The sequence below is a fragment of the Polistes fuscatus genome, unplaced genomic scaffold (assembly GCF_010416935.1).
Source record: "Polistes fuscatus isolate 324 unplaced genomic scaffold, CU_Pfus_HIC Scaffold19, whole genome shotgun sequence".
Lineage (NCBI taxonomy): Eukaryota > Metazoa > Arthropoda > Insecta > Hymenoptera > Vespidae > Polistes > Polistes fuscatus.
The window spans coordinates 1,736,984-1,854,374 of NW_025113095.1; the positions used below are offsets into that span (position 1 = coordinate 1,736,984).

General features: G+C 31.8%; 6 protein-coding genes and 1 long non-coding RNA gene across 10 annotated transcripts; 3 read left to right on the plus strand and 4 right to left on the minus strand.

Annotated features, from left to right (window-relative positions):
• Nucleotides 1-12,266: 12,266 nt before the first annotated feature.
• On the minus strand, nucleotides 12,267-14,197 carry LOC122515823 (protein YIPF1). The gene is made up of 4 exons (XM_043633320.1): nucleotides 13,805-14,197; nucleotides 13,269-13,657; nucleotides 13,011-13,191; nucleotides 12,267-12,943 (listed from the first exon to the last, which is right to left on the minus strand). Exons 1-4 carry the CDS (start codon nucleotides 14,004-14,006, stop codon nucleotides 12,681-12,683), a joined length of 1,035 nt encoding a protein of 344 aa, XP_043489255.1. The 5' UTR covers nucleotides 14,007-14,197; the 3' UTR covers nucleotides 12,267-12,680.
• A 199-nt stretch (nucleotides 14,198-14,396) lies between these two features.
• On the minus strand, nucleotides 14,397-46,549 carry LOC122515837 (thyroid receptor-interacting protein 11-like). The gene is made up of 14 exons (XM_043633342.1): nucleotides 46,239-46,549; nucleotides 45,767-45,846; nucleotides 41,825-41,899; nucleotides 22,312-22,476; nucleotides 21,943-22,056; nucleotides 21,485-21,860; nucleotides 21,148-21,373; nucleotides 18,570-21,115; nucleotides 18,389-18,492; nucleotides 18,198-18,297; nucleotides 15,963-16,044; nucleotides 15,704-15,890; nucleotides 15,520-15,615; nucleotides 14,397-15,418 (listed from the first exon to the last, which is right to left on the minus strand). The coding sequence occupies exons 1-14, from the start codon at nucleotides 46,339-46,341 to the stop codon at nucleotides 15,266-15,268; spliced, it is 4,407 nt and encodes a 1,468-aa protein (XP_043489277.1). The 5' UTR covers nucleotides 46,342-46,549; the 3' UTR covers nucleotides 14,397-15,265.
• Nucleotides 17,234-17,548, plus strand: LOC122515866. Its single transcript, XR_006303415.1, has 2 exons — nucleotides 17,234-17,368; nucleotides 17,497-17,548. It is a non-coding gene; the product is annotated as an uncharacterized LOC122515866 (long non-coding RNA).
• Nucleotides 46,550-50,426: 3,877 nt separating the features above from the next.
• LOC122515812 (band 4.1-like protein 4) lies at nucleotides 50,427-88,043 on the plus strand. 4 transcript variants are annotated; one of them, XM_043633297.1, is made up of 16 exons: nucleotides 50,427-50,943; nucleotides 56,234-56,465; nucleotides 72,629-72,733; nucleotides 73,530-73,669; nucleotides 80,023-80,120; nucleotides 82,546-82,666; nucleotides 82,794-82,881; nucleotides 83,205-83,321; nucleotides 83,558-84,088; nucleotides 84,165-84,379; nucleotides 84,752-84,827; nucleotides 84,919-85,004; nucleotides 85,346-85,516; nucleotides 86,474-86,744; nucleotides 87,258-87,364; nucleotides 87,805-88,043. In XM_043633297.1, exons 2-16 carry the CDS (start codon nucleotides 56,352-56,354, stop codon nucleotides 87,839-87,841), a joined length of 2,277 nt encoding a protein of 758 aa, XP_043489232.1. In that variant the 5' UTR covers nucleotides 50,427-50,943; nucleotides 56,234-56,351; the 3' UTR covers nucleotides 87,842-88,043. The 4 variants fall into 4 exon arrangements, with proteins under 4 accessions (XP_043489232.1, XP_043489233.1, XP_043489235.1 ...); XM_043633298.1 differs by having other exon boundaries at nucleotides 85,361-85,516; XM_043633300.1 differs by lacking the exon at nucleotides 85,346-85,516.
• LOC122515835 (signal recognition particle 9 kDa protein) lies at nucleotides 87,760-89,298 on the minus strand. The gene is made up of 3 exons (XM_043633339.1): nucleotides 89,135-89,298; nucleotides 88,400-88,468; nucleotides 87,760-88,269 (listed from the first exon to the last, which is right to left on the minus strand). The coding sequence occupies exons 1-3, from the start codon at nucleotides 89,204-89,206 to the stop codon at nucleotides 88,174-88,176; spliced, it is 237 nt and encodes a 78-aa protein (XP_043489274.1). The 5' UTR covers nucleotides 89,207-89,298; the 3' UTR covers nucleotides 87,760-88,173.
• A 170-nt stretch (nucleotides 89,299-89,468) lies between these two features.
• On the plus strand, nucleotides 89,469-95,802 carry LOC122515804 (myosin heavy chain, cardiac muscle isoform-like). Its single transcript, XM_043633277.1, has 12 exons — nucleotides 89,469-89,888; nucleotides 90,011-90,207; nucleotides 90,345-91,221; nucleotides 91,428-91,516; nucleotides 91,606-91,806; nucleotides 91,892-92,128; nucleotides 92,227-92,396; nucleotides 92,477-92,938; nucleotides 93,028-93,350; nucleotides 93,419-93,522; nucleotides 93,619-95,085; nucleotides 95,188-95,802. Exons 2-12 carry the CDS (start codon nucleotides 90,091-90,093, stop codon nucleotides 95,395-95,397), a joined length of 4,257 nt encoding a protein of 1,418 aa, XP_043489212.1. The 5' UTR covers nucleotides 89,469-89,888; nucleotides 90,011-90,090; the 3' UTR covers nucleotides 95,398-95,802.
• Nucleotides 95,803-98,901: 3,099 nt separating this feature from the next.
• LOC122515828 lies at nucleotides 98,902-112,175 on the minus strand. The gene is made up of 5 exons (XM_043633326.1): nucleotides 111,148-112,175; nucleotides 110,489-110,655; nucleotides 100,580-100,716; nucleotides 99,778-99,954; nucleotides 98,902-99,472 (listed from the first exon to the last, which is right to left on the minus strand). The coding sequence occupies exons 1-5, from the start codon at nucleotides 111,223-111,225 to the stop codon at nucleotides 99,312-99,314; spliced, it is 720 nt and encodes a 239-aa protein (XP_043489261.1). The 5' UTR covers nucleotides 111,226-112,175; the 3' UTR covers nucleotides 98,902-99,311.
• Between the last annotated feature and the right edge of the window lie 5,216 nt (nucleotides 112,176-117,391).

Genomic DNA, 117,391 nt, shown 5'->3' on the forward strand with positions numbered 1-117,391 from the left:
AAATTGAGAGAAAGAAAGGAAAACTAAAAAAAAAAAAGTAAAAACTAACGGAATAATAGTAATCAGGTAGTGTGTCGCAAATAATTCTATTCACTATTAGTAGATAATAACGCATAGGGCCGCGATAGCTGTTGGGTCCACGATAATTTAGCATCGTAAGTCTCTCGAGTGCCTTCATATCGAGAGCCACTACATTACAGGATTAATTGATGTAATATAATAGTGTCGTTTTTTCTTTCTACGTTGGTGGAAGCGAAGTTAGAAATGTTCTTCCTCATTCTTTTTCCTTTTTCTTTTCTTTCTCTTCTTGTCAGTTTCATGGTTCTTCATTTTTCTGTTTTTGTTTTTTATTAATGGTTATAAAAATGATAATGATGATGACGATTATTATTCATAATAATAATAATAACACAATATTAATAGTATTATTAATAATATATGTTATGTATATAATGATTATACACAAATTAAACACACTGCTGTAAATTTTATTATCGTATTTTGACAAAAAGATATTTAATCAATTCGATGCTACTATTCATTAATCAAAATCAATAATTGTATTTTACATGTTTTTCTTTTTCTTTATTTTTTGTTTTCATTGCTTAAAACATCGATAAGTATTGTATATATTGTACGTTTAATAAGATCATTATATATGAAGGGTTAGATATTTAAAGTGCATAAGTCAGTTTAAATTTCCCGCCATATTGAAACGTACACGTTGTATATGTCTAAACTTTTTGGCGCCAAATTTAATTTACATATATTATTACAATTATTATTGTATTAATTTTTGCATTGATAATTCGCTAACAAAAAGGTCATATCTTTAGAATTATGCGTTTATTCGTACATAAAGAAAAAATAAAAAAACATGTATTAATAATGTGTAGGCGCGTATAATCGTATGTAAAAAATAATTCATATATAAATGATAGATAAATGGGACAAGATAAATACGTGGATAAATGTTTAAAAGATTAGTAGTAGTATTGTGTAATCGTGTACAGACATTAATATATCTATTTTATTTTTAATTTAATACCATTTTGCATGGGGAATAAAATGATAAAATTTCAAGAATAAAGTTTTTTTCAAGTTAGGTTGCGAGCTGGTATTGACCGATTAATTCGATTTCTATTGTAAAATTTTGTATATATATATATATAATTTAAAATATTTAATTGTGTTCCATCTGATTAATTTTTATTTATTTTTGAATATTTTCCGATCGAGTGGAACGCGAAGGTAAGAAAAGAAAATAATATTTAAGAATATTTATTGAAAAAAAAAAAAGAAAAAAGAGGGAAAGAAAGAAAAAAATAATTTTACATAAGCGACATATCGATATTTTTTAAAACGATGATAATAATAAAATTAAAACTTAAAAATTAAAAAAAAAAAAAAGAAAAAAAAGAAAAAGAATAATGGGTACAAAATTAATGGACCAGATAAAAATCATTATTTCTTTTTGAATAATACGTATATGCTTGACTCTAGTAATACTCCTCATTACTTTCTCTTTTGAATGATCGATAATCGGTCAATACTTGTTCGATAATTAAAATGATAAATAAAATGTTATATATACATATATATATACCATAGGTTGTGCATAGATTACGACTAGAATGTCGTTAGTGATAATTAATAATTAATAAACAAGAGATACTATTTATTAGATAATTAATTTAATCAATTAATTTTTAGATGTTTCAAGGGAAGAAATATGAAAAAAACGAAATGAAAAAACAAGATATTAAGATAATAAAATATTAGTTAATTAAACAAATGGATTATAAAAATTTCAGGTTCGTCTTTTGAGTTTCCAATTGACTTCTATTATTATTATTTATTGGAAAAATATTTTAAATGAATACAATTGATGGTATGCGGTTTTAATATTCGTCGTATTGAATCGAAAAAATAACAATAATCGAGATCATAAAAAAATAACAAAGAAATTATTTTGTAAATGCATTAGAAAGAGATAAGTATAAAAATATTTTTTAAATCTATAGGAATAGATTTAGAATGATTGTATAATAATTTATAGCATTCTAGGCACCTCTTCTATTTGTAATAAATAAACGAATATAAGAAAATAAATTAGTTCAACGTGTTAGAATATGAAAAACAACGATGATGGAGATACGATCGAGGGAGACATTTTAAAAAGAATATCAATTTGTAGATTACATAGATTTAACAATTTTCTAATCCGATTAGTATAATATTTATCGTTAATCGATGTTTTTAATGTTAAGAATTTTCAATTAGATAAAACACACATACTTACGGCGCACTTAATGCTTAATATTAATCGTAAAGGGTGAATTGTAAAAGGGGTGAATTTAAGGGGATATTTAAAACGTCAGTAGTGTCATCATCTTTAAACGTTCCGAGTATATGTATTGTCCCTTCGATCGTTTCTCGTAACTCGTCGTTGTTTAAATAAACAAAAAAAAAACAAATATGAGGAAAGAAAATCGGAAGAACACAAATGGTCATTAGTCAGTGATGTCTTAGATTTAAAAATAAATAAAAAATTAAAATTAAAAAAGTAATCGATAAAAATTAGCCTTAGGGAATTATATTAATATATTTTCTTTTTGTCCGTTTTGTCAGTATATCCATATTAAATTTTATTTCTATAAGTTAATAATTTAGTATTCCTAATTAATATATATTATAATATTTATATGAAAAAAGTAGATCAATATTATTTTACCCGATACGTGTTTCTATCTTTACATTTAAATATTAATATTATTAATATTATTATTATTATTATTATTATTATTATTATTATTATCATAATCATCATCATTATTATATATAACAATATCACATGATTTAATTATGTTCGTCGATTTGGAATGAATTTCTTTTTTAGTCTTTATGATTAGGAAAATAAATTTCTCTTCTTTTTCTTCATGCAAATAACTTAATATTGCCTTGTTTATTAACAATATTATTATTATTATTATTATTACTTATGACGTATATAGATCTATTAGATTATGTAATATAATTTTCCTTTTCTTTTTTGTTTTGTATCTCCCTTTAAGTGAGCAGGTTTCATTGGGATGAATTATCATTGTTTAGCACATTTGAAATTAGCCGCGCTTCTATCTTCGTTCATCCTCGTATTATTTCGTTCTTCTTCGCTCTTCTTCGCTCTTCTTCGAAGTTAGTCTATTCGACAAGTGAATTTTCGTAACTGTTGCCTTATTAAATATGAATTATTAACGATGATACTATAATCACACGTACGTAAATTCATATATATATATATGGATAAATAAATAAATAAATGCATACATACTTACGTACATAAATGTGGAGAAAAAAAACATACTACATTCGTTTTGCCAAAACCATTAATTACCTGTTTAAAATATACAGGCGCGCGCATATACACATACATATTATATACGAAATAACTTTTTCTCCTCGGATAGAAAATAGTCGTCACAAAATGCGCGACTATTAAAGTCAAAATAGAGTTTACAAAGAAAGAAAGAAAGAAAGAGAATGAAAAGAAGAAAATTATTATTATTATTATTATCATCATCATTATTATTAATCAAAGAAAATTAATAATATAATAATAATAATGATGAGAGATGATAATAATAATAATAATATTAATAATAATAATAATAATAATGATAATGCGATATATTCATAATATATTATATTTAGAATGTAACACGAAAGCTTTTTATTAAGCCAGCAAAGTCTGTCACAAAGTATTACGCTATTTGGCGATAGAAAAAAAAAACAATACATTTCCGGTACGATTAAATACCATATTTCTCTTTCTCTTTTGCACGTACCGGAAATGGTTTAATACGTACCACGTATTTACATATAACGGGTGTCCCGTTTCTAATATTCTTATGTATTTTCCGTATTTTACATGTGTGTGTATCTATATGTATGTATGCGTGTATAAAGTATGTAAGTATGTATGTGTTATTTTTAAAATAAATCCAGTGACAACTGTAAAGATATCAACAAATTCGACACGATATTATTATTATTGTCATTATTAAATATTACATTGTTCTTGAGTATGCAATTAGGTTAATGAGAGATTTTTTATTTTTAATTTTGTTGTTAAAAAATAAAAATGAAAGCGAGAGGACGAAAGGAAGATTGAAATTAAATTAAGTAATTAATATTAGCGATGTTAATTGGTAATTGTTTTTGTTTTTTTTTTGTTTTTGTTTTTGTTTTCTTTTAGTTTTTGTTTTGAACAGTAGCGCGTGCCTTAAATTTAAAAAATGGCGGCAGAATTATCGTCGCCATTTCGTTTCTTTTGTTCGAGTAATTGTTCTCTTTTTACGATTACTGAATTAATTAATTAAAATATTGTTTCATTTTCTGTATTTAATCGAATTGGATAAACACACTCGTTCACAAGACACCTGTTATACGATATTATTATTATTATTATTATTATTATTATTATTATTATTATTATTATTATTATTATTATTATTATTATTTTATTATTATTATTTATTATTATACATAGAAGTATACATACGCATATACATAACTGTGTGCATAATTTGTGTGTGTGTGTATTTGTATTTGTATTAATATACATATATTCCCATTCAATCGTTTGTATACGTACATGTGTGCTCGTATGTGTGGTTTAAACGTACATTGTATGTATGTATATATGTACACGTACATGAATGTATATACATGCACATGTGCATATACGATTACATCTATATATATTGCTTGCACGTACAGAATTATTTCGATGGTCGACCAGAGTACAAAGCTTAGGTTTAGTTTGACCTCGGAGATAGTTCATTCGCGAAATTAAAAGGGAAAAAACGAAAAGTATAATAAATAAAATAAAATAATCTTTTCTGTGTCATCTCGCTGTAAATGATTTTTGTCAAATTTTAATAAAATAATTAGGAAGAAAAAGGAGAGAGAGAGAGAGAGAAAGAGAAAACCATTTAAGAAGAAAAAAATAGATAATGAAAAATTAAAAAGTTTAAATATACTATTTCTTTCTCTCTCTCTCTCTCTCTCTTTAATTAAAAAAATAAATTAGTAACATCACAATGAACTCGACGAGTTCTCCGAATTTTTACATTAATACGTGGAATACATGCACACGAGCGCGCACACAGATTACACATACATAAATTACGTGCGTGCAATCATAGAGCCACACTTACGCACTTGTACGTACACGCAACAAATACACTTATACACATATGTATATATAAAATAAAGGTGCATATATCCTTTTAGTGGGGAGAGGGACAAGGAAGAAGTCTATTTGATATTTATATTTTAATATACAACACACACAGACCGATTGTATTTAGCTAGACTATATTATATTATATTGTAATTAACGATGTGCTGTAGTAATTAATTAATTAATCGTCTATCGATCTATCACAATCCTCAACCATTTTTTTTCAGAGAATATTTCGAAAATTTAGAGAAATAACATTTAATTAAAATTTAAATTAAAAATAAATTATGCTCACATCATTTTTTCGAAGAATATCAAAGTAATACAAAGAAAAATATGGCGTCGTGGTTGAGGAGAGATTTCGATGCTTCGATAGGCGAGTACCACGTGACGTAATTGTTCAATATACAAAAAAAAACATGGATGATGTAAGGATAATGAAAGAAACAAACTACTAAAAATTGAAAACACATTTACCTATTGTATATTATTGTAGCATAATAATCAAACACTAAAGACTAATGCTTAAGATAATAATCGAGTGGTTTTGGCCGCTAATTATGCGATTAATAATATTATGTACGGTGTATTTGAGATAAATTATTATTATTATTATTATTATTATTATTATTATTATTATTATTATTATTATTATTATTATTAATGAATGAATCAATTATTATTATTATTATTAATTATTCTTTATTATCATTATTATCATTATTATCATCATTATTACATAGAATGATATGAAATAATTATGATGCTGAGATACCTTAGAATGGGTGAAATAAAAATGATATAGTTAAAAACAAATTATGGATAAAACAATTAATTAATTACACAATTATGTTAGACCGGGAAATGAAGTTAAACAAAATAATAATAATAAATAAATAAAAGAAAAAGAAAGAGAGAGAGAGAGAGAGAGGGAGAGGAGGAGAGATAAAAAATGTGAAAGGAAAAGAAACATGAACTAAAAACGTGAATTGTAATTAGATTATGTGTGTTCAGTCAAATATGTCTTCTTATGGCCTTATTTTATTCATACATTAAAATAATCTAATTTCAAGTACATATATATACATTTATATACATATATATATGTATATCAAGATTCAGTTTGAAAATATTTTAAAGAAGATTAAAACAAAAACTGCACATCATCCATCATCCCTTTTTCCCATCCCCCCAACAACCCCACCACCTTTACCATTTTAATTTCGGCGCCAGAGAAACGTTTTTGTTTTTCCTTTTTATATTAAAAAAAAGCTTGAACGAAAGATCTTAAGAAATTATTAATCGTATTCGCTGAGGAAAAATCTCGAACTATATAAATTAAATATATATAATTGCATAGGGGTAAATTAAAATATAAAAATGAAAAATGTGCCGTGTAAATAACATTGAAAATCACAAAGCGTTTTTATATTACCGATGAGAAAGTAAATGATTAAAAAAATAGATGGAAAAAAGGAAAAGAAAAACGGAATGTGCACGTGTCCGATTTAAACAGTCCTAAACTATTAATAGTATTATTATCACTATTTTTGAAAATACATACTTCTTCCTGCATTCTTTATTTCTTTTTATCTAGTTTTGAAATATGTGTCTCTATATAGGATATATTAAATATATTTATAATATAAAGAAAAATATACTACACGAGTTATACGTGCATGTGTATTGAGTATGATTACTTATAATATCGTGTACATAGTGATTACGTATATGTACAATTTTTACCGGCATTAAAATGATTATATTGAAAAAAAATGAAATGAAAAGTAATGAATAGAAAGGAAACAAATTGTTCGCACGATTCCTAGAATGAATAAAATAATAAAATAAAGATCCTAAGATGCGCTTGCATAATATGCATGTGCAGGGTGGTTGCGTCCGGGTTGCTTTAAATGATCTAAGTTTACGTAAGATTTGTTCTTCTTATTTTCGTGCATAGAATACGTTGACATCGTTTACAGGGAAAAGTCTCGGACACTCTGTATATAAAAAAAAAAAAAAAAAAAATAATACGTAAATAAGAATTTGAAAAAAGATTGGGGAAAATAAATTTGTTATTCTCGATCGATTATGACAGTGGTCGTTAGAATTAATTAACAATAAGATTATCGCCATTGTTATTATTATTATTATTATTATTATTATTATTACCATAGCTTCGTCGCGTTGGATACGTAATTTTTTATAGGGAAAAATAATATGTAGACAAAATAAATCGTAGTATAGTTGTAATTATCGATAATAATAAAATCTTGAAAGATAAGCGACTTTTAAATATCGATTTAAAAGAAAACACGCGTGAGACAACACATTTTGCGTGAGCTAGCTAATCTTTTATGTAAATTAAAATAATAATAATAATAATAATAATCAAAGATTAGTAGTTCGAATAATACTTCTGTGGGTGTGTTACATAGGAAATATTGTTAGAGAAAACATTTAACCGAATATTAAGTACCTGTTATTAAATAAGCTTGCAATCAAAGTCATTTTTTCCCCTCGCGTAATTTCTATTTCAAATGGTGGAACAAGGAAAGAAAATGATAGAAAGATAATAATTTTTATCTCTCTTTGTCACTCATACACATATACGAATAACTTATATAAACCATCGTCAAATCATTTTTCTCTGCCCGATAGAAACCAATGACGTAATAATAATAATGATAATAATAATAAAAGAAGAAAATAAAATCCGTTCAATCGATTTTATATGTCGATTAATAATAATAATAATAACCGCCTTTTAAATCGCATATTGGTGGTAGTAGTATGGTTTGATGATGTTCGTTTGAAAACTATACACACACATACAACACAAATATATTACACACATATTTGCACTTGGATATATATATATATAAATTAATGAAGTTTTATTATAATTAATATTCTAGAGAGACCGAACATTTTTATACCGTTTAAAGTAGTTAAGTGTGTCGGAAAAGTTCGATGTTCGTAAATAAAAATAACAAAATAACTTATATACTTACTATTACCATTATTACTACTATGGACTATTACTATTACATACGCGTACATATAATAAAATAATATTGATAATTTAAATAGATAAAATACACGCACACACACACACACATACATACATACATATTTCATTATTTAGATCAATTCTCTCTTTTCTCAAGGATTCTCAAACGCAGTTATTACATATCACAACACAATTTTAAAATAGGGGTGGATGATAGATCGAAGAACAATTTTTAATGATTAAATTAAAAATAATTAATCGTGTATGCGCGTCTCTATTTTGAGATTGGAAATTGATTAATTCGTGCTTAAAGGCTCAGAGGGGGTTTGCGATTAGATTACATTTTTATTTTTATTTTATTTTTTTGTTTTGTTGACTGAAAATAAGAAAAAATAAAAAAATAAAACGTAGAGAACGAAGATTTTCAAACGTATGATTGAACTGACTTATATACAATGAAATTTAATAATTATTTATAAAACAAAATACATACTTGTGAATATAGAAATGTTATAACAAATGATAGAGATATTTGTTTCGATTATTATAAATTTATATATATTGTAATTAATTTATTTTCTTTTTTAAATATTCAAGTCAGTTCAATCGACGTGTAATTTAACTAGAGTTCCTATTTAAAAATATTATAATAATCTGTAATAGCGCGATATCTGTCTCTCTTACATAGTAGTAATAGTAATAATAATAATAATAATAATCTTTTTTCGGAAAATTGGAAATTTTTGCGAGTTGTTTCGGAGTTACGGCGTTCGTCAAAAAAAAAATAAAAAACAATTATGAAGTAAGATTTTGAGAAGAATATGAGATAGATCTTCGTACTTAGAAAAAAATAGATGAGGGAGAGAGAGAGAGACAAGATAGATAATAATTTAAAAAAAGAAAAAGTTACTTGCGAATATTTGAGAAACACCTGACTTTGAAAGTTTCTCGTAATTCAGAAAAATAAAAATTGCAGGAAGCCTTTTGAACGCGTAATAGAATAGTAATTATAATAATAATAATAATAATAATAATAATAATAATAATAGTTAATGTAAAAAATAAATTTTTCATATCTTAAAAACGCATACAAAGGAGAGAAATAATTAAAAAAACAAATTGGCGTCTCCTAAGACTTGTAAAAATCTTTCTCCTTCTATCCTACTGCACTCTGATTGAGCATTTTCGTATTGCATTTAAAAAAAAAAACAGAACAAGTAATTACAAGCTGTGTATATGTAAAGAAAAGAAACGATTTCTGTTTTTGTCACATACTTACAACAATTAGAAAAACAGGAAAACAAATTAAAATCGATTAGAATTAGAAAAAAAGTTAATCTTACACACACACACTAACGAAAGTTATATCGAAGATTGCACGAGTCGATAATATTCTAATAAACTCATTAATTGTAACAAAATAATAAAAATAATCAAAAAATAAAAGAGGAAGAAAACTACATTATCGACTGGTGCGATCAAACGAACGATCGATCGATCGATCTTTCGAACTATCGATCATGCGACTGAATAATCAACCTGACGTTTTATTGTATAACATTTTTCGCATAAATTAATTACAACAAAAAATTAACAAGCGTTAGTAGTTAAATTAGAAAACGGTCCGATTGTACATATTATAAAATAATAGAAAAGAAAGAACAAAAGAAGAGAACAAAAAATAACACTAATACACACACACACACACGACAATACTTTTACGTGTATTATCGATATGCGTATTAATCAATTTAAACTAAATACCAGGGTAACATCAACCAATTTCATTATTATTATTATTACTATTATCATTATTATATTATTATTAAGATTATAATTATAATTATTGTATCTGTGTGTAATGCTCTAAAAACGGCCGCGTGCGAATTAGAAAAAAGAAGAAAGAGACGTGCTTATTTTCTCGGGTTTGTGCATTGGGTGCACTGATTATAATAATTGCAGTTAAACAAAATACAAATATTGTGCATTATAATGAATTATTATCATTAATATTAGTACATGCCCAGTTGCACAATGTAATGTAAATAATAACGTAATATAAAAAATTATGTATGCACACAATTTTATATAAAAAATTCATATATATAAAAATATGTGCATATATCATTGAAAGAAACACGTGTACGATTATTACGATCGTGTATTTAAATACTGGTGTACTTTGCGTGAAACATTTTTGAGTCACACACACACACACACAATTTTTAGACTGTCGTAGAATTTATTATTACTGATTACGCTCCTGCCTATTTGCAATCTTTGACTGTAATATCTCGTAATGAAATTATAAAGAAGTAAACGAGCTAAAGAAAATAGAAAAGAAAATTTAAAAAAAAGTAATAATAATTAATAATCACCAAGTCGGACCAAAATCGTTGTGAGCATTAGCCGTAAACTCGAACGTTTTATCGATAACTTGCTGTCGAACACCATGAAGTATAAGAAAAAGGAATCTTTTCTTTATTTGTTTGATTATTAATATTTAAAAAATACACTTTAATTATATTCGTTTTATTTTTTTTCTTGTGCATATTGCGCCTAACTGACCGCAACCTAGACGACAAAAATGGCGGTGTCACAAGGGTAATCATGTTTCAGGGGTAAAACTACCGACCTGCCACTTACCATATAGACAAATTATAGAAAGAAAATTCGCGTTATTTCGAAGGAACGAACGGAGACGATGCGATGGGATGCATGGTGTATTTGCATAGCAAGTGCGAGAGTATTTCGATGGTTGCTCGGCTCTTGCATTATTTAAACATTTTAGGCTTTTAAAACTCATAGAGAATTTTTCGTATTTTATATAAGAAACATTTGAAGACGCTCACATCGATGAGAGGCTCGTAAAACGAAAGACTTCTCGTAGACGTTGCAGTTTATATAATATAACGTTGAATGCTATGGGGGAGGGTCACCAAAAATCGGCACTAATTTTTTTTATAACGCCATAAAGGTTTCACGAGTTAATTTTAATGCTTTTAGATTCTTCTTATCGTTACTACATGAAGTTTATAAAGAAATTATGGCAAATTATTGGAACGTATGAAAAATAGTATATATATATATATTTTATATTTTTTGTTTCTCTTTCTCCAGAAGTCGTGGTATTTATTTCTTAGACGAATAGAATATTTGTACGAATGGGAAGAAATAAAAATAGAAAAGAGACCCTCTTCGAAAAAAGTTAATCGGTCGTCTTACGAGACTTAATCGAAATGTAGTCGAAGTAATTAAATGAAGGGGGAAAAGATGATTGATATATTAATAATTAATATATATAGAGTATATATACCAACGCGATATACTTGTTTTATTGCAAGGCTCAATGATAATATATTTGGGTTAAAAGGAATAAACTTTTTCGTTTTCTTGTATCGTCACATGATATACGACCCTTATATGGGTCAGTCGTTCATCCATCGGTGACCCATATATGGGTCACTAGTAACAAAAAGATTAATTATTAACACGGTATACATATATACACATAAATTTGTGTATATCGCGAGGATAATTAATTAAATATATATATATATTTATTAAGTATTAATACATACTTGATGATAATAATAACGTAACGATACTACTACTACAAAATAAATGTTGCCTTTGTCACACTGGTTAATGGGAATGAACAAAATATTAATTACTTACGATTAGTAATATATATAAGTAATCTATTATTACTATCACATTATATATTATTATTATTATTATTATTATTATGTATATATAATATATATATACCAATGACACACTACTATGTACAACATGAAGATTCGTATGGTCGTGATTGATATGTGTTACGTTGATGTAAATGCGTCCCTACTTTGTGAAACAGTAGGGTTGTCAAATAAATCAACCAAACACTTTAAAGTTCGTATTCACTTTTTTTTCCTAAACATTAAATATATATGTATGTGTGTGTCTATGTGTGGGTGTATGTATATGTATAGAAATACTTATTACGAAAAAGGATTAATATTTTGTCGTATCAAAACAATTATTAATATGGTATAAGGAATTCTGGAGTTTAGCTTCTTAATTTTTTTTTTTTATACTTCATTAATTGTATAACTGATTTTTAAAAGTATAATACAAACAAGATCTATCTTTTCTTTCTCTAAAAACATAAAATTTTATAATTTTTTTGTAAATTTTCTTTAATATGATGTGCGATTTGTACGATTCATTCGAATACGTTTATTATACTTATGTTTATAAACGGATCATCGTCTCGCAAAATTTTTTAAATTTTAACACATTGCATGCGGGTATATTTTGCCGTGGTTTTTCGCGTGCAGGGTTGCGTCTTAGTAACACAAACACCATACATACAATACCCATCGTATTTATACGATATCCGCTCTCTAGCACAAATCTACTAAATACGAATTTTTACGTGACCTGTGCTCCAATGGTAGACTGAGAAAGATGTAAAAGTTTATTTTTTACATGCAATGTATTTTCTGTCGCATTAGACACTATCTTTTCCATCAATATCTGCATATTTCCTGTAGATGGTAACGTGGAAGATAAGATTTCTATAGGGTGTTGCGGTGAGGTTTTGGATGGCACGTGAAAGAAACATATCATAAAGCCTGTCGCCAGAAGAAGATGCATACCAAGGATAATGGTGATGTATATGATTCTATGTTTTCCTGTAACATTGATTTTTAATAAATAATTAAATACTACAAATATCTATATATAAAAGTTGTTTATTACCTGATATAACTGGATACAATGAACGAAGTAAAACACCACCCGACATAAAAGTGGCAACTATTACTAAAATCCACTGTAACCAACCGATCTGTATCGTCCACAAGAATGCAACTGGAATGTAAATGGCCAAAGAATATCCATAAAGACATATGAGCTCCAAAAGCCCTGGAGATGCATAAGACTGAAAACAAAAAAGAATTTGTATTTATGTTTTACCCTTGCTTAGGAAAAAATGAGATAAAAAATGAATTGATTTACTTCTATCAATTCTTCTTCCGTATTCCTTGTACTCATTGTCCACTTCAATGCGCCCCATAATGCAAGCGGTAATAACCAAGCATATAAGAATATCGAAGTAGCAGCGTAGGAGATTACATGGAAGTCATATCTCCAATGATAATGACTAGAACTGGCCGTTTGTAAATAGTTAGCCATATTACCACTTATTGCAACAGAAAATACTAAAGTAACACATATCCAAAATGGACCATACAAGTCTGGATTGGGTCTAATGTGCGTAACCAAATAATTTTCTGTACTATGCGGAAACATTGATCTTTTGATACGTTCCATTACATCTTTTGTATTAACATTAAAAAACTTTTGATAGTATTCTATAGTCCAGAAACTGTATTGGGATTGATCCACTGAAAGAATAAGACAATAGTTAATGATAATACATCAAAAATGATTTTGGTTTTTTATCAGTTGGTTTAATACAACATTGTTGAAGTTATATTTATAAGAGATAGTATATTAAATTAATATTTAAACATGTTACATTAATTGTTAACCTTCATTTCTGTTGGGTATGCCTTCTAGATCTTCAAGAATACCGATTCCTGTAGAATCATTAGGTAAATTGTTAAAATTTTGATGAGTGGAAGCACCAATGTCAAGTTGTGCTTGACCAACGTTGCTTTGTTGATTCATCGTAGAAAAATCATGGAACGAAATAAACTGCGAATCAGTGTTTTTTGTACGATCACCCTCCATAATTAAACTCTATTTATTATTTGAATTTATTTTTTAAACGTATTTGACAATTGCCAGCTGGGCACATTGCAGGAAAGAAAATTGCAGTATCGATTTGTTACGCGATATATTTCGATATATCGTTTGATGTCAGAATTAAGTCTGCCAATCAGCGAATAGAATTATTCGATGGTGGATTTGCACCATCTGTTAAATTTCATTGGAACTAGATTAATATAAATAATATTATAAATAATATTACGCAAAATTTTCTTCATACATATTCTTATAATATTATTATTAATGTTAAATACCACAAAAATTGATACATCATTTATATTGTTTAATCTTTACGTTCTAAAAGCCTCAAAATTCGATATAAAATCACAGAATTTTCGCAACGCTAAAATATTTTTGAATATCCATGACGCGCGTTTTTTTAAGCGCGCTTTTTTATTCGACAAAATTTAGTACATACTTCACACTCGACTCGATATGTTACAGTCTTACATTTAGTTAGTTTATTAAATATATTAACATAATTTATAATATTAACAAATACATACAAAGTTTTATTGTTTATTGTTGGGGACAACGAAAAGGTATGTAAGACAACAAAATATATTTATTGTTCTTTCTTTTCTTTCTCCTTTTTTTTAATATATGTGCAATTTCAACAACCTACTCTTTATGTACAACAAGCAATCAAATTTAACATTAAATAAAGTAAATCAAGAATCATATTACATTAGGAGACACTTTAAATTATTATAATCATTTTAATTGATACGATTAAAATTTATACAAGCTTAGGATTATTTAATATAGAAATAATTTAGAAATTTAATTTAATGAATATTGTTCTTATACGAATAAATCAATTAAGAACAATTGTTTTTTCGGCGTCTCTGTAAAAATATTTTCAACATATATACGTTTTTTGCTGTTTATTGCTTATTTTTTTTCCACAGAAAGAATTTCGCATTACAAATGGAAAATCCTTTCGTTAAAGTATAATATTTTTCCTCCGCTTAGATTATAGAAATTGATTTGATCAAGCTATCGATAAATGCAGCACAAACATACTAAGGCAGTTTATCTTTCCTTATTTTTTTTTCTTTTTTTTTAGAGCACAATTATATTACAATATATCAATGTCCGAATAAAAAGTTAGGCTCAATAATAGATAGGATATTTTATAGCTTGTATTTTTTCTTTTAATTTTACAGCACAATGCTGTTTGCAGTGTATATATTACTACTGCATAGATAATTTTAATATCAGCTGTCTTTTAATACTTCTTTCAGAATGGATCCTGTATTTCTTGCTGGAACAAAGTCGGGGAATGTTGGTAATGTAACATTGGAAAGCAGTAATGTCGAATGGTTAGACGAAGTTGAATGTTGTCTGCTATGCGTTGGTCGAGGTGAGGACTAAAAATATATTATTTCGTTAAGAGAGAAAAAGATAAGTTTTCTTTTTATATATAAAATATCTGACAGAAAATATAAATACATATATAAGTTTATCTTACCGATGATGATATTGGCAAAGCAGGTAATTGAGGTTTTGGTTTAGATTCGCTTTCTAAAAATCTTACAAATGCAGCTGACAGTGAAGCTTCTTGATCCTATAATAAACAAATATAAATATATTTATTATAAATAGAAATTATATTGAAATAATTTGATAGAAAAATCTAAGAATTCTATACTTGCCTTAGTTGGAGTACCAGTTCCACCAAAACGCGAAAACCAACTGTTATTTGCAACTACATTATTAATACCAGCTTTGTCTCTATCATTTTCTGTAAAATCTAATACCGTGGCAATTACTCTCAGAACGGATGATTTGTCTGCTGCTGACGACGACAAATATCCAAGCAAAAGATTTTTAATAAGATTCCTAAAGAAAAATAATTTATTATAAATATTTATTTTTGACTATATATATATAATTTAGAAATAATGTACTCACTTGTCAACTTTTCCTACTCCACTTTGCGTTGCTTCTTCTATTCTCCGTTCGGCGGTATTTTCCAATTCCATTAATCTTTCAACTGGAAATTAATAATCGAAATCAATTATGTTTCTTTTTTTTTTTTTACTATTATACGTTTTATATTAATTATTATCATACTAGTACAAAACGAATGCTTTTCATATTGATTTTCTTTTATATTAACAATCCAAATTAAATAGAATTAATATTGTAATTAAATAGACAATAAGAAACGTTCCTTGTAAAAAAAAGAAAAAAGTTTTTGGTTTTTGTACACATGTGCATTCATTGAGACGTTGTAAAGTTGGCAGATTGGTACGCTGAACAGACATGAGCGCAAGTATAACACAAGTACTGGTAGTTTTGTTATTACACCAGTACCTGATGTAATACTCACACCCACATCTTAATTGCACATGCTGCATTCTCTTCGTTTATCATGCTGTTCTAGCAAACTAATGTTTTCATACATGCTACTAAAAGTATAAGGAAGCTGTTTTAACACGTTAAACGCCTAGCCTCTTTTATTGAGCTTTTTATTTAAATTAGGATGATCCGTCAGCCGTAAAAAAACATAAAAGTTTCGGCAAAGTTGGTGGTTTGTAGGAATACCAGGCATAGCATTTAACGTGTTAAATAAAATTAACTACTTTTAGATATATCGCGTATGAAATTAATTCTCTAATCTAATGATTTAGAATATAAATATTTAATTTATAATTTGAATAAAGAGTAATTATAAATTTAGAATTTAGTTCCTTTTTTCTGCAGAATATTGGTAACGGGTGGGAAACCCCACGAGGTAATATGAGCTTTTACATTTTACACACTCACGGTTACCGCATGAGATTACCCACTTCCACGCTACCAAGTTTATGTTTTTTTACATGTTTTTATAAATCTATTTATTTCAAAGCATTATGCAATTCTATGCTACGATATTTAACAATATATATTTTGATGTTATATATAATATACACCAGAATATTAATGTGTGTGTATTTATATTAATATGTCAGATATTTTTTAGATAATTTTGGGGAAATTATATTTATATTTAATTTAATTCTTTCATATACCTTAAATGATACATATTGAAATAATTCAATACAAGGTTTACAATGATTTTTATGGATCTATTATAGAATGCTTATACTTTTTAATATCTAATTAATTATTTTAATAAAATAATACGTTGATGTATCTAATAATTAAAAAATTTTCATTTCTCTACATTATATATTTTGTTTCTGCTCGTGTAGCATGCGTACTAAAAATAATTTCTCATAATTGTATGGTGTTATATCAAATATATATCAAGCCATTTGAGTATTGGTAAAATATCAAGGTCTTGGAAGACTAGCAAAGCTGCAAAATACAAGGTATCTTTATACATTTTATTAATTTTTTTTGAGAGAGCAAAATATCTTTATATATTTATAAAGAAATAATAAAATTATAATTGTTACAATGTCAGTATTTTTTTTTCTTTTTGTTTAAAAAAAAAAAGAAAAAAAAGAAAAAATTTCCAAAAATCAGCGAAGAAAGTGTTCACATTAAAATAAAATAAAATGAAAGAAGAGAGCACCAGCACCAGTGGGGCAATGCGCATGAGCCAACCAAGATGTGATTTAGTGTGCAAAGGCGGTGGGGTCTGGTTCGTAGCCGGATACCAGCAAGAATCCTGGGCTACAGTTTAATCCCAGAATTACCAGCTGATATTTGACTACATTACCAGATATTATATATATGTGTAAATTGTTTTCACAGATTAGTCACAGCATACACAGTCAAACCGATGATTGTAATGTAGTTTTGATTCTTGTTGCTAGTATTATCAAATTTGAGTATATTGAAGTTCTGTAAATAACGTTTTAGTGGGGAGAGACCCAAGTATATTACCGACGATCATATATTTTCCAAAATCCTACAAGCATATAATAATGTATGTGCCAGGTTCAATTATGTATTAAAAAAAAAAAAATAAGTAAGAAAAATAAACAAAAAACAAACATCGTAGAACGAATAATAATTATTGAATATAAATATGAAATAGGTCTTTTTTATACAATTGCTTAGCATACAATCTTGAAAATATAAATATTCGTGTAAAATTATCCAAAAATGTCAAAACACTAACTATGCGATAAATGTAAAGAACAAGATGCAAACAAAAATAGGAAAAATGTGTAAAGTGTTTTAAAAAGTTACCTTCTCGATTTAATTGATCTATTCTTTCCGTTTTCTTATCCAGTTGTTCGCTTAATCTAGACGCTGCTTGCAAACATTCCTGAGCTTCCACTAATTGTTCCTACATGTATGTGTGTATATATTTATTTATTCAATTAAATAATCGTTTTATTTTTTATAAACCAATTTGCGGAGAAAGGAGTAAGACAAACCTTGAGACAGGAGATTTCATTTAATAATTCGTCTTGTTTTTCATGGGACTCTCGAAGTTGCAATTGTAATTTTTCCGTAACTCTTTTGACATCCCTTTCTTTTTCTAAAATAATAAAATTAAGTAGCTATCATTATATTGCTGTTCGAAAATGATTGCATCAAGGAAAACATTTTTTATACCTCTTTGGAATTGTTCCAAAACTATTTGCAAATTAGTTAGAGCAGCGGTCTGCGATAAAACTTTATCCTCCGCCATAGACAATTTGTTTTGTATGTCATCCCTTTGTTGAACTATAAGCAACATTTGTTGTTGCAACGTTTCTATTTCTTGATTCGCCCTTACGCTCGCGGAGGTGTACACGGTTGACGAATTTTTAAGTTTCTCTTCGGTTTGCAGTAATTTTATTTCCAATTCTTTACGCATATCCTCGACCCTCAAAGTTTCTTCCGTGTAACTGTTTTCGATCGTTATTAAATGCGTCCTAAGTCTGTCTATTTCTTTGGCCGAATTAATTAATTTACTTTGAGTTTCGTCATATTGATTTTGTAACATTCTATTGTTGGATTGTTCTTGAATCAAGGCAGCTTCCAATGCATTACATTTATCATTAAGAATGTCCATTTCCTGTAATTGAGTCAAATGACTCGGGATTCTACAAATTTCTCCTTTATCATCGACATTTTGAATATTTTCCAATCGTTCTAGTTGAATTTTCAATTCATTTCTAGCTTCTGCAAGTTCTTTGTCTTTGTCATTTAACAAATTAGCCATTTTATTTTGCTCCATGGACAAATTTCGAGCTTGAGACACTTGCTCGTTCAAGAGTTGAGTTAATCTTTGAATTTCACCGTGATACTGAAGACTCTCGTTGTGTTTTATTTGAACCAATCTTACGAGCTCGTCCCTTTCATTTTTAAGAGTAAGAAAATCGTTCGAATCAACTGCGTTAGCTTGATTATTCATCTTCAAAGATTCTATTTCATTGTCTTTCTCCTTGATAAGATTCGACAAACTTTCTATGGTCTCTTTAGCCATAGAAACATTTTCTTGTATAGACTCGGTGACAGACTCTAATTGATTTTTCATTTTCGTTATTTCTGTCGTTAATTTATTATTTGTATCTTTTAGTTCTTCATTTTCTCGACTCTTTTCTTCCAAACTATCGACTAACTTTTGTTTTTCCTTTGCAAAGGAATTTTCTTTCGTTTCAGATTCCAAATGCTTACATTTCTCTTCGGACAAACGAATTTGATCATTCAAATCCGTTATAGTTGTTCTCAAGACTGCGATTTCGTCGTGATCCTCTTTTTTCTTCGAACGTAAATTATTTAATTCGGTTTCAGTTTCCATTAATTGGCTTCGTATTAAATTTAATTCCTTTTCGGCAATCTCCTTTTCTTTCAAACGCAAATTATTCAATTCCGCTTCATTTTCCATAAATTTGTTTTGCAATTCATTGGCAGCAGCTTTCTCTTCGTTGAATTTTTCTTCCAATTCTCTAATTTCCTCTAATTTGCTACGTAGAACAATATTCTCTGCACTAAGCTCGTTTATTTCCTTTTTGGCAATTTCCAATTGAGATTTTATCGAATCGTTTGTCATTTCATACTTGCTTACTTCCGTTTGAAGTTCCGATTGTTCCTCTTCGAGCAAAGATTTTTCCGTGTTCAACAGTTCTATCTTCTCTTGGGATTCTACTTGAGTGGCCGTCAATTGATCCAACAGGAACGCATTTTCTTTGACGAATTTGTCATTCTCTTGGGTCAATCGAGCTATCAAATCTTGCCTCAGATTTGCCTCGTGCAAAGCATTGTCGAGTTCTTTCCTCATATTAAGTAAATCATATTCCAAATCGTTTCTCTCTATGTTAACTTTTTCCAATGTTTCACGAAGTTGTTCCAACAAATCGTTCTCTTCTCTTTTCGAATCATCGGCTGTTGCTTTCAACCTAATCAAATCTGCCTGATACTGTTCGTTTTCTTTAATCAAATCACTATTTTCACGTTCTAGCTCGTTCTTAATATCCAAAGTAACTTTGAGTTCCCTTTCCAATTCCTCCATACTACAGACGGAAGCTTTCAATTCATGAGCTATGTTCTCTTTACCTAATCTAAGCTCCTCTATTGTCTCTTTATATTTTTCCAAAGACGTTCTCAATTCGCTAGTTTCGTTCGAGAACTCTAACAATCTACGTTTCAAATCTTCGACAGAGTCTTCCTCACTTTGAAAAATATTACAATAATCATTGTGAATTTTGATTTCGTCGAATAAATTCTCGTTGGAATTGATCATCAAACCGTTCTCGAATTTCGGTACAGATTCGGTATCATTTAATTTTCTCAATTTATCATTCTCTTGGCGTAATTGTTTAACCTCCTCCTGCAAGGATTCAGTTTCAGTTTCCAAGGATGCCACGCGTTCCTCGCTAGCTTCGGGAATGGATGGCAAATTTAATTTCAAATGTTGAATATCCAAAAGCAACGAATCTATGTGCGCTTGCATGTCGTCGCATTCCAGTTGCAAATTGTCCCTCATTTCGGTGCTCTCCTTTAGATTTCGCGTAATCTCAGTTACCTTCCTTTCTAAAACGTCCTTCTTCCAGTTTGCCTCGACGTATCGTTTTGCGACAGTCTCGAAAATCGACTCGTTGGAATCGTTCGTTTCTATGCACGAATTTTTCAAGATATCTTTTACTTTTTGTTCCAATTCGTACAACGAATTACCACCACCACCACCGTCATCCCCCCCGTTGTCATTTATTGTTTTTCATTTTTTCTCCTATCCTCCTCCTCCTCCTCCTCCGTTTGAACATTTTTCTCCACTTTTTCCAAATGACATTTATTTCTTTCAATCGTGCTAAGTTTATTCTGCAATTCCAAGACTTTACCTTCAGCCTGATTGTGTTCCACATATAATTGTTCGTATGCATTTTGTAGACACTGATGTTTCTTCTCGTTTTCTTTCTTCAACGTTAACAATTCTTCTACAGAAAGAAAAAGAAAAACACGAAATAAATCAATTATAACATATAATATTACAAATTAATTCGATTTTCATTTAAATAATATTTCGTTTATTTTTCTTTCATACAAACCAATAAATTCCGCGTGTTGTCGATCAAGTTCCACCATACTGTTATTAAGATTTTTATTTTCGTTTTGCAATTCGTGTATTTTTCTAGACAATTCAGCTTCCCTATTATTACTCATAGAACTTTCCTGCGAATCCAATTTCAAATTTTCCGATTGATTATTTTCGCTGCTTTTGTCGAGTTTCTCAATGAAATCGTACATTTTTTCCTTGTCAATTAAAGATGACTTTTGCTTATCATTTTCCAAATTTTTCAGAACTTTGCGAAACAGTTTGACCTTTTCCTGATAATTCAACTTCGATATGACTGTATTGAAATCGTTTACCAGTGCTATTTCGTCTTCCTGCATTCGCTTGACGTTTCTTTCGACCTCGCGATTCTAAATATTATAATCAAAAAATTCATCAAAATTTATACGAAAAGATACATTCATCAACATAATAAAATCAATCATTCATTACCTTTTCTTCCATTCGTACGATTCTGTTGACCATATCTTGTTTGGCACGCAAATATTCTGCTTTTTGATGATGACCATCAGGAAGTTCGTCCATTATACTCCCATTATTGTTAGCCTAAAAATAAAAAAGAAGATAAATCAATTTATCGTACTTTTCAATTAGTTCATTTCGATCGATTTCAATACAAATATATGTGCCCATATATAATTATGAAAATGGTCTAAACTAAAATTAAAAAAAAAGAAAAAACAAGTTTATCAGTTATTTCATACCATGTTATTTTAAACTATTCAATATTATATAGAATTCAATATTATATAGATCACTTTCATAATTATGGGACACATATATATAGGTATGTATGTAAACCTTTTGAGTTCGTTTAAGTTCAGCTTCCAATTCCCGTATTCTCATGGTGGCTTGAGCCAATTGTTCTTGCAATTGTCTACCATGATTTGGATATTTCGAGTTACGATTTTTAACCGACGGTGGGTCCCAGAAGAAAACGTCACCTTCTTCATCTTGATTCTCGTTCTAAAAAAAAAAAAAGAAAAAACCAATAAGAAAACACCCGACAAATACATTTTTAATTAAAAAAAGAACAAGAACAAGATTATTTTATATCGTATGGCAAATTGTCATTGGTTTGTTTTTTTTTTCTTTTTTTCTGTAATATTTTAGCTCGCGACAGGATATGTATGTGTTCCTCGAGCAGTTTGTAATGTAGGAGAGAGGCAATAGTGTGTCTTAAAAAAGAATTAGGATGATTATGTATTGCATTAGAAATAGTCGTGAGTATTGAAAGGACGCTATAATGCTTCAGCGATTCGAGTTAAGAAGGAAAATGCATCCGCCGCGGGCAGCCGTATTATTAGCGACTTAGTATTGTTATGCACGTTTATATAAGAACCTGTCAGTATGTGTTAGTGCGAGAAAGAGAGAGAGAGAGAGGGAGAGAGAGAGAGAAAGAAAGACTCGTGAGACAATAAAACATTGTGTTGGTGTACTACACACCATTATGTTGTGTTATCCCTCTCAGTACACGTTCACTGCAAAATGTGGAAAAGAAATAATAAAAGTAGAAGTTATTTTACTTATGCAAGAAATAAAAAAAAAGTAATAATAATATATGTAATAAGTTTATATTATTATATTGTATTATTATCGAAGAAGAAACGGATATGTCTCACGTGACCAAAACGAACTATTCGAATTGCCCGCGTAACCGAATGAGAAAGGATGTCAAGATTTTGCGCCGAGACCTTACAAAATCCTTGGTCATTCCGCAAAGATTGTCCCGAGTTATGCAACCTGACGTTCATCATCCTACCACGGTTTGTCGCACATTACTTTGATATACTTTGATTATTTTTTTCTTCTTCTTCTTTTTCTTATTTTATTTTTTTTTTTTAAATAATACGTCAGATTAATATTAGGAAAGATAAATTATTCTTATGGGATATATTTCGAGCTAATATTTTGTTTGTCTACGAATCAAATTATAAGAATCCTAGTAACTTTTGATTTACCCGGTATATAATACATATATGTATGTATGTGTATGTGTATCATCATTAGTCACGAAAGGGTGTTTAGAAAAGGCCGTAAAAAAAGGAGAATAGTAGGATAAGCAACCATAAGTTATTTTTCCACGTATACAATGCAACTCGCGTTCCTTTGACACACTGGACTTTTAAAAACCGAAAGGTTCTTCATCTAAAAGTCAATTCGTAGTAGGCTTTTCAGAGAACGCATAGCTTCTTTTAGAAGAATCGATCGTGATAAGCAAAAAGGAATATAAGAAAAAACAAAAAAAAGAGAGAGAGAAAGAGAGAGAGAGAGAGAGAGAAGATAAAAACTTCACTTCTTCTCGTCTTGCCATAGATTTGATCTTCCTTGGAAATGCAAATAACGGTTAAAGACCATTTTTTATATTCGTCTTTTAAAGATTTCCAACATCTATTGTGTTGCTAACTAAACCGGATATGAATATAATAATATTCTTACAGACATTTTTTGTATCTAACGTTTCTTCTTCTTTTTTTTCTTTTTCTTTTTGCTTAGAACGTTTAAATAATCTTCTTATAATTTATATATATATATATCTTACTTTTAATATAAAAATATTTGATAAAAGATATCTTAACTACTACCGTTCGCGTAGACAAAATAAGAGATCTCAGTTTATCGTAATCTTATCCTGGAACACCGAGTAATTCTCGTATATCTTTTTTTTCTCTCTTTCTCCTTTGCATATCTCATCGAATAAAATAAGAAAGAATAAAAAAAATAAATAGAAAGAGAGTGCACGATTTCGTGGAATCAACTTTTAAAATAAATAGTACATTATCAGTATAAATAAAAAAAAAAAAAAACAAAAAAAAAGAAAGAAAATAATTAGCTTATCGTGAGAAGATAAACAAAATTCTTTTTTTTTTTTTTTGGTTTTTATCTCTATTAGCGATACAATTTTAAATGATAATTAATTAATTAATGTTTCTTTTTATTGATTTTGTCTTTTTTCTTTTTTTTCAAACACGGAGAAGTTCGTGATCCCGAAAAAACATCGACAGATAAATCGAAAAGATCTCGTATGAAAGATAATTTGAACGACGAACCAGAGAGATGACTATCTTAAAATAGCATCATCATTCTTCTTCTTCTTCCTTCCTTCCTTCCATTTCGAGTTATGCATTCGCATAACTTTAATTCGAATTCGATAAGAAATTTTGATCGAATTCAAATTCAAATCGATAAAAAAGAAGAAGAAAAAAAAGAGAACTTACGAAGTCCTGTTGGATAATATCGCAGGGGAATACAAATAAATAAATAAATAAATATAAATAAATATATATATATATATAAAAAAGAAAGAGAAAAAGAAAAGATTTCCAAGAGATACTTAAACCCTAAATGCAGGCACGCATGCATGCATGCATGCGTGCGTGCGTGGCTCCTGGGTGCATACATGCATATTTTGTATGTCGAGATGAATGCAAATAATTTCAATGTCCGTTTGCATTGGACAATATCGTTTCGAATCTTTTATCGATTGAAAATTATGCTCCAAATAAAAGTAAAAATAAAATAAAATAAAACCCTTATCGTGTTATTCGATCTACAAGAATAACTATTATTATTTTAGTTGTATATCTACCCCCCCGAAGTATACATAATCCAAATCGGTATACCAAATATTCAACGTATTCGTGTTAAAAAAAAAAAAAAGAAAAATAAAGTAAAATGCATTCGAGCGTGAAATTTCATTCGATTTGATTCGGTCAAAAAGAAATAGAAAAGGAAAAAGAAGAAACGATTGTAATGAATATGAAAAGGGGTTTCGTTAGGTCAGGTCAAGCAATAATGCGTCGTTTGACTTGCAAACTAACGTGTTTGACTCATACACGTTACACAAAAGTACAAAAGTTATCTCTTTTTCTTGTCTTCTTTTATTTTATTTTATTTTATTTTATTTGATTTTATTTGATTTTTGAATTTTAAACGAGCATCACAAATTTCTTTTACATTTAATTAACATTATTCGAATCGTACGTTTATAATACAGTTTTAACTAAGTTGAAATAAAATTTCAAATAGCGATTCAAATCTTTCGAGTAAAATGATAAGACGTATTTTTTTCTTCTTCTTCTTCTTTTTTAATTTCTTTTTTACAATTTAACAATGACGTACGCGAAACGTATCTAACTTTCTTCGTCTATTATTACACGTAATTCTCCGTTATCGGTACTTAAGAAAAATAAAAAATAAAATGCGCGAAGAAATGTCTGCGAACAGGCGCACACGTACATACATACACACATACATACAAACACATATATAGAGTTACAAGTAAAACTGATAACGTAACGTGAGAAAGGAAGTGTCCTATCGTATTGGCGATGACCCTCTCTTTCTCTCTCTCTCTCTCCTCTCTCATTCTTTCTTTCTCACTTCGTGCTAATGTAAGTAATTTTTTTTTTCAAACTAAAAATAAGTTCTACTTCGTCATGGATAATAGACCTGTTTCAATATTTTAATATATATATATATATATATATATATATATATATATATATAATTTGTGTTGTTTGTTATCTTTGTCGGATATTACACACCAGGTAGTTAAACGCAACATTTATGGACATTTAATTATACCATAACTTATAATGTTATTACTTCGTTTAAATAATTTTTGCTGCTAAACATTTTATTTAAATGTTATTTGAAAAGTTTGTTCCAGTTTTTTCTAAATACTTAAACACAACTCTCTTATGTGGAACATTTCTTGTTAATATCTATAAGCAGATTATGATTTATATTATACACGTATAGATGAAGAAGAAGAAGAAGAAGAGTCGAAGAAGACAAAAAAATATGTTTGAAATTGAAAGTGAAGGAAGTTTAATAACGTTAGCAGATGGTACTGCTGAATATCCAGACACGAGCTGTGTCAACAGAGACTGTAATCAAATATCTTATGGTATCATGTACACGTAACGATCATCCACATATATAATGTAATAAGACAAATATACACATACATTATTTTTTCTCTTTCTTTTACTTTCTCTTTTTTCTTCTAAGTATAGAGAAATGATTAGTATCATTGCTTTTCGACGATTATCGAAAAGTGAAAGAAGAAGAAGAAGAAAAAGAGTAGCTAAAGAATAGAGTAAATTGAAAAATTATCAATGATTTTTTGTTTAAATAATTAATGACTCTATTTTCCTCTCCACGAGGGGACACAGGTTTAGAAATTTAATTTGTCTCTCAGGGAAGATTATTTTCGACTTATTTATATTTGTATTATATTTAATTTGTAAAAAATACAAACCCCCGATTAGAAGTTTAGAAAAGAAAAAATAAAGAAGGAGAAAGAATAATTCAATTTTCGAATATCACATTTGGAAAGACCTTTGAACCTTTTATTATTTTGTTGTAAAGGAAATTCTTAGAAATTTACAAAATGTTTGACGTCACTTTTTCTTCTTCTTCTTCTTATTCGACACAGTAGAAGACTTAAAGTTTTATAAACGACAGAAAACATAAACGTTTATGCTTAGAACGTATAGGAATCGCGATAGCATTCGAGCGAGGTAATAATAATCGGTGAGAGCGTCACAATGACTTGTAGAAAACGGCATTGTTATTTAAATATTATACCTCGTGTATGGTAATACTTCACCGATATATTTTCTATACCGTTTTGTATTTTTATTATTTCCTTTTTATGCTTTTTTTTTCTTTCTTTTTTTCTTTCCGTTCTTTTCTTTTCTTTTCTTTTTTTTTTCTTTTCACCTATGACGATAATCGAAGAAATAGCGGAAAAGAAAACGCTAATATTTATTAAACAATATAACAATCATAACTGAATATTTGTCTGTGTATGTGTGTGTGTGTTCTCTAGCGTTTCTCGATTTTCAAGTAGATCAACCGTAAAGTATATGTAAGTAGGTGTTAAGAAAGAAAGGATCTTGTCGTAAAACAAAAAGGTTGATTGTGAACGAACGTGTGTCCGTCATTAGTAGATTGGAATCTAATCTAAAGATGAATTTATTACTAGTATGTTAAATAAGAGGATTATAATTAGGAGGAGTTGTATATTTTTGGTGTCAACGAACGACGAAATCGTTTTCAGACCTTTTCAAATTCCAACAGTTGATTCAACTCTTAAAGAAGTTGAAAATATTCCATTTGAAAAGAAAAGAAATAATATTACGATTAGATTAATATATCTTAATTTATATTATATAAATAAATGTATTATACAAACACAAATTCCCTCCTCCCCCAAACACCCAAAAATATAAATTTCATATCTATTATTTTAGCTGAACACACTCAACTCTGTAACTGTTTCACGAATTATAAAAAAGAATAAGGGTGTGTTTTATCAGAAAGAAATTTGACTTTGAACAGATATATATTGTGCGTGGGTGGTAGGTTTTATATAAAACAAAATACTTTTAGATGCCGTTTATTAGTCAGCAATGCTAAAGCAAAGTAAAATGGTGGCTCGATGACGACGATTCCTCTGCTGCTGCTAGTGTTCTCTTGCTTGGTATTCGTATCACAAGTTTTATTTTCCTTTTATTTTTCTTTTCGGCGGGAGCAGTAAGTATATAACTAACAATAAGTAAGTAACTTGGTTCGTCTTCTTCTCTTCTTGATACCGCAGGATATTAGCACCGAGGTAAGATAGAAAAGGTACACGGTGTCTCTCGTGTCGGATACTCAGAAGCTAACGTTCAACTTCTTTTTTTTTTCTTCTTTTTCTTTCGAGATAAGCACGAGCCCTGTTCTTTCTCTTCTTTCTACCGAGTCATCTGCAGAACGTGGAACACCCAAGCAGCAGTTTCAGCTTCACGCTTTAAATATCGCGTACGTTGACTTTATTCCGATCCTCTCTGTTTTATATTTTTGATTTCTTTCTCCGAGCTTCTACTATTCGTTCTCCCCTTTCTTATAATTTTATTTATTCTTCGTATCAAATTATTATTATTATTATTATTATCCATAAATAATTAATCGAATTTATATACAATTTTCACAATTTATTCTTCGAATGGAACGAAACGTTCTTATGAGGGGGTTCTTTTTTTTCTTTTTTCTTTTTTTCAAACGATGACAACAAAGTTAAGCACGCGTGACAACGGTTTGATGACACCGTTGTGTTCAAGAGGAAACCTTTTATTCCATGAAAAAAAATTTGGATACCGGAAAAAGCGTGTGTCCTTTCGAATACGAGGAACACGAGCGTGAAAACGTCGTGTATGCACTTATTTCTTTCTTTAGTTCTCTTCCATTCCTTTCGTAATTCTTGAGCAAATAATGGTACCCAAAAATACACATACAAAATACAGTGCCACGCGTTGAAGATATTTTTCTCTCTTTTTTCTATTTCTTTTCTTTTCTTTTCTTTTCTCTCTCGAAGGGAAACAAGATGATGAAGAAGAAGAAGAAGAAGCCATTACTACTTTCGAGACTTCATGGAATTCTTAACTACTCTCTTAACGGAAGATTTTATATAAGGTGTTTCATAAGTTATTATATTATACTCATTAACTTTTCTATTATTTTCTTTTCCCTTTAAACCTCCCCCCACCTCGCCCCCCGCCCCCCCGACAATGAATGGACACTTCAGTTTATTCAACATTATTTCTTATTATCGTTAAATAATATTTGTCTGTAATATAATAGCTAAGGTAAACGTGTTTTTAACGTTATGAATAAAATGTTAATTGATTATCCCACCTTTTTAAACAGAGCATGCAAGGATGATGATAGCTAAGCTGATTACAAGGACATGAATTCTTCTATTACATAGACGCGTTCTAATCGTTAACGATTGATTTTGATCTTTGATCGAAGGAATTTTCATTTAAATTAACACCTTTGACGCAAATGAATGAATTTTTTGTTTGTGTCTATTTGTTTGTTCGTGTATTTTATTAAACTTACAAAAATGTTTAATCGTCTATGAATGTTTGGTTTATCCTCAAATAAAAATCTATTCGAACGCGAATTCCTACCCGTGACATTTTCTTTCGAAATATATTTCTTTTTATTGAGTCGTTTTGGAAACAGAAAAATAAATTCGTCGTTAGAACGATTAACTACGATTATCAATAATTACGATCGTACGACGTTGTTTATTTTTTTTGTTTATCGTCGTTTTGTTGCGTTGCCGAATCGAAACACAAACACACACACACACACACATACACATACGTAAAATAAAAAAGAAAGGTTTTTCTTATCTAAATCGTTCTAATATCTTCCGGAAGAGGAAAAATTAAAAAAGAAATATGGCGACAGAATTCGGTCATGAGCGTTAAGATAATACAAAAAAAAAAAAAAAAAAAAAAAAAACCGCGCGCGTTATCTTTTACTTACGACTGTATAATTATTGTCTAACTAACATAAGTAAGCCTAATGTATACACGAATGATAGATATACGGAAATGTACGAAGATTATCCGACTATGAAACAGTAACACGTTGCACAATTTATATTTTCAAGACGAGTAATAATTAACGGATCGAAAATTAATTAAATTAATATATCGTTCGAGTATTTTAGGGTGGGGGTAACATTGCAGGAATGCATCATACAATTAATTCATTCTATCCGTTCCAATCGCGAAAGTTTACCTAAACTATCGTAGATTATTCGAAAAATGAATGACTCTCCCCTTTCTCAAAGTTTTCCAGACCTAGATTGTTGTTTTTAAAAACAGTATAACTGTACATTGAATTCGTCGTATTGTAATATTAATAGCTAATCCCGAGAAGTTTTATTCCTTAAATTTATTTTTAAAACTACTTGAGAACTTTTTGATCAATCACGTATTTAATTGCACATTAGTTCGTTCTTTTTTTCTTATTGTATCTTCGAGTAACGTTACATTCGTGCTTACATAAACGAAAAGATATTATAGAACACCTTCGTATGTTTTTATAATCTCTTGAATTAAAGATCGTGGAAATATCATGTATATATATATATATATATATGTTTTTTTTTATAGATAGACATAGTCATCGTGTATACGAGTTAGTTTCTCTCTCTCTCTCTCTCTTACAGTATTTTCGCTCCAAATCTGGAAACACTGAATCATGCATATCCTTCTTTTCCTTCTTAATCATTATAGTCATCAAAATCATCAGCATCATCATCATTATCATCATCATCATCATCATTACCGTCATTATTATCATACATTTTTTCCAACTTCCAGGATTAACCCGTATATTATAATAATCGGCTTTTAAATAACTATTACACATTGTTCTTCTATTCTACGACAAGAAATGAGAGGAAATCTTTTGAATTTGTTAACGTAATAATAATAATAATAATAATAAAAGATATGAGATTATTAAAAAATCAATATAATAAATATAATTTATCGGGTAAACGATAGGCAGGTGTGTCACTGCCAATCGTTAGCATAAAAACAGATTGAAAGTTACTCAAAGGTTAAAGTACAAGGATCGCTTTTTTTAATTAACCTCCGTATATTTGTATAAATATACACGTAATAAAATATACACGTGCTATCTATTTAAGCTAACGATAATTATTCTGACGTTATATTTGATTTATCGAAAAGAAAAAAGAAAAGACAAGTATCGATTTTCTATCGTTCCAAAATTTTCATGAACAAAATTTTTCCAAAGGAAGAAACGGACGTTGCAATGGAAAATAAAAAAAAAAACAAAGTATTCGTTGGAAAAACAATTTATCGTTGTTGTTTCTCGAAACTTCAATTGCAAAAGAAGAGAAACTAATAGGAAAGGAAAAAAATAGGAGAGGAGAGGAGAGAAGAGAAGAGAAGGGGAAAAGAAAAATGATAAAATATTGAACGGCACATAACGTTAGACGTAGAAAACGGTTATTGTTTCGAGATAAGGAACGACGGTTCGTTCTACGACGGTTTTTATCGTCTAACACAACACACACATACACACACACACACACACACACAACTACGCGACAAGTCGATTTTTACAACGAAAATGATATTATTAAACCAATCGTAACTTTACTTACGTTTAGTGCGCTTGCATGCGTGTACGTGTGCGTGTACGTGTGCGTGTGCGTGAGCGTCGTCGTATTATTCGTATGTGTTCACGCGGCTAATCGTGCATCGCGTTGTTAGTTAAATAATCATAGGTATAAGTTCCTCGTGTCCTTCGAATATTATCTACCGATAGATAGACGACTCTCTCACTCACTTAAAGCCACGTTCTTCTTTTTTTCTTCCTTTTTTTTTTATTTTTCTATTTCTTTTTCTTTTCTTAACTTAATAAATTCTTCTCATTTTTATTCTACGCGATTCGAAAAGAAAAAAATTATATTACGAGCACATTTTTACGCGCTCGCTGTAAATTACTTTTTTCTCTTCTTTGGATTCTGGAGAAGAAGTAAACAAACTTTTTTAATTACATCGACAACGATCTCTAATCGATAAAATCCACTTCCTCGCGGAAATATCAAATTAAATCGTATAAAGGAGGATATAAAATATAATAACGTAAGGAGAAAAAGGAAATCACAGTTTTGGCGCGTGGCCTTCTTAAACGGCCGAAGGAAATACACGCAAAAAAAAATGGCGACGACAGGAAAGAAAAGAAAATCAAAATGGCGGAGGATGCGTCTTTCCAAAGCAACGCGCGACTTTTTCTTTTATTTTTGTTCCTTAACTTTGTTTGACATTAAAGTGAAGTACAAAAAAAAGAGAAAAAATGAACGAATAGCAAATAAATATTTATAAACAAGTGCGGTATACATAATTGCAGATGAAGAGGAGGGGGAATCTAAAGAAATAAAAAAAAAAGGATACTATAAATAATTTCTAGGTTAAAGTGAGACGAGTTACGAGTATTATAGATTATTTGTGCATAACAGCACGAACGCGTTAATCCCAGTCGTAACGTTTGTTCTCTTGCTTTTGCTCGTTTGCAACACGAGTGCATAACTTCTCTCTCTCTCTTTCTCTCTCTTTCTGCATACATATTGTTATGCACACGTCGTAGAGAGCACGAGTTCGAGGCTTTTAACAATCGTCCTCGTAAAATAAAAAGAAAAACGAAAACGAAAAAACAATAAAAGAGAGGAAAGATACTTTGCGTAATACTTTTTTACGAAAATTAAGTAAAAAAGAAAAATCATACGCGTTCAGTCCCCCCCTCCCTCCCTCCCTCCGGTTCATACTTATATTTTTCTTACGCGAATTTTTGTTAAATATATTAGACACGTCGAATAATTATTATTCATATACATATATATTTTTTTTTTTTCAATAAGAAAAAATGTTCCAAGTGTGGATTCGTTATGAATGATCGGCAAATCACGTTAAATCGAATTACATGAAATGTTTCTTTATGTTTCAAGATAATCCGGGATATAAAACAGGATATATCGTTGATACAATTATCGATATAAAATTCGTTTGGAAAAAATATGTTAATAACTTAGGCGAGGTTTAAAAAAAGAGAAAATATATGTTGGGTTCCTATAGATGCGATACTTGTTGCGCCTAGCATCACACACAACATATATATATATATATATTTTCTCGAGAAGAGAGGGAAAGAGAAGGAGGGAGAGGGAGGGGGAGAGGAGGATGAGAATAATTTAGTTAGCTCTTTGGAAAATCATTCGTACGAATGAATCTCGTCGTTCCACTTCGATAAACGGACGCGATCATTCTCTCTCTCTCTCTCTCTCTCATTAATTCATTCATTCATTCATTCATTATGCCGTAACGCGATCTCGTAACTATAAAGAAATAATAATAATAATAATAAAAAACTAAAAATTAAAAATAAATATATAAGAAAAAAGGCAACACGTGCAACTGTAATTATAAATGAAGATACAAAAATTCTGGCGACGAACGATAAAGTGCCAATAAATAATAATAATAATAATAATATTTAATTATTCAATAATTTGTAACAGAGGAGTGTGACAATATTTATTTTTATTCCTACAATTGACTCACGATCCCACATTCGCGTTTTATAATTCTACTTTAATTTTTTCCCTTTTTTTTTTTTTATTTTATTTTAATTGGACGCACTTCTTTTAATACGAAGTTAATATTTCTGCTCTGTCTAGTTTTATAAAATTATTTTTCTCGATCGTTAAGCGTTCGTAAGGGGAAAAAAAACGTCGAGGAAGAAAATGACGCCTCTAATCGAATTCTCTCTCTCTCTCTCTCTGTCTCTCTGTCTCCCTCGTGATTGTAGAATGCACTTACATAAAATAAGTGCGTATAATAATCATCCAAATCCGACTGCTTTGTCCGGCCGTAATAAATGTTTCACGAAACAGATATGTCACGCGATTCCTAAGATTCGTCATGGTTCTTACTATCTTTATCATTCAAATTAAAAAAAAAAAAAAAAAAAACAAAACTCTCATACGTAATGTAATAAAATAATTCAATTAAAAACTAAAATTAAAAAATAAATATTTCAATACATTGAATATAATTTTATACAAGAAAAAGAAAAAAAAAGGAAAGAAAGAAAGAAAGAAAGAAAAGAAACATTTTGGTATCTCTCGATTACTCACAAAACAGAAAATACAATATCGTGTTCCTCCTCCTCTTCAATTTACGTCCACCACCACCTCCTCGTCGAAGCAGAAAAGTTTCTCGATCATTGATTTTTCCTCTCTCCCTCTCTCTCTCTCTCTCTCTCCCTATCTATTTATCTCTCCCGAAACTTTATTCTCGAACTCGAGAAGAGTCGAGAATTAAACGAAAAAAAAATTAAATAAATAAAAAGAAAAAGAAAATTGAGATACGCGGTGGTGTTATTCACAGAGGAAAAAAATAATTGTCCGATATTTCTTTTTTCTTTTTTTTTTTTTCTTCTTGTTTCTACTCGTAAATAAACGGTAACACTCGGTAAGGTAAGATATATATAAGAGGTATTATTGATGGGATATAGGTTAGTAGGAGAAAAAAAAATTGTAAGAAATAAAGAAAGAAAAAAAAAATAAGAATAAATGGGGGGGTTGTTGATCACGTGCGATGGTCAAGAGGATACACGTTCACGGTACGAGCGTTGAGAAACGACTGTGCGTTCGCTAGGACTCTTCCTCCTACCACCTAGAGTATTGCTTGCCACCACCAACACGAGGTGTTTCCATGTACGTGTACGTACATGTGTGTATGTGTGTATGTATTCTAACGTATGAGGAAGAAGAGATATATGTATAAATGCGCTTGTAAACACGTATACTCATCATACCAGGTATATACATACATACATACACACATACATACATACATATATATAGATATATGTACTTCGAACATTTTCATATGTGTGGGTGTACGTGCATCTATATGTTTACGCATTTTACTTCTTCTACAGAGAGAGAGAGAGAGGGTGGGGGTGGGGGGTTACGTAGCGTGATCGACACAGAGCAAACACAATTATGGTTGTATATGTGAATATGTGTTAGGACACGTCGCAGGACTAGGTATCGATATCTCAGGTCCTACACTCTCTCTTGTTCATCCTCTTCTATCAATACTCTCTGTCTCTCTCTCTCTCTCTCTCTTATTCCCAATAAGAAACCACATACACGTGCACACACGTACACAGAGAAAGGACGATACGCTTGCCAACAGAGCTAATGCATCGAGCCGCAACAAGCATGGACTATAATATGCCCTTCGATAGCCTATTCTCTTCCTACGAGAATTATGTTCTATATAGATTCGAGGAAAAATAAATGTATGTGTTTTTGTGTACGCGAGCGTATGCGTTTTATGTACGTATAAGATATCTTTTTGCATGGGAGAAAATACAACGAAGGAGTATGTGTTTTCATTAAGTTTTATCAAGGATAAAAAAAAGAAAAAACGAACTTTCTAAGATAGTCATCATTTTCTTCTAACGAATTAAATTTACTGAACATTTCATTTCATTATTATCACAATCATTTATTAACAATCTCGATCGATATTACACAATACAATTGCATACAATATAGAATAAAAATTAATATTACTATTCCCCCCTCCTTCTCCCTTCCTACCCAATAATTAATTTAAAAAAGAACAATGAAACTTCTCCTATTCCCCTAATTAAATTCGATACAATCGATCGGAAGATTCCTTGTCTTTTTTTTATGTAAATAATAATAAATATATACCTATTTAATTATTCGTAGCTTTGCTATTAATTCACTTTGTTAAATTAAATACATTTATACGAGAGACGAGAGAGAAACGAGAGAAAGAGAGAGAGAGAGAGATAGATAGATCGATATCCGTCGATGGTTTGTAACACACATCACCCTTCTCCCTTCCTCCCCCCTTCTTGCCCCCTCACTCAACCCTCAGAGTAGAATCTATTAAGTGCGACGACGATGGGACGATGACAAAACTCGAGTGTATGTGTGTGTGTATGTGTGCTAACGTAGTTGGTGTTGTGTAGCATGTATATAATATACGCGTTTGGTTCTGGCATGCATAAACGCATCACTAATACATCAATTTGTATATATATATATATATATATATATATATATATGTATGTATGTATGTATGTATATATATATACGGGTAGAAACCCCATGTCGCAAAGGAAAACGTAGAAGCAATTTCGTTTATATACACGCACGTGTACAACGAAAAGGGGGTTGGTAGGGGGAGAAATAGAGAGAGAGAGAGAGTTACTGTTGCTGATGGACGACGAGGGATCGTCTAATGCATAAGAAAGATCTATCGGTGTTATGGTGTACAGGTATTTTTTACGTATATTATGGATAACTAATACTATTCGAGAACCATTGGGGAGAAGAAAAATAAAGAATAGAAAAAATAGTATGTATGTATGTATGTATGTTTGTATGTATGTAAAGAATTGTAGAAGATTTGAAATTATTCTTAATCTTGTTTGTAAATCGATGTAATGATTTCTATCACGCGTGATGATCACAGATTTTGGAAACGCGATTTTTCTCGAGCTTCAAAGGTAAAGAAAACAAAAAAAAAGAAAGTGCATTTCAAAATGGTCGCCTAGTAGGTAACATTTTTCGCGATAAGAAAACACCTCAGGCTATCTTTGCTACGAGCCTTCGATAATACGAGTCGAATTAGTAACGCGTAAACTGATTGGACGTGGTGGCTTGATTCGACCTCGATACATTTCGAGATATCGTTTATTTCTATTATTATTTCTTCTTGTTTATTCGAAATATTATCTATCGTATATTAAAATTAAAAATCATACATATATATATATATATATATTTAAGTAAATCCCCTATTATTATATACGTAGGAATTAAGTACTATATCTGTTACGAAAAACGTATACAAAGTTCGGCACATTGCGATTGGATTGAAATATTAAAAAAAAAAAAATAAAAGAAAGAATCCTCGCATTTGTTAATTGTCATAATCACTAAATTAGTTTAAGAATGTTTTCTTTACAAACGATGAGGATAAAAATGATATTTAGGAGGGGAAATTAATATTATAAATATGGCATGGCCTAAAGAGGAGCAAAGCGAGTAAACAACAAGCAATCGGATAGAGAGAGAGAGAGAGAATCATGAATAATGTAATTAGGCTAGCAACCTTTTCCGTTCGGATGTGCGTTAGAATATATATATATATATATACGAATGTACAACGCGTCGTCGAGTTTAACTACAAGAACATTTACAGAACATTTTTATCGGCCCCCATGCGAGTGGGTGCTGCGGGCGCAGCTGAAGGAAACAAGTCGAATAAAAAAGACAATGAAAGAAAGAAAAAAAAATAGGGAAAAAAGAATAGGAGGAGCGTGAAAAAGGTTATTATGCTAATCGTTAGATTCCCCTTTCCTTTTTTTTGTCTTCTTCTTCCTCTTCTTTTTAGGAATTAATTTCTATTCGTTTTTTTTTTTTTTTTTTTTTGAAGAATACTACGTGAAAGGTTTTAATTGTATTAGCTTTTATTTTTAAACGGAGATTATAAATTATATTTTAAAAGCGAAAATCCTATTGTAGGCTAATCATTTTGCTTAGATTGATTTCCGTTTTCGTAAAACTTTACGAAGTCTTAAACAATTTTTAACGATGGAAAAGTAATTATTTTTTCAAAATTATTCTCAATATTTCTAGCCCGTAATTTTCTGTATGTATGAATGTAATTATATATATGTACGTCATTCTTGAATAAGTATGCAAAAGCAAATGCTATTCAAAAGATAACAAAAATATAAGAAAGATATCGCTTTTAACGAAAACGATTTCGCATATTTACGGCTACGTTGCGTTTTTAGAATTCTCGGCATACATACAATACATGTATATCTAAATCTGACATAAGCTCCCTTACGTTTTATCAAATGTAAGAAAAGTTAGACTCGAGACTGCTGAGTATAGTATTTTTTTTCTCTTTTTCTTTTTTTTTATTAAAATAAATATTCGAAAATCGTTTCATACTTATTCTTTTAGAGTAGATACTTTTTCTCTTTCTCTATCATAGTCGTAGAAACGCATAAATATTATTATATACGTTATTCTTCATACAATTCAAATCGAATTCTTTGAAGTAATCGTTGAATATCATTCGAAAATGATAAATAATTGACGAGTAAACACAATATTTTCTCTCTGTCTCACTCTCACACTGCATTCGCTTATCTATCTGCCCATCCATCCATCCATCTTTCTATCATTTTATGTTTTTCACTTGTTAGATGTAGTAACAACGAGTCTTGACACAATTTTAAACGAAGGATAACACTCAGAATTTATCGAACGTTTCTATATTAGACCGTTGTATAATTTCTCTTGGTATAATATTCGTCTCAATGCCATTTCAAACGGATTTCAATGATCTATCTCTCTCTCTCTCTCTCTCTTTCTCTCTTGTTTATTATTATGGTCGTAGTCGATAAAACTTTGAGTGGCTATCGAGCGTGAAGTTAAACACCACGTCGAGGATAAACAAAAGACTAAAAAGAGTGAGTGAGAGAGAGAGAGAGAGAGAGTAAATTAAAAAGAAAATGAAGGAACAAGAAGGAGAAGACAAAATTACGTATACACGTATCGCGTCAACACCATTTACACTTCGTCGTCGTACCATATACATAAATTCAAATTGAAAAATAACAAAATATAAATATGTATAAGAACGTTTTAAAAAATACAATTCTTTTTTCACTGACCTTCTTTTCCTCTTCATTTATTTATTTTTCTTTTTCAAGAGTAGCCCCTTCAATGAGTTTGGTTTAAATTTCAATATTTTATTTGTTCCAACTCTTTCTCTTTCCTTTTCTTTTTCTTTTTTTTTTTTCTGTTTGTCACTCTCCACTCAATCGAGTCAAAGTACAGTAACGTCATAAGCAGAAAACGTTTAACGCACATGCATTTATAGAGACGATAGTTATAACCTAAGGGTAGTCATAGTCACTATCAACCCCCCTTTTAACCCTAACCATTATTCTATCTCACTTTTCTTCCTCTCTTTGACTTTTGGCCTATCGTTAGTTATCGTATGTTTTATCAGAAAAAATTCTACTAAAGCCTACTCCTCTTTCTCCTCTTCTTCATCATCCACCACCTCCTCCTCTTTTTCTTCGGGCAGCTGTTGTTAAGCTTCATGATCGATTACATTTCGCGAGAATAGGAGAAAGAGAGAGAGAGGGTGGGGTCCTCTTCAAATTGGAGTTACTCGTTTTACTCGTATAATTTTTAACGTGGGTGTAATTATACACATATGTATACGCGAGGGGTGGGGTGGGGGAGGCTGCAAATGTATTTTATATATTATTTATAGTTGATTTTATTTAGAGTACGTTTATATATATATATATTTACAAAGTTCTTTATATAAAGTATCCTATCATTTTGTTGTTTTTAAATAATTATTTCCGATAAGAATAATTATTGTCGGCAAATTTTTGAACGAATGGGAATTCAATAGAACAGGTAATACCGTTTTCTGCAAAGTAATAGAACGAAATATAATAATTTTTTCGCCACGGTGCAAATGAGTTTCTAAAAGAAAGAAAGAAACAAAGAAACAAACAAACCAAAAAAGTAACGAAGGTAGGTAAAGGAAAAAAGTTTACAGCGGTTAAAAGCGATAAGCGATATCGTGCTCGAAACGATTTTTTTTTTTCTGGTGCATTAAAAAGTTCGATCGACTTCAAGGACTGCGGTTAACTAAACCTGTGGAGTTTGAAACGACGACGACGACGACGACGACGACGACATGTGAGTCACCTCGCGTGGAATTTTCTCTCTCTCTCTCCTTCTTTTCTTTCCTTATATTCTCGTTTCGTTTCGTTTCGTTTCCTTATTCCTTCTCGCGTCGTCTCTCTCTTTCTATCTCTAACACAAGAATTTGTTTATTTCTCTCTCTCTCTCTCTCTCTTCGCGTTCCTCCTTTGACGAAGATTGAAAACACCGAGTAGGGTCGGTGCAACAACCATTTTTAGCGTCTCGTTACTCGAACGGCTTCAGAAGAAAAAGAAAAAGAAAAGAACAAAAATCGACATAGTACTTGCGGAGGAAAGATCGTAAAGGTTGGTTCAAGTTAGTACGATTTCCAAGGCGCTAAACGAACTCGTTCGTACATTCATCGACGAACGGAGGAATAGTAACTCTACGTAAAAATACGAAACGTTTTTAATAAAAGATAACAAATAAGTAACAAATATTCATTATTTTTTGTATATTTCATTATTTCGTATAATTAAAATAATTTCCTGTTTGCGAATATTACGTCTCTACGACCATTTTGTCGCAACCTATGCGCGGATTAAAAGAATTCAATATGGCGGACGTGGTGGCCGCCATCTTGGTAACGCGTAAGACGTCTACGTTCGCATCGTTTTTGACGAAATTATTGGAATCAAAAAAATGGTTTCAATAATTCAAGAGGATGGTATTATATATGTCAAATTAAATTAAATAAAGATTAATCCATAATTTATAGGCATAAATATGGATAGAAAAGCGTAGAAAATTGGTGTAAACGTTGGATTAACGTTCGAAGGAAGCTAGAAAAAAGAGAATTGTGAAAGGGGAAGAGAAAAAGAGGAATCTTGACTTTTTTCTTTTTTGGTAGAGGATTCGTTACGCGAGGGAACATATGTATTTAGTGGACACGAAGAACAGGGCCAATCCTTTGTTGGTCCAAGATATGAAATAGGGTATAAGGCGACGCTTATCTTCTTATCTCGCATTTCTAGCGAGATTTGCTTTCTTTTTTTCTCTCTTTCAAAACGTATACGTGACTAAAAAGAACAAAAATAAAAAAAAATGAAAATAGGTTTGGTAGAAAACACATCGCGTAGGCACGGGTTCAAGAATTTAACTTCTTTGGTACACACACAAACGCGCACACGAAAAATATTCTTCGTCCCTTTTCGGGGAAAAAAATAACGAGTTGAGAAATAATATTTAAAAAGACAAAAAATAAAAAAAAAAAATAGATAAAAGAACTATGTTGAAATATAATTATCAAGAGCTTATCAACAACAAAAACTTATTTTCTTTAATTACATCAGCGTGATGACCACTTGACAACAATTTGAAGGAAAACCTCGAGTAGTTAGTGGTATCTATCAGAGACTTAACAATAAGAATTATCGTTTTCTAAGCATTAAAAATGTTCCTTGAACGACGATGGAAATATATTTATATAATGTGTGTGTCTATGTGCGCGTGTGTATGTGTATAAACGCGCGAGTTGAGGCTAAGCGGTTTCTAGGTCGAACTGAACCGCAAAAGTAAACTCTTACGAATATATATTTACATTCCGAGAGGTGATAATTCGTTGGTCAGAATCTTACTGCAGCAAAGAGAACATCCTCTAATCGATTATCGAACGTTCAATTTCTCTTTCTCATTATTCTACTTTCATTTCAGCCGAAAAACAAATTTCGAAAAGTAAGAGATTAATAAGATTAAAAGAAAAATTGATTGGAACTGTTGTTTTACGGATTGATTTTATTACGAAATCACCGAGGAATGCGGTTTGCAACGTACGAAACTCGAAAAAATAAGTCCGTGAAAAACGGTTTTAAACTATCGATAAGAACGATAAAGAGAGTTATGACTGTTGCAGTCGTTGGCGTAATACGAAGTGAGAAAGGGGAGAATGAGAGTGTGTCGCGTTCGGCAGTTTTATATTATCAGCCTCATCAGCTGCCACGCTTGATTTCGAGACTTCTCTTCTTATGTGCTGAGTAAGAAAATACACGTCTACTCTCTGGACTCTCTTGTAGTATACATAACATATATATATATATCATTTAATTACAATTAATTATATATTAAATAAACCATGATCAGAACGATTCTACTATCATCTGAAAAAGAATAAAATAATCCAAGGGGACTCACCGATTCTTTCGTTTTGGTGTCCAACTCGACGACAATTTTTTGCAGCTCGCAATTTTGTCGGCGCAACATAGAAATCTGTAAAAGAAGAAAAAAAGAAAGAAATAGAAAAAAAACAAAAGGAAAATTATAAAGTAGGACGAGTCTCATTGTAAAAAGAAAAAAGAAATACGACAAGCCCATGAGAATCAAACGAATGCCATGGATGAATCGTTTCCCCCATTTAATTTCTCTTAAAATTACGGTGTAAAAAAGCGTGTTAGTAATCAGGGTGTCGACTTAAATATTGGTAACTATAATCAGAGAAGGAAGTCCGGTGTGATGGCGGGTGACGGTGGCGGTGGTGGTGGTGGGGGACGAGTACGATGAGCGAGTTTCTGTTTGCCTTTCTTATCTCAGGTTTGCCTTGCGATAATCCCCAACCCTTTTCCCCGTTACCTCCTCCTCCTCCTCCTCTGAACCCATCTACCTCTTAGACTCCCCCTCTGCCCCCCTTTCGCCCCATGACTTCCCTTCGCGACCCGCTTCTATTCCACGCACTCGTCGAGCAGCCGTGTGAGATCTTGTTCCCTGTTTTTAGTTGGGTTTCACCTTCCTCCTATTCCCCTCCCCCAACCACCACCACCACCACCACCCCTTTACCACCATCACGCATAAACGAAAACTTTTGGAAAGAAAAAAAACTAGTTACGACCGAAAGTCAAGCTGCATATCGTTGCATTTTTTGGATAAACCTTTTGGCTTGTTTTTTCTTTGTAATAAACACGAGTAGAAACCATTTTGACTTCCGAATTAACCTGACGACGCGATACTTCGAATTAATAAATTAAAAAATAATAAATATCTATGCGAGAGATCTATACGAATGGGATGACGACGATGATTAATAAAAATAAATATTTTGTTTTTAGTCGTTGAACGATGATAAATTCAAACGGAATATCTTTTCTAAGAAGAAATAATTATTGTGTCGGATAAGACAGAGTTTTTAATCGTAACTATAAAGTTCCATATAAATTTCTAGATAAGAGATTATTAGAAATATAGATTCGTGTTAGATAAAGAACGAGACGAGGTGCGAGAGAAAGTCTCGTTTAATGTGGTAAGCAAATAATCAATGAAATAATAATAGGAAAAGAAATATAAAATTTCTTGACTTTCGAGCGACACAGAGAGTGGTACGAAAGGTAACTAGGTGATTTGTACGATTAATTACTCTTCTATGAGAAATTATTTATATTTTCTAATAAATATTTTAATAGAAACGAGAGGAATGATTCTTCCCCATTGATATAATATTTTAAAAAGAATTGATGATCTATAGGAAATTATTGAAAAGGGTAATCAATTCTCGAACGAACTGAACTTTTGACCTACCCTGTATGCAGTGTATATGTTGTGTGCATAAAAGGTTGTTGTTGGTTGGTTGTACTGTTTGTTTTTTTTCTTTTCTTTTTCTTTTTTCTCTTCTTTCTGAGTATTTGCGCGTACGGACCAACCGGAAATGGCGATATACTTGTTGGAATCGTACCATTTGCGTTCGTTTAACTCGAGAGAGAGAGTGAGAGAGAGAGAGAGAGAGAAAGAGAAAGAAGGAGTAGGGCATATAAACGTGGGTGGGCCCACGTTTACGTATCAAAATCGAAATAATATCGACCGACGTAATCGATTTATATCGACCAATTCGATTAATATACACGCATACGCGTTTAATATACGTTTCAACGAAAGTATATTACGCGTGTATATATACAGGGTGTGAGCTAAAAATATTTCTAAATAATTCTACGAAACGTTGATCTGGGATACGAGTAAATAACGTTGGAAAATACATTCGTCGCTTCATTTTTTAGATCGTAAAAAGTTATTAAAAAAAAAGAAAAAATAGAATGAAAAAAGAAGAAGAAGAAGAAGAAGAAAGAAAAAGAAAAAAAGGTAATAAAATTTTGATTGGATCGATAAAACGATAAGAACGTATCGATAATCTTTCATAGTTGCAGGAAGAACTCACAACCGTGACTCTCTCGAATGATACAAAGAAAAAAAAAAAACGTATCTACGCGAGATATATAAATGATCAAATATTATAAATGATAACATTTTATTTATATTACTTCTTTGCACACACGCACAAGATCTCGCGAATTATTTATTGAATCTATTGGATATTATTCCGTGTTATAAAATTACATAAGTGATTTTCGTGTCGCGAATTTAACTAATCTTCATTTTCTTTTGTTCTATCTTCTTCTTCTAATAATAGAATGAAAATCTGTAAATAAACTAAAAACAATGTAATAATATAAATGAAATAACTCGAGGCAGTTTACCATAGTTATAATGTTGGACGTCGTTACGTGCTGTTCCATTCAAAGTGAGCAGTCGTTAACCCTTAACTAGGCGCGGCCATTTTGTCGATAACTTTGCGTGTACCGTATGTACATTGTATATAACTATATATATATATATATAAAAAAATAAAACACCTCAAATAAATGTCTCTACTATAAAACTGCAGCTTGTTGTACGATATCAACTAATTAATCTTACGCAATTATATTTTCTCTGTCTGATGTCCAAATATTAATCAAAATCAGAACCAATACGAATGGAAATGTGAAAACGAAACTGGACGTCGTTTCTACGATATAACTATATCGAAAATGAATTCTAAACGATTCTAAAAAAGAAATAAAATAAAATAAAAATTAAAAATTAAAAATTAGAAATTATAAATATAAATATATATATAAAAGATGCGAGGGTTTAACATAAAATGTGGCCTATAAAATGTTCGCGTCGAATCGTTGATGATTGTTACTAAACTGAAAAATCGATGGGGTACATTAAACCCCGTTAATATTATCGTTGGTGCAAAGTTTCTCTCCCTCTCAATTGTTTCGAAACAGTAGACATTGTTAAAACGTAAAGAGACTAAAAGCTCGCGATATTGGTCGGGCATGCTATTCTCTATCGATAGACGAAACACACAACAGAACGGAATAGTGAAAGTATATACCCTTCGAGGGCTAACCACAAAAGCCTAGAAAAGGAAACAGAGAGAGAAAGAGAATGAGTATGTAGTACGTTTGCAGGCTTTTGGTTTCAGCGTTTCCGCAAATTGGCTGCGATAGCGAACCGGAACGAAGCTACAAGAAGAAGAAGAAGAAGAAAAAGAATAAGGGGACTTCAATGACCTCAAGCACACAAAACTATTTCTGTGTTCTCTTTCGGAACGGATGACGATGTCGAATGTTATTATGCAATATCAAACTGTTGCATTATGCACAAACTGTAAACGAGACAAGGGGGGAGTCATTTATTTCCGACAAGGATTTTTCTTTTTTTTTTTTTTTTTTTTCAAGTATTTCTTTCTTAAAGAATATATTTGAAAAGAAAATCTGATAAAATTCTATACGCTCTGATCTTTTCAAAGTTCCTTACTTCCTCGATACAACCGAGTTCTACAAAATAGGAATAATTTATTCGATTCTAAAAGGGAAAACAAAAAAGGAAGGAATGAGGGGAATGAGGAATATAATAAAAAAAAAGAAGGAGGGTCCAAATAGGATTTTGTAGAGCGCGGGGGTGGTGGAATAATATGGTCAGATAAGTTAAATGTATTTGCTTAACACTCGTTCGTGATTATATTGGGGAGAGTAACATCTGTTGAAATCATTTCTAATCGGCCCTCTCTCTCTCTCTCTCTCATTCTTTCTTCTTTTTTTATTTTTTATCACGAAAAAACCAACAAAGAGGAAGAAGGTGGGTTTTTTTTAGATCCTCTCCGATAACATTGAAAAACTTAAATATTATTTTTGATAAATTTCAACTTTCGAGTCCATCGATAGGAGGATATTACTCGCCTGTGTATACGTGTATCTATATGTGTAAACGCAATTATGAAAGACTATTATGTAAAAAGAAGAAGAATAGTATACTCACTTCGGCATCCTTCGTGTCCAATAACTCTTGCAGTTTTATGCAACGTTCGTTCGCTTCTTTCAATTGCAACGTTTGATCATCTAAATTAAAATATAAAGAAACAACAATTTATTTACCTAAATAGTAACATACAATGCTGTAATTTGTTTTCTTTTTTTAAACCGCCATAGAACATTAAATAGCATATTAGAATGAAACGATGTTCATTCAACATATAGTGTTCAGTTACTTATTTATTTAATAATTTTATTGCATTGGTAGTTTCTACCTAATTGGTAAGCCTAGGGATATTTTGAAATTTACCGCCAAGTCAAAGCTCAATCGGTAAACTAGATTTTAGAGGAAAAAGGATCGGTAAAACAGACTCTTATTTTGACAGTCGTGAATAACCTTAAATTTTCTTCTTGCGAAATAATACAGGACATCGTTCTTGCTTTTTTAAAGCAGATCTCATGAAAAATTCATTACGTACCAATTTCTTTAACGATCCCTTCGGAAAGTACCTCCTTCGTAAAGTTCGTAATTTGGCCTTTTAATTGAGATAATCCAGAAAGACTGTCACCGAACCACGCCATTTTACACGTTGATGTTTACCGTTAAACTCAATGCTTAAAATACGCACACACCTACTATCCACTCGACGTCACGTGTACAACATATTTTAACAAAAATTCACTTATTAATTGCATAAACACTAAATTAATATGATGACGTGAAACATTCATTAACCTTCACAACATACATACTTAATAATACACTTATAACCATGGCAGACAACATTGACCATAAAATTCCTATGCGTTCAAACTTCCATTTATTTCCATTGAAGTCGCTTCTATCGATTTTTATTTTTTATTCTACTCAAATATTTATTTCTTTTAATATCTATCTAATCAAATATAAATTTTGTAATGTCTATCTCGAAAACAATCCTAGATTATTTATTTAATATTTTATATTAACTTGTATGTGAATATAAAAAAAAAAAGAAAAGAGTCTTGGAATATTTACACTGTGAAGTTGTTTAGTTATTATCGACAATGCGCATGCGCTCGAAGCGCTATTTTTTCCTAAATTTACATTGGATACCATTAAATTACAGTATTTTTTATTATCATTGCAAGATAGATACATAACTTCCTATTATTCTATTACGTTTAACCCTCTGAAAACAAGACAAGTCATCACTGCTGAAATGCTCGAAAGATTAAAAATTTAGAAATTTTAAAAATGAAACATTTTGATTGAATCTTATGTTGTTTTGTGATACTTACGATAAAATGACAATAAATGTATTCAATATTCTTTTAGTTGTTGAGACGAGAACTGAAAAACAAAAAGTAATCTATTTTTTGCATGCAATAATATAGTATAGTCTTTTTTTACAATCACAAAACACCCAAGCACAAAAAGTTGATGGTTGTGCTATTTAAAATAAGCTATTAGCCCTAACTGATTAACATCTTTTTATTCGCTTTATTTTTTATGCATATCTTCTTCAGAAGGATTATGCAACTGTCGCGATAAAATAATAATAAAATATAATAGAAGTTAATGTGTGTGTGTGTGCGAAGTCTGTTGTTAAACAGTTACCGTATATAAAAACAGAACTTTATTATCTAATTGTTTTTAAATTATCAACCGTATATAAAAAAAAGTTCGTTTGTTTTACGTAAAATTCCTTAAGGATTAAATTATAATTTCTCTTAAAAATATATTGTACACACACACAATTAAACTTTAACATTTCACTTAAATATGAATGATTATGAAGACGATTATTTAATTCAAACGGTGAACAAGTAAGCTATTCGAGTGAGCCACTATAGTGGCCATCGACCTGGAAAAAATAATCGCAAAAGCCACTTTAGTGGCAGGCCCGCTAAGGGCGATATCGGTAATTGCAGTGCTCTACCTTTATCTTTTCGAGCGTCGGTAACTGCCACCGTCGGTAACTTCCACCGTCGGTAACTACCACCGTCGGTAACTGTCGGTAATGTTCTATTTTTAAAACATCGACCATTTTTAATGAGAGTTTGTACGTTAATAATATTGACCGTCAGGAACCTAAATACAAAATTTTACAGACGTAGAGTAAAAAAATTTTTAAGTCAACTATTACCGACAGTAGTAGTTACCGACACTGTCGGTAAATTTTAAAACATCGACCGTTTTTAATGAGAGTTTGTAGTTTTATAATACTGACCGTCAGGAACCTAAATACAAAATATTACCGGCGTAGAGTAAAAAAATTTTTAAGTCGGCAATTACCGACAGTGGTCGGTAACTACCACTGTCGGTAAATTTTAAAACATCGACCGTTTTTAATGAGAGTTTGTAGTTTTATAATATTGACCGTCAGGAACCTAAATACAAAATTTTACAGACGTAGAGTAAAAAAATTTTAATTACCGACGGTGGCAGTTACCGACAGTAGCAGTTACCGACAGTGGCAGTTACCGACGGTGGCAGTTACCGACGCTCGAAAAGATAAAGGTAGAGCACTGCAATTACCGATATCGCCCTTAGCGGGCCTGCCACTAAAGTGGCTTTTGCGATTATTTTTTCCAGGTCGTTGGGCCACTATAGTGGCTCACTCGAGTAGCTCTTACTTGCTTATAGTTTTTGACTAATATATGAACGTATGAATCTCGGACGACTAGTAAAATAAAAAGCGTATATTATATATATGCAACCTGTTAAATATCCAACGACGCAAGCAATTAAAAAGTTACGATGTTTTTATTAAAAAGTACGCACGGGCATATTACTATCTCTTGACTCGAATAAGGAATATAATAATAATTATAGTAATTTTAATGACAATAATAATAATAAAACAAACAAGCATTGTTCGCAGGCGAACCGACTACTCTATTGAAAATTTAATTTTCGTCGGTTATTTAAAAACTCGTTTATTTTCGTTGAATGAGAAAAAAGGAAAACCATAGGAGGACAATAATTATTTACAATTTGTTCTTTTTGTATTGTATAATCAAAAATGTATATCAAGTTGATTCTCGTTGTTCTTTTTTCTCTCTCTTTCTTTTTATTATTTTTTCAAAATAACAAGAGCATTACCGTTTCCATTTAGTTCGGAGCGAAAGATGAGTTCGCGAATACGAGGATAGCAATATCATGCTTTGGAAGAATATCTTAATGGTGAAGTCTACGAGAAGCTTAGCTAGCTAGCTCTGTTCTTCTTCTCTTTTCTTTTTCTTTTTTATTTTTCTTTCTTTCTATACTTTTTTTTTTCTTTTTTCCATTCGCATGGAGGCATTAGGAAGCACGTCTGGCACGAGACCGGAGAAAGGTTAGTAGTAGTGGTAGTTATAGCAATGGTAGTAGTAGATACTGAACGTTTAACTATGCTATATTCAAATACGATAACACAGTACCGAGATTAATTCAAGTTGATCCCTAAAAGTAAAAAATCAACCGTACAACGAAATTTAATTATTTATTATTGCTATTAAAAAACATTGAAATAAATAAAAATCATTTGTAAATCATAAATCGATTATTATATGAGTCATCATTGTGATCGTACATATTTCAATATATTAAGAGATAATGATATGAATTTATATACGAATAGAATTAGTAAAGGTTATTCGATAGTAATCGATCGGCCATTTGTAAATCCCGAAGTGGACAACTTCGGGTTTGATCGGTGGTACTCGGGGTATAGTGCGTCGTCACTGAAAGAGCTTCTATATCACGATTAACGGAGTGAAAATAGTGCGAGCTGTTTGAAGATGAAAGGAGATGAGAATAGTAGTAGGAAATCTAGGAAGTCGAAGAAGAAGTTAGCCGGAGTCATATATATGTCCGAATCCTTTAAGGCACATCCCTACCATATTGCCAGTTCTCCAATAAGTGGAAGGTTTTACCTTGTAGTGCGCACGGATTCTGCGCAAGCGGTCTAATATGAAATAGATTAGAACATCAATGATAGGATAGTTAAATCAAATTATAAACTGTTCGTTGTAATAAAACGTATTTTCATAAAAGTATAAGAGAAAAATAATATATTAATTAGACGAATAAGGGGGATTAAATAAATCTCAATATGTTTAAGTATTTATTTTGCGCACGAAGAAAATTGTCGCTCATGCGCAGAGAGTACGATCATCCTGTCAGAAGGGGAGAGAATGATATCGGTCCGCACCGCGATGTTTTCGATCTTTTTCACGACCCAACTGGCAATATACTACTACTCTACTACTACCTACTACTACTACTACTACAGATAAATCCATATATACGTATGACTCCGGTTCAGTTTCATTCGAACGAAGCCAGTGCCCCGATCCAACGTTCTCTTCGTCCTTTTCTTCGATGGGCGCATCAAGAGGGAGAGAAAGAGAGAAAGAGCGGGAGTGGGTGGTGGGGATAGTTGGCGTCGGCCAATCAGCGTGATCATAGCGGTGGCCGGCGAGGCACGAGTTCCTTCGAGTTCGTTCGCTCGTTCGCGCTAGTTCGCGCTAGTTCGTTCGTCGTCGACTGCGTGATACCCGACGTTCCTCCTTCTTCTTCTTCTTCTCTTCTTCTTCTCCTCCTCTCCCTCCTCATCCTTCTTCTTATTCTACTTCTCTTCCTCCTCTTCCTTCTTATTCGCGAGTTCTACCAAAGGGATTTATCTTTGCAGAAGGACGAGAACGATAGCGCTCCGCAGACGCGCTCCGCCACCTGACTGACATGTCACGCTGTCTTATTTTTCCTCTTATTCTTTCTTCTTCTTATTCTTATTCTTATTCTTATTCTTTTTATTCTTTTCGTTCTTATTCTTATTCTACTTCACTTCCTCTTCTTTTTCATTCTCGTATTATTCGTCGTTCTCCATCGTGAGTGAGAATAGTTCGTATTAAAAGACACTTACATTCTGTTGGTTATTTTATGTCTGACCGTTTCTCATTTTTTTCTATTTTATTTATTTAACTTTAATGATATTTTCGTTGAATATCGGATGATAATACGCATGTGTCCGTGATATTTATTTCGCTATAAATTGGTTAATAAGTTCGTGTAAGAAGAAGAAGAAGATAGAATAATTTTTTTGAGAAGAAAATACTCAACGATGATTAGTTGTTACCGCTGCTGCTACCGCTCCTTTTACTTCGTTCAAGGATCACAATTTTCTTCCCTGGATCTTTCCTCTGATTTTGGTGATCGAGGTGAGAATATATATATCATCAAATACTTGTCCACGTCTTCTACAATTTTATTTCATTTTAATTAAACGAATGTCAAAGAAAAATCTCCTTGAACACGTTTTTGTCCAGGAACATTGCATAGACTTTGTTTGTTAAGCGTGCGCATCGAAAATGATCGATGGAAGAAATTTATTTGATTTAAGATCGCGAATTTCAAAGCGTTTATTTATTACTAGAAATTCTTTTTATTCCTCCATTCGTCGACGAACGCGCATACATCATTGTCTCTTTCTTGACAGACAGATAAATAAGAATAAAGAATAACGTACATAATAAAAATCTTCAAAGATTTATGTATTTATGTATTTAGTATCTTCAACGTTTTATCATGCAAATTTCACGATAAAATTATTATTTTACGAAACATTATTAATTACATTAGCAATTTTGTACAAATCATAATTTAATTAAACCTTTCTCGTGTGGAAGTTACGTAAGTTCAAAAAAATGGAGGGAATCGAAAGCGCGGGAAAATTTGAAAAAAGCGTCCCTACCGCTTTACGAATTTTTCTAATCGTTTAAATAATTAACGAATGCATTTATTCATTAGCGCGATTGTTCGACATCGAACCGTAAAAAGAGAAAAGAGAAATAAGATGACCTTTGACCTAGACGCGTCCGGTGTAGTCGAGCGTTCTTAGAAAAAGATTTCATGCGAGAGACGAATTTCTTGCTGTTATTGTTGGTTTCTTTATGGGAGACAATGGAGGAAAGGCTAATGGGGGTATTCACTATTACCAGAGTTTATATCGTCGCTATTTCAAGAGAATTCTTCGATGGGGAAAAGAATTGCTCTTGTCTTGTGCCTCGGACATAGCCACGCGTTTCTTTCTCTTTCTTTCTTTTTCTGTCGCGTGCATGCACGTGTGAGGGAAATAAAAATCGTCGAGTTACGGGAACGGCGTTGCTTCCACATTCTTTCGGAGGACTCGAATACGATGTCTCTTTGAGGAGAGAAAATTTCAGTCATTGTGCTTCTCTTTTTCTTCTTTTTATACAAGTACATTGCGTGTATCTTTTTTATTCTATTCAGTTGTATCTATACATTTCGGCCATTTTTATTTCGATTATTTCGATGTTTTAGTTTCGCATGAAAATCTCGAATAAAATCCAAAAAAAATCCATCTTAATTATTTATTACATATTTTCATTTGAAATTTTCCATTGGAAGGAAGGGATCGATTACACTCAAATTGATTCGATTACACTCGAAAGTATCTCGAAGGTAGTATCGAAACGATTCTTTAGATTATAACGAGCATCCAATATTCGCGTCCCTCGTTATATTAAAACTTCCTTTTTTTTATTTTTTTTATTTTTTCATTGGTCTATAAATTCGAATCGTTTGAAAGGGAAAAATCCCTTTTTAAAGCGACTCGAAGGATATCCTCCACTCCCCTCCCCCCTTCCCAATTGATTATGCGGAAATCATCGTCGATTGAATTGATCGATTCTTAAAAGATCAAAAAGGAAGAAAGAAAAAGAGAAAGATTAGAGAGTTGACGATGAGAGAAGAGTTGATATAGCGGAGAATTTGTTGGTGGTTTATTGTTGTGGGGTTGGGAGGACTGTTGGAGAGGAACGGGGATTAATTAGAAGACGTCGCGTACTTCTTGGAATACTTTATCGGTCGTCGTCGTCGTCGTCGTCGTCGTTGTCGTCGTTGAAGCACTTGGAATTTGATTTTAAAGTTACAACGTTTCTTTCCACCACGTAACGATTATTTACTACAAAAATTATTACCCCCACTATTCTCGAATCTTTATTCATACCGTAATACTATTTTAATCGAAAAAAAAAAAACACATTTCTAATGAATTTTAATTAACAAACAAATACTTTCGTATCAATTTTATTGATTTACTCCCACTCTATTTTCCTTTTTTCTATTATAAAAATAAAATAAAATAATAGAGTAATGTTTGAAGAAGAAGTTTTCCGGGGTAGGGGGGAGGGTTGGGGAAAAAAGTGTCGAGAGTTGTTCTTATTATCTTTTCTTAATCGGTTAATTCGATTGGACAGAGCGAATAAACGGTTTCCGAATGGAATGAAAAAGAAAGAAAGAATGAAAGAAAAGGAGAAAAAGAATAAGAACAAAAAAAAAATGATATCTCTGGTCGCAGTGTTATGGTTGGTCGAACGTATACTATACTTTAGCATGCTGATTAATAAAGGCAGACTTCCCTGCAATTAGTTCTGCGATATGGGTTAACCGTCGCAATTTGTTAAGCCCCGTCGCTTTCTGTTACACGAACAGAGAGATACAGATTCAGGAATTCTGGATACGAAACCTGTTTCCCAGAGTTTCGTATATACACCCAGAGCTTTATGTACGATATATATATACATATACGCAATTGTATATAGGTAGGCAAGTACATAAGCATGTATTGGAATTACATACACGTTCCTTCGAGAGTTCAATGGCACTCTGAATCCAAGAGTTCGGCACATCGAAGAGACATTTTTCATGACTTACGATTTCAACTATACTTTTATTTGATTTTATTATTTTATTATTTTATCTTTATATTTTGTGTTCTTGATATAATATATATATAGAAAATAGGTTTAACCAAATGGGTTACGTGGTTTAAATAACTCTTCGATTATTTTATTTTCCGTATTTTTGTCAAAGTTCACGCGCGAATTGATACATTAATCATTTTATTATTTATTCGCAAAATCAGTGACAATTTTTTCAACCGTCCAAGCAATGATCGATTTCAAAGTAAAAAAAGAATGCATCAAAAATATTATACCTTCTTCCTATCTTTTTTTTTACTTTTTTTTTACTTTTTTTCCGTCGAGTTGAAAAACTTTGACTTTGATCTCTCGCAATCTGTTTTCGACCTATAAGAAAATCCGCCTGTCCGTCTTTTTTGTTCTCTTCTCTCTCTCTCTCTCTCTCTCTGATTATTTTTTTTTCCATTCGTTTTTTTCTTTTTCACGCCGATGTCCCGTTGGCCCAATTTCAACGGAGATACCCTTTGAAGAAAGTCGCGCGAATAATAATGGCGCCCGGACGAAAAAGTAATTCATCAGAGGAACGTTGTCGTAGTCGGCTTTGAATATGTGTGTGTGTGTGTGTTATGGTCGACGATCGAGATAATGGAACTCGATCGTTCATGAAAATGACGACTTTGGTTTAACGATGACGTGATTGACTCGTAAAAAGAAGTAGAAAAAAAAACAAAGATCGAAAGTTATCGCGATTTAAACAAAAAGATCGATCAATCGATTATTCAAAAATTTTTAGGCTCGCGACTTGAACAAATTTTTCAAGTTAAAAACAAGTTATTCGTGTGAAATAAAAAAATAAACTTTCAGGTGTGAGATAAAATATTTAACGATGACGTGATTGACTCGTAAAAAGAAGAAGAAAAAAAACAAAGATCGAAAGTTATCACGATTTAAACAAAAAAAAAAGATCGATCAATCGATTACTCAAAAAATTTTTAGGCTCGCGACTTGAACAAATTTTTCAAGTTAAAAACAACAAGTTATTCGTGTGAAATAAAAAAAATAAACTTTCAGGTGTGAGATAAAATATTAAACTGCATATAATAAATAATAATAATAATAATAAAAAAAAGGAAGAAAAATATTTAACGATGACGTGATTGACTCGTAAAAAGAAGAAGAAAAAAAACAAAGATCGAAAGTTATCGCGATTTAAACAAAAAGAAAAGATCGATCGATTATTCAACAATTTTTAGGCTCGCGACTTGAACAAATTTTTCAAGTTAAAAACAACAAGTTATTCGTGTGAAATAAAAAAAATAAACTTTCAGGTGTGAGATAAAATATTAAACTGCATATAATACATAATAATAATAATAATAATAAAAAAGGGAAGAAAAAAATATATGAAGTTCGTTTTTAGGAGATATAATAATAATAATGTTCGATTACTTTCCTTGAATTTTCTTTAAAAACAAAAAAACTTACGTGCTTTAAAACCGCGACCTACACTGAATTTATATTCGCTGATTAATCTTTCCTCCTTGCCGAGGTAATACGCCAGATGACTTCTCGCGAGAGGAATAGTTGGTGGAGGAAGAAGAAGAGGAAGAAAAATAAAAAGAAAGAGAGAGAGAGAGAGAAAATAGTAACGCTTTCACGCGATATGGTTCCCCATACATTTCTCTGATCTTTGTATCCTTTCGAACGATTTACGTTCCTGCTTCCTTAACCGCGTATCTTTTTTTTTCCTTTTCATTTTTTTGATATTTTTTTTATTACAATTATACACGTCGAATCATTTATCGTTATCAATTTAAAATCAATCAATCATTCGAACATTTGTATTTTTATACGATCTTATCGTTCAATTTTTATTCGTCAAATGCAACACCTCTGATAGATAAAAAAAAATCAAACGAAAGAACAAATAAAATAATTTCATTTGCATTTGCAGTTGATATCCTAACGGAACAAGGATACACTTGTATAAATAAAAAATTCGTTCGTTTAGATAGAATATTATAGTATAATAATTATCGATTAATGCGACAGATTAGCGACTAGATATTTTTCTTGCAATCGTATCGGAAATGGGAAAATTCGAGATGATCATTTTTTTTTACGTAAAACGTGCCGTTTACGGAAAAGCAATGAGATCTAAAATAAAATAGATAATCGTGGATACTGTCTTGTTAAATAGAAAAAACGAAATAAGTTTGTAGACAACTTAACTATTATATATATATATATAGTAGATTAGGGACGCGTACATAAGTGTTCGTATTTTCAAGCGACGGAACGGAATGCATAGTAACCAGTTTGGAAAGTATCTTAAGGTACGAACGTTTTATGCATATGCGTACAACGTTACCGTGCTGGACATGTCCAAGAAGTAATCTTCCACGAGATGTAACGTAGGGGAACTATGTTGTAACGGTAAAGACGAGTAGCCTCGACTCTTATACTGTCCTTCGATAGATGCTATTTATAAGTTTTCGAATGGAAACGGGGGGGGGGAAAGATTCAATCGATATAACCAATACCATTAAAATTCATTCCTGATTTTCTATACATTTGCTCGATCATTTGAGAAATCAAACCAACATTCGGAGAAAAATCGATTCGAAATGTACGAAGTCGATCTACTTTTAATAATAATAATAATCATAATAATAATTTAAGATCACATAGAATCAAATATAAAGATCTGTTTATCGGATTCCAATAAAAAGCCAATAAAAAGGAAGTTGGATGATTATTGACGACAGGTAATATCATTTTTCAGGATGCACGAAGCCGGAAAGCGGATGAAGGAGTAATCCGAGAGGCGAGGCGAGGAGAGGAGGGAAGTATTCGCGTTAAAGGGGAAGAAAAATATAGTGAGAAGTGCTGCGATAGACGCTATGGTGGTGGAGTGGTTGTGTCCTGGACTTAGGCCCACCGGAAGCCGTAGGCCTCGGCTCCTCCACTGCAAAGTGATTCTTCTCGACGAGCATGAATTATTACAGGACGTATTGGTGAATATATTAATCATTTATTATTACGATATTATCGATAACATATTAGTATTTTATATTTTCATTCTTAGAAATTCCTTACTTCTTTCCAATAATCGAGGAATATATACGAAACGAGTATTGGTGTGAGAATATGCAAATTATTTCTTATTAAAATATATCGATAACACATTAGTATTTTATATTTTAGTTTTTAAAAATTTCTGACTTGTTTCCAATAATCGAGGAATATATACATTTGCGTTTATCAGAACTATAGTAGTCTAATATACGAAAGAACCGTGGAGTATAGTTCGAGAAAACAAATCGAGTTATCGACAATCGATCGAACGATTTATAGGAAATTGATCGTTAAGCTCGGTATCGTTTTACGATCATTTTACGAGGCTCTTGGCACGATCATCGACAACGATGATGATGATGATGATGATGATGATGATGATCATTCTCTCGTAATACCTACGAACAAGCATATATACATATATACACATACTCTACGAGATATCGTCGCGGAAACGTACTTTTAATCGTTCGGATATGCCAAGTTGAGTAAAACGATATCGTGCAATGCAATGAAGTGTTGATTATGTACAACGTACATAATATAATAAGCCACTATAAGTGTAGAGATATGTGTAGGTGTAACTGATGAGTATCGAGTTTCCATATTTTGCAACGTTTATAACACGTTATCGGAACTATTTATCGGATTTTCTTTACTTTAACGTCTACAAGTGTATTCGCAATTTCAAATGGATCATACGATTATTTATTTATTTATTTATTTATTTATTTATTTGATGAACAATATCTCGACAAATAAATATATTTTGTTTTTCTTTTTCTTTTTAATAAAAAAGTAGTAAAAAGAATGTATTTTGAAATCAACTGTGATCTTAGGAATACTTTTGATCATTTTCACTTGAATTTTTATAAATTCTGAGATATATATATATATATAAAAATATTATAATAATAATATTTCAAAGTTGGAACGTTTAGGTTTCTATGAACTACCGTAAGATCTCTCATGGTCTATTCGATATATAATAACTGTCGGTGCTCGGCGCAATTTCGCGCAAAAGGCCGTCAGGTTATGGGCACCCTGTTAATTGCCATTGGGCCCTAAGGGCCCCGACGTATATGAGAATGCACTACTCGTCATCCCACATTGCGTGCATTCTATTTTCTTCTCTTCTTCTTCTTCTTCTTCTTCCATTCTATCGTTCTTCTTCCTTTAGGTGAAATTTCTTCGATTAAAAAATATTTCGATTATACAACGACGAAATATAATAATAAATAATTCGCGGCCATATTTTTTTTTTTTAAGAACCCAACGATACGAAATAAACTAACGGACGTAGAAAATAAAAGAAGAAGAAGAAAAAAAAAAGAAAAAATAGAAAGAAAATAATATTTAAACATATCTCTCGCCGACCACCAAGAACCTAAAGAAAATCGTAAATTACCGATCATGATTACCCCTACCCAGGCCCTTAATGGATGCCCTACTGCCGGTTAAAATCGCTTTTGCTTCGTAATGGAGAAAGATACGGGGTAGATTTCTTCTCGAGAGATCATCCATCGCTATCTTTCTTCATCATTATTTCCTTTTCCTTCTCACTCATGTAAGAATTCGAAAAGATTCTTCTCGTATAGAGTATCGGATCGGTGGGGGCCCGATCGGGAGGAGGAGGGGGAAGGCCCCGTTCGGTGGCAAATTAACAGGCATTTGACGCGTGGGAGAAGGAGATCCTTCTGGCCGATTAGTTCTCCGCGTATGGTTTATGACTTAACGACGTAATGAGAGGTGGGCTTTAATTGCCGCAAAGTACACGCTTTACCCGAGCTCTGAACCTTGATATGACCATGGGGAAATGGGTGGGGAGGAGGAGGAGGAGGAGGAGGAGTACCCGAGCAACAACAAGAAGACAAGAGGAATAATACGCGCACGTCGGAACTCCTTCTTCTATCGTAACGTTAAACCACTCATCGTACCCCTGTTTGGTACCGCTGTGTTTCCGTTCTTTAACTTTCCTTCCCTTCCTAATACTTTTCAAAATTATAGTTTTCTTTTTTTTTTTTTACAAACTCGCGTGGCTTATATATCAGATACATATTATATTTATCTTATCTATTTTAAAATAAAAACGAAAAGAAATAGCTTGGCACCGTTGTCTTTCCGTTTTTGACCCTTCCTTCCCCCGTCCCCCTCTAAAAAATTCGAATACTTTAAGAATTAGAATTTTGTGTTTAGGGACTCGCGTGGTCTATATATCTATACGTATTATACTTATTTATTTATTTTAAAACGAAACGGAAACGTAGATCGATTCGCATAGATAGAGGGGATCGTTAATTTAAAATGTCGACCAATCACATGCTCGTTCACTTCGTTTCACTCTAACGATTTCAACTATTTCTCTCTTTCTCTTTCTATCATTGTGTCCACTCATCCGTCATTAGAAGCACGCGACATTCCGCAACACCCTGTTTCCTCCTCTCTACACACACACGCACACATACACGAACACTATACTATGAACACGAAGACCAAGGGGGGAACTCTGTCCCTACGGGATTGGGCCCATCATTTCCGTTGAATGCGCCATTCACCTAAACTTCTCTCTCTCTCACCCCCCTCCCCCTCCCACCATCCACTCCCGTGGACGCAAAAAAATCTCTACTCTCTTTTACCAATCCAATTATCGCATTATCTCGTCACTGTTCGTTCGACAATATAAAACACAAAATAATCGAATCAAAACGGCCCTAAAATCCACCTCCATTTCTTCTACCCTTTTCCTTTTGATTTTATTCTTCCTACCTTTTATCAGAGTGTTCTTTTTTTTCGCTTATCATCGCATCGGAAAATGTAATAGCATCTAAACGCTCGTTTACAAATCAAATTAGCCGTTATTACATTACAGATAAAATAGATAACGTATCACTGTGCGCGCGCATCGTAATTGTCAACTAACTTCATGGTGTTAATCTCGTGTCGCTGTGCGCGCGCATCGTAAGAGTTCACTCTCGTCATTTTTTCCTACCTAACCTCAAAAAAAAAAAGAAATACAGGAAAAAGAAAGTGTTGTAATAATCATCAAAGTAATCGTTCGTCGCGTATTGTTAAAATTCAAAATTAAGTTTAAAAATGAATTGAGGGGGGCAATGAAAGTATTGAAAAAAAAAAAAGAAAAAAAATACGAATCCTAGAATTTTTGCGAGAAAGTTTTTTTAAATGACGCGGTGTCGTGACCCTGTGGAAGGATTTAGCAGTATAAAATCCGTAAGGGGCTCGATAGGGAAAGATCGTCGATTCGTCTTCCTTAAAGGGCAAAAGGAGAATAAAAGGGATTACCTATGTGTAGTCGTGTATATAGGGAGGATTCTCCGTGGGCAGCGGTTCGCAAAACGCCTCTAATTAATTCCAATTACGGGTGCTCCCAGGGCTCCGAAGTCCGTGCTTACTATCTATTACGTTCCCTTCCCTTCCCTCCACTTCCCTTCCCTTATTTTGCCCCTTTATATTCTGCGGTAGCAACCAATGGAACATTAACAATGAGAAAGAAAGAAACAAACAAGAGAGAAAGAGAAAAAGAGGAAGATACGAGTTTTCAACTTCTTTGCACGCGATCTCGCACCCTTTTCCCGCACCCTTTTCGCACCCTTATGCTTAACTTTACTCTTCTAAATCGTCCCATCGAAAATAAAGGAACATTCGTATAACAAGATTTAAAACAATAAAAAATAAATTAATTAAATATCATTAAGAAATAATTTCTATTAGAAAAATAAAACAAAAAAATAAGAAAATATTATATAAACTTATGATTCTTAACTGAATTAGTTGAAATTCGCGAAAACTCGAGTATACGCGACAACAGGGACGATTAAAAAAGATGGATTCTGTTTAAAAAAAAAAAATAAAAAAATAAAAAAGGAGGTAAGAGAAATATATAGGAGCGGGGGAGAAAATAAAAGGATGAAGATGAGGAGGAGGAGAAGGAGGAGGAGGATTTAAACTGTAAAGGACGATCGTGTGCCTTCTTACGGAGGACGACGTAATTGCAACGAAACGTTTCCATTTATCATCGTAGGAATTCGTTTGATTAACCCTCGACTCGTAAGACGATGATTTATCTTTACTCCTCGACTACTATATTTCGCTTCGTTGGTAGTTGTTGCAATAGTAGTTGTAATGGTGAGATGGTGTACGCCTTAGGAACGACCCATTATCGGTTTTCTTCAGGGCCGTATTTACATTTTTTCATGATCCTCCTATACTTGCATCATTTATTCATTTTATTTCATTTCCTTTTTAATTCTAATTTATTAAAAAAAGAACGAAAACAAAAACATACGATACTCCGTACGTGCTTATGCGTGTGATTTACACATTAACGCGTATACAAAAATGAATAAAAAAAAATAAATCGGTGGAAAATTTAAATGAAAAAATAAATAAATGAATTTTTTCTCGATTAAATTGTTAAATAATTTTGACAAGTTTTCAAAATGTGGTTCAGGCTTGTTGCAAGTACGTACGTCCCTGGGGTTTCTTATTTATGGTGTTCTATGAAAAAGAGATGCATGTGCGTATATCGAGAATTCTCTTTCTCTCGTGCACGCGTTCTTTCCATCTCCTTCTTCTCCCTTTTATTATTATTATTTGTATTATTATTATTATTCTGTTAAATCTTTTTCTTAGACCTACCACAGATACATTTGCCGACTAACATGGTTAATCGAATAACGATGCATATCGCGTTAATAACCCTTTTAAACAATTTTCCCTTATTAAATTAACACGCGCGTAACTTATAAATGTCAAATTGTTAAAACAAATTCTCATCAATATTTTAATCATATACATTTTAATTTATATTCTTTTCTTATTTTGCAATTATAATTCATAGTCAATAAATTTGTCATATTTTTTATGAAAATAAATAAATGTTCTATTAGAAAATCTATTGATAAAGTTAATCATGGCAAAAAGAAGACTATACTGCATCTATCCGATTTACATGGATTATTTATTATAATATATTCACGTGTTCGTTTGTGTACGTTTAATATGCAAGTATATTAAAAACAAAAGAAAAAAAAAGTAACTAAAAGATGACACCGTGAACGTCGTAGTTATATTTTTGCGGATTAATATTTCCTATCTCAGCGGGTTGTTCTATACCTGGTATGGTCAAACACAACGTTCGTGCCAGACCACTGCTGTTTCTTACGAGCCGATTATGCGACAAGGACCAAGGAGTAGTACTTAAGCCTCTCTCTCTCTCTCTTTTTATCTAGCTTTTATCTATCGTCTTTATCTTATTCGTAGTTTACAATATCCTAGAAATTAATATTTCCTGGCCAGGTGTTTCAATAAAGTTAAGAAAATATTGCACGACGGTAGAAACATTTAGCCAAAGGGTTTCGCGTGTTCGACGTGTAAACAGAATAAAAATGAAATTTTTTATGCGAAACAAAATGAACTCCGAAAAGGAATTCGTGATTTATTCCAGGAATATTAGCTCTCTTACATAATTCAACATCCAATTTGAAAGAGAAAGATAGAAAAGAAAGCTTGTAATTATCGTTTTACGTTGAATATTTAAGGGAAGGGTATAATAAACAAGTTGGGTGTAGGATTTAGGGTTGACGGGGTAAAGAATTTCGTAAGAGGGGAAAAAAGAGTTAGGAAAGTAGTATTGCATAGCACCAATAACGTGATTCCCTTTAATACGTGAACCCACACCTACCCTATATCTCTAGGCACAAATTCCAATTGAAGTTTGCAACGTTTCTTCTCGGGCAAGGATATTCCCTCCGACTACTATTCGCACCCTTAGGGCATTCGTGGATCTTATGGTTGCTGTGAAAAGAAGAGGTAGACAAAAAAAATGAACAGAGGAAGAAGAAGAAGAAGAAGAAAAAAAAAAAACGCATACGTAGTATCCCAAGGTATTCGCACTGCCCTGTTATTAGGCTATATACCAAAATTGCTCTGAGGGGGTATCCTCCTCCCCTTTTAGGATAACCTCGTTCGACCCAAACCGTCGTACACACTAATTCACGCTACTTTCCAACCATATTCTCTTCCTCTTTCTCTTTCATTCTTTCTTCCGTGACTACTCTAAATAAATAAGATTAAAACAAAAAGTATTCATTCCATTGAATACCTCAAAACTAAATGCAATTCCTACTCTAATTATGTTATTTTTCTTGAACGTTAGGTAGGTCTTCTTGATTTGTCTACTTTTATTTTCGGATAGTTTCAGTCACGTACGACTAGACTACTGCTATTATTATAGTAATTTGATTAAAGTTGCGTATCTACGATCTACGGGGTGTACATTTTTCTTGCCATATTGCGATTGCTGTTTTTTTATATTTTTAATTTATTTTAACTTTGGCTATACATATATCCGAGATTAAAGAAAAAAGTCTAGCCAAAAAAGAGACGGAGGAGGGGAGGGGCAGGGATTGGAAGGGAAAGGGACAAAGTTTAGACCTTTTCGGAGACAATGGGAATCGTAGTTTATCGTAGTCGACGAACTTTTCCTACAGATTTTTCTTTCTCCCTTTCCGTTTCCGTAATGGTACGGAATTGGTAGTGACTACGATGATGGCGGGATGGAAAATGGGAACAACTCGGTCCAATGGGAGGAGAGGGGGAAGGGATGTTCCAACTATGTCTTCTTCGTATTCGTAGTCGTAGTGAAAAGTTCGACGCCGTAGAAATTGAGAAATGGTCTCTTCTAATTATACTGCAAATCACTTGGTCCCTCCTCCCCCCTCTCGTGTTCCTCGTACTTTTCCTTCCCAAACTTCATTGTCAAAGTCGGCCTCGACCAATTTATACAAACTTTCTTTCTTTCTTTTTCTTTTTTTTCCCCCCTCTCTATTTTTATTCAAGGTCGCGTTCGTTCAATTATCCCGCGATATGAAGAAAGATCGAAAGCTTCCTTTTCTATTATCTCGAACGTAAAACTCGAACGATCGAACCCGGTAAAAAAAACATGGCCGACAGAAAAAGATGGCCGAGAGAAAAAAATGGCCGACAAAACGTAAAGTTCCTCGTTAAATAAAATGCAGAAATAATTAGGTTCGCATAATAATATCGAGTTACATTTGAAATTACACGATAGCCAATATAGCAGTGTGCACCCTGATAATAACGATATTAATAAAAATAAGAGTCAAACGGAAGTAGGATCGTTGATATACCGCGATCATCGATTACTCGAGATTACGTTGCGGTATAGGAAGGAAGAAAGGGATAGGATTCTTGGGGTTCGTGTTAAACGTTGTACTTAAAGCCACTATTCTCGCCATCGATATATATCCCATATACCCCATATACACCACATATATATATACATACACCACCTAACCTCTCATACACATGGAAACTCATACACGTATATCGAATATACACAAATACCGGATGTATCCGGTACGATATCATAGAAACCAGTCTTGGGATGACTCAAACCTGCTGCTACTACTACACCAAAGGACCAAATAAAATGAGACGTGCAAAAAGAATGATCATGCGTCATCGAGATAATGCAAATGTGGATAAACGCATAACTCTTTCCGGCATTAAAGTAGATAACAGGATACGGTTGTATCTCTTACCGAGGAAAACTTGCGATCGAATTATCATATTATTTATGGGGAGGGTGGGGGGAAGAGGGAAGCTCGAAGGGGCTTGGTTTAATGTAACACATTCGAGGGGGAGGAGGGTGTAAGAAGAAGAAGAAAAAGATAGGGAATAGGATAAAGGAATCAGGATGTTAGTTCCGTTAGGTTCGAACTAGTCCAAAGATTACACCCCAAGTATCGTGGGAATGTATGAGTTTGATTCAACATTCGTGCCGTGTTATTGGTACCACTCGACGATTATTATGCATAAATCGTTAAACTCAAACTGATTTGCATCGTTACGAGGATAGCGAAGAAAATATACACGCGATGACAAGTTATAAGAAAATGTTGATTATCATTTCCTTTGGTCTAACATTAAGATAGGTCGAGAAGCATTAATTCGCTGCTGGTTGGTAATCAGATGATTTGATTTTCTCAAGAAATCTTTAATGTTTCTTGCAATATCTTGAACATCTTACGTGCGTACGTAAGTACACACACGCAGGTTTTTTTTCTATCAACTGAGTATACACTTTATATAATTAGGATCTTTTCTAAGTGATCGTGTTTTGTTAGGGAGAGAAATGAACTAGAAACGGGAACTAGATGATGATGATGATGATGATGATGATGGGTGGGTGGGTAGAAAAAGTAAAGTAGTTATCGAAGTACCTTTCCTTTTTTTCTTCTCTTCTTTTGACCTAAATGTTGTTCGACGTTTCTTTTCCTTCTTGGAAAAAATTAATCAATCGTTGTTCACAAAAATTGCAATCTAAATTGATTTGTACAAATATCAGCTAAGAAACTTTGATGCGATCCAGTAATAATATCGAATAGAATCGATTTGTCCGAATTTTGGGGGAAACATTATTACGCGAATAGGAAAAAGGAAGAGAAAAATAATCGAATCGGGGTGGGATGGGGATTAGGTAAAGGTAAAAGAAAATATTCAACGTGAATTGGAATAAAAGTAAGCAAAAGCTTCGTGGCTTTTCTCGTGTTTAAAAAAAAAAAGAAAAAAAGAAGAATAAAAAGCGACACATAAAGTAAAAATCTCTTTCCTTTTTCTCGACAATATATCGAGAAGGAGAATCTTATTACCAGTTTTTACGTAAAGAACGATTGCTTTGTATGCTTTTGTCGAGAAAACTCATGGTCGAGGGGTTTGTCGAGAATTTTGCGAGGGTGAACGGGGTGAGGCTGAGGCTGAGGGTGAGGGCTGGGGTTTGGTATGAAAAAGTTGAATCTCAAAGTCGATTCTGCATTACTCTGGTGTGTGTTCAAATTCCCACGAAGTAGAAGAAGAAGAAGAAGAAGAAGAAGAAGAGGAGGAATCTTAGCTGGGGGCTAAAGCCCGTTGGTTCGAAGAAGAAGAAAAAAGAATAAAACCAGAGAAGGAAGCAAAGAAAGAAGAAGAAGAAGAAGGAGAAGAAGAAGAAGAAGATACAAAAAAAAGGAGATAAATTGAGAAAGAGATGGAAAAAGGAGAGCAATGTCTAAATAAACGGTTTGCTTTCTTGCTCGGAGTATGAAAAAAGGGTGGAAGAAGGTGGGGGGAAAAGATCGGAAGAGATTGGCGCCGCCGTTTCGCTTCGAGATGAAAACGCTGAGCACGAGTTTTAAAAAGAAAATATGAGCAAGATGAAGAAGAATAAAAGAGAAGGAAGGAAGGAAGGAAGGAAGGAAAGAAAGAATGAAAGAGAAAGAGAAAGAGAACGAAAGGAAGGAGGATCGTTTCGAACACGCAAGCCAAAGATGATTACCAACCTTCCTAGACCTACAGCCATCTTTGAGACCCCTCAGGGCCTGGTAGGACCCTTTTCCCTCCCCCACCCCTCCTCTCTCTTTTCTTACTTTCTTTTTTTATTATCTTCTGTTACGTTTGTAATTCTCGTGTCATTTTGATTGAAAAAGATAGTTTCATTTTTCTATAATACAGTCGTCGAGCTTGAACTTGCAAAGATTCCAGGATTGGCAAATTGTGCGTGTATATCCAATTTCAATAAATTACAAAAAAGGGAAACTATTTCAGTTCCACGGTTCTATGATCTACGAAAAGATTCTTTTGAATCTCGACGAACTGTGCAGAAATGTATTGCAAGAGAGAGAGAGAGAAAGGGAGAGAGAGTAAGTTCTTTGGAATAAGGAAAGGAAAGGAAAGGAAAGGAAAGAGAGAGGTGTATATATATATATACATATATATAAAGATGGACCTTGAACGAGAGTCGAACGTGCAGTATCGAGAAGGACGTTGGTTGTTCGTCGTTTTCTTCTTTTTATCTTTCTTGGCTACCATACAAGAAAGAACCTCTACGATATACATTTTCCTGCGCTTTCAAGCCCTAGGCAAATCGGGTTGCATTGCGCACAGGTGAAAACCAACGACGAACACGTTTACGTTTCATTCTATACACAAATTGCATATACGAAGTTAACCCTTTTCTGAAATACCGTGTAGATACTTTTTCATCGAGAAATCCCTATTCTTGCTCTTTTTATTTTTTTTTTCTCTACAACAGTATCCATCATTTTTATAATAATTTATTTAGAATCGACAGTGTAATTCTATTTAAAAGAGAAAAAAAAAGATCTATTTAGAAGTACGATCATACGTAACACCATTTTAAATTCCACACATTGAACTAAACCAACAAAGATAGTTCTCGTCCTCGACACGATTCCAAAATATTTCAAATAGATTCGATCTCGAGAATACCACCTACCTACCACCTATCCATTACTCACGTATCAAAGAAAAGAAAATTCCTAAAGGCATACATACATACATACATACGTTCGTTCGTTCGTTCACTCATACATACATCCCGTCGTGTACGAATGTTTAAAAGTCTGATTAAAAAAAAGAGATAGTGGAAGGGTGGTCCCTGAACATACACATGCACGAGTTGTTCAGTGACAAGTGCTACGTGTCCGAAAAGTAGTAGTCAAGGAAACGAAAAAACCCATACATAGTTACGATCAACACGTAACTTTTCCATGTGGAAGAAGAAGAGAGGAGGAGGAGGAGGAGGAGGAGGGGGACAACGACGACGAAGACGAAGACGAAGACGAAGACGACGACGACGACGACGAAGGTAGAAATCTTTGGCTACACGCCTTCGACGCTTCTCGGGATAGCACGGGCATCGAAAATTGGTATTCCCGGTAGGTATGAGTTAGCGGCATCGGTATGTGAGTATTATACCTTTTGTATTCCGATGTGACACGCCTCCGTCACGTTTGCGGCCGTACAACAACGATGACAACTACAACGACAACGACAACGACAACGACAACGACAACGACGTCGCAAGATTCAACCGAGAAAGAAACACAGAAAGACACACAGAGAAAGAGAAAGAGAAAGAGTACCAAGCAACCAACCAACAAACTCAACCAACCAACCAACCAACCAACCAACCAACCAACCAAGTAACCAAGCAGTAAGCAAGCAAGCAAGCAAGCAAGCAAAGAACGATGACAACGAACGGACGATAAGAAAGAAAGAAAGAGAGAGAGAGAGAAAGAGTTGATGGTAAAAGGGAGGTGGTAGGTAGGAGGACAAACGATAAGTGTCCTCGGTGTACCTTAGAGACGTGCGTGTGTGACGAAAGACAGAGAAACACACAGAGAAAGAGAGAGAAATGATCATGAGTATATGTATGTGTGTGTGTGTTAAGGCATCCTGGTAGCAGAGCAACCACTCACTCTCCTCTCCTCCTTCTCCTCCCTCTACTTCGAGTATATACGTTTGAGAATACATTATGTAAGCAAAAGGTGAAAAAAGTCTTCTGGAATACCCCCCACTCAAAATGAATCTTCTCTCCTCTTCTCTTCTCTTCTTTTCTCTTTTCTCTCTCTCTCTCTTCCCGTCCTTGTCTTTCTTTAAGCGTCTCTTTGGTTTCTATCGAAAGGTGTACCCTTCTTCCTCTTGTCCTTGTCTTTTTATTTCTTTATTTATTTCTTTCTTTCTTTCTTTCTTTCTTGGGTACCTCTACATGCCGTAAGAGTACAAAAGTATCAGGGCATAGACCCCCTGTTTTACGTTATACGTGTACTCCGATGTACCGTAGGTATGTCCAAAAGGTACCAAACATCATTCTGTATCTTTTACACTTGCCTAGTTTTTCTTTTATACACGGTGAGTTTAAACTTCAATCGAAATATATATTGAAGAATATTGAAGAAAAATATATTATGTGAAAATATAATAATGTGAATAGACAGTTTATTTATTAATTAACAATTTAAATTTAACTTCAATTCAAAGAGATATATTCGAATATCGAAGAAAAATATATATCCGATACCGAATCGTAACCATTTGGATTCCAGCTGAATGAATATTCCCTCCTCCTCCTCCTCCTCCTCCTCCCGACCCCCACCAATGTAAGAATAAAATACAAATCGGAGACAATAGAAATGATCGTTTAGGCTAGTTGGAAATACTCGAACTGCTTCATACGTTTCGTCATGGATTTACACGTTAGACCCCTCGTCTAAACCTATCCTATGACGAAAGAAAACAACTTTATCGACTAATAAATATTAATGTTACATTGATTATTCAACGATCTGCTTTTCATGGCACACCCTATATATACGAAATCGAGCTGTTGTTCGAGCCTCGTTCGAAAAAGGAAGAGAAAGAGGGTGGTGGGGGGGAGGACGGGGGGAGCGAGAGGGAGGAGAGAGAAAAAAAAAGGTGAAAACAATGCATCCTGGAAGCCGGACGAACTCCTCCGCGAGAAGAGCGATGGTGGATGTGAAAGGGAAGAGGAAGAGGAAGAGGAGAGGATGGTAGGGGGTAAAAGGGCTGGGAGGGAAGAAGAGAGATAGGACTTCGATGCTCGTTGTCCGTCTTCTTTTCTCTTCTTCCTTTTGAACGTCGACTGCATCTATCGCACGATAGTCCTGTTTATTACAGTTTCATTTCGAATTATTAAAGGAAACCAACAATTTTTAAGTTTTTTTTTCAAATTTCCCGCCAATTTCGTTAAGTCGCAATTTGAACTATTACGATTGGCGTTTAAGCAAACAAACGATTTTAATCGTAGGAAAATCGTTGGAAAAACTCGACGATTGGTTGTGTAATGATAACGGGAGGATTTGAAAAAACATAAAAAGGAGAGGAGGGCAATGGGAGAGGTGCCGAGGGGGAGAACGAACGGCATTTTTCATTTACTTCGCGTCCCGCTTATCGGGCCAGATCTCTTACGATACACGAACGCAACTAAGAACACACTTACACTTGAAAGTTTTTCTCTTTCGAAGGACTGTCGGAGGAGGACGAGGACGAGGACGAGGAGAGTTAGACGTGTTTTGACTAACGTAGTAGGCGCTCGAGTCACGTGACCGTGATATACCCGACTTCCGTAACGCGCGCATGTTCGCCTAGTATTCGAAAATCATGGCGGGAATGTAATACCTAATCGGCCTTTTAGAGAACAAAATTCTGTTCGCAGTTAAACGAGAATTTTTAGATTCTCAGATTTTTGCTACGCTTTGTTATTTTTTTGTTTTTTTTTTTGTGTTAAAGTGTATCGCAAGCTCTTCTCGAAACTTTTGAAAAGCTTCGGATCCTCGTGCATACACGCGCAAACATATATACACATACAGATTACGAAGATTTAAAAGGTTTCGCAGGAATAACCGGTCGAGTTAGGCAGTAAACCTTGGACATCGTTGTTGGACGTTTCTCCTCCACCTTCTTCTTCTTCATCTTCATCTTCTTCTACTTCTTCGAGTAACATTCGAGAAGGTAGAAAACTCATTCTCGTTTGCAATTGTTGCGATTGCCATTATTAGAATCATAAATGATAAATCTAATGGCAAATCTTTTGACGAAGTTAAAAATGTTTCGTAAAAAAGTATTATAATTAAAGAAAATTAAGATGATACGATTGCACGGATAAATGTGACTCTATAAAAAGAAAAAGAAGAAAAGAAAGAAAAGAAAGAAAGAAAGAAAGAGAGAGAGAAAGAATTAAATTGCAATATAATAATTTGTTTGTCAGCGAAATTGATTGTGTCGGAAGGGACAATGACACGCACGGTGAACGCGATCAAAGAGGAAAGGTAAGACTCACGAGAAATAATGGTGTCACGTGGAAAAACTTTGGTCAATCTTCTTTCTTTTTCTCTCTCTATTCTTATCAGTCTTTTCAACGAAGAACAAATGGTCCTCGAGAATACGGAAAGAAATGTTGAATCCATGATGCGAAGGGAGACAAAAAATTAGATAAAAGAACGAGAAAAAGAAGAAGAAGAAAAATAATAAGAAAAATAAGAAGAAGAAGAATAAGAATAAGAAGAAGAAGGTGGTTGGCACCTCTGGTCTCGTAGTAAAAGTGCAGGTGCAACCCAAGCGAGGATAGATGTCGGTGGTAGATAGTTCAAGGCACCCACAATAAATTTCACGATGCTACGATCCAGATAGGGAATCGACGCCATGAAATAAAGAAAGAGAAAGAAAATGAGAAGAGGAGAGAAGAGGAGAGAAGAGGAGAGAAGAGGAGAGGAGAGGAGAGGTGGTGGCGTTATGGTTCTTCTTCTTCTTCTCTCTTGCTATACCTTTTCCTTCTTCTTGCCATTGACCTCTCGACAAAGTATTGCCCCTGGTAGACGCGAAACGTATCAGGAAAGTGTTCCATCGTATCTTACATATGTGCCCATAATTATGAAAGTTGTATAATAAGTCAAAATCTACCCCCAAAAAAAAAAAAATAAGTTTATCGATTATTTCACACCACATTATTTTAAATTAAATGAAAATTCGATGTAATTTTCACGATCAAAGTGAATCGTTAGTTACTTCAATATTATATAGAATGCATTTAATGTTCGAATGAAATTAATTCAATGTAATTTTCGCGATATGTATTGTCAAAAATGAACCGTTGGATAGAGTGTTTGTTATTTCAATATTATATAAAATTAATTTAGCGTTCAAATGTAATGTACGATAGTAATTGTACGAAGCACCGTACAAAAGGTAGACCGAGATAGAACAGGAAACATTGCATATTACTGTATTCTATCTCATTCTCTCGCAGGATAAATTTGATAATAGATGTATATGTTTGTCTCTTTTTAATGTCGTTTTCTAATTTCCGTTTTCATCGATTGCATTTCATCGAGTCTCAAATCACAATAATTCTAAAGTGGTTTTCACTTCAAAAATACAGAGAGAGAAAGAGAAAGAGAGAGAGAGAGACGAGGGATACGCGCACGTTGTTAAGAAGAGTGGGGTATGAAACGCTAATTACGAGCAAACAGGAGAATATTTCCACCATAAGGGGTTTACACACGTAGTATACGTAGAGTATATACTCTCACGTATACTTATGCATAGACGTAGAATAAACGATAGAGAGGTGCACGAAATACGTAGATGAGAGAGAGAGAGAGAGAAATTCGCCGTTAGCTTCCTCCCTCGAGGGAAAAGAACGTTCGTTTCCTCTCATAGTACTACACCCAGAGAACAACGTCACGGCTCGCTTGAGAAACGGAAACCACCTATTCCGATCTCCGTTTATTCGGACCTTCTGTGTATATATGTGTGTGTGTGTGTGTGTGTGTGTTGGTTGCATAAAAAACGAAAAGAGAGAGAGAGAGACAAAAAAAAGGCCATTTAACAACGAAAGTCCCCATTGCATACGTGGGTGCATTCGAGGATAAAAAGAAATAAAAAACAACAACGAAAGTTAATTTGTGTATACGGTAAATGTGTGTAATCAGAGAGAGAGAGAGAGAGACAATTGATTTAAGTGTGTAAGAAGAGAGAGAGAGAGAGAGGGAGGGAACCGATTTACAATGAAAATCGAACCAATATGCAATGGGGGAGTTTTTTTTTTGTATTCTTTGTCAAACGTTTGCACGATCTAAAAAAAGAAGATTAATTAATCGTTTATATAATGTGTTATAATTGAATAATAAAATGAATACATTTCTTTTTCCTTAGATCCTATTGTTTATATTCAAATGAATTAGCAATGGAAATTAGATATTAAATTAGAAAATTAAATAGAAAGATCGATGACAATGAGAGTAAATCAATCACGAAAGTGAAAAGAAAAAAAAACGAAAAAAAAAAAAGGAAAAGAAGAAATTCTTAACTAGAGACTGTTGGAAAAGGAAAGACCACTCTTCTTGAATAATCTTGAAAGAAACTACGACGACTCCGACGACGAAGACTCCGACGACGTTTTCCGAGAGACTCCGACCAGTTTTAGTTAGACGTGTTCAATGACGCGTGCAATTCGCGATTTAAATCGTTATGCTCGATCGAACGAACGATCCATCGATCGATCCATCGATTTATCGATCTATCTTATAGGTATACCGATCGAACACGGGTGATCTATGACTTTGCTTACCTTCGAAAACTAATTTTCTCTCTCTCTCTCTCTTTATTATTTCTATTTATCAATCAATCTATCTATCTATCTATCTAACGACGACGATATTCCTCGGTAATAACTCGTATAACCATTTCGATCTCGTTACAGAGCTCCAATCTTGGCCAGGAATTACTGGACAGAGTATTCAGGCATTTGAATCTCTTAGAAACCGCTTACTTTGGTCTACGTTATTTGGATCATGAAAATCAAACGGTAAGTTTATTATTATTATTATTATTATTATTATTTTTTATTTGTCACCGATTCGGGATTTTTTCCCTTCCTCAATTTTCAATATATATTATAATATTTTATTATAATTTCTCTAATAAGATTGAATTACTTCCGGATACTCATCTTCGAAACATCTTATTCGATCTTCCTGAAAGATAAAAGAAATCTGTTTGAACGTGTATTATGATCGATTGGCCGAGATTATTATTATTATTATTATTCGTGTATTCTTTCGTAAAAGGAGGAGAGAGAAAGAAAAATAAAAAAAAAATAAGAAAAAGATAGAAATAAATCTCGGAGGGATGTCCGATTGGCTGGCCCTCGAGGCACAGACGGACGGATAGGACTATTATCTACGGGAAATGTCGAGCTGCTGCAATTTCCGTTCTACAGTCTCGAATCGAGAGTCTCGATTGACTCTGGTAGTCTCGATGTAATACTCTCTATACACACACATAACTATGTATATATATATTTATCTTTCTTTTTAATCGTTACGCGATATATAATCGTATAAAAAAAAAAGGGGTGGAAACACACCGTAAAAATTGTCATTGCTAGGCCAAAAGTCTTCTCAAAATTCAAATTATCAAATATTGCAAGCCCTTGTACGACATAATTGTAATCCTCAATTATTACAATTATAAAAATGCATTGTAGAAAAAGAACAAAAATATTTATCCAACTAACCAACCAACCAACCAATCAAAGAAGCTTATATTATTTTACGTTCATTCATTCTATCTTGTTTTATTTTAGTTTATTTATTTTCTAGCAATGGCTGGACCCCAGCAAGAAGATCGGCAAACAATTGAAAGTCCAAAAAGGTGATCCAACCTCGGACGTTCATACATTGTATTTCGGCGTTAAATTTTATGCCGCTGATCCGTGCAAACTTATCGAGGAAATAACAAGGTAAAAATATATATATTTCTAAATGAATCATTCCTTTTCAATATAATTATAATTTTATATATATATCATATTTCAATCGTATATCGCGTGTTAATTTCAAACACAATCGACGATTTCTTTTTTGTTTTAGAAAAATAATTCCCGTTCATATGCGAATACGATTTGATATCATTTCTTCTTTTCGTATTTGACAAAGAACAAAAATCGGCAAAACTTTTGACATTCGACTATACGACTACCTCTTTTTATTCCCCCCCCCCACTATCCCACCCATCTCTCTTTTTATTTCTTTTCATTTCTTTTTATCATTCGAACGAAGTAACGTTTCCGCAGAGTACGTAGAGAGTAACATTCGTCGCAACGAGTGCTATTACCAGTACAAAAATGCAGTTTCTCTGCTATTGCAATCTACAGAACCGTCCCCCCATCCTTCTCCCATATCCCCATACAAGCATTTGTTCGAGTATAGATGCGTGTATATGTGTGTCCTGTAATCTTTCAATCAGTCTCGACAACACTAATGGAGTCTCTAGTTTTATAGTACGCGTGCACGCATATATGTGTGTGTGTGTGTGTGTGTGTCGTTTGATTCTCTTTCTCCCTCTTACCACCCTGTTCTCGGTCTCTCTCATACATACACACACGTGTATACACATATATACGAGTGATATCAGACTCAGTTGGATGACTATGCCCTTCTCTCGTTATCCTAATGAGTCAGATTCCAAATTCTACACGTAGTGAACTCGTTTGAAAATTTCTTTTCGTCGTCGTTGTTAGTAAAAGTACCAGAAGAAGAAGAAGAAGAAGTAGAAGAAGATGAAAAAGAAGAAGAAGAGGGATGGAGTGGATTGAAATTTAATATCTACCCCCCACCTCTTCCCCTTATCCCCTTTTCTCTCCTCTTCTTCCTCATCTTTCTCTTTCGTTGCATTCTTTTCCAGCAAATGACGTTTCCTTAACTCCTATGTACGTGTGCGTGTATATATATGTATTTAAATTCACTTATATATATATATAATACATGTTTCGAGGATCTTTTTAGAAATTCTTCTACGGTTCTTGACTTCGATACTTGTCTCTCGTACAAAAGTAAAACTCGAGATGCGAAAGTGATATTTTTTATATATATATATATAAAGTATCTTATTATCTATTGTGTCGTTAGGTATATTAATAAAATCTTTGGTGTCTATATATATATATATATATACTTTTTTAATGATATCACTCTCTATTATCCCCTTTTCAATTTTAATTAATTTTTTCTTAGTGTTAGATGGTATAGTTACTTTGTTGAATATTTATATATTAATTTAACAAGGAAGTACAATAATTTGTGCAATTATTATTATTATTATTATTACAATAAATAAATGATTCGTTAATTACTGCGAGAAAAAATAAAATAAAATAAAACGATTAAATAAATGAACATAATATTATACATGAATAGAAATGTTCGTAAAACGACAAATTAAACGTCGGTTAGTAATATTTTGTTTTAAGAATAAAGAAATAAAAGGAAAAAATAATTATTAATTTCAATGGGAATCAAAAAAAGAAATTCATTCCTCTCTCTCTCTCTCTCTCTTTCATTTTTTTTTTTCATAAATACACAGGTATTACGAAGGTTTGAAAATCACGACTCATTATTGCACGACAAGGTTCTCTTCTACTACGTGCCATGTGAGATTTAACTTTAATTATGCGTCGACATTCCAACCCCCATACGAGTTGTACGCGTGAGATATAACTTTAATTATGACGCGGAGCTTCCTACCTATAAATGGAAAGGACTTGGTAAACACCAACAACACCAACACCATAACCACTAGCACTACCACTACCACTACCACCGCAACAACTACAATTAACAGCCATTAATGGTACAACTTTCTCACCCTCTTTCTCAAGGGAGAATAGGTGTAAGGTATGTGTGTGTGTGTATGTGTATGAATGTGTGAGCAGAAGGGGGAGATACAAAAAGGGTGCGTGGAAGCATGCAATAGTCTGTCATCGATGAACCACAGCTCGATTGATTTTTTGTGTCCTTTGGGGGAAGAACAAAATGAAAGATCTGCTATATGTACGAGCAAGATGACAAAAAATAAAAAGTGACAGTTAGAAGGAGAGAATTATAATGAAAACACGAAGATATCAAATCGATTTGAGTAGGAAAGGGAAGAAGAAGGGGGAGGGAGGGAGGGATAACGTGAAAATGAATGAGAAACGGGCACCAAAAGAAAAAATGTTCTGAAGATAAGAGAAGAAGAAGAAGAAAAAAAATAAAATATTAAACTTATTTAACTGACGTGATACTAACAAAGATGGAATATATGAAAACGAGAGGGTGGGAAAAAGAGAGAAGATTCTTTTAAGGTAACAGCACTTTAATCTCAGAACCGAACGTCTGATCCATGGAATTCATAAAAGTCGACGTAGGTGTATCAACCAATCCCTTCCAATTCCCTCTTATTACCACCACCATCACATTCGTCACCCACCCACCCACCCACCCTCGTCGTGCTCTCCTTTTTTTACTCTCTCTCTCTCCTCTCTCTTCAGGGTTCTGGCTAAGATAAAGAGGAATCCTTTTTCCCTTAGGCGATGCCAGGTGTACGTAACTTTTCTTTAGGAACGATATCGATTGCTTGTAACTCTTTTCTCGATAGTTTCCTGTCACATGTGACTGAGTGACTAATGTGTGTGAGAGAGAGAGAGAGAGAGAATGATAGAAATGTTTCTTCTAAACCCGGTTTTTCTTCTTTTTATATAAATGTTACTGGTAATGTGTGTAATATGAAAAAGTGGCATTATATATAATACCTAAGTTATTCTATATAATGCCGAATTTCAAACTTTGCCGGTAACATAAATATACGAAGAAGATGCTTGCGTCTGTGGTTTATTTTTTTATTTTTTTTTTTCGTTCAATCCTTCTCGAGTTATACTCGGTCCTTATGCGCTAGCTTACTATGATCTCGTCTTTCTAGATATTATTTCTTTGCTGAATCTAAAGGATATCTTTTTCTTCTTCTTCTTCTTCTCCTTCTTTTTCTTCTTATTTCGTTAACGTTTTCTCTAGAGATTTATAAAAAGAAAAAGAAAAAATATCTATCTCTTGGTTGGTTACATGAAAGAGATATATCTCACGCGTGTTTCTTATTTTCTTTCTAAAGTAAAAGATCAGATAATGAAAAGAAAAATGTGTATATCTTGAATTATCGAGAAAGGTTTAGAAAAATAAAATTACAATTTTGCTTATTGAAACGAAAAAAAAAAAAAAAGAAAAGAAAAGAAAAGCTTTGAGATTTGAAATCTTTCATTTGGAATGAACAAATATTTGTATTTAATTGGTTAACAAAAATACAAAAGAGAAATGGAAGAACGCGAATATGAATATACTTGGGAATCGATAGAAATAACGATTATGCTTGTTTTTTTTATATTTTTTTTTGGATTTCTAATACATTCTGCATGAAACGTACGCGTAGAACGGTCGCAGGAATTGCAAGAAGGATTGCAACGAATATAGTGCAACGATAATGGAATAAAAGTTGCAGTCGTGAGAAAAAATAAAAAAATAAATAAAAGCCAAAAGTGCAAAGGAGTAAACAAAAGGGAAAATTTAAAAAAAAAAGAAAAAAGAAAGAAAGAAAAAAGACCTCTGACAAACTCAATCTATATGCAAATACACAAACTGATCTTTTATTCTCGAGTATGAGCAATCGATCGAATATAACCGGCAGAATAACGGGATATACGATATATGAGAGAATAATTCGTTTATCGTTTATCCTACTAACTTTATTAATATCACCTAGTTTGTATTTCGTTATTTAAATGAAAACAATTCGCCATGAAAATAATAATAATAATCAAATAATACTGTTATTTAAGAGAGCAAAGTATTCGCGGTTTTAACATCATTTACATTTAACGAAAAACGTTTCCATGAAACGACGATCGTGCAACGCTATGGATGGGGTTCGTTCTATGGGTAGTTGGGAGGAGGAGGAGGGGGGGTTAGTCCAGTTAGAAAAGAATCTTAAGTATAAAAATGAAAATGAAATTCAAGTGGATACGAGAAAGAAGAAGAAGAAGAAGAAGAAGTCGAGGGCCTTGGTTCGAAAATAATTTCAAGTGGCTCGTTGTTGTGGCGTGTGTAAGTTAGGCCATGGCCTAACTTCGAGCTTTTAACGTATCGGTGGGTGGTGTTGATGGTAGTGGTAGTGGTGGTGGTTGGTAGAAACAAAGAGAAAGGGAAAAGACTCCCGAGTTCTCTCCCCCCCCCTCCCCAATACTCTTTTAAAGGGTCCCCCTGTAATCGAAAGAGAAACTCTCCTTTGACTCGTTTCTAACAACTAAGTCTGGACGTTCTTCTTGGGGCCCCCATAGATTATATCCTCGCATTTTGCTCTAGGCAACGAACCGAATACCATAATCCCTCGTCTCTCTCTCCCCCTCTCCCTCTCTCTCTCTTTCTCTTTCTACTCTTCTCCCACCAATTAACTCAGCGTGCACCAATTATCCTACCGAAAATGAAAATTATAGGGAACATATTCTCTCCTTTCCTTCCTATATCTAACGTTAGCCGACGCCACGAACGAAACTCAACTCAACTCAACTCAACTCAACTCAACTCAACTCAACTACATCCCCCTCCTTTACTTCTTCCCAAAAGAATTTCTTTTTCGTAAAAAATATATGTGTCTCCTTTTTTATTTCTTTTTATTTTATATACTCGTTAGGGTTTTACCGAATTGTTTTTTGATGTTTTTTTTTTTTATTTCCACGAAACATTTCAATCTCGTAAGAATTTAATCCTCGTATTATTTTTCGTCTAACACATTTTGCGTAATAATAAATATAATTAAAACGATCGAGTATATATATATATATCGAGAGGTAAAAATTGTAGTACGGTGGCACGAGTCTTGCTTTGTGAGTCACTCGCCTATTACCAGACTTTTTCTCTTTCTCTCTTTGTTCGTGCGCTCTTTGCGCGGGCGCGAACGAACCAAGGAAAAAGGAGAAGGAGAAGGAGCAGAAGAAGAAAGAAAGAAAGAAAGAAGGAAAAAAAAAGGTCGAGCTATATATCGAGGTCGTGCCTATCTTACTAATGTCCGCCCACGAACGCACGAAAGGATTTTTAAGTTCCCTTTTGCGTCAGAACGTAACTTCGCGAAACGGTCCTCCAACAACGTTTCACTCCTAAGGTTACGAGCCTACGTATCGCGATACTTTTCATATTAATCTTTCTAAATAAAGAAATCAAACGATCCTAATTGTCTGCAACAACAAACTCAAAAGTCAAATTACAAACCCACAAATCACATTTATAATTACTTTAATTAAATGAATCTTTTTTCAATAAAGAAATCAAACAATTCAAATTTGCTATAATAAGAAACTACAAATCCTACAAAATCTACAATTTGATATGATAAGAAAATAAAAGTCAAATTACAAACCTGTAGATTTGTAATCGCATTCTCAACTATTTAAAATATTTAAGAAATATTTGTAATCCATGTTAAGGATAGTAAAAAAATAGGATAGGAGATAAGTCAAAGGGTGACGACTACGACGCGAGCCCTTCGGATGGATTGAGATAAAAATAAGATAGAAAGGGAAAGATATAACGAGCAAGGTAAAAAGAAAAAAAAAGGGAAGAGCTGGGCGAGAATGAAAAAACTGTCGAGTGGAATCAGGGGGATTAAAAGAAAGAGCAAGCGAGATAGAGACAAGCAGAAAAAGAAAAAGAAAAAGAAAAGGAAAAAGAAACAGAAACAGAAAAAGGAAAAGAAAGAAAGAAAGAAAGAAAGGGAATGAGAGCGAGAGTAAGAGAAAAGGTGGGGAGATTGAAAAAGGGGATAAAAAAGGATGGAAAGCCTTTAACGATAATTCTACGAGACCAAGGTGCGGAGGAAACCGCAAGGCGAAAGACCGTGGTAAAACTGAAATTTTGCGGCGAGACGAGGAGAAGAGCCCTTGGCTAAAATTCAACGTCACTTTTCAATATATTTTTATTTTATTTTTTTCACCTTTTCTTACTTCCCATATTTTTTTTTCCTTTTTTCCTCTTGTTCCTCTTCTTATTCTTCTTCTTCTTCTTCTTCTTCTTCCTTGGAATGTTTTTTTTATTTGACATGCGTTGGATTTTCTCGTGTCCCACCACATGGTCGTCGTCGTCGTCCCATTACTATTATTATAACACACAAAATAATACGAATACTATGAATTATAATAATTATTTTGTCTATCTAACACACACATACAAAATTGTAATCAATAATCGATCTATTATTTTTCTCTAATTATCGCAATTTTCAAATATATTTTCGCAGGTACCAATTCTTTCTGCAAGTTAAACAAGATATTTTGCAAGGAAGATTACCAGTATCCTTCGATTTGGCAGCAGAATTAGGAGCATACGTCGTACAGTGTAAGTTATTGCATCCGAAAAATCATTATCACAATTATTCCATATATAACTATTATTTATAAACTAAAGTAAAAGTTTCATTTCATTATTAAGTTAGTAGTAGTAGAGCATATCTTTTTATTTCTAAGAAGAAAATAGTGTCTTTTTTCTAAAGTAATAGCAGTAGTAGAGCATATCTTTTATTTCTAAGAAGAAAATAGTGCATTTTTCCTTGAGTAGATAAAAAAAAATGCAAAGAGGTTCCCTAAGGAAGATTGCATGGTACCCCACAAGGTGTATTATACTCCCACGCGAACAGGATTTACCATAGGGGACCGAAGTAAAGCTCAGCTTTGCTGCTCTCCCTCGCGACGTTCATCTTCTTCTTCTTCTTTCTCTGTTTCTTTTTCTTAACCTTTCTCGATGTCTCCAAAAATGGACAGAAATGAAATATTTCATTCGAAGAAACGCATATATATGCTCGTTTATACTCTCAAGAGTGTACATTCGAAAGTACCAAACGTTCAAATATTTATGGGGGAAGAAAAAGAACGGGGGAGGGAGGGAGGGAGGTTATTACGGCCATTTGGCGGTGCCATATTTGTCGGCTAAATTTAAATCATACCTTTAAAATACAAATTAATATTGTAATATATTATTTTACTTGTTGTACGTAATAAAATATGAAAATTATCATTTTCCGATAATCGTATCCTTCGTTCGTTATTAAAAAAAAATCCTAATGATCTGGGATGAAAAGCGTGTAATCAAAATAATTAAGTAAATAATGAAATAAATGAATGAATAAAGTGTTAAGAAAATATTAACGCGTCACAAGTCTACAAGTGTGCATAATCGGAAATTTTGAAATGTCGTTGCATCGAGCGTAAGTTTAACACATCTTTCCTTCTCTCTTTCTTTTCCACGTTCCTTATAAGAATCTTCTTCTTCTTCTTCTTGGTTATCCAGCCTCCCGAGGAGATCATACCTCAACTCCGTTAATTGAATCACTGACTTTGATGAATATCGGCTCCGACTAACGCGAGAGAGAAAGAAAGATAGAAAACCTTTCAGTTTATTTTCTTTCTTTTGTGGTCGAAACCTTCTTCTTCTTCTTCTTCTTCTTCTTCCTTCTCTACTTTATCCAAGAAGAAGAAGAAGAAGAAGAAGAAGAAGAAGGAAGAAAAAAAGACATCGTTGCACCTTTTTTACTTGTCGTCACCGTCGTCTACTCTTGTAAGCTCGTTCGTTTGTATAATTACCGGACATCCTACCTTCGTACCTTCATCGTCAAGAAACCCTAACCGATTATCCTCGCTACTATATACCCCCCTCCCCCCCATCTAACGGTTACTTTTCTTTTACCTAATAACCTTCGACCATTTTTCTTCTTCTTCCTCCTGTTCCTCCTCCTCCTCTTCTTCTTCTTCTTATTTCTAATTCACATCCGAGCATTACTACGTTATTTATTACTTTATGTAATAACAAGAAACTTGCTTAGTTGCTTACTCGCTTGCTTGCTTGCTTTTGCTTGCTTGCTTGCTTACTTTTCTACTGGTCTAGTTTGAAATGTTTCTTTGTTTAAATTTCGTAAGAAACGAAAAGACAACTTCATTAGTATATCAAATAGAAGTTGGTATATATGAGGAGAGTCTTTCATCGTTCATAAAAGAAATAAAGACAGACTTATCTCTCTTTCTATTAAAAAAATAAATGCTTGTCCAGCTTTTTCTACTTTTTCTTTTTTTTTCTGCTTCTTCTTCTTCTTCTTCTTGGTAAATCTTTCCTACCATCAGTTGCAAGACGCACTTGGTGTCTTCCGTTGTCAAACGTATTCGAAGAGAGTAGCCGAAGAAAAGCTCTTTCATTTAGTTTCTTTTCAAGTTCCATGAGACGCAAACATAGTGCGAAAGAAAGAGAGAGAGAGAGAGAGATAGAATACATCTACGTATCTTCCCTTCACACAGACTCCCTTTTTTCTCTATTTGCATGACTTTGAATCTCGCGGGAGATAACTAATGCGCGTGTATTTTGCCAACCTAAACCTCGGGAATCCTCCTCCTCCTCCTCCTCCTCTTCCTCTTCCTCATATTCAAACCAGCTCGGTGAACTTACAAATATTACGTACAATTATTGGATTGGCAAATAATAAGTGCAGATTTTTTGGTTGGCAACTAAGCGAGTATGGTTACTTTAATAAAAATTATTTATCTATTTATCTATCTATCTATATATCTCTCTATCTCTTTTTTTTGTTTCTTTATATTATAAAGAAATTATAAAGAAGAAGAAATTATTCAAATAAATTAAAAATATATAATTTATAATTTATTATATATAAAATATTGAAAATATTATTGGCCACCTTTGCTAATATATTTAAATTGTTATATTAAATTGAAAAATTAATTGAATCATTACGCGCATGGTTTTTTTCTTTTTTTAGCTGAATTGGGCGATTACGATCCAAGAAGACACTCCTTAGGCTACGTTACGGAATTTCGATTTCTCGCTAATCAAACAGCCGAATTGGAAAATCGAATAGTCGAACTTCACAAGACACTCGTGTAAGTTATTTATTTAAAAAAAAAAAAAGAAAGAAAAAGAAATGATGATTTATATTTGAATCAAAGATTCGTAGAACCTATAAGAGAATCATCTCATTTTGATTTCTCAATTTTTCTCTTATTTCAGAGGACAATTGCCAGCAGCTGCAGAACTGAATTATCTCGATAAAGTAAAGTGGCTCGAGATGTACGGAGTCGACTTGCATCCAGTATTGGTTTGTGTATATTGCATCTCATTTCATACGTGTATTGTACAATCACTGGCAAAAGTCGAACAAGTATACAAAACAAAACAAAAAAAAAAGAAATAAACGATTAAAATTGATCGATCATTGAATTTTTAATTCACCAATCGAAACGAAATAATTTCAAGGATCGTTGAAAACAATCTTTCAAACTTCTTACGAAGTAAAAATTCATTTTCTATTCTGTAAAACTCTTGCCAGTAAGTGTATATGCTACATACAGAGAAAGGAGGGAAGGACGATGTTAAACTCTTGATAATACTCCAGTGAAAGACCATAATTTTCATCCTTAGGGTGAGGATAGCGTTGAGTATTTTCTGGGCCTGACGCCGAGCGGTATAATACTCTTGCGCAACAAGACCAAAGTGGGCAATTACTACTGGCCCAGAATCAATAAAATCTATTACAAAGTAAGTATATCATTTCGTTCTTACGCATTTCCTATATTTTGCTAAAGTAGAAAGAAAGAACGAGCTTATAAATCGGAATAAATAAATATTATATTAAAGTATCCGGATGTGAGAGAATAAAATGTTTGTTTTCTAATATTTAAATGAAGTAAAAGAAAGCTAAGATAAAAGGGGAAACCCGGAGATAAATGTTGTTTTATTCGATTATGCATGTTTCTTCCTTTTTATTATTTCAGGGCAGATATTTTATGTTGAGGGTCAGCGAAAAGAATTCCGAAGAGAGGACGCACGGTTTTAAGACGCCATCGAAGGGAGCTTGTCGACATCTTTGGAAATGTTGTTTGGAACATCAAGCATTTTTCCGATTAATGGCAACCGGTCCGCCACCGCTTAGTCCGTATTCGCGTTTCCGTTCGTACAGTCCACCGAGTGGTACCGAAAAGCACGCCACTTCGATAAGAAGAAATCCAGCACCCGCGTTTCAAAGGACACCTAGTCGTAGAGCTCAAAGACGAGTCGTGGAAGGTCAGGAAATGGTTGGACCATTCGTCGAAGGCCCAGCTACAACCATCGGTGGTCCCAATTCTTGTAATAATCCACCTGGTAACGGTGGTAACGTTCTGTGCAATGCTCAAAGTAACAGACAAGTTAGTAGTAGCTCTAGTCCGAGAAGTATCAGAAGTGCTCCATGGACTCAGAGTCAACCTCGTGGACTTTACACTTCGTCTAGTCCTCGATCCGTTCGTTCAGCAGGAACGGCACCGGCGGTAATTTCTTATAAAAAAAAAAAACAAATAATTACAACTAAATGATCGACTTTAATATTTGTTATTTGTTTTTTAGCTCTTGAGCAGACTCCAACGAAGGAGCAGCTCCGTCGAGAGTCAAAGTTCCGGGGACAGTCACAGTCGTGGTGGTCATCGTAGAAGAAGTCATAGTCATAGTCATCGAAGACACAGTAGACATTCCGATTGCGAGTCTGAATTATCCAGAGGATCGGATACGCGATCAGGACATCGGAAACATCGTAGAAAGCACAGGAGTTCCCGTTCTTCTAGGTACTTTTTACATTTTCATAAGAATACGAAGGGAAATAATCATAGAAAAATCTTGAAAAAAATTCAGTTCGTCGACCCTGAAAAATAAAAAGGGAAGAATACTCTTCTTCTTCTTGTAATATCCCTCGTACGTTCGTTATATTCTCACGGTAGGATAAATTAAAATGCGTGAGGTAATCGCTATATTAATGACCGAGCGCGTGGGAACGAACTACTGTGTGCTAATATTTTTCTCAAGATTAGAAAAAAGAAGAAAAGAAGAAAAAATTAACGTATATCTAATAAAAAGAAAAAAAAAAAAGAAAAAGAATTATTGCCCCGATTAGAGAAAATAATATAATAAATATTTTCGCGATGTTTTTTTTATTACAGACACGAATTGGTAGATTCGGAGCCTCAATGGAGAGAAGCGCAAAGGCGTAAAGGTGAAGGCGTACAAAGAGCCATTGTGAGTAGAAATATTAAAAATTCCAACAGATTTTAATGAATAATAATGAACGAACAAAAAACAACGATTTTATCTTCATTCGTTTACGTAGGTAAGTCATACGGAGCCTAGAAGAAGGCACAGAAGTAGACACAGGAGTCCTTCCCAAAAACAACCACTGCCGGATGAGCTTAGAAAGTATGTTACTTTTATGTAATTGATTATAAGAACGAAACCGGATACAACTCTTTTGCACAGAGAGCACCATATTCTATGCAAAAACATTAATTATATATATAGATATATATTATTATCATACGATTACTCAACGTGCTTTGGTATAATATATAAACGGATAGTTCTGTTACCGAACAAAATGTAATTTATGCGAATCCTTGATTATATACAATATTTCGATCTTACTTTATTATATATAGTACATCCTACTTATCATCAAGTTTTACTTATCCAATTGTACAACGTGTTATTACATTTTCTTCTTTTTCTTTCTTTTTTTTTTTTTTTTTTTTTTAACGAAGATGCACATTTTCCAGACATTTGGAGTTTGGCCTAGTCGATACCACTGGAATGAGTGAACAGCAACGTCGAGAGATTCCTTATACGGTGGTACAATCGCAATCTGTACAGCAATGTCCCCTACAATCTAGCAATTCACGTTTGGACGATGCAGAAACATCGTCCCTGCCTAGGTACGATGATCTCAAGACGGCCTGCAACCTCCACGTCCATCCTCCTCAAACGGAGGATGAAACTGGATCCGTAGTCATTGTTTAGATACTTAGATTTACCATTTTTTACCCATGCATGGTCTTGTACTTTTTATTTTTTATTTTCTACATTTTAATTATTAATTTATTTAGAGAGCATGCGTACGACAATTATTGTTTTTTATTTTTTTTTTTTATAATTATCTCTAATTTAAGCATGCCTCTTTTATTATTTATTCGAAAGCATGACAAAATCCTTTAATAAATCTGTGAAAATTAACAGCTTGCGTCGCACCTGTGTGTATTATTTTTTTTACCTTAGCGTGCTGGCACCCCTCGTGACGCTTTATATTATACTCCGCATTTATATCAAAATTATTGTATTGGGATTAAACGCGCGACGTCGTTGTGTGTTTGTATTTTTTATTCCGTAAATTTATGCAGTGCATTATTCCATTCTTGTGCTGTGTGTTTATTAATTTTTTTCTTCATCAGAGTCCTTTATTCTGTTTTTGTTATGTTTTATTGTTGCCTGTTATTATTTGTGGTGTGTATATTCATTAATCTTTTTTTTTCTTGATGTTGTCTGCGTGCGTGCGTGCGTGGTGTGTGTATATATGTTTAAAAAAAAAAAAAATAATAGCTAGGCTGAATATATGATTTGGGATTTATGATAATTTTTATGATATACGTACACAGTTAATACTTTTCTTATTTTTTACTTATTACGTTTGCCATTGATAATAAGAATTTAGATTGAACCGAAAAAACCATCGAAATATTTACTTACACGTTATATCGTTAACAAATGCGTATAGATTTATCAGCGTTTATTAAAAGGGACATTTGTTGAACTATTACGAAAAAAAAAAAAAGTTTTTAAGAAGAACGTCCTGAAAAGACTGAGTAAGCCGAAATTTGTCAAGGATTAAATTTCAGAACGGTCGGATCGCTCGGGAAAAGAGACAGAAGAGTGATTCAACATATTCGCGATGGAAGTTATAATTTCCCAACTACGAGATCCAGTCAAATAGAGACAAAGTATCCGGATGCTAGGAACGAGTATAATGCGAGGAGGGACTTTTATTATACCCGTAACAACAGAATATTAATAGGGAGTAACGTGGACAGCGGACTCGGTGAAAGCACGCCTCAAGAATTTTCCAGCTGCTGCTCAAGCTCCGCCGACAGCACCAAGCCCACTCGTGTAGTACGTATATCCTCTTATGCTTGCTTTTTATTTTTATTTTTTTTTTTTAAACATGTATACGAATTTTTGTTTCTCATTGCTTATCCGATACCTCCAGTGTGCGACCCATTGTGTTTTGCATAAGAACAATGTATTAAAAGTAGAATTTTGAATATCTATTTTCTTTAAATTAAATCAAATTCACAGGCAAAATAATGAAGAATGTATAATTAAAGTTTGTTCTCTTTCTTGCGTGATGCACAATAAATGGGTAAACACTCCCTTATGCTTAACTGTAGTTCATCTTGCGCGCAAACAAATCAGGGATATTTTATTATTTACTCACCGGTTTGGGTACGAAGAGAGAAACACATAGTTTTACTAGCTTGGCTAATTAATTTTCTCTTAATCATTCCCATGTAATAATAATATTAATACTAATTACGTAGATCACACGTTACACATTTCACGTTCACAATATCGTTCTTATTCCTTTTTATAGTAGATTAGTAAAAATAGTTTTCTTTGGTATAGACGCAATTGCAATTAGGGGGAGAGGTGCACTACGAACTATCTTCGAATCAAGACATCTACCCTCCTGTTGACACTACTCTGGATGCTGTTCTTCAGCCAATTATATCGTAAGTGCTTGCTTTGTGCTTACTCTCTATCTAAATTTAGCTTTATTAACCCTTTGACTGCTATGGACACATATATGCGCCCAGGGAAGGCTATCGGTGTGGACTATGAACGCGTATGTGCGTCCAGCAATTTTGATTCTTTTACACTTTACTTTTTAATGAAAATTATTTCGATTTTGCGTGGACAAATTAATAGTAACTTGATTGCGTGCTATATAATTTATTATTACATTAATAAAATCCACACTATGTGGAAACTGAAAATTTCACAGTCAAAGGATTAATATTCTATTGCATCTCGTGTATCGTACTGCGAATGTGATTTATAAATAATTTTAGTTTTAACAACCAATATCTATTTTGAAAAGATAATAATAAAAAATTCTTGCATAATATATTTTTCTTTCTTTCTTTTCTTCTTTTTTTATTTCTTTTTACAGAACCTTAACAAGGAGGCAAAGGAGCTACCAGAAATGAGCATGAAGCTTTAAATAATAAAATAATAATAAAAAAAAATAATAATAATTCAAACCGAAGTTAATGCACATATTGTATATTTAAGAAAATTTTTATACCTCATGAAAGTAAAAAAGAAAAAAAAAAACAATCTATAATCGTAGACGCAACACGTTGCACTCTTCAATCTTATGATATATACACACGACGCATGAAACAAAAAGAATTTAACTAAACGAAACCGAATGCACTGTGTCTTTTACATCTTATTTATATTATTTAAAAAGTTTATATATATATATCTATTCGTTCTCTTACAAATAACAAGACACACACCATCCCTGTCGATCAGTTCAACTGTCTTTCGATGCCATATGCCTCATTAGATTTCCTATAAATTTTTCCATTTTCTTCAAATCTTGAGCTATCTCCGTCTTATATTGTAGACACTGCGGAACAAAAAAAAAAATTGATAGCTCGCGAACAGTTAACTATTATATGTTTTAATCGAAATAAAATGTAACTTGATAAATGATTTGAAAATAAATTCATTTAAAATCACAGGGAGATATTACTCACCGTGCAATTGTCTGTTAGTTTGAGCCATAGTACGCCTTTGTTATGGCAATATTTCATAGAATATCGAGCCTATGAAATAGAATGATAATAATATATAATAACAATAAGAATAATTATTATAATAACGATATACATTATAATCAAATATTTCAACGAATTATTCTGAAAATATACATAATTAAACCTATTATAATATAACGATCAATCATCTACGTCCTTGTGCATGAACTATGTATTATCATTAATCTAAACTCAAAACCGTGCAATGATTATTGTTAATAATAATTATTAAAAAAAAGAAAAAAAAATCAAACGAAATGTATTCTTTTGTGTCTATGTAAATGATGTATTATTCTCGTTATTAAATCATACAATACAATCATAAATGTTTGTTCTAAACAATTTAACGACAACTTTGAAATACCTTGGAAGCATAAATAAGTGACACAGTAATTCGATATTCACAATTATGCTAATAAGATATGCTCTTAACCCTTTCGTTATTGCATACTTTGACGGAAATATCGTTCTATGGTGGAACCCTTAAATGGGTTCGTTATATAGTCGTTCATATGGGATCTCTAAATGTATGACAGCTTGCATATGGGCCGCTAGTAACGAAAGGGTTAAATCATCAAAATTAATATTATTTTTATAAAAAGAAATTGCAAAGAAGGAAAAAAAATAGAGAAATAGAATGAATTTTCTAATTCTCCAGATGTGTGATAAACTTACTTTCATCGGATTCTGAAGATATAACCTCTCCGCACCCTTTTCAAATTCTTCCCACGAGTTCAAGTACGTCATAGTAATTGTCACTGATATTTATTTTATTAATCGCACAATATTATTTATAATTCAATATCAATACGTTTTTAATAATCGATATTTAATAAAAATAACGAATTAACTTTATTGAAGAATTAATAAATGCCGACTTGATCTTAGGAACGTTTATTATAGACGAGGTTAAGGTTGACAAGCAATGCATAGCGATATACAGCGCCACTTGGCGTCTCTAAACTCAATCAACGTTTTCAATGAATTATTTCACTTTTGATAAATATTAATAAGAGAAATGATATTATAATTAATAGGATTATATGCGAACGATAAATCTATTATCTTTTGTTTTACTTAATTAATTAAGAATATTATTGACATTTGTTATTGGAGATATGAAAAAGTTAATAAAATGGCGGGAAAAGATGTGGAGAAGTGATATGATTGAAAGTGTATTATTGGCTTAGCCTGATCTAAATGATTTTATTGTTAGCTATATTTACAATAATGGCGTCTTTTCAATGCATTTATGAATACAACATAAAAGTATTAGCCAATGATAAGCCATAAGAGATTATAAAGAATTAACTTCCGTATGCACGCTTCCTACATAATGGTGTTTGACTTTTGAAAGATTGTTTACAAGCAAACTTATAGTTGTGTGCATAAAAATAGTTGATTGTTGAGTGGCGTTTTTATCTACAAGGTTTTATCAAAACCGATTCAAAATGATTATATTTAAATATTTTGTTTAATTATTATTTGTGCTTATATATATATATAAATTAGTTAAAAACATTATCTCTTTGACCTACTTGTTGCGTTTAGGTTATGGTCCTATAAACAAAAATATGTTTTACATAAATGTCTGGGTTGTGTAATAAATCAGTGAGAATTAGAAGGAGAGAATGGAGGGACCAGGTGTAAGCCTATTTCTAGGTTCTGACAGTTTACAATTAAATTCCAGCAAAGAAAGATTAGAGGAAGATGAAGAAAAGGAGGATCTTAAACGACGTACTAAAGAGGTATTAACATTTACATTTGTTTACGCTGTTGTTTTTTATTATTACCATAATTTGGCCTGCCTTATAATTGTTAATAACGTTTGTGATATAGCTTAACTGATACTTTGGTATTTGATTCCGTATTGTTTTATTTTTAGCTTGATCAATTGTTGACCGATGCATTCGACGATTTAGAAAATGACGACGAAGATGGTGATGATGATGATGATGATGATGATGATGATGATGATAATGATATCAGTTCCGTTAATAATAGTCATTATCGGTGCAGTGCCAAAGAAAATGAACATACCAATATGACTAAACCGAGATTACCTTTCAAAATGCAAACGACTACACAATTATCTAACGATTCTGGAGCGTACGACCATGTAGACAATTCGATGAATTATAATCACGACGGGACGAAAAATTATAGGATGGAATCTGATATTGGATTGAGTACTTCTGACATTCAAAGAGATAAAAATAACAAATCTATAGAAGAGGATAATTTAATGATGGAAAGTTCGTACGAATTGGCAAGACTTCCAAATTCTAGTTATTGTCCTAGAGATCTGGCAAGTCGTGCGGAAGATGGTTATACGTTTTACGACAAATATCTTCACACTGAAACCCCGTCTAATCATTATAACAATCATGACAAACATTATGTTAATAATGGTTATATCGAAAATTATGGGAACAATGTACAATCCAAACAGATTCACGAGTTTGGCGGGGGTGATAACGTTACTTCGGAAGAGATCAATCACCGCTTTAAAATTAGTCCAAATGGAAAAGTGTTAATCGACGATAACACGATATATAAAACAGCCGAGTATAGTAGCAAGGAACAACTCGAAGTCTTATATACGATTAGGATGAAAGAGATAAAGCAATTGACCGAAAAGTTGCAACAGCTTCAACAGCAAAAAGAAACAGAGATAGATCAATTTAATCGAAAGGTAGTGTTGTTGCAGGCAGAAGTTGAAAGATCAAACATATCTAGAAATCAAGCGCAACATGCTCTCAGTAAGAATCATTATTTGGATTAAAATCGTTAACTTGATTATGTCTTTTATATCATTATATCATTGTTTTTTTTTCTTTTTTTCATTCATTTAAAAGTAATGATAAACACATTTTGTGCATGTATTTGTAAGCATTAAGAAACAACGTTGTGTTGTTGCACGATCATTAAGTTTATTATAAATTATTTTTCTAAACTTACTTTACAGTCGACGCCAAGGCGGAAATTATAGATCTTCAAGGACAAATGGCATCGTTGAAAGAAAAAAATGCCGTTTTAGAGACCACGAATCAAAACGTAAGGAAAAAATATCATTCACTTAACGCATATTATTAATATATTGTATAAACGATTTAAAGAATATCTCAAAAGAGTATTTATTTTAGATGGCTGAGGAATTAGCCATCACGAAAGATTCCGTAGTGGATCTTCAACAAAAAGTTAACGTCTTGGAACGGGTACACGCGTTGCAAACGAGTGACAAAGTTCACGAGAAATTTTTGAAGCAAGCTCAAGAAAAACACGCAGTGGAAATAAGAAATATGCAAACTCAGATAGATGTACTTACGGATAAGTTTAATGCGAAGGTAATTATGTCAATATTATATAATGTTAAAAATATATTTTATCTCAAATAATTTATGAAAAATCTCTTACGTTTATTTACAATAGGAAGAGTCGTACACAGCTTTGGAACACAAATTAGCAGATATTAGAAGATCGCACGAAGCTCTGATAGTAGAGAAAGGTGATATCGTCAATCGTCTTGGTCAAGCATTGGAAAAAAGTCAATCTCAATGTCGTAATCTAATGGGGAACACTGATCAACAAATGTTGCAACTTCAATCTCAAATTAAAATTTTGTCTCAAGAAAAAGAAGATATGTTGAAGACCATTCAAGATTTACAAGTAATTAAAGTGGAAATTATGATATACGATTGTTCGACACACATTTATATAGCGTATGTTAATTACATTGTTTGTTTTTTTTTTGATAATATCTACAGAATAAATTAGAAGTGGCCAAGAATGAATCAACGCAATACGATTCATTGGCGACAACGTTCGAAGAAGAATCCGATTCTATAAGACAAATGAAATTAGGAGATTTTCATAACAAATCCAGGTCGAAGCCAATAGATGATATCACAAATAAATTAAGGGGTGAATTGCAAAGGTAAAAGGGTTGCGTCAGGGTGGTTCCGTACGCGTTACGCGTATCAAATATTTATATACATTCTATTCACATGTTTTCAGATGTTTAGCGGGACAAGCTGTAAAAAGAAAAGAAATAACGCGTTTAGAAAATACATTGTCGCAAAAGGAAGAAGAACTCGCAAAGGCATCCGCAGTAGCTGAGTCGTGTAGACAAGAAACGACTAAATATGCTAAACGCGTTAGCGAATTAGAGCAAGAACTTAAGTTAGTTCTTACCGATGAAGCCTTGAAAGCGAATGCTCAAATTCAAAAATTATCTGGACATTTGAATGAGGTGGAAAAACAATATGAGCTGTTAAAGAAAGAAAAATTAAATTTAGAACAGAAGTTGGAAGAGGCGGAGGCTATTTCTCAAGAGACTTTAAATAAATTGCATCAAGAGACTACGAAGGTGCAAGAGAAAGAGTTCGTCGAAGAGTACAACAAAGAATATTTAGAAATACACGCTAAAGCTGTCGAAAGAGTCAGAGAGGAAGCCAAACTGGAAATAGTACAATTAAAGTAAGTAAAAATGTAATACAATATTACTTTATTTATTAAAGATTCAAGATTTGATCGCAAATGATTTTCTTTTATAATTTAATTGACAGTATACAATTAGAACAAACACAAAAAGAATTAGATCACGTTAAGAAGTTGTATATAGACGTTTGCGGTACGAAGGAGCAATTGATCAACGAGCATAAAGAAGAAATAAAAATGTTGAAAGAAAAATACGCTAGTTTAGACGAGTATCAAAAAGATGTGGAAAGATTAGAGTATGAATTGGAAATGCAAAAAAAATTTATCGACAAGTCGAATAAGGACTGTGAAAGTTATAAAAATAAAATAATGGAATTAGAAAAAGATTTGGCTATGGAAAAGAGAAAGAAAGAGGAATATACTAAAAAGATTCATCACGAGATAGAAAGAGGTAAAAATAATAATGATATAAATATATAATAAAACAATTTATTAATTATTATATTTTTGAAATTATAGCGAAAGAAGAGGCATTAAAGGAATTAAGAAATGCGCATCCTAATCAAGAAATAAGTGTGTTATTACCTGACCATTGTTCCGAACATTTACAAAGAATCAATCAAGTAAGTGTGTTTACTTGACTTTATTAATACGAGTATGGTTTAATAAATTCTTACTTCTCTGTATGTAATTGTAATTGTATTTATCTTTTCTAATAGCTCGAAGAAGAGAATGTTAGATTAGAAGAGAGATGTCGAATGGCGGAAGAGGATCATAAAAAATTATCAGAGTATCAAACGGAATTAGACGACACGAAATTGAGGATCGCGCAAATGGAAATTTGTCAGGAATCTTGGAAGAAGAAATATGAAAACGCGATTACAGAAAGAAATGAATTTTTTGCGCGCATATCTTCCTTGGATTCTCAGCTTTCGATATTGAATCAAAAATTAAAGAGAGACGATTCCGATGAGATTAAATTAAAGATAACGAGGGTACAAATAGAAAATGAGGGTCTAAAGAGTCGTTGCGAAACGTTGTTGAGCGAAAAAAACACGTTTAGGGATAAAATAACTCGATTGGAATTAGAATTGTTGGAATCTAAAAAAATGTATCAAAGTTTAGAAAATAAGACGAAAAACGAGGTAACATCCTCGAGTACGAGACATAAATTGGAAAAGGAATTGTATCAATACAAAGACTTAGGGGCAAAATTGAGCGATCAGTTGGACGATTTGAAAGAGAAGGTACAGGAATGCGATAACTTGAAGAAAAGGATAAAGAGACTCGAAGAAGATTTAGAAGAGAAAGATAAAAAGCTTAATAAAATAAAGGATTTGGATAGGGTTACGAAGGAAAGGGATCTCCTGTTAGTGAAATTAAATAATCAAGCGAAACGCTTCGAGGAATGTGTGAAAAATCAAAAACAAGTGTCAGCGGAATTGAATTTATCCCCTCGTACTTTAGGAGACGAAACGGATTTACAAAAGATCAGAGAAATGGTGATAAAAGAAGTTAGAGAAGAGATGGAACAAAAGGTTACTCAAGAGCTAAAAGCTATAGAAACGCAAAATCGCGATAAGAGGAAAGAATTCGAAGAAAGGTTCAAGGTATTATTATTGCAGAAGGAAAAGGAAATGGAAACGTTGAAGCAGAGCTTAAAGAAAGAAACCGAAGCGGCTTCTTATGCGGCCTTCATAACGAAAGAGGAAGCTGTTAGCAAACTCATAGAAAACAAATTAAACGTTTATTGCGAAGCATTGTTGGCGAGAAAGGTTCACATCGAAAAATTGGAGGAAAAATTGAAACAACAGGAAAATGTTATAGGAGAGGAGAGAAATGTGATGGCTCAGTTGATGACTGGCTGGGTCGCCGAAGTCCGAGATATCAAGACGAAGGAAGAAAGTATGAAGGATGAGATAAAAAAGTTGAACGAAACGGAAAAGAATCTTAGATTGGAAAGTAACGCATTAAGGGATGAGATAGAAAAGTTGAAGGAAATGGAAAAGAATCTTAGATTGGAAAGTAACGCATTGAAGGATGAGATAGAAAAGTTGAAGGAAACGGAAAAGAATTTAAGATTGGAAAGTGAGGCATTGAAGGAAAGGGACAGGGAGGCTCAACAAAATATAAATATGCTAAAACATAAATATAGGGCAGCCAAGAAAATAGGCATTAATTATAAGGTAAGAATGAACGATTATATTAAAATATAACAAATATATAAAAGGAATATATTCTTTTCTATTCTATTCCATCAGTTTTAGACGTTTTTGTATTTGTTGCAGGAGTTTGCAAAGAAAAAAGACGAGTTCATTCAAAGCGAGCACAAGCGTTTAGAAGAGGGATACAAAAAAGCCATTATACAAGTACAAAAAAGATATGACGAAGTCATTAGCGCTCATAAAAAACAAATGCAAACAAAGTTTAGAGAACTAGATTCTCAATATAGAGAGAGAATAGAACAAATGGAAAACCCAAAACAAGTACAAAAATAATTGTTGAAGTATGTATTAAATATAATAATACCGATATGCAATATATAGCTTTTAAATCTAAGTTTAGATAAAAGCAAAAAAGCGTAGTTAGAAGAGGCTAGACGTTTATAAATTAAATAGCGCACTTTATTATTATAACACTATTAGAAAATGAATTTTTATATTTTACCGACTTATAAGTTGACAACATTTATAAGTTAAAAAGTTAGCGTTAGCGTTTAGTAGTGTTCCTTTTTGACGTTTACACGATTGATAGATACAATGGTAAACTTTAAATAGAATTTTATATGAAAACTTTAAAGTACAATTTTCCGGATGCTCATCAGAGTAGTAATTATATAATATTATTAAAATTTAAGCAAATTAATAAAATTAAAAGCAAGAAAATGAAACACATATCTATAACGAAAGAGAAAAAAAAAATACATTAGTTTTATTATTGTTTCTTATGCCATGATTTTATAATTGTCTAATTATATACATATATGTATGTATATAATTAGATAATACAAATATAGAGAGAGATTGAGGTAAAAAGAGAAAGAGAAAGAGATATAGATCCAATAATAAAATAGAAAAATAAGTAATATGTCTCCGCAAAGTGTGTTTGAATGTAATATTTTATCCCTCAAGACTGGATCTTTATTGGATCTTTCTTTCTTTTTTAAAAACAAAAAAGAAGTAGGTACAAAGAGTCTTATTAGACTTTAAGAGAACAAAATGAAACAAAATAAACAAAAAAATAGAAAAAGAAGGCAAATAAATGAAAATTATATACTAAAATGCAATTTTAGTCTAAATGTTAATACTTGGCCGTCTAAAGACGACTATCGAGTATTTTTCTGTATAAATGGTCAAAAAAAAAACAAGATAACAAAAGTTGTCTCGATATCACAATGATAAATGAATTTTTAAATTAAATGTGCAAGGCAGAACGTTATTAATATATTGAAAATTAAAAAAAAAATAATTAATTGTATAATCCTTTGTTGTTTGTTAGTTGCAATTAAATGAAAGTATTGTATATTTTAGGCGTTGCACGATATAAAAAAGATTTCTATAATTGTATATGATATATTTATAAGATGTATGAGAAAATGATGGAATGAACTTTTTTAACATGCATGCGTACACATACTTTGAAATTCTTTTTAATGCAACTATCGTCATAATTTATTCACATAATGACAATGGATGCTTAAATATTTTCTTCAGAGTTATACGCATACAATTGTTTCTCATTGAAAGTATTTTTTATTCACACCGCATAGTAAATATGTTTTGTATTAAATGAATTTTTAAAAAATGATATGCGGTGACTTAGATGCGTGCACAACCACACAAAAAGAAACACAAACAAACATAAACACACACTTGCATATGTAATATTTGTAATATGGTAGTACCGAATATACTATCATATTAATTTTTCATCTATTATTAATTAAAAATCTATTTATAAGATTATATCGCAAAAGAGAGAAAGAGAGAGAGAGAAAGAAAGAGAGTATTATTAATATTAACTAGTTATGTATTTTTGTATATGTAGAGTGAATTAATTTATTTTTTGTAATAAAGATTTTATATCAGCATGAAGTTTATTTAAATATTACCTCTTATTTAATTAAACAAATCTAATCTGTCGATTATAAGCTAAGATATATTTTATTTTTTATTAATTTAAAGTCATAACAATAACTGTACAATTTCAATTATTTTAATATATCATTAGATTATATTTTAAATGGTCTCGGTAACACATACTACTCTTAAATATCATGGTGCGGCAATAACTCTGTCTACCTTGAATATCTCTTTGTTTACAATCTTAGTAAAAAATTTTTAAAGAAAGAAATTACCCTATATATATAATATTATTTTTAAAATAAATGAATTATAAATTAATTACACATCGTAGATGAAGAAATAAAGAAAATTAAATTTCTTTTTACTTTTCGAACAGTATTATTTATTCATTGTTAATTGATATGTGTAGTTAATCCTATATCACGTATTCCTCTTTAATTCCTTTTTCTTGTTTCTTTTCAATAAGTTCTTTCTTTATTATTATTATTATTATTAATTAATTAACAATACATACGCATTCGTGAACAACGTCTAAAGAAAAAACTTGTAATTCATTAAATGTTTGCTTTTTATTCCTTTTTTCATTTTCTTTTTTATCGAAGCACTGTACACGACTAAATCTATTATATAATTCAACATTAATTACAGGCATTTTTTTTTGTATGCATTGATGAATGCATTTATGGGTGCATATATGCGTACATGTATATATCCATGCATTTATTTATTCAAGTATTTATATGCACATAACGAAACCGAAATATACACATATATAGATACAATAATCATGTATATATGCATATATATGCATGTATATATGCATACAAATCGAGGAAATTGTCATTTGAGTGATTATCGAGGTGCTGTATCATCAGGTACACTTTGTACGAAGATTAGAATTATTTTTATTTCTGTTCAAGAGTTAATCCGATTAAAATACGATCGATTCATAGTCGTAATATGCAATTATTATTGAGTATTTCGAATTAATATTAATTAAATAACAGGAAAACTTACGACGAATAAAAGATAACGCGTTTAAAGAGATTAAGAATAAAATTAATTAATACAAATAGTTTAAAAAATAATAAAAATTCGAAGATGCGACTCGAATTGTTTTTTCTTTTTCCTTCTTCTTCTTCTTCTTCTTTTTTTCTTATTGCTAATAATTTAATCTAAAAATTCTTCTACGTTTTCTTTCTTGATTACGAGATAAATATATATATATATATATATTATTAAATATTTGATTTTTTTTAATAACAAATATATCGCTATGTTTATCTCAGAATATAGTCACGATTAAACGAGATCAAGAAGAATCACTTATTTAGTACGGCCATTTCGTGTACTAATATTACGTCTTTTTTTCATTTTTTTTCTTTCTTTTTATTTGTATTATTAAATAAGCTTTACGTATTATAATCATAAATATATATTATATAGTTATTAATAATACATAGTAATTATCGGAATAAATAGATCGACGATTGGTCCACTTACTTGTTCATTTTATATTTGGATTTTATAATTTGTCTTCTTTCTTTGCAATTATTTTGTTTCCTTCGTCGTTATTATCCCGATCTTCTTCTTTATTACTTTTTTTCTTTAATTTCATTTCACGAAATATTTGTAATAATTATAAATTATGGAACGCGTTTGTTAGAATATAATATCTCGATCGATCGTAATATTATCGATTGTTATTATCATTATCATTATCATTACTGTTATTATAATTATTATTATCGAATAAATTAAGAGATTCTATTATTTCACTTGCAATTCCACGATATTGTTAAATATTTCTTCGTCCTATTATTTTTTTCCGTATATTCTCTTTTCTATTACAACTATAATTACATATATTCAATTCAGAGATTAACGAGATCTCTTTCTTTCTTTTTGTTTTATTTCTTTGATCAAAGGCCATCCTTATTTGTTTAAAAATAATCGATCAAATAAGGGAACTTTGGCGCGGCGCGTCGTATTTTGAAATTCGGAGTTTACTTCGAGATATCGTTCTCATTGGTCATTCTCGTTCGATTAAAAACCAAAATGGCGGTCGCGCCAATTTTCAAATATTCAAATGCAGTACGCGTAAGGTACATCGATTAATAATTAAACAAACAAATTGTTTTTAGAATAGAAAAAATAAAAGACAACGAAATTATATTCATTGAAACGTTAGAATTATCATGGAGATGATGTTAATTCTGAAATAAATAAAAAACAAATTATGGAAAATGAAATGAAATTGAAAAGTGGAGAGTTCCTCCTCTCGCTGGATGGAATCCCTTTCACTGTAACAATTCATTCTGTAAATCTCAGATGTAATTTGTTCTGGCGGTGCAACAGAGGAACTTGAAACCACCCCGACAGTAGGAGGATTGTCTTGATCTGTTGCTGGCATTCCATCGATTTACTTTTCGCCCGCCATTGTTACGGCTTACCCGATTACCGGCTTCCTGTAGGGCCACGCATTTCTCTGAAGAGAAAGAAAACGATCAAAGGAAGAAGAATGAAAATAGACAATAAATTTATGTTTAATGAAATGATGCTGATTTCGAGCGAAAAGTTTTTAATCGATTTTATAAACATTATTTATTCCGTTTAGATTTGTAATTAGACTTGTACTATTATTTTTTTTATAAAAGGATCTACTTAGCGTGAACATGATTATATCGATTACGTACTCATTTCAATAGAGAAATATTTATTAAAGTATTCGTATTTATATTAGGTAATGGAGTCTCTCTAATCCGATTAGTCGAAATAGAACGGATAATATACCTGTATCAGCTTCAGATTGGGGCATGAATTCCTGTAAATCAGCGATCAAAGCACCGATTTCTGCGGAATCCTTTTTGATGCTGCACAATTCCTCCTCGTTGAAGTCGGGCGTGATCTGTTTGCACAATAAAATCTGAGAGATCACGTTGCCAATGTTCGAAGGCCCTGCTCTGCTTTCTAAACAACAAAAATGGCCCAACAAAAGAAAACATTATCTCTGTTTTTTTTTTCCTTTTATGTCTTTATTCCCCTTCGATTCGTGTGTCAAATTAAAAAAAAAATAAAAAAAAGAAAGGGAGAGATTAGAAAAAGATAGAATATATTTATAATTAAAACAAAGATGTTTGTACTTGGATTAAATCGATAAACACGTGTCGAATTAGAATTAGAATTAGAGTTCCGATTGGAATACTCCGAGTTTTCTTTTGTATCGTTGGATTTACCAGAGACAATCGAATTTTCTATGCCACTTCTATCGAAGAAACTCTCTCTCTCTCTTTCACTTACGATTGTTAGAATCGTTAGATAAGGCACTATCGGCTGTAAATAATTAGGAAACGATTGAATTACGTGAAACTCGTGCTTGGAATTTCGAAATAATGTATTTGAGGAAAGAAAAGAAAAATTTCTCTATTTCGTCGAATTTCTTAACGATTGTTTACGAAACAAAACAAAAATGATAATAACGAATGTAAAAACGATGTGAATAAAACATTGAAAATAAATAATATTTTCTGCAATTGGTGCATTTATTTGTTGCATGAAAAATAGAAAAACGATTTTATAATTGCGTAATACTTGCCATAATATCCTGACATATCCATCGGTACGATTCGCACGAGATTTTTACATTTGGACAATTCACGTAGGAACAATTGCGTGACGAAGAACAGTAGAACCAAATTTGGACTATCCGCTGGTATTCCGACATCCATCGCGCTATAACAATTGTGTTAGTTAAAGCTTTCAAGCGTTATAATTATTAACAATGTTATCATTTGGGGATGTTATCATTTGGGAATATAATGCCCATGTGAATTTTGTCAGATCGTAATCGCGGTTATTCGTTTATGCAATTATTATCTAACGAGTTTATAACATTATTATTTATTTATTTATTTATTTATTATTCAAATTACACGTACGTGTATACCCATTTATCAAAATTATCGAATTTTACTTTATTTGAAATTTTGTCTTATTAATGCTAGCCCACATTGTTACGATCGAAAATATTTAGGGATTTTTTTCATTGAAAAAACGTTTCTTGGGATTTCGTAGGGAGCTTACAAGTCGGTTAATTACTTGAAAAACGTAATTACCAACGTACGAGTAATAATTAAGGACTTGGCGCTGAGCTAATTACAGCAGATCTCTCCCTTTTCCTCTCACCCACTTTGTCCCACCCTTTCCTCCCTTCTTTTGAGCGCAGACATAACAACAGAATAACCCGGAGTGTACGATCGAACTTGTTAAGCATTATTCGATTTCAAAACTTTTCCTTTCTTTATAATGATTTATTACCCTATTATTAATATATATATATAAAACATTTACCATTAATTATAATAGTAATATATATTAAATATTTATTAGTAATAATAATCTGTGTCGTTTATGATTTCGCATAAAAAAAAATGGAAGAAACTTATGGGACAACCTAATATAAAAAGAGTGCATTAGTGCATTAAAATAATTGTTAATTAACTGAAAAAAATGTGTATTGTTGTTTAAAGACACGGGGTATATGTTCGGAGCACCGTCCTCCTCGAAATTCACCGTTGGACAGAGTCATTGTCCTCTATGCAATTACTTTTATTCAATGTTGTTTATACGACTTTATGAAAGTTGCGCATGTGTGTAAAGGGAATAATGTATCTAATCAATAAAATTTCAAATTATAACGCTTAGATTTTAGTATTTTAATCATTTTTATGCATTTTTTTAACCGCTCCTGCGCAGTTAATGACTTCGAGGGTAAAATTTTCCTGTAATATTAGGTTGTCCCATAAGTTTTTTCCATAAGAATTAATTTTTACCCTATCCCCTGATTTAAAATTCTTTTAAATATTTTTTTTTCCATAAAAAAAATTACCGTATAACAATAACAATGATTAAAAGTGGCCTCTCTATTTTCCCCCCAGCCAGACTTTTTTTTTTTACATCGACGTAGGATTTATTTAATTTATAACAAGAGAGAAAGAGAGATAGAAAAAGTCATGGAATTCAATTAATTTTAATTTGAAAATGAGACTCTTTGCTCTTCGTCGTATCCGGAACATTCAAAGCCATTTGCTTTTTCATTGCTCGTCCATTTGATTTCCTATTCCTTCCTTGATTATTATTATTATAACGTTTTTTTATTTTTTTTATTATTCATTTTCATTTTCTACATTTTATTCGCGAACATTGTTCAATTTTTCAATGAGTACTAAACTAAAAAAGATCGACGTATATATCGTTTTATTATCGTTTAAAAAAAATTCACTGCGAGAGAATTTGAATAATTTCCATTTGAAATAGAAACATTTTTACATTTTAACGAATTTCTATAATTTTCTATCGTGCGATAAAAAGAAATGATAGAACTAGATACTCAGCGTGAACCATGTAACATCCTTTTGACTTCAACCCACTTTGATATAGCAAAAAATCGGTTAGAGAAAAGACGAAAAAGAAAAAGAAAAAGAAAAAGAAGAAGATGAAGAAGTTTCGACCAAGCTCCTGAGCATCTTTCCTTCAATGAGAGAATTATATATTTTTTTCATTTTTATTCTCTTGATATTTCTTCTTTCTCTCTATATGTGTATGTGTATGTGTGTGTCTAGAGTAACGTATTATGTGTAATAGTATAAGAAATGGTTTCGTGCTGGTACCTCGTTAATTCCTTCTTTGGAAACTTCTTTTTTTTTCTTTTTTCTTTTTTCGTCGTTTCTGCTACATAAGAAGAAGTGGGCAAAAAAAAAGAGGCCGCCATTTTTTGGTTTCTATTCTTTTCGTTTTTTGTTATTTAAGATCTCTCTCTCCACCCGCTTTTTTGTTTCTTTCATTCATTCATTCATTCAAGGTAAAATAGCGTTACGTGGTAATATTTTTCTTTTGCTTTTTATTTTGTAACTTTGAAAGATCTTTTTACGACAGATGTAATTATTTATTTTTTAAGGCGAATGCGTGGGTTCGTACACGCTTTATTTATCTATTACTATATATTATATTTATCTATTGTATTTTATAAATTAGATATATCAAGATAATTATATACTATATTAAATATTTTGTAGAATCAAATATTTGTTAATCTAAATATTTGTAAATATAATTATTATAAAATTAAATAATATTATTAATTAATAATAATAATAAATTTTTTAAATTGTAAAATTAAATATTTGTTAATATAATTTGTTAATCTCTAAAAGGATTACTCTATGGGATATTATTTATTAAAATATAAATTATGAAAAATATCGAATTTATATAACACACACACACATACACATATCAAAGTTTCTTCTTCTCGTGTTTCTATATTTTTCTTTTACAATTGTTTTATCGTAAAGATTTCGAAGTTCGTTTAACCGGTCAAGGCTGAATAATACTCGAACAACACTTTGACTTCCTGCACCTTTTCCATTATTCACGTCTTTTTAACATTTACGCATTTTTTCTTATTTCTTTTTTTCTTTTTTTTTTACCTCTGTCTCCGTCTACGCGCAATTATCCCTCTTATGCATGTATGTAGTATAATAGTTCGAGGAATAATCGATTATCGTCGTCGAAATAGGACGCACATAGATCGATTCTTTCTCTCGAGTGTCGCGCGCTCGTGGAAAAAAGAGAGTCTACTCGACACCGTTAAAAAAATGAAGGACTTTTACTTCTCTTCGATGTGCTTCGATCACGGTAAAAAAAAAAAGAAAAAGAAAAAGGGAAAGAAAAAAAAAAGTAGACAAAAGATGCAACGTCTGCACCCCAACGCGTATCCAATTTGTATGCGTACTTATGCATTATGATGTTTCCCTCTAGTTTATACATTTTTTTTTTGGAGGGGGGTGAATTTTATCTCTCCTCTTGTTTTCGCACCTAATCGATCAAGTAAAATGAAGTTTTGATCGATAACATAAATTTAATTATTTCTCGTTACGTCGTGTGTGTGTGTGTGTGTATAAGTAGAAATGTTACAGATATAATGGTATTAAATAAATATAGGATAAAATTTCTAAACGAATTTCAAACAGAAACGATTATTGACATAATCATCATTTATACGTTAAATATATTCACAAAATTATACACATATATCGCGTAGTTGAAATTTCCATCCCGGTTTTCTCTCTCTCTCTCTCTCTCTCGTATTTATACGAACATTTGAGAAGTACCATATGCGTTTAAACGAGTTACCCAACGTCGAACCCTATATGTACGCCCAAAGTTACGAACCGTGAAGTTAACTCCGTGCAAACTCGAATTTTCTTCCCTTTTGGTCCAAACGACCCACACGATTTTCTCTGTTTTATGATTATACACATACGTATCTCTATATATTTATATTATGCTTATAAAAAAAAAAAAAAGAATAATTTTCTTTGGAAAATTCCGTAAATAATTAGCAAATAATAATCGCAACGTATGTTTCCACGATCTGATAATCAAATGATTTATGTTATTTCGTACATAAATGTAAGAAATTCAACAATTATGGGTTCAAATGGTTAATATTTCAGGTATGTACGTTTATATGTATATATGCGAATGCGTATGCATGTTAAATGTTCAATTCTTTCAACAAACATATTGCAACAGTATAATATGTATGCGTTTTCGATATTTAAATACTCTAATATATCTCAATATCATATTACATTTCAATATCGTACTCATCGATGCATGCACAAGATATTGCAAAAGTTTTTTAATGATTTTTTAAGTTTGTTCATAATTATATATATATATATATAAAAAAAACAAGTATGAACAAACTTTTGAATCGCGATCTAGAAAATTTGTGGATTTAAGTTGGAAAGTTTTGATACCTCCTTGTATATTAACTTATATCCCAAGCATATTACTTTATATCCTTAAGGACTTTGAAAATAGTGTTCGGACCGTTCACATAACTTTTTCTCCGTTTTCCGTATTTTCCTATTCCGAATTCCCTGAAATTTACTTTTCCCAGACGTGTGTGCGTTACGGATGAGTTATTTTTAAATCGTAGTACCTCGACTTGGTTCTATATATGTTCGAGATAGGTATGAAAATATCATCTTATACTTAAAATCATCTCGTTCTCGATATTCAATATATTCGATGAGAAAAATGACGAATTAGGTTGATTCTAATTTCAATATCTTTACGAATTCTGCATCAATGCGTAGAACAAATTACAAATTTTTGAAATATCACATTTGATTTTTTGATCGTACATATAAATATATAATATATGTAATATAAATAAATATAAATATTCGGTTAAAACAAATAATACGTCGATCGAAATTATTTAAACGTATTTGTATACTTTTTGTAACGAACGTTTGTTTAAAAATAGGCCAGGAAAGAAAAGAAAAGAAAAGAAAAGAAAAGAAAAGAAAGGAATAAAAAAAAGCACGAACTGTCGTACCCGGTCACGCGAAAAATCGTAAATTTTACTTCCATTAAATCGTAAAAACACTTAATTATATGTAAAAACATAGAAAGAATATTTTAAAGGAGCGTGCAGTAATAATAATCTAGATAATTTTAAGCTTTTCTTCCATAATGGGCTTCTATACAGTATGCAACCCTCGAGAACATTATACGTATTAACGTATATAACGTTGTAACTGGTTAATCTCGGTGAAAATAAAAAGAAGAAAAAAGAAAAGAAAAGAAAAAAAAAATAATGCGCAAATAAAAGAAACGATCTCTCTTTGCATATTTGCATAATTTTGCATAATTTTACATCGGTTAGCGTGAGCTAATTTATTTATTATTGTTGAATAAAGCTACCATTAAAGTAGTAGTAATAATAATAATAATAATAATAATAATAATAATAATAATAATAATATTAATCGTCGTCCTCGTAATTGCAGCAACAGCATCAACATTGCTATCAAATGATAACGATTATGTACGCACTTTTTATTAGCTGCATGCAAATTATATTTAAATGTGTAAATCTATGTGTCTCGATGTATGTGATTAAAAAAAAAAATTGTATCACGTTAAAATCTATGATAATAATTTATATTCGTATAAATCTATAACGCTAATTAATATTCAATTGCATACACGCGTATAATTTTCCTTATTAATATTATTAATAATTGACAAAAAGTACACGTGCATATACGATCAAATACGTAATAATAATAATTATAATAATAATAACGTAAGAGAAACAGTAATAAAATATATAGTTTGTTTAACAAAAGAGAATTCGATTACGCGAGAACATAACGTGGAAAATGATTGAAGATCCATCAGAAACGTTGGACGAGCTACTGAAATTGACGTGAGCCGTGGAACCGATTCTACACACATATACACACAAATTCAAATGTATATATACATAGAAAATGAAACGCACGCATATCGATAGGTTATATATTCATGAATAAATTCTATAGGAAAATCGAGGACGTTCGATCGAGGCGTCAACATCTTCGAAACCTGGGTGAAACAATTTTTGGTCCTTTCGAGAAATTCACGAAAACGCGTGGGTATTTTCCCTCCTGCCCCTTCTTCCCTTCCAATTCGTTCTTCGAGATTCCCTACGCGAACATATTCCATGTGTGTACGTGTGTTCCCGTTCTATTCGGAAAATAAGATCCCTTCGAATTCGAATATACGAGTGAAACATTCGATAAGTCGTAAATTGCACGAGAGACAACAAAAAAATATGAAAGAAATCTTATTGTGCGTTAACTTTATTCCCCCTTATTCTTTTTACCCCTCGATAAACAAAAGGTCGATTACTCGTAACGTTATTTTTCTATCTATAAAATGTGTTTCTCTACGTTTATATATTTTATATATATATACTTTTACAATTTCGAATTAATTTTCAATCGTGCGACGACGCGTCATTAACAATTCGTCGACGATTATATTTCTATCGATATAAATTGGTATCAATATAAATATATTGATAGATAAAAAAGAAAAAAAAAACTTGTCCCGAGTTTCTATCGATAGGCAACGCGTTTTACACGCATGTGTTAATGCGTGTCTTGGTAGCCCACTTTCAGTAGCTTAGAAAAAAATAAATCCTTTTTACCGATAAAGGTGCACGCAACGTAATTATCGACCAAGTATAAGGTGATGCTTATCGTTCGGGCGTATACAATGTATACTTACGAATATATAATAGATTATTATTATTATTATTATTATTGTTTAACAAGATTATTTTAAATTATCATTTTAATTAAACTATCGATTGGATTTTTTGTTCTTTTCGTGTCACGATTTAATAAATATTAAGAAACACATAAATCTGTGTTACGTATAAAAGTAAGTAAAAAAAAAAAAGGCTTGAAATATATAATTTTGATTTGAAATTAATCTGATATTAATAATTAACGAGAGACGATAATCGGCAAAATCGTAACGACGATATTTAGTTACGCAATAATTAATCAACGTAATATTATTTTCCTAACTTAATTAAAGATCTATTTTAGTAAATCTCATCTCTCTCTTTCTATCTCTTTCTCTCCCAAATACAAAACGCGTTACCTAATGGCATCATACGTATAATTTGTTACTATCTATGAAGTATTATTTACACATGATAACACGATCGTGTCCTGCATACGAATGGTTACGACTGTTATTGCGTATGACAGTTGACGCCACTGCGAATGACATATTTCCAGATGTGGATACTATTATATTACTATTACTATTACTACCATTACTACTACTACTACTATTAATACTACTGGACCCGACTCAAATTCCAACTATAAATCTTTAATTATTATTCAGTGCTTTCAAGGTTATTCAACTTTTTTATTTTCATCATTTTTCTTTTGGTTTCATTTTTATTACCGGATAGTATAAATTTGTATCACCGGTTCGAATGCTTGAAATAAAAATAATACGCGAATAAAATAGAGAAAGAGAAAATGAGATATTTTGCGAGGAATTTTATTGGTGAATTATTTTTCAAACGATACAAACATTCGTAAATAATAGTTTATATAAATGAATATATGATATATATATCGATTAATTTGAAAGACTGAATTTCAGATGAAAAACGTTTAGCAAACGTGTAATTTACTTATTAGACAAATAAACGTTGTTGCATTTTATTAGAAAATAGAACAAAAGTTTATCCGCTTTTATGTTTTTCCTATCCTCAATCTCTTTCTACTACTTTATTCATTTGATTGTCTCAGACGTAGTCGTTGTTGCTGTTGCTTTATTCTTGTTTCCAAGTTAAGTGGAAAAACAAATCCAAATAATGACATGGTTATCGTATTTGCGATGGACATAGAAAGACAAATAGCCTAAGTCTTATAACTATCCAATTAGACTAACTGAACGTGTAATACGTCATAGCTATTGTTACCTCAGAAACGATGGCCCCGATTATTCGATTGAATATACTCCTATTCTCCCTCTGACTATACAATTTTAGTATATATTGTATATACAGATTGTTTCCTAACTCATCTAAAAGTATTGGATATTTTTTCAGCAAATTTGTTGTGCGCGTGTTTCGATCGATTTATTATTAAATGAAAAATTCTTTCTTTCTTTTCGTTATTTTTTTGTTTTGTTATTTTTTTAATATAGAATTTACTATACGACGAAATGTGTGTAGTGGACCGCCTCCAACGAAATTTCTTTTTATTCGATAACAAATTGTAACGTTTCGATTAAATGTTTTCTCATCAATGAATTGTAATACTATTTCATTGATTGTGGGTACGAATGTTCGTTTAATTAATAATTCGTTTTGTCTAGAATACTTCAATTAAATTTGCTCGTTTATTTATTTATTTGTTACAATTAACATTGATTGTAAAACTTGATAGTTAATTAATAAAGCGAGTGCAATTACGTTATATTTTTCCTTTTTTCTTGTATATCAAATTAATTGAAAAACTACGAGCTTGGCATATGAAAATACAAATTTAACTATGATTCAAGAAACGTTTAAAAAATCATTTAACACAAGTACCAATCCCGATACATTTCTAATATTTTATCTGTGATTTCAATAAATATACGAATTAAAAAATGATTTGATGCAGATATAGAATGATTTACATATTTCATTGTCTCGATGAAAATTAGGAACGAAAAAAAAAAAGAAATCAAACGACGAGATAAACGTACACCCTTTTGTTATTCCACGAACAAGAAGAGGAAGAAGAACAAGAAGAAGAAGATGAAGAAGATGATAGAGTACTGACAATGAAATAGAAAAAAATGAAAAAGAAAGAAAGAGAGAGAGAGAGAGAAGAGGGTTTCTGTGAAAAAAAGGAGGCCATGAAAAATTAAGATTTTCATTAGGTCGTGCAAACCCCCGGAAGAAAATTTTTCAAAGAGTACGACACAGAAGAGACGAACGAAGGAATGGAACAATCATTGACAGTAAAAGATTCTTCTATTTTTAAAAGATACTTTCTTTCATCTTTGTCATCTTCTATCTCGTTAAAAATCGATTTACGAGACCGATAAACGATCATTCATTTCCATTTCTTTTTCTATCTACAAATGAAACGTTTAAGAATGTTTTTATCTTCTCCTCTTTCATTCGTCTCTGGTGTTTTCTTTTGATATATTATTAAATTTTATCTTATAATAATTCATAATCTATTCGATTTTATATATATATATATATATTAAATTTATTTTACTTTTTTATTTCATTTATTGAATTTTTTCACGTTAAACGATTATGCGAATAATCTACGGGGATTTATTAAAATATATACTTGGAATTTTTTCTTTCAAATATATCTTTTAAACTATCGAATCGCGTGTTGCTATACACGAACACTAATAGAAGAAATAATTTATATAGGAAACTCATCGACACGAGCACCACCATAAATTCGTAACAGGGAGAATGAGATAGGGATAGAGAAGGGTACGAATGAAATTAATTAGGGTTTTTCTTTTTTTTTTTCTTTTTCTACCGAGAAAAACTTCTACGAAAATCTTCGTCGACCAATCGTCAGGCTGGGATATATATAAAAAAAAGAAATTAACGATTAGGTTAATAGAAGAATGAAAAATGGTGTGAAAGAGATATAAGAAAAAAAAAGAATGAAAACTTTACATTTTCCTATCTATTTACCAAGTTAATTGGAGTCTCATTAATCTAAGACAAACTGAAATGCGATTCTACGGGAAAATAAAATTTCTTCTTTATTTTTATCATATTCTTTTTTTTTAATATCCGAGATCCTCTTTCATTCGTAATTAATTAATCTTTTATATCATCATAATATTTGAATATTGTATTTATCTCTTTTAAATGCAACATAATATCGATAGCAGAATTTTAATTAAAAATAATCAAAAATTAAATCTGTTTTGTAAAAGATAGAAAAAAGGAAAAGAAAATCCAATTTGTTTTTATACACGGTGGTAATAAAAATTTCTAAATTACGTAAACGAGCAAATTAATTGTTTTCGTATACACCTTTTGGGATAAATTTTACACAAATCATCCCAATTTTTTGAAACATTAAAATCGAAATACCTTCGTACTTGTGGCAGGATAAGTTGGGATGTCCCTTTGCAAGCTTCGACGCAAGTTCTTCGCAATTTTCGTATTTTTTCTCTTAATTCTGGACAATCACGTGGTTGACCGACGTTTATCAGAAGATCTCGAAATTGCGCTACTTGGCTGTTTATATCCTGAATTTGCTGAAAGAGAAAATTCCGACGAATTTTTCATTTAAATACAATTGATCATTCTCGATCTCGAAAAATGATTTTTTAAGATTGTAAATAACATTCGCGTACAATTTACGATTCATTTCTTTTATTTCATACGATATTTCCTAACCGTAATAATAATTTAATTATTAAAAGGTAAGGTAATAAAAATGTATTTTGCATCTAATTTCAAATCGAATCATACCGTTTGCTAATTTTGTAAACTGTCTCTGTCTCTTTTCGAATGAAAATTTGACTTAACGATCATCACGAATCGTAAATCAAACGCGTACAAGCAAATCGAATTATTTCTCGTTTATTATCAATTGATAGAAAGTGATTGAAATTAGGGGGGAGGGGGGAGGGAGTAGAATTATCGAAGTAAAAAAAAAAAGAGAAAAAAAATTGAAAGAAAAAGAGGAAAGAAACGTGGGCAAAAAAAGGGGGAGAGAGAGAGAGGGAATTTGAAAATCGATTTACCAGAAAAACTGCCTTCTCGGATTTATCGGATTTATCGTCGTGGCATTTGCTCGTCGATGCTGTTGGAGACTCCGTCATTATCTGATCTTCTTACGGACTAGTTCTTCTCCGATCGTCGTAAGACTTAACAAGCTTTATCCACGTCATCTCCGTAAAAAGGAAAACATAAAATATCCTCTCGCAAAAAAATGATACACAAATAGAAACGAACGAACGAACAGAAACGATTTAACTAAGATGATGATAGAAATTCAACGTTAAATCTTAACGCCTTTCTCAATATTTATTTCGAATATTTTCATCGATACCGTGCGATGCAACTATATTTGTCATTTTTGCATGTTATTTATTTCTTTTCATTTTTTATCGAAATAACAACAACAACAACAACAATAACAACGATAACAATGTCAACACCAACAACAACAACAACAACAACAACAATTATTAATCGTCAAGAAAGGATTAAGCTTCCCGTTCCATGTTTGTTAAAGGATATTTTTTTAATCGAAGATAGAAAAATAGAAAATAGAAAAAGAATAGAGAAGATAAAAATAAAGATATCAAATATGAAATGAATCAAAGAAAAATTGTTGGTTTTAAACGATCGAACGAATATTTTGTATCGGAAATCATCGTAGATTATTCGTGTAAATTATTGAACGTTCAAACAAAAATCAACGGTACAAAATTATAATTATAATTAATAATAAAATAGAAAAAAAAGAAAAATGTATATCGACGCTGTGACAATGTGTGTGTGCGTGTGTGTGTTAGGGTTTTTAGGCACGATTAGAAGTAGATTTAGTCCGTCGCTACGTTCTCCAATGATTAGAATTTCTTCGCGAACGTGAACAAGATAAAAATGACGAACCGAAGGCCGTTGACAAATCCATTTGAAATTATTTGATTACATATGTTCTCTCGTAAATTATTTTCTAGAATATTCGAATTACGTTCACTCGTTCTCGTTGTTGTTTTTATCGTAAAAAAAAAAAAAGAAAAGTAATTTTTCACGATTTATCTCGTCTTACTTTTTTCTCTTTCCTTTTTTCTTTCTTTCTTCTTTCCTTTTCCCTCATCGTCGATATTTCGATGATAAACGCATCGATATCATCGATATCTTTTTGTTATCGATATCAAAAATCATTTCTAACGATACTTGCATAATTTATCAACGTTGATTTTTATCTTCTTCCTTAGATTTTCAAATATTCGTTTGATAAATGTTAACGAAATATTAAACTACGCGTGTCTCTTATTATTTTTAATGATTTTTCTCGTTCGTTCTTCTAATTCTTCTTCTCCTTCTTCTTTCAATTTCTAATCAAAAAATAAATAAAATCGTAATAGAAATTATAATCTCACGTGATAAATTTACTTCAAACGACGAAACACGATATTACAATTCCATTTTCGTTAGTTCATAATAGTTCGTGCAACATATTATTATGTCGGGTTCTATTTTTTAAGTTCTTAAAACATTTGGCGTCGAGTTGATGATACGCGCGAAGTGATCGCAGTCGAAGGAACACGCGACAAACTGAAGCGTGGCTTTTCACCCTCGAGCTTTTTACCCTTGCGCATCCTCTTTACCAACCCCCCCGCCCCTTGCGCAAGCCACTTTAACAGCGCATGTCTGACTCTAACCCGATATATACTACTGTCGCGCCGCGATTTCCACGACTCCCCACCCCTCTCTCGTTCACTCTTTTACTTTCTCGTTACGCTATGATCGAGCTTATATTATAAAAATAGTAGCATCGTTCCATCCAATGGTACCTTCCTTCATCCCTCTACCCTACCCCAAGTGTATCTATAATGCAAAATTTTTAATTACATATCAAATTCTAATTTACATATTACGAAGAATACGAAATGACAATAATTTTATTCATTGGTCATCAATTTATTTTTCGTTTAATCTATATACTCGAATTTCTGTAATTATATTCAATTAAATAAGATATTAGAGACATTTGGATTATTAGTTTATCGATAAAGATTTTCATGCATTTAACCTAGGTGTTGTAATTAATATATATATATAGATTGCTTAGTTCGATTAGGGTTAGCCGTCTAACAATAAGTCTACACTCGCCCAACCATAAATGTGGTGCGTGTGTGGTGCTCTACATATGTACCTGTTTTCTAGCAAATGTATATTTCCCACGATAGTTAGAAATAACACAGTCGTAGTGTTAGGACGAATTTATTAATAATTTATCCGCAACTCAAGAACAGAATGTTTCTATTACGCTTGAATAGAAACAACTTCTTAAAAGGCATTAATAATTAAAAATGACCATTTTTTGTTCTCTTTCAGTTATTGTTTTCCTTTCGTCTTTCGTAGAAAGAAGAAAAACAAAAGGAAAAAGAAAAATAACTACGATAATACGATGCAAGAAGTTTTATTCTTCTTTAGTTGTTTTTTTCTTCTTTTTATTATTATTATTATAACCGCGTCTCGATCTCTCAATAAATTATAATTTCTTTACTTTTTTTCTTTCACGTAAATGCATTATAATAAATGTATAAGAAATGTATTGTAATACAATATCGATAGGAAGAAAAAAAAATAGAAAAAGAAAAAGAAAAAGAAAAGAAAATTTGAATTAAACGAAGGTTAAATGCATCTTCTCTCACGTGCATATAAAACAACTTCGTTTAGCAGCTTTCGTTCTTCGTTATCGAGTCCCAAGGAGTTTGAATAAGTATGACGGATACCCTGCAACTATTACTACTCGTACACAGATATATCACGCATACGCAAAAACACTCTCGTTATCGAATATAGATTATCGATAAACGTATATATATATGTATATGTATATGTGTATAGAAGTTGTGCACGTCGCAAAGGCACAAGGCATTCGCCTGAAATCGTCTAATGATGTCTACCTTTACTTGATAAGAAAAAATAATTTATATATATATATATATATAATGATAATAATAATAAGAAGAAGAAAAAACGGAGAGAAATATAAAATAATATTTTTAGTTAGTCGCACACACACACACATATAGACATTTATTTTGTTTTTACATTTATTTATATGCACGTAAAAATATCGGCGAAAAAGTTTGTAGACAAAAATAAACTTGGCTAAAGAAATAAAATACTAAAAAAAAAAAAAGAAAAGAAAAGGAAAGAAAAGAAAAGATAATATACCAGGAGAGAGAAAAATATAGAATATATTTTTAATCGTAGTACTTTCTGTTTTTATTTTATATCTATATATATATATATATGTGTGTGTGTATGTGTACGTATATGAATATTTACGTGCTTGCTTCGTCGACGTCTCGAAAAGTTTCCAGATGAAAAATAAAAATTGAATAAAAGTATAAGAAAATAAGAGAGAGATAGAGACAAAAATACATAAAATACATTTTTAATCTTTCATCTGATTCACGTATATCTGATATTTTCTAATAAAAAAGAAAAAAAAAATATACAAAAAAAAAAAAACAATCGCATATAAATTTACGATAAAAATAATAAAACGATGATATATTCGGACGATTGATTAGAATGCATACGGTTAAATGAATACGTTATTATTTCACGTTAAATTTTGCATCTCCCCCATAACCGTGACCTTTAACATGATACGTTCGAATCTCCAGGCGAGTAACCTTCGACCTCATGCTCCAATTCCGAATAAGCTGTTTCTTCTTGGTGGTTATGAGAAATTCGTTTCAATGATATATATATATACATATATCTAAGTAAGCATAAATTTATGTATATGCATATATAATACATACATATGTGTATTCGCATTGTATACCGTTATGTATAAAAAGGGATCGTTTAAAACGTCAACCTATAATAATTTATCAACCTGTATAATCTAACATGTGTGAGATAAGATAAATTTTATAAAATCATAAAAATAATATAAGATTTTCTAATAATATAAATTCTGATTTATAAAAAAATCTTTTTATCAAATTTCACGACACTCGAGATCATAGATAACAACTGCATATAAATCTGAAAAATCCAACGAGATTTAATTTAGATATCAAATTATTGAATAATATATTAATTAATTAAGCAAGAATGAATATACGAAGTGCGAACACGTTTCGTCTTATCTTTAAGCCGTTCAAAATAAAACTAACATAAAGATGTGTATACATGAATCACCTGTACCCTAAAGATAATATTTTTCTATCCGTACTTAATAATGGATAAATTTTCGTTGAATTCTCCGAGAGATACAAACAAACCCAATGATGTTTTTCTTTTTTCGTTAGAGAGGTAACTCATGTATATATATTTTTACTTATGTGTACTAATTAATTAATTAATTATTAATTTAATTTCCAACGTCATAGGATCATTAGAAAAAAAAATATTATTCGGATAAATTAGAATTTGTTGTTGCAAATTGTTCAATATTTGAATCGTTACCATAATGATCGCAAGTACAAAACTTAAAACAAAAAATAATTTTGATTAATATATAAATGCATCTATGTAGATGGGGGCAGAGGGAAACATTAATGAAATTTCAAGATAAGAGAAGAGACTCAGCATACTCTATTAAGTTAATTGATACACCGAGAAAAAAGTTTGGTCTGTTGGCTTTACTGCAAAGGAAAACGTCGTAATTAAATAATGACTTAGCTCTCGTCTGCTTTTCGTATCGGTTAGGTGGATATACCGAAATTAGGTCAAAACGAATTCCTTCGAGGATTTTTTCGATGGTTATAGGGTAAAAGAAAGAAAAAGAGAGTTCTTCGAGGAGTTTCTTCTTATCCAATCCTAAAGATGATCCCTTTTCCTGGCAGAATAAATAATTGCATTTTCGAGTTGGTTTTATAAAGGACTATACGTTTAACGAATTCTATCATTCTGATTAAATATTAATTTGGACACGCGTGCACGTGTATATTTTTTTTCTATTTTTGTTTTTAAGCAATTAATTAAAATATATAATATAAATATACCTTTCGAGATCAGACTTTCCTGACTTATGAATACAAATTGTTTCTATTTATGAACTCGAAATTGATCGTGGTAAATGAAAAAACAACTAACTGTTGTCTATATTTTTTTTCTTTGCGTTTACATTTTAATACTACAAAAGAGAACGTTCAAACATTTTTTAAATTGAAAAATTCGATCGAAAAATTTTAATTTATTCTTTTTTGTAGTCACTATAGAAAAAGAAAAAAAGTTGCATTTTCGAAGGTGTGTAATCGTTTCATATATATATATATTGTTGGTCCATGAATTTGCGAGGGGAAAAATGTAAAAAAATTATTATATTCTATCCAGGAGAAAAGTCAAGAGAGAAGGAAAATCACGATTCGTCGACGACGTTTCTCAACTGCTGACGTGAATGCAAACGAGGATGCATGGTGATAAAATATAGGTACGAAAAGAAAATATGAAAAATTGAACGAAAATAGAACAAGGTACGATATTTTTATTATTATTATTAATAGGATTAAAACGTGATCAAAATTGTATTCTTTTTTTTGTTTGAATTTATTTGTGTACGTATGCGTGTATGTGTTTTTTATTAATTAAACTTATAAATTAATTCAAATAAAATAAATGATAATATATATATATTAACAACAGCTTTTAAGTGACAGTAACATTAGATAATAGCATCACGTTTCCCCTGTCACAGTTTGTTAATATCGAATCAAAATACAGCACGCGTTCTCTTTTATAAACATAAGGGCAACTGGTCCCTATCTACGTATAATAAGATGAATACTATGAAATACGAGAATATCATACACGCATAAATAATAAATACGTGTAACGCGTGTGTGATGATACTGTTTCACTCATTTACGTAACTTCAATCGTAGTTCTTTTATTCGAACAATTTTTACAACAATTTTCATAATTTGTACCTTTTCTTTTTTTTTCTCGTTCGAATGGACAAAATTTGATTCTTTGAAGTGAAAATCGCATCTTAAAAATAACAAATAAATTTGTCCCAATAGAACCAAAGGATGGGGGAAGAAGAAAAAGTTATTTAGTTTAATTTTCATTTATACGATTCGTATGCTAATACTTGAACGAAAAATATAATAAAAAGTAGTCGTTGAACAATCAACATTTGAATCGTTCTCTTATGTAGATGTACGTACCATGTATGCATGTATAAGTATCGATCGTTTTATTAACGTGACTGACAGAGAATACGGTTCATTGGAAATTATGATGAGAAAATAACGATTTTCTAGCGAATACAATTTTTGTCAC

What these genes read in the sequence shown, in the direction of transcription:
- LOC122515823 (XM_043633320.1), bottom strand. Translation starts at nt 14,006, where the DNA reads ATGGAGGGTGATCGTACAAAAAACACTGATTCGCAGTTTATTTCGTTC. An exon ending in CGGAAGAAGAATTGATAGAA is followed by an intron (nt 13,192 to 13,268) that starts GTAAATCAATTC and finishes TTTTGTTTTCAG; the next exon opens with TCTTATGCATCTCCAGGGCT. An exon ending in ATTGTATCCAGTTATATCAG is followed by an intron (nt 12,944 to 13,010) that starts GTAATAAACAAC and finishes TCAATGTTACAG; the next exon opens with GAAAACATAGAATCATATAC.
- LOC122515837 (XM_043633342.1), bottom strand. Translation starts at nt 46,341, where the DNA reads ATGGCGTGGTTCGGTGACAGTCTTTCTGGATTATCTCAATTAAAAGGC. An exon ending in ACAACACGCGGAATTTATTG is followed by an intron (nt 21,374 to 21,484) that starts GTTTGTATGAAA and finishes TTCTTTCTGTAG; the next exon opens with AAGAATTGTTAACGTTGAAG. An exon ending in CTTTGCCAATATCATCATCG is followed by an intron (nt 15,419 to 15,519) that starts GTAAGATAAACT and finishes ATATATTTTTAG; the next exon opens with TCCTCACCTCGACCAACGCA.
- LOC122515812 (XM_043633297.1), top strand. Translation starts at nt 56,352, where the DNA reads ATGGTGGTGGAGTGGTTGTGTCCTGGACTTAGGCCCACCGGAAGCCGT. An exon ending in GAAACATCGTCCCTGCCTAG is followed by an intron (nt 85,517 to 86,473) that starts GTACGATGATCT and finishes ATTAAATTTCAG; the next exon opens with AACGGTCGGATCGCTCGGGA. An exon ending in GTTCTTCAGCCAATTATATC is followed by an intron (nt 87,365 to 87,804) that starts GTAAGTGCTTGC and finishes TTCTTTTTACAG; the next exon opens with AACCTTAACAAGGAGGCAAA.
- LOC122515835 (XM_043633339.1), bottom strand. Translation starts at nt 89,206, where the DNA reads ATGACGTACTTGAACTCGTGGGAAGAATTTGAAAAGGGTGCGGAGAGG. An exon ending in ATCTTCAGAATCCGATGAAA is followed by an intron (nt 88,469 to 89,134) that starts GTAAGTTTATCA and finishes TCTATTTCATAG; the next exon opens with GCTCGATATTCTATGAAATA. An exon ending in AACTAACAGACAATTGCACG is followed by an intron (nt 88,270 to 88,399) that starts GTGAGTAATATC and finishes TTTGTTCCGCAG; the next exon opens with TGTCTACAATATAAGACGGA.
- LOC122515804 (XM_043633277.1), top strand. Translation starts at nt 90,091, where the DNA reads ATGGAGGGACCAGGTGTAAGCCTATTTCTAGGTTCTGACAGTTTACAA. An exon ending in CGGATAAGTTTAATGCGAAG is followed by an intron (nt 91,807 to 91,891) that starts GTAATTATGTCA and finishes TATTTACAATAG; the next exon opens with GAAGAGTCGTACACAGCTTT. An exon ending in AAATAGGCATTAATTATAAG is followed by an intron (nt 95,086 to 95,187) that starts GTAAGAATGAAC and finishes TATTTGTTGCAG; the next exon opens with GAGTTTGCAAAGAAAAAAGA.
- LOC122515828 (XM_043633326.1), bottom strand. Translation starts at nt 111,225, where the DNA reads ATGACGGAGTCTCCAACAGCATCGACGAGCAAATGCCACGACGATAAA. An exon ending in CCGAGAAGGCAGTTTTTCTG is followed by an intron (nt 110,656 to 111,147) that starts GTAAATCGATTT and finishes TTTCTCTTTCAG; the next exon opens with CAAATTCAGGATATAAACAG. An exon ending in CCAATCTGAAGCTGATACAG is followed by an intron (nt 99,473 to 99,777) that starts GTATATTATCCG and finishes CTTTCTCTTCAG; the next exon opens with AGAAATGCGTGGCCCTACAG.